The sequence below is a fragment of the Acipenser ruthenus genome, chromosome 8 (assembly GCF_902713425.1).
Source record: "Acipenser ruthenus chromosome 8, fAciRut3.2 maternal haplotype, whole genome shotgun sequence".
NCBI lineage: Eukaryota > Metazoa > Chordata > Actinopteri > Acipenseriformes > Acipenseridae > Acipenser > Acipenser ruthenus.
The window spans coordinates 25009508-25153686 of record NC_081196.1 but is presented as its reverse complement, the minus strand read 5'-3'; the positions used below and the strand labels follow the sequence as shown (position 1 = coordinate 25153686).

At 40.3% G+C, this 144179-nt stretch overlaps 1 protein-coding gene across 1 annotated transcript; it reads left to right on the top strand.

Annotated features, from left to right (window-relative positions):
- The first annotated feature begins 37847 nt into the window (after window positions 1–37847).
- pwp2h (PWP2 small subunit processome component) lies at window positions 37848–142575 on the top strand. Its single transcript, XM_034010878.3, has 21 exons — window positions 37848–38081; window positions 41255–41367; window positions 41878–41972; window positions 58039–58138; window positions 63500–63643; window positions 63810–63945; window positions 64195–64424; window positions 66903–67046; window positions 69971–70041; window positions 89845–89981; window positions 90332–90480; window positions 93649–93796; window positions 94210–94360; window positions 111760–111940; window positions 112180–112327; window positions 113239–113347; window positions 121977–122042; window positions 122366–122584; window positions 131452–131602; window positions 140902–140976; window positions 141481–142575. The coding sequence occupies exons 1-21, from the start codon at window positions 38064–38066 to the stop codon at window positions 141632–141634; spliced, it is 2739 nt and encodes a 912-aa protein (XP_033866769.3). The 5' UTR covers window positions 37848–38063; the 3' UTR covers window positions 141635–142575.
- Window positions 142576–144179: the final 1604 nt, after the last annotated feature.

Below are 144179 nucleotides of genomic sequence, written 5' to 3'. Positions count from 1 at the left end.
TGTATGTAATTTAAGTGTTAGTAAGTCTTAACTAGTTGCACATCAAACAGTAGGATGAAAAATCCATTTGCAGTTCATCCTTCTTTTGAGAATTGGGCTCCATGGATAGGCCGACACACCAGGAAGTCCAACACTGTGCTGAACATGGAGTATCAGAAAGTGAAGGGCAAAAACAGTCCAGCTGAGATGGCTGACATCTCGGTGACAGAGGATAGACTTACAGATGAGTTAATAAAGCAGAAGGTTAGTGTCTTTTTACCATTAAGTAAAGGAATACCACAGTATAATGTAAACCTTATTGTTTTGCATGTGTATTGCCATGCATGGTATTGTGACCACTGGAAACCACACAGTTATTCATGGGACATGATGAACAACTAAAATTAACGAGCGAGTTGGAACTATAGACCTTAAAGGGGAACTCGGGTTGTTGTTTTTTGTGAGTTACATGACTGTACATTCAACCTATAGAGCCTCATAAAAGTGTGCAGCATAGCCCAGATAGCCTCAGCACAAACATCGCAGGGGCACACCTCGAATGAACTCTGCAGAGAGTGTGGAATTGACACAAAGGGTTCTTTAATGGACCTTGTCACGCGGTTAAGAGAGGAGATGATGACCAGGGAAACTTATGATAAGAATTTTTCAGAAGATCTGGTGAGCATCAGGCAAGATTTTATTGACTATTTTTTGTTCTGTTTACTTTGTGTTGTGTGCCTTCAATAGGCTTACATTTGCAAATGCTTAAATACAGTTAGAAATAGTTTTTGTTGAATTTCAATTTGTACTGAATGCAATAAACTATGTAGAATACAAAAGTACATAAGCTACAGTAGTATATGCTAAATTCTCACGAACAGGTTTAAATTCACAACTTTATATACTGTGTATATATATATATATATATATATATATATATATATATATATATATATATATATATATATACAGTGCCTTGCGAAAGTATTCGGCCCCCTTGAACTTTGCGACCTTTTGCCACATTTCAGGCTTCAAACATAAAGATATGAAACTGTAATTTTTTGTGAAGAATCAACAACAAGTGGGACACAATCATGAAGTGGAACGAAATTTATTGGATATTTCAAACTTTTTTAACAAATAAAAAACTGAGAAATTGGGCGTGCAAAATTATTCAGCCCCTTTACTTTCAGTGCAGCAAACTCTCTCGAATGATCCAATGTTGACCTAAATGACTAATGATGATAAATAGAATCCACCTGTGTGTAATCAAGTCTCCGTATAAATGCACCTGCACTGTGATAGTCTCAGAGGTCCGTTTAAAGTGCAGAGAGCATCATGAAGAACAAGGAACACACCAGGCAGGTCCGAGATACTGTTGTGGAGAAGTTCAAAGCCGGATTTGGATACAAAAAGATTTCCCAAGCTTTAAACATCCCAAGGAGCACTGTGCAAGCGATAATATTGAAATGGAAGGAGTATCAGACCACTGCAAATCTACCAAGACCTGGCCATCCCTCTAAACTTTCAGCTCATACAAGGAGAAGACTGATCAGAGATGCAGCCAAGAGGCCCATGACCACTCTGGATGAACTGCAGAGATCTACAGCTGAGGTGGGAGACTCTGTCCATAGGACAACAATCAGTCGTATACTGCACAAATCTGGCCTTTATGGAAGAGTGGCAAGAAGAAAGCCATTTCTTAAAGATATCCATAAAAAGTGTCGTTTACAGTTTGCCACAAGCCACCTGGGAGACACACCAAACATGTGGAAGAAGGTGCTCTGGTCAGATGAAACCAAAATCGAACTTTTTGGCAACAATGCAAAACGTTATGTTTGGCGTAAAAGCAACACAGCTCATCACCCTATTTATTTTCCACAATCCAAAGGCTGGTCAAAACACAAGCAGGGTTTGGTACACGTTACGGGTTCTCAGCAAAGTCCAGGTTCAGGCAACAAGTCGGGTAGTCAGACAATCAAAGGTCGGTAATCACAGGCAGACAGGTATTTAACAGGCACTTACTTTTCTATCTACTCACTCTCCCCCAGCACAAAGCTGTCTCTTTACTCCTTTACTAACCTGTTGTGGGCTGCACCTTTTTATGACGATTTATCCTTAATTCTGTGACATCATTTCCCGCCTTGAGGTGGTCTGGGAAATGAAGTTTCCCTCGGGTCGGCCATCTTACTTCCGGTAATGTGAGGTCATAATTTGCCAGCAAACTTGCCCTCACATACCTCCCATTAATGACTCTACCCGTAGCTTTATCACACACTTCCCCCCCTTGCTCGAACCTCTCGGGTCGAGCTACAGCTGCAAAAAACGCATGTATCCTGGAAAGACCTTCAGCATTTCCCATGTCTTTCCCAGCCCGATGTTTTACTTTAAACTTGAACTGTTGGAAGGGAATAAACCAATGCATAACCCGCACATTCTTGTCTTTTATCTGATTCATCTACGTCAGTGGTGCGTGATCTGTGATCAAAGTGAACTGCCGTCCCAATAAATAGTAGCGTAAGCTCTCCAGGGCCCACTTTATTGTGAGGCATTCTTTCTCAATTGCAGCATAATTTTTTTCTCGGTCCTCTAATTTTTTGCTTAGGAACATTATTGGGTGTTCTACCCCATCTATCTCCTGGGATAGGACAGCACCCAAACCCTACATAAGGCTTCCTTAAGTTTCTCAAATGCCTGCTTGGCCTCCTCCGTCCATCCCGTCAAGGGATACGCAATGGTTGCATAATTTGGAACAAACCTCCTGTAGTAGCCAGCAATCCCTAGGAACGGCCTCATCTGTTTTTTATTGACAGGTTTTGGCCAATTTTTAACAGCTGCTATATTTGACTCTTGAGGTTTTATCAGTCCTCTTCCTGCCACATATCCTAGATACTTTGCCTCCTCCATTTCGAGGGTGCATTTGTCCGGATTGGCTGTCAATCCAGCCTGCCTTATGCAATCTAACACAGCTTGGACTCGGGGTAAATGACTCTCCCAATCCGGGCTCTGTATTACCACGTCATCTAAGTAGGCTGCGGCATATTCCCTGTGGGGTTTCAGTACCTTATACATGAGTTTTTGAAATGTTGCAGGGGCACCGTGTAACCCAAAAGGCATTACAGTGTACTGATATAACCCATCAGGTGTGGCAAAGGCTGTCTTTTCTTTTGCTCCAGGAGTTAACAGAATTTGCCAGTATCCCTTGGCTAGGTCTAAGGTGGTTATATATTGGGCCTCTCCTATACTCTTAAGTAACTCATCTATCCGGGGCATGGGGTAAGTATCGAATCTCGATATTTCGTTCGCCCTCCGGAAGTCATTGCAGAACCGCCAGGAGCCGTCAGGCTTTGTCACCATTACAGTTGGGCTAGACTAATTGCTAGAGGACTCCTCAATAACACCCGCGACTAACATTTTTTAAATTTCCTCCTTTATAGCCGTGTGGCGGGCCTCCAGCACTCTATAAGGTCTCATACACACCTTGGCCCCTGGCTCTGATACAATGTCATGAGAAGCTAGGTGAGTTCTACCTGGTACGCCCGAGAAGACCTGGCGGTTCCTGTGTACAAACACCTTCACCTCGTGTTTCTGTGAGGGGGTTAGTGTTTCCACTATCTTCACCTCGGGTGTGGTCAACACTATCTCTGGGGTTGACACTAAGAGTGCTTCCCTTTCTCTCCAGTGTTTTAATAAATTTACATGATAAATCTGAATCTCTGGTCGTCGACCAGGCTGTCTAATCTTGTAGTTGACCTCCCCTGTCCTTTCCACCACCTTGTAAGGGCCCCTCCATGTAGCTAACACCTTGCACTCTACCGTGGGTACAAACAAGCCACGATAAGAGTTTTTGCACCCAGGGATAAGGACCTTATCCCTGGGTGCAAAAACTCTTATCGTGGCTTGTTTGTTATAACTGTGTCTCTGTTGTTCTTGTGCTCGTCGTAAGTGCTCTCGTACTATGGGAGTGACTGTGACTATTCTCTCCTGCATGGTGTTTATGTGCTCTATTATGCTGTGAAAGGGGGTGTTCTCATGTTCCCAGGTCTCTCGGGCTATATCTAAGATACCTCTCGGGTGTCTACAGTGTAGTAGCTCAAATGGTGAACAGCCTAACGACTCCTGGGGCACCCCCCCGGAGTGCAAACATCAAATAAGGTAACATACAGTCCCAGTTCTTTCCATCTTTATCTATTACCTTGCGCAGCATAGATTTCAAAGTGTGGTTAAACCGCTCCACCAAACCGTCGGTCTGGGGGTGGTATACCGACGTCCTTAGTTGTTTTATATTCAAAAGGGTACACAAGTCCTTGAGTACTCGGGACATAAAGGGGGTTCCTTGATCCGTCAAAATCTCTTTAGGCAGCCCTACCTGGCTAAACATCAACCACAACTCTTTGGCAATGCCTTTAGTGGCCATGGTTCGCAGGGGTATGGCTTCTGGGTAACGGGTTGCATAGTCCATTACTACCAAAATATACTGGTGATCCCTAGCTGATTTTGGTAAGGGACCTACCAGATCCATAGCCACTCGTTCAAATGGGGTTTCAATAATGGGGAGGGGAATTAAGGGGCTTCTAAAAGCCAGCTTCGGAGCAGTCAACTGACATTCCAGGCATTCCCCACATTTCTTGCAGACTGCATTGTGCACCCCGGGCCAGTAGAATCTCTGCAAAAGTCGGTCTCGGGTCTTCTTCTCCCCCAAGTGCCCTCCCAAAATGTGCCCATGAGCTAAGCTCAAGACAGTTGCCCGATATCTGTTTGGGACTGTTCTATTTCCTCTATCCCAATCTTGTCCACCCTGTAAAGCAATCCCTTCTTTATAGCGAAATATGGATAGGCTATCTCTCCTTCAATCCCTTCTATAATGTTCCCATCCACCTTCTTAATATTCGCTCGGGCATTTTGTAGGGTGAGGTCCTGAATCTGAGCCGTCCCGAAGTTACCAGGGTGGGGTTCAATGTCCCCCAGCTCCAGATTCTCTATCTCCATGAGACCTGGGTCATTCGGAAGCTGTACCCCGCTGATACTGGCTTCTTCTGGAGCTGGTGCATCTGCATAGTTTTGTGATTCAGTTAAGTCCAGGTCAAAATATGCTTTTTGGGAGTCACCGGAAAGATATGGCGCTAGCAGCCCGGCCCATTCTTCTTTGGGCCACTTCTCCCGCTCGGCCGTACGTTCAAAAGTGGTTAAAATGCCTCCACATCATCCTGTGGGGTCATTTTTTGGAGATATCTGTTTGTGTTCCTCTGGCCTGTAATTGTTGTTTGACCCTCGGCTTTCTCCACTACCTCTCGCAACTTGTTTTCCATCCAAGATTGGAGTAAGCAATTAGTTTGCTGCTGCGCTGCCATTGCTTCCTGGTGCATCAACAGTGCATTCTCCTGTACTGTCTGGTGTACCCGCAGTCTCTTGCTGTGCTGCTACTGTCTGTAGCAGGGCTTGTAGAACTGCATCCATCTTGGATTCTGCCATCTTGGTTCTCGTATGTGTTACTGTGAATTTTTACAGAGCGTTGCCCGCATTCTCCACCATATGTGGCAAGTCCGGAGGTAAGTACAAACGTGCTCACATAAACAGTAGCAGATCCGTAAACAAAGTTCTATGCAACACAGTAATACGGTATAAATCAGGGCGGCACCTGATGTATTTATTTTCCACAATCCAAAGGCTGGTCAAAACGCAGGCAGGGTCTGGTACACGTTACGGGTTCTCAGCAAAGTCCAGGTTCAGGCAACAAGTTGGGTAATCAAACAATCAAAGGTCGGTAATCACAGGCAAACAGGTTTTTAACAGGCACTTACTTTTCTCTCTACTCACTCTCCCCCAGCACAAAGCTGTCTCTACTCCTTTACTAACCTGTTGTGGGCTGTACCTTTTTATGATGATTCAGCCTTAATTCTGTGACATCATTTCCCGCCTTGAGGTGGTCTGGGAAATGAAGTTTCCCTCAGGTTGGCCATCTTACTTCCGGTAATGTGAGGTCATAATTTGCCAGCAAACTTGCCCTCACATACCTTCCATTAATGACTCTACCCCTAGCTTTATCACAATATATATATATATATATATATATATATATATATATATATATATATATATATATATATATATATATCAAAAATAATTCTACCGATTTACTTACGTATATTGTTATGTATTGATTTTTATTTTCTACTTTATTTTATTGTCATTCCTTTAGGAGGGTGGGCTGTGATAATGTGCCCTTGCAATGTTGTCTACTCATTAAAGTTTAACCTGCATGCTGAGAGCCCGAGGGACTATGTAGATGTTTTACTCTCATGGAAGCACTTCCCAAACATAACCGTGTATGACTTCATCAGAGGTTTGGCAACCCACACTAATCTTTGTGTGCCAGACACATTGCCATTTCACCCTAATGAAGGGCGCTTGTGTGCACCCATTCCAGAATATCTTGCTGCTGCTCGAGCAGGGAAATTGCAAGTAAGCATTTCCTGGTTGGAGGGAAAAAAATAAAATAAAACCTGACACCAATGGGCATCCAGTAACTGGCTCGAATGAACATTATGCCCTGTATGATACTCTCATACATTTTACTTACTCATTACGCAACTTATTTTATGTGATCTTTAAAGTAAATATGAAAGTTAACAGTTTTTCTGTAAAGTTGTTTTTACATGAAAGTTATATATTAATTTTAAATATGTTGGCGTTATTAGGTGTGCCTAACAATGCTACACCGTCTGTTAGTGTCCAAAACCTGGTTGTTCCATCCTTTCAAGATCCTCAACCAAGTAAGTTTTATATTACAATGGACTGTTTGGAAACAAATATCCTGAAATTTGTCCATGTCTCATTTTTTTTTACTTTTATTTATTTATTTTTTTGGTATCACAACTTCATATTTTACAGGCATCGCAGTCGCAAATTGTGGACCACAATGTGAGGAGTTAACCAGATTAGAAAATGTGCAGCCATGCAGAGAATCATGGAGTTCTGTGCATCATCCAAAACAGAAGACGTTGGTAATGTTAAACACAGAATGATAAGCATGCCCTTTTACAGTGTTTTTTTTGGATTGATTAATTACGTTTAATGGGGGAGTGTCACAAAGACGGCCAGAGTGGGTTGCGTCAGACCAGAAAGGAATCCAAACACAGACAGTGGTTGTGATGAGCTGAGTGCAATGGCTGCACTCAGCGTTTATTAACAAATAAAAGGGTTGTAAACAGTACAAAAACAGGACACGGCACTTGACGCCAAAATAAACAGACATACAAAACGGACTAACACTAAACAAACGGTGCACGGACAGACAAACAAACACGGTGAGAACAAACACTTATATTTATGATCTTTACTTCTAATTACTCCTTTCTCTCTCACCCGTTCTCCTCTTCCGAACACCCAACCCTGACTGAATGAAACGTGCATCTATATATACTGTTGTGCTGGGATTCAATTACTAATTAATTATTCACTTGAATCCCAGCACGTGAATTAATTCTGTGCAACCCCGTGCTCGCATATTATATTTTAAATGCACGTGCGTGATGTGCAATCCCGTGCCTAAATACAAATATACAATTTAAACACACGTGAAACACAGACCTGTTTATATCCCGTGTACCAATCTATACACCAACATTAACATACGCAACATACACAAAACACACAAATGCACACAGGGGCGGGGCACTTTGCCACAGGGAGTACTATTTTTTTTAAGGTAAGGATTATTTTCATATTATGTTCTCTTTTATTTACAGCTCCATTATGTTCTGGATAGAACAAAAGCACCCAATAAATTGATTGTGAAAGTAAATCACACATACCTCACACGTTCAGACTTCTGGACATTAGGTTTGAACAGAGAACTTGAAGTTACTGTGAGTACCTCTGTAATGCAGTATACGTTCACTGTGTGATGTATATACAAACAAAAGGCTATAATGTATTGTTAATATTCTGATTATTCTATAGTATTTCTTCACTATAAATGGGAACACAAGTTTGCTTAATATAATCATTTAGTAAGTCATTTTGGATAAAGATTTCTGATAATTCTCAATAAGTAGTTTTTGATAGAGCATTCAAATGTTCCTTTATTTGTTACATAGCAACCATGATCCTATATGCATTCTCGAAAGAGTAATCAATTTTTTCATTTGACCTTTAGGAGAGGTCAGCGGTCACTGGCATATATGGTTTCATAAGAACATAAGAACATAAGAACATAAGAAAGTTTACAAACGAGAGGAGGCCATTCAGCCCATCTTGCTCGTTTGGTTGTTAGTAGCTTATTGATCCCAGAATCTCATCAAGCAGCTTCTTGAAGGATCCCAGGGTTTCAGCTTCAACAACATTACTGGGGAGTTGTTTCCAGACCCTCACAATTCTTTGTGTAAAAAAGTCCCTCCTATTTTCTGTTCTGAATGCCCCTTTATCTAATCTCCATTTGTGACCCCTGGTCCTTGTTTCTTTTTTCAGGTCAAAGAAGTCCCCTGGGTCGACATTGTTTATACCTTTTAGGATTTTGAATGTTTGAATCAGATCGCCGTGTAGTCTTCTTTGTTCAAGACTGAATAGATTCAGTTATTTTTGCCTGTCTGTATACGACATGCCTTTTAAACCTGGGATAATTCTTGTTGCTCTTCTTTGCACTCTTTCTAGAGCAGCAATATCCTTTTTGTAACAAGGTGACCAGAACTGAACACAACATTCTAGGTGAGGTCATTATAAAGTTTTAACATTACTTCCCTTGATTTAAATTCAACACTTCTCACAATATATCCGAGCATCTTGTTGGCCTTTTTTATAACTTCTCCACATTGTCTAAATGAAGACATTTCTGAGTCAACATAAACTCCTAGGTCTTTTTCAGATTAATTCTTCAATTTCAGTATCTCCCATATGATATTTATAATGCAGTGCAGTACTTTACACTTTTCTCTATTAAATGTCATTTGCCATGTGTCTGCCCAGTTCTGAATGCTGTCTAGATCATTTTGAATGACCTTTTCTGCTGCAACAGTGTTTGCCACTCCTCCTATTTTTGTGTCGTCTGCAAATTTAACAAGTTTGCTTACTATACCAGAATCTAAATCATTAATGTAGATTAGGAATAGAAGATGACCTAATACTGATCCCTGTGGTACTCCACTGGTTACCTCGCTCCATTATGAAGTTTCTCTTCTAATCAGTACTTTCTGTTTTCTACATGTTAACCACTCCCTTCGTCTATGATTTTGCCATTTGTGTCTCTTATGCCGGGCTTACACTGCACGATTTTTGCGACTAATTTCTTAAAATCTGGGACAAAATGGGGTTGTCGGGGACAAAATTGTCTGTAAGTGTGAGAGGGTCTACGATGCCCCGATAATGGCTTCTGCGATCTCCCGATGCTTTTACGACATCCCGACAAATTTCTAACATGTCAGAAAACTTTAGTCCCCGACAAAGCAATTCGTGAAATGCGTGAAGGGCTACGGGCCGATTTATTGACGAATCCTGCCAGTAGCCAATAGGACAAGCTAGCAACAGTGGCGACGAAGAGAAAGGTTGTGCCCCGCAAGGTGTGGAGCCTTGAAATTGAGGAAAGGATGGTGGAGATGTGGCCGGAACACCCGTGTCTCTTTGACACAAGTGACATTTCCTATCATGATCACTCATTGAAGGAACAAAGATGGAGGGAAATTGCTTTGGAACTTCAGGTACCTGACAAGTATATAATTGTTATAACTTATTAACGCCGAAGTAGATACTGTGTGTGGTAGTGTGTGCTGTCATGGCAATCAATTTCTACAGTCACTCGTATTCGATATCCCTTTCAAACCCCTACGGTATGCTTGTATTGCTCATTTAATCAAAATACGAGGAGGAGGGGTGCGCGTCTGTGTGTGTGAGAAATAGAATGTAGATTACGTTGTTGCATATTTAAACCTATGACAAACTTGTAGTAGCCTATTATTAAAGTTGTATTCTAGTCTGTTCAAAAGCGCAACACTCGCTCGTAGTACAACATATTTATTAATTTAAAAGTCTTCAAATTATTCATCAGAATTTGGTATTCTGATGAAGACTGCTTGACGGCCAATCTCCCACGCCAATCTTTTAATCTAATAAATATTTTGTACTACTAGCGTGTGTTGCGCTTTTTTTAGATTTTATATATTTGGATGCACCTCGACTTGAGTTGGTTCAGAGTACAGACGGCACAGAAATAAATATTGACATTGCTATAATGTAATAACTGTTATAAACGTTTTTTTTATCGCAATATTGAACATGTGTACAGTCTATGGCCCTGATGTATAAGTTCTCATGCTGGAATTTGCAGAGTATGAAATTAGCAATACCCACGGTCCTATTATACACACATAGTACACATTTTCTTTTTTTTCTGTGAAAAAACAATGCACAGACAACAGCGATCACCTCCTCGCTTCAGTCCATGATTCTCCCGAATGGTCTCTACGATTCTGCAATGAAAATAGGTGCAGTCCGCGACAAGATTGTGGCAGTAGCCACACACAGTGTTGCAGGAAATGCATCACCTGCTTATTCCTAATTCTGAATAGCAGAGCCTGGCCAGGCAATGTCTTTTCTTTTTATTATTAGCTCCTTTTTTGTTTGCCTTATATAGTTATCCCTGTCTCTTATTTTTAGAGCTTTTCAGGGCATCTATATGTATCCATTCAATTGGTTTGTTTTACCTGTGTTTTTTTCATTACCCTTTTACTGGGGGTTTTACGGTAATGATTTGTTCTTGCTCCTTTTTTCCCTCCACTAGTCACCTGATGGGGGAAGGCCTTGAGTTCCTGTTTCCTGTTTTAAGGGCGGGGTAGGAGAAGGAAAGGAGGATTGGGGTGTGGTTGTTTCTCACCTTTGTTTGTTAGGATCTTTTGTTGTAGTACTATACTTTTTTGTTTTTCCACTATTTGTTTGCAAAATATAGTTTTTGTTTTTCTCTTTCAACTATCCTAACAGCGCAGGCTGCATTTTCTTGACCACCAGTTTTTCCCTGCATACCTTTTTTGTTTGGGGTTCTATTTGTTTTTGCCAGTTTTTTTGTTCAAAGGATTTACAACAACTGCATTGCAGATTCACAGAACCAGCACCGGATCAAGAGCAGCCAGGGTGAGATCTTCTTCAATCGTTTCTCTATTGGATTAGTTTTTTTCTGAATGGCCATTCATGTGATTTATTTTTGGGATGTTTGCATAGGATTTTTCTGGGACATTGTTTGTTTTTTTGGTGATTTTTATATATTGCCTTTATTGTTTTGTTTGTTCGGGACTGTTATTGTGCTTTCTTTATTTTTTACTACTAGTGATATTTATTGCCTTCCAAAAGATTACTATAGGATGTTGTTCAGACAACTTTTGTCCATTTCCTCAGTAGCAATAAATGTATTTTTGGTAGCCTCTGTTTGGCCCCCTTTTCATAATTATTTTCGCTGTGGCAATTGACTGCTATTATTAGTCAACTTTGTTACAAGATATCTTGTGTAGTGTGTGTAGCTTGCAATCCCTGATCTACAGTGAGAAATCGTAGCTCAATCGGTTAGTGTGAGTGGCGCTGCATCTCCCGATTGCAAAAATCGTGCAGTGTAAGCCCGGCTTTAGACATTTAACCTCCTCTTTGAACGTTCTCTTGCTGTTATAATATTGGAAAACATTTTGGAATTGGTTTTAGCCCCCTTAGCAATATTGATTTCTGTCTCTCTTGGCCTTTCTAACTTCCTTTTTGACTTGTGTTTGCAGTTCCAAGTACTCTTTCTGTGTACTTTGTTTTTGGTCCCTTTTAAATGCTCTGTAAAGTGCCTTTTTTCGCTGAATATTTTTTTTAATTGATCTATTAAACCATTTTGGCCATTTTGTTTTAGATTTAGATTTGTCTACCTTTGGGATGTAATTGTTTTGCGCCTCTAGTACTACATTTTTAAAAAACAGCCATCCTTTTTCTCTGGATGTTTTCTCTATTTTACTCCAATCTACTTCTGTTAGTCTCTGTTTCATACCTTCATAGTTTGCTTTTCTAAAATTGTAAACCTTAGCTTTAGTCATTACTTTTTGGGTTTTAAAAATCACTTCAAATGAGACCATGTTGTGAGTTCGCCAATGGCTCTCTGACCTCTGTTTTAGTTATTCTGTCTTCGTTATTTGAAAAGACTAAATCAAGGCATGCCTCCCCTCTAGTCGGGGCCTTGACAAATTGCGTTAGGAAGCAGTCATTCGTCATTTCCACCATAGCCCGCAGAGGGCGCTGTTGTCCGTGGTCTGGCTACCAACTATGGTATCCAAAACCTACGGGAATACCACGGCAGGGTACTCGGTACAGTTCAAGTGCACTCGCAGGTGCTCAAAAATAATGAAAAAACGAAAAGGCGAAAATAAAACACAGTAAGGAAAACTACAAAATAATTATTTTTGAGCACCCCAGTTGCCGCTACCCGTACGACCCGGGCCTTCGTCCTACACTAGGCTGTTTCCTCAGCTGACTTAAAACAATATTGGGGTCTGCCCAAGGATTCCCCACTTCCTCTCTATTTACTTAAATTATTTTCTTTACGTTCTTGTGGAAGTTTTCTCCCGTCCGTCCACAGTCTTGCTGAGCAGCGCGACCGCTTGCTCCTTGCACAGGTCTAAGGGGCAGATCTGAGGAAACAACAAAGTATTAATTTATAGGACCAGCAATCCCCCCCAAGACCCGCCTCCCAGCCACTCAGAGTGGGGGAAAGCTCACACACCCTCTCCCCTACCTCTCTGTGTCACTGCCATGACTGACAGGCAGATCCCACGGGACTGCCGCCCTCTTTCTGTAGCATCGTGCATACGTCAGATGGCCAGTCCAGATCTCCCCCTGTTAGACATGCTTCCCCTCAGAATGGCACCACCGGTCCATTCGAAATCCTACACCCCCATGCCTTCCCGAGAGAAAAAATCTGCATTTTGATGCAGCTTTCCTGCTCGGTGGACAACCCTGAAGGCATAGGGCTGCAGGGCTAAGGACCACCGGGTGATTCTTGCATTGTTATTTTTCATCCGGTGAAGCCATGCTAAGGGGGCATGATCCATCACCAGGGTGAAGCGTCGCCCCAGGAGGCAGTACCGGAGTGATTTGACTGCCCATTTTACCGCGAGACACTCCTCGATGGTACTGTAGTTCTTCTCGCGGGGAAGGAGCTTCCTGTAGATATACAGGACCGGGTGCTCGCTTTCCCGCACCTCCTGAGACAACACTGCCCCGAGACCTGTCTCTGACGCATCTGTCTGCAGGGTGAACCTCTTGCTGAAATCAGGACTGCACAGCACTGGCTTGCTACACAACCTTCGCTTGAGAGCGAGAACGGCCCTCTGGCACGACGCCGTCCACTGAACCATATTTGGGGCAGCCTTCTGGGTGAGGTCTGTCAAAGGTGTAGCGAGTGTGGCGAAGTTCAGAATGAACTTCCTATAATAGCCCGCTAGACCCAAGAAAGAGTTGTTTTTTCTCCGGAAAAAGCCGAGAAAACCATTCAATGGCCGAGTGGGAGCGACAGGAGCCGAGACAAGCCGAAAAAAAAGGCTGTATCTCATGAATAGTCATACTTGCCTCTGGCATCAGATAACGGCGGACATAAGGAAACAAGCTGGCTGCTGCTGAATCAGTGCTCAGAGAATATCACTGACATTTGCAGAGCTTTTTTGAGATATTATAGTAATAAAATAATGACTTGGATTGCATTATTGAGGCGTTTGGTGATAAAACGAGTGATCAGGTGATGATTGATCGGTATGTACGACTATTATTATTATTATTATTATTATTATTATTATTATTATTATTTATTTCTTAGCATATGTGAAAGCTATAGCGAACGAAAGGGTGGGGCGGGGCTGGAGATGCCTAGTGAGTGCTTTGTTGATATGCAGGGCCTTTTAAACCCGTTTGACTGTGGGGAAAAATACTTTTAAACAGTGTGTCTAAAATTAACTGCACTTGTGAAAATAAATTGGACCTGAGGCGCCTGACACGCACTTAATAAATGGACTGCAAAGGGTTAATATGCACCCGTCCCAATATTTGCCTGAGGTAATTGAACATGCTTACCTGGTCGGCTGAGGTCACAATCCATCACGGGGCAATCCCGAGCGATATGGCCCACCTCCCTGCACGTCCACGCCTTGGTGGACTGGTTTCTCGCCCCGATACTTCAACAGGTGGAAATACTGGAGCCATCAAAGGGGCTCGACGGTGTGGTGGCCGCGCGAGACCCTGGTCCGACACCGCAGCAGCCCGTGGGTAACCCCACCCTGCCCCAGTTCCCTGGCCGGGAGCTCCCGCCGACACCCCCCGTCCAAATACCTGTCTACCCCTTCCCCCCAGTCCCTTCGCCCTCTCCGGGGGCCAGTAGAGGGGTTGATCCAGTAGTTGCGCTCCTTCTAGGCAGTCTGGCATTGGCTCCGCTGCCTGATATGGCTCCGCTGCCTGATATTGCTCCGCCAACTCGACCGCCCGATCCAAAGTGGCAGGTGCCTGCTGTTGCACCCATAACCGAGGTGCCGGGGCCAAGCATCCAAAAAGCGCTCCACCACGATCACCACCACCAACCTGGCCTGGTGCTCGCATCCGGCTTCAGCCAGCCCATGGCGTAATCTTTTAGACGGTGGGCGATGGTTCCGGGATGCTCCTCCGCCGAGAAACGCTCCTCCCAGAACTTTTGCCGATATCCCTCTGGTGTGGCCCCCACGCGATTAAGGATGGCCGCTTTCAGTGTGGGGTAATCCATCATCCTCTCAGGAGATAGCGTTCTCACTGCTGCCTGTGCCTCCCCCGTCAGCTGGGGCAAGAGGTAGCTAGCCCACTGTGCCTGAGCCCACCCGGCAGAGGTCGCCATGGCCTCGAACACCTCTAGGTAGCATTGGTGACTCGTGGCTTGAAAAATTGGTGGGGCACAGCTCCCCCCCCCAAAAAAAAAATCAAACAAACAAACAAAAAAAAATGAAACTGTGCTTAAACCCGATGCCCAATTTTAACCATTTTTATGTAAACATTAAGCTAGCTTTCTGACATTACCAGATCTTTCAACACAAACAGTTCTACGCCAGATTGTCACAATCAAGAGAGCTGCAAACAACACTTTATAGGCAAGGATCTCTTATCGACAGACAGCTGCACCTGCACAAACCTGAGCGTTTGAAATGGAAGTATCGTCACACTCTCGTGCTGTTAATAACATACAGAAGTTAGGTTTGGTTTCTGTTGATTTAGCTTTTTTGTTGTAGACAAACTCCAAGCGCAGCTGTCTTTTTGCCATTTTAACAGGGCTCAAATTCACTCTGTTTTTAGCACATTTTCGTTATATTTGTTCTCACACGAGAACAAATATAACGGTGAAGGGTCTTATACACTCTTTGGTTATGTTATTAAGTTTTGAAAGTTTGAAATAAACTGCGCACTTACGTATTTTTAAATAATAAACCCTGGCAACAGTGGCATAGCCAGGATTTTTTTTGGGAGAGGGTGGAAATGGTAACTTTTTTAAGGTGAGTAGTCACAGTGGTGCAATTGGCAACCTGATTTCTTATTAGTGCATTGACGTTTTATTTTTGAAAAATAAAGAACAATCTTATAAACCTTAATCTTTTTTTTTTTTTTTAAGAGAAGAGCCAATAACCAAATACACTGTTGTGCAAAAAAAAAAAAAAAAGATTCAGTTTATAACACTTCCAATTAAAAACAAAAAAGGAAATACAAAGCAAAGGACTTGATCTTTTAACATGCGCATCAGATTTCAATTTCACATTATGATAATAAATAAAAATAACTATATAGAATTTCATTTGTACTATGGTTGTTCATTTTTGTTAACTAACATTTGGTGTTCAAAGCAAAGCAAACCATTTTATTTAATTTCACAAATCCTGACTAATTTAATTACCGTTTGACTGACGCAGGACTGCCGGTGGTACCTAATCTTCTGGAGGTTCGGGGGAGGAGGGAGTCGTGCACACAGTTGCATTAACTACATTGTATAACTACAGTGTCTTTAAAAAAAAAAAAAAAAAAAAAAATGTACGAACAGCTGATCCAACAAAAAACTTTAGTTGATAGACAGCAAATCCAGCCACTCATTTTTATGGTATCACACTGCACTGACATTCGCTAGCCTATCAGGCTTTGTTGAGCTGACAGACGAGCTGTAGCCTAAAAAAATAATCAGAATGAAAATGAATAGGTAACCGAACTCAGGAATTGAAACACTTTTGCCGTTTCTCTCTCAGCAGCGTCCAGAACTGTTTTTATTCTGATTTATTTCTTTAGTTATTCAATTAATAATAGGTTGTACATTTACCAGTCCATCTCCAAGACCTGGATGGACTTGGTTTACCGTCCCTTGATGAAGCTGGCTGCACAATCCGTAAAAAATAATAATTTTTTTAGCAGGCTGGCCGCTGGAGAGGTCAGCTGGCAGTAAGATACAGTACTGTGCAAAAGTTTTAGGCAGGTGTGAAAAAATGCTGTAAAGTAAGAATGCTTTCAAAAATAGACATGTAATAGATTATATTTATCAATTAACTAAATGCAAAGTGAGTGAACAGAAGAAAAATCTAAATCAAATCCATATTTGGTGTGACCACCCTTTGCCTTCAAAACAACATCAATTCTTCTAGGTACACTTGCACAAAGTCAGGGATTTTGTAGGCACATAGTCAGGTGTATGATTAAACAATTATACCAAACATGTGCTAATGATCATCAATTCAATATGTAGGTTGAAACACAATCATTAACTGAAACAGAAACAGCTGTGTAGGAGGAATAAAACTGGGTGAGGAACAGCCAAACTCAGCTAACAAGGTGAGGTTGCTGAAGACAGTTTACTGTCAAAAGTCATACACCATGGCAAGACTGAGCACAGCAACAAGACACAAGGTAGTTATACTGCATCAGCAAGGTCTCTCCCAGGCAGAAATTTCAAGGAAGACAGGGGTTTCCAGATGTGCTGTCCAAGCTCTTTTGAAGAAGCACAAAGAAACGGGCAACATTGAGGACTGTAGACGCAGTGGTTGGCCAAGGAAACTTACTGCAGCAGATAAGACACATCATGCTTCCCTTCGCAATCGGAAGATGTCCAGCAGTGCCATCAGCTCAGAATTGGCAGAAAACAGTGGGACCCTGGTACACCCATCTACTGTCCGGAGAAGTCTGGTCAGAAGTGGCCTTCATGGAAGACTTGTGGCCTAAAAGCCATATCTCCGATGTGGAAACAAGGCCAAGCGACTCAACTATGCACGAAAACACAGGAACTGGGGTGCAGAAAAATGGCAGCAGGCGCTCTGGACTGATGAGTCAAAATTTGAAAATATTTGAAATATATGGCTGTAGCAGAAGTCAGTTTGTTCGCCGAAGGGCTGGAGAGCGGTACACAAATGAGTGTCTGCAGGCAACAGTGAAGCATGGTGGAGGTTCCTTGCAAGTTTAGGGCTGCATTTCTGCAAATGGAGTTGGGGATTTGGTCAGAATTAATGGTCTCCTCAATGCTGAGAAGTACAGGCAGATACTTATCCATCATGCAATACCATCAGGGAGGCATCTGATTGGCCCCAAATTTATTCTGCAGCATGACAATGACCCCAAACATACAGCGAAAGTCATTCAGAACTATCTTCAGCGTAAAGAAGAACAAGGAGTCCTGGAAGTGATGGTATGGCCCCCACAGAGCCCTGATCTCAACATCATCGAGTCTGTCTGGGATTACATGAAGAGAGAGAAGCAACTGAGGCTGCCTAAATCCACAGAAGAACTGTGGTTAGTTCTCCAAGATGTTTGGGCCAACCTACCTGCCGAGTTCCTTCAAAAACTGTGTGCAAGTGTACCTAGAAGAATTGATGCTGTTTTGAAGGCAAAGGGTGGTCACACCAAATATTGATTTGATGTAGATTTTTCTTCTGTTCACTCACTTTGCATTTTGTTAATTGATAAATATAAACTGTTAATATGTCTATTTTTGAAAACATTCTTACTTTACAGCATTTTTTCACACCTGCCTAAAACTTTTGCACAGTACTGTATGTCGAGAGGCGAGTGCATTCTACGTAAATACATAGGTTACTATTACATAGTAGATGTCCTCTACCCCATCTATGTGTGTAGTAGCTAGGCTACATAGCCTATACAGTAATCGTAGCCTATATGTTACATGCATCTGTGTGTGGGGTTGAGCGAGTGCAGCTTGCTTATGTATTCTCATTGGTTGATAAAAAGTTCGCTCCATGAGCGAAAAGAAAAATCAGCGCCGCCAGTGCCACGTCCGCCCCACGTCCTGTGTGTACACACAGGTAGACTATAATGAGAAGCGAAAAAAATATAACAATATTGCAATTTCTTTTTTTCTTACACGTTTCAGTGTGAACGATCCTAACACAGTGGCTAAGCCACTGCCTGGCAGAAATCTGGGGGGCATGTGACCAGGCGTGCCCCCCCCTACGCGTCACCACTGCATTGTTTTCCCTCAATAATTTTTTTTTTTTTTAGGGGAAGGATATATTTTGTGCAGACGGTTATGTTGTGCCAACACTTTGTACACTTCATTGTGTGAGTTAATGACAAGTTATATAGTATCCATTTTTACATGTAGTTATAAAATGTGCTCATTTAATTCAGTACTATTTTGATAACATTTGCAAATACACTATAAACAATATATTGCCTGTATCTCAAACCAAGTAAATGTCAGTTACCATGGGTGTGATCTTTATTCTTGACCTGAGTTTATTTGATGTGTTACAGGATGTTGTAGCATCGAAGGACTTTATCGTGCTGCCGGCCTGGGTACCCGGACATTTCATGTTGTGTGTAAGTCTGGCCTTGTGTGGAACATTTAACAGCCGGGATGGTTTGTTTTATGTAGCAACAATTAAGCTAATAGTATGAAAGATTTTACATGTTTCAGCAGATAACTTGTTTTGTAGGTGTAAAAGTCCTTTACAAAACACAATGATTAGGTAAGTGGTTCTAAAAAAACAAGTGTATTTCTACATCTTGCATCCTCGACAATAAAAAGTAATGAATACAAGCCCTATTGCTATTTTGTTTAACCTATAATGCTTTTTTTATTAAACCCTGCTGCTCTACATGCTTTCTTGAGTATTAGTTTTATAATGTACAAAAACATATTTTGCTGGAATGATGATAATCCAAACTAAATCTCCACAATTTGTGACCCTTTGAAAAATGTTGCTGCTTGTTATTTATGTAAATTCATGCTGCATGTTTATTACAGGTTTTGAGACAAGTGGACAAAGCTATTTATTTTATAGATTCGTTGTTCAACAATTATAGCCGTACACTTAGCTTTGGAAACCAGCGCTACATTGATGTTTTCAGGTTTTGTAAGAAATTGAGAGGAACAGTAGTTCCTCGTACAAGTTAGAAATATATAGCAATATAATAAATAGCAAACGACATGTCATATTTATTGATTTGGCTGATGCATTTTTCCACAGCAATTGACTTTTATATACCTATATAAAAAGTACAAGTTTCACGTAAATATATATATATATATATATAATAATATGTAATAAGTGTCTATTGCAAGTTGCCTAAAATTAATAGTGCATCAAAGAAAGTCACTGAGGTTGAAACATTTAATGGTAGCTACTGAGTCAAAATTTACATTGTAACGTTAAAAACAATCTTTTAAAATGTAACAAACAAGGGTCATTTAAATGTGTTGACTGGAAAACGTAACAAGCAGACAAAACTGATTAAAACAAAACAAGTTTGAATGATAAATTTGGCAACATTGTCGAGTTTTGTAAACATTTAAAACGTAGGCTATGTTCATACAGTAATTAAACGGACTGTGTTGTATAGTATTATGCTGACTTTGAAAAACAAAATGTTAAAACCAAGGTTAAGTGCAAGTGACAAAACCGAAACTTTGTGTTTTTCTTTACACACACTAAATTATATATGACGTTTTAAACCACATAACACCACACACACACACACACACACACACACACAATTATCTGGCCCGTGAGCAGAAAACTAGTTATTTGTTGACAGCCAGCATGGGCAGCAGTGTGGAGTAATGGTTAGGGCTCTGGACTCTTCACCGGAGGCTTGTGGGTTCAATCCCAGGTGGGAGACACTGCTGCTGTACTGAAATAAATAAAAATAATTGTGCATCTTATTGCAGTTTCAACAGTCATGGTTTGTCTTTGTGGTGTAAAAACCTGTCCATATGCAGAAACTGCTTGTTCTGCATCTATAGAGTGGTGGAATTGACAAAAAACGTGCATTTTTTGCCATGTTTCGGAATCTGATTTCATACCTCACCCAGAAATCAACAATATTGACATTTTTTACAGTAGGTAGTCAAATCACGAATTTCACGGAAATCGTGTAAATCGTGAATTTTCCGTGGCCTTATACAACGAGACACTAGTGATCCGTCGCTTGCAGCATCTGTGGAGTAGCGGTTAGAGCATAAGAAGATAAGAACATAAGAAAGTTTACAAAGGAGAGGAGGCCATTCGGCCCATCTTGCTCGTTTGGTTGTTAGTAGCTTATTGATCCCAGAATCTCATCAAGCAGCTTCTTGAAGCATCCCAGGGTGTCAGCTTCAACAACATTACTGTGGAGTTGGTTCCAGACCCTCACAATTCTCTGTGTAAAAAAAAAAAAAGTGCCTCCTATTTTCTGTTCTGAATGCCCCTTTATCTAATCTCCATTTGTGACCCCTGGTCCTTGTTTCTTTTTTCAGGTCAAAGAAGTCCCCTGGGTCGACATTGTCTATACCTTTTAGGATTTTGAATGTTTGAATCAGATCGCTGCGTAGTCGTCTTTGTTCGACTGAATCGATTCAATTATTTTAGCCTGTCTGTATACGACATGCCTTTTAAACCTGGGATAATTCTGGTTGCTCTTCTTTGCACTCTTTCTAGAGCAGCAATATCCTTTTTGTAACGAGGTGACCAGAACTGAACACAATGTTCTAGGTGAGGTCTTACCAATGCATTGTAGAGTTTTAACATTACTTCCCTTGATTTAAATTCAACACTTCTCACAATATATCCGAGCATCTTGTTAGCCTTTTTTATACTTCCCCACATTGTCTAGATGAAGCCATTTCTGAGTCCACATAAACTCCTAGGTCTTTTTCATAGTTCCCACTTTGTTCTTAACTGGACTTTTGTGAGTTCAATCACATGTGGGGAGACATTGCTGCTAAAAATGAGCTGATTTACTGTTAATTTATTGAAATGGACCGCAAAGGGTATTATTCGCTATTGAAATAATTGTAAATAATAAGAGAAGTTATAAATATATTTATTTCACGCCTCCACCCACTGTTTTAATTGCATTTGGATCATTCCAGACACCACCTGATACGTGAGCGCAACAAACTCAGCAATGCATTGATCATTAATACATTTTAAAAACAAAACATCAAAATCACAGCATGCATTATATTCAGGCCGGGACATTTCAATTTGATGAGAATAAGCAGAGTGTGACATTAACAGAAGTGCCATTAAATTTGACTGTATTATGGCTACGTCTGTTGTCTTTTCATATATTTACACTGTAAAACACAAGGCTGAAGTTGGCTTCTTATTCTTGATTGCATAAGTATTCACCCCCTTTGCTATGACACACTAAGCCCTGGTGCAACCAATTGTCTTTAGAAGTCACATAATTAGTTAGAACATAAGAAGAAGAACATAAGAAAGTTTACAAACGAGAGGAGGCCATTCAGCCCATCTTGCTCGTTTGGTTGTTAGTAGCTTATTGATCCCAGAATCTCATCAAGCAGCTTCTTGAAGGATCCCAGGGTGTCAGCTTCAACAACATTACTGGGGAGTTGGTTCCAGACCCTCACAATTCTCTGTGTAAAAAAGTGCCTCCTATTTTCTGTTGAATGGTACCAGTTGAATGGAGTCAATTAAGGTGGTCCCACAGTTGGTTAGTACATTTCCTAACAAAAACTACATCATGAAGACGAAGGAACATTCAAAGCAAATCCGGAATAAGGTTCTTCAAAAGCACCAATCAGGGGTAGGATATGAGACGTAATTGTAAGTGACTCTGCAGTTGATGCATAGTTCACACACCCTAGTCTCTGTAAGTCGCCTTGGATAAAGGCGTCTGCTAAATAAACAAATAAGAAGAAGAAGAAGAACATTTCCAAGGCATTGGATATCCCCCAGAGCACAGTAAAGTCCATTATTAAGAAATGGAGAGAATATGGCACAACTGTGAATCTGTCTAGAACAGGTCGTCCTCAAATACTGAGTATCCGGGTGAGAAGGGCACTAGTCAGGGAGTCCACCAAGAGGCCTATGACAACTCTAAAGGAGTTACAGTCTTCCACGGCTGAGCTGGGAGACACTGTGCATACGGCAACAATAGCCCGGGTGCTTCACAAAACTGGCCTTTATGGGAGAGTAGCAAAAAGAAAGCCATTGTTGAAAAAAACTGCCAGAAGGCATGTGGGAGACTATGAGACCAAGTGGAAGAAGATTCTATGGTCTGATGAGACCAAAATAGAGCTTTTTGGCCTCAACTCTAAGCGCTATGTTTGGCGCAAGCCTAACACCGCACATCATCCTGAGAACACCATCCCTACCGTGAAGCATGGTGGTGGCAGCATCATGCTATGGGGATGCTTCTCTGCGTCAGGGCCTGGAAAGCCCGTGAAGATAGAGGGCAAAATGGATGCAGCAAAGTACAGAGAAATCCTGGAGGAAAACCTGCTGAAGTCTGCAAGAGACCTGGGACTTGGGAGAAGATTCATCTTCCAGTAGGACAATGACCCCAAACATACAGCCAAAGCCACACTGGAGTGGCTTAAAAACAAAAAGGTCAATGTCCTGGAGTGGCCCAGTCAAAGCCCGGACCTCAATCCAATTGAGAATATGTGGATATTTTTGAAAATTGCTGTTCACCAACTTGACGGAGCTTGAGCAATTTTGCAAAGAAGAATGGGCAAAAATTGCAGTGTCCAGATGTGCAAAGTTGGTAGAGACTTATCCAAATAGACTTATGGCTGTAATTGCTGCCAAAGGTGCCTCTACCAAATATTGACTCAAGGGGGTGAATACTTATGCAATCAATTATTTTCTGTTTTGTACTTGTAATTAATTTAGAACAATTTGTAGATTTTATTTTTCACTTTGACATTAGGACTTTTTTTTTGTGTTGATCAGTGGCAAAAACTCCTAATTAAATCCATTTTGATTCCATGTTGTAACACAATAAAATGTGGAAAAGTCCAAGGGGGGTGAATACTTTTGAGAGCCACTGTATGCCAATCGCTCAGCTTCTTCTTCGCTTTATGTATCTATGTTGAATAAGTAGCCTTGCATTTAACGGGTTAAATCATGTTATGCCACTGATTTCTCTGCAGGTACCTGGCAAAGGGCAACCCCTCTGCAAGCTACACCTGTATTTAGCCTGGTCCAACGTGGTTTACTGGGGCAGAACAGCAGGTACACTTGCCACATACAATACAGTTTATACAATTGCTGGGGCCAGAGGCCAGCAATTGGGTCAGCCAGCACCGGCCCACCACGCTGGACGCAGCTGTCAGGTTGGCCGAGGGATATGAGGACTCCATGCCCACATCGCTGACCACCCCGATACATCCAACGCCGATGCCTTCCTTCATCAGACCCAGGATGACGGGCCCAAGGCCAGGGCCCCTTCACCCACGCACACCCTTCAATACCGGACCAGCACCTTCTTGGTCCCCAACGGGTGGCCTCGCTCCACAACACTGGAGGCCGAGGTCAAGAACAGGGGCCCCCTCCCCGCTACCAGGTCGGCAGCGGGACAATCAGGCTCCGTGGGCGCCTTTTCCTCTGGAATGTTACCGGTGCCATGGGGTCGGCCACCTGCCCGGAATTGCCCCTCAGCAATGGAGTGTGGTGCGGCTTCGCATTATTTGGTACCGGCGACAGGTAAGTCCAGGGGTAATGATTGGAAGGGACCTTGTATTGTTGATGTGCGGGTTGGTAATGTGAGCACCCATGCATTAGTGGACTCAGGGTGTGGGCAGACCTTGATTTCGGAAACTCTCTTAGAAGGGGTACCTTGGTGGTCACGTGGGTTAGTGGTCATCTCCTGTATCCATGGAGATAACAAGGACTACCCCCTCACTAAATTAGATGTGACAATTGGTAGTCACACCTGCCGTGTAATTGTGGCGGTGGCAAAAAGGTTGCCGTACCCGGTTATTTTAGGTTGAGACTGGCCATGTTTAGAAATAATTATAAACCAAAAGATAGAGCCAGTCTCCGGTAAGACCATAGGAGCAGCAGGGGAAACTATTGGGGATATTTTTCCACTGCATGCTGATCTGTTCCCCTCTCGGTTCCGCCCAAAAAAAACTAAACGAGAGAAAAGGGTGGAAAAATGGGAGGGCGCATCAATGAAACAAGGTTTGGGTTTGGTGGGAGACTCCTCCACGTCTGATAAATGCCAGGGAAAGGGGATTGGGATCCAGTGTGACCGACCGGGCCGGGTTACTGAGACCCCTAGTGCTGAGATTACCATATCCCCGCTCGATATACCGAAGGTATGGGACAAAGATGTTGATCTAGCGTACGAACAAAAGTAATTATCTTACGCTGGCTAACTTCTGGGGGCAGGTTCGGTCTATCGAGGGGAAGGAAGTAGATGGCAATCGGCCGCTCACATACCCTCACCACATTGTGCTTGGGCATTTGTTGTATAGAGTACCCCGAGCCCCGAGCACAGGGCAGACTGTAACACAGTTACTCGTTCCTCAGTCTTTTCGACATATCATGAGGTTGGCTCATGATGTCCCTTGTTTGGGCCACTTAGGTAGCGAAAAGACTCAGGAACGAATATTGGCTCGATTTTACTGGGTGGGAGTGTACAGTGAGGTGAAGCGGTATGTGGCAACCTGTAGAGAGTGCCAACAAGTAGCGCTGCCCCTGATCAATATCCCCTTTGAACGCATTGCAATGGACATAGTGGGCCCATTGAGCCAGTCTGACTGTGGATACACGCATATTTTAGTAGTGGTGGACTACGCGACCAGATATCCAGAGGCAGTACCATTGAGGTCCACTAGTGCATTGGCGATTGTAGGATAGTGAGAGTAGGGATCCCCAAAGAAATTCTGACTGATCACGGAACTAATTTTATGTCACGGTGTTTAATGGCACTGTATAAATTATTACAAATTCGATCCATTCGGACCTCCGTTTATCACCTGCAATCGGATGGTTTGGTGGAACGTTTTAATCAGACATTGAAGCAGATGCTGAGGCGGTTTGTCAACCAGGAGCAAAAACATTGGGCTAAACTCCTTCCCTACCTGATGTTTGCAGTGAGAGAGGTGCCTCAGAGCTTGACCGGGTTTTCTCCCTTTGAGCTGCTGTATGGGAGACAACCACGAGGTGTCCTTGATCTTGTAAAGGAAGGATGGGAAGAGCAAAATAAAGATGCTAAAAACATAGTGAAATATGTAATTATGTTGAGAGATCTCCTGCAATTGGTTGGTCATCTGGCACACGAAAACTTAAAACAGGCTCAGCATCGGCAAGAGCAGCAGTACAATAAACAAGCACGGATTCAGACTTTTCGGCCAGGAGATAAGGTACTGTTGCTACTTCCCACTACAGAGTCTAAACTGTACGCTAAGTGGCAGGGACCATATGAGGTGATGCGGGCAATTGGTAATGTAAACTATGAAATCAGACAACCCGATCGCCATAACAAAACAGAAATTTATCATATTCATTTATTAAAACCCTACAATGAAAGGGAGGCCCTGTTTATAGCCACTGACAGTATAGAAGAGGATTTTGGTCCCTCTGTCAGTACACCAGCTACAGTTAACATTCCGATGGGGAAACAATTACTTCCTGATCAGAAGTGTGAACTCCGTGGGTTAGTGAAACAATTTGGTGATGTTTTTTCTGACTTGCCTGGCAGAACTAATATGATTGAACATACTATTATTACTCCAGCAGGTGTCAGGGTCCGAGAGAGGCCGTATCGAATCCCGGAGAGTCGCAGGGGTGCCGTAGGCCGGGAGGTGGGGGATATGCTCGAGCTTGGAGTCATTGAGCCTTCCCAGAGCGAGTGGAGAAGCCCGATAGTGATGGTGCCTAAGAAGGACAGCTCCACTCGGTTCTGCGTGGATTTCAGAAAGGTTGATGCCATCTCCAAGTTTGATGCATATCCCATGCCTCGGGTAGACAAGCTCCTCGACCGACTGGGAGGAGCGCGGTTAATTTCGACTTTGGATCTGACGAAGGGATATGGCAGATTACACTGACCCAGAGTTCGCAAGAGAAAACTGCTTTCTCTACCCCAGATGGCTTGTTCCATTTCCAAACCATGCCCTTCGGGTTGCATGGAGCCCCTGCCACCTTTCAGAGACTGATGGACCAGGTCCTAGCTCCCCATCAGCAGTATGCCGCTGCATACATTGATGAAGTGGTGATTTTCAGCTCTTCCTGGAGAGAGCATATTATTAGAGTTTCGGCCGTCCTACAGTCTCTGAGGGAGGCGGGGCTGACAGCTAATCTGGGCAAGTGTGCATTCGCAAACAAGAAACCCAGTATCTTTGCTTTCTTATGGGTAATGGGTGGGTAAAGCCGATCGCTTCTAAAGTCCAGGCTCTAGTGGAGATGGCGATCCCAAGAACCAAACCGCAGGTGAGATCACCATTGGGGTTAGCAGGCTATTATCACCGCTTTATCCCAGAGTATGCCACCATAGTTAACCCCTTGGTAGAGCTCACCAAAAAGATGGCTCCAAAAATAGTTAAGTGGACAGGGGAGTGTCAGGAGGCCTTTGACATGATTAAGAGGAGACTATGCCAGGCCCCAGCACTTATTTCACCAGATTTCAGTAAGGAGTTCATCCTCCAGACCGATGCCTCCTAGATAGGTCTGGGGGCGGTCCTGTCCCAGCAAGTTGACGGAGTAGAACACCCGATTATTTACATGAGCAAAAAACTGACTCCACGGGAGATTAACTACTCCGTCATTGAGAAGGAGTGTTTGGCCATCAAATGGGCCACTCATGCCCTTCGCTATTACTTGCTGGGGCGTTCTTTCACTCTTGTCACTGATCATGCTCATTTAAGGTGGTTGCGTATGATGAAGGACGTATCTGGTGCTGCAACCCTTCCACTATACAGTGAAACATTGTGCGGGTAAGGAGCATCAAAATGCAGATTTTTTTTCAAGGGAGGGGGGCCCATTGGGGAACTTAGAATTGGCCAAGTGTGCCTTCGGCATCACTCTGAGCGGTGAGATTTGTGACAGAGAGAGAAAGAATTCGAACTGTAAATCTTCCTCCCGACCAAAAAAGGCGCTGGGTAAGGTTGACCGTATGCTTCCTCCTAGATGGACTGCCTTGACGGTAGGCGGAAACCGGAAGGTGACCATATTAGGGGGAGCACGTAGTTGCACATACCTGGAAGGATTCCATTGCAGTCAGCTGCGGGGCGGGCCCCTACTGGAGAAACCATGGCAATGGGTTGCTTGCAAGGAGGAGGTTCTGGGTACAAAGGGGAAGCAGCTACGTTAGTACGGCCCCCTTGTGCTGATGACGGTATCGAGCCGAAGCCTGTGTGTTTGTTATTTTTGTGTTTGTCTTTAGCAGAGGAGGAGTGAGAGTCGGGAGCTGCAGCCGCGGAGCCAGCACTAAGACCCGGAGCATGTCCCTCACAGCACAACACAGCACAGCACCAGCACTCGCCACAACCCCGGAGAAAGAGCACAGTTTTGTGCACGGAGGATTGTGGTCACAGGAGTGTTATTATTATTTGTTTATCAGGACTGTAAACCTGCCGTGTTCCCCCCGATACCATCGCTGGTAGAGGGGTGGTTTATTATTATTATTATTATTATTATTATTATTATTATTATTATTATTATTATTATTATTATTATTATTATTATCATTTGTGTTTTCTAAAATAAACACAGACTTTTGGGGGGAACTCTGGTCTGGACCTTCACTTGTATTTTACACCACTCACATCCTGTTCACAATGATACAGACAGTTGCAGCTCGTGCAGTGTGGCCCAGGCTGTTTTAAAGGGAGTAAAGGATAACCGTGGTCAACACACACGTGCTGTTTCGACACCGTTCTCATTGGACCACAACAAGTACAAAACAGGGAAGGGGTGGTATTCCGAAGAAGTATCATAGATAATAATTTCTAAAAACACCCTGAGAAGAGCACTGTTTATTTTATTTTTCAATGTGCCCCCAGGTCCTACTACGTAAAATAACACAACTCACATTCTACCCACTGTGTCTCTACTCCTCAATATCCCTACTCTCCCCTAAGAACCATGTTGAGTCCTCTCAAATTAAAGGGAATTAAAAGATTTGCTGCCCCCCCCCCCCCGCCAAAAAAAAAATACGTCTCTCAAATGTGAAACTATTGCATACTACAGGCACTCCATGAATGACTGTAATGCTGCCGACACCTTCCTTCATTATTAGTAGTTAACAGTATTGTAGTCGTAATGTAAGTCGAAAAGTTATTTTACTATTACAATATCTGTACAGGCAGCAGATGCTTCAAATGATCAACCTGAAAGATGCAAACTAAAGGACACTTGAGAACTTCCTGTTTATTAAACATAACAATCAAAACAAGTAAAAAGAATAATTGTGCAATGCACACATATAACCTGGTCCTGCGGACCCACTGTGTCTGCTGTTTGTGTTCCAACTGAGTTCTCAATTATTAAATTGATCCACCAATTGAACTAACAATTAGTGACTTAATGCAATGTTAGAAATAACTTGAAATATCCAACTCTTTTTGCTGCTTTCACAAACTCTGATCAGCACTAATTTTGGACTACCTTACCTGAGTTAACATTAGGTAGTCCTAGATTAGTGCTAATTGAGGCCTGTGCAGCCAGCCATTTAAGAGCAACAAATAATTAAAATGCTCTGATTAGACATTTTATTCATTCATTCGAGGGTTCAATTCGTAATTTAAAGCTCAGTTGGAACACAAATCAGCAAACATTGGGTCTTCAGGACCAAGATTGGGAAACACTGTTTTATGTAACTTGCTTCCTATATTTGTACATACCTGTTAATTCACTGGTTGCCTACGAGGGCTTGAGAGGAGGCGAAATTGGGAGTGAGATATTAAGAATGAGTCCAGATGAGAGGATTTCTCCGGTTGCTTGAGGCTTGAGAGGGGTGAGACATTTGAGAGTTTAAGAGTGAGACGAATTTGAGGGATGGCGAGATTGAGGGCTGGAGTTTGGGAATGGTGCTTAGTAACATTGAGGTTAGATACTGATAGCAGGACGAGATAGGGGGGGCGAAGAGTTTTCCCTTCTCATCGGGTCAGGCAGCATCCTCTGGCTGCTGGGCGACGTAGAGAGGGAGACATGAGAAGAGCAAAGGATTAGATATAAACACTTTCCGCCAGGTCAGGCAGCATCCTCCGACTGCTGGGTGACGTAAAAGTGAGAGAGAGAGCAAAGTTTAGACATATAACATACAACAAACTGACTCTCGCTCCCGACGGGTCAGGCAGCATCCTCTGGCTGCTGGGCGTTTAGTGGAGCAAGAGACAGATCCTTCGCAACTCAGTGCAGCATCCTCAGGCAGCTAAGCTGGCAGCTGGGCGGCGTGGAGAGCTTAGGAAAAAGTGTCTCGGGTCCGTTTAGGAGAGACGAAAACAGAGAAACCCCCCCCCCCCTCGGTCGGGGCCCGCTCGGCAGGTGGAGGCACGGCCTACTGCATGAGGGGGCTGAAATGGTCCTGGACCTGAAATAGAAGAGAGGAGATGGGACAGCAAGGTTGAGGCCTGGAAGGCTTAGCGCATAAGCAGCAGAAGAATAGGATGTGGCCGGGGGTCCCCTCAGGCCGGCGAGGAACAGCCGGGCGGCAGTGGTTGAGACGAGAGGCCGACCCGGACAGCCGGGGGAGTGAGACTCACTTCCCCCCAAAAGAGGACCCCCGGCTCCCCGCAAGAACCACACCGTGGGATAGAAAAGAGATCGCAGAGCCGCACACATAAACAAAAGCTAGAAGAAAAGAGAAAAGACAAGAGATGTTAGTAGACAACCTATGCCTATAAGCCGTCCGCACTGTGGAGAGGAAAAACCCCCCTGCAGGGAGGAAACCTCTGGTGGGCCTGGCGGAGAGGGCGCCCCCCACTCCGGGCAAGCTAACAAGTGCTTGGTGAACTGTGGCGATGTCTGCAGAGGATGATCTAATATAAAGTTCACAGCTGAAGAGATCCAGCGCCCCATAGACTTAATCAAAGTGTTGATACCTGCGCTAGCCGTGGAGGCAGCTGCTCCGATCCAGAATGAATGGGGGGAAAAATAGTAGAAGAAAGTCCGATCCGTGACGAGAGGGTGCATAAACGGGATGAGAACCAGTGACTCGTAAGTATAGATCTGGAGCTGTCGAAGAGGGGATCTGACAGAAGATACTGAATCCTCGGCTTAATTGGAGCGTTTTTGAAGATCTGATGAAGAGGATAAAGTGGTTTCCGGGGATTTGAGAGAGATCTGAGCACTTGAGGCCTAGAGCTGGGAAGTTGGAAATTGATGGAGTTGAGAATTCTGCACAGCGGAGAAATCCAAAGGCGACGGTCAGGCACAGGGTTTCCATGACGATGTCGTTGAATAGGTTGAAGCATCCTTGCCAGAGAGCAGTCAGTAGAGATTGATTAACTTGATGGAGAGGAGGGGGAGCAGGCTTTTCTCCATACCTCTGAGCGTTCTCTCTAGAGATCCGCTATCTCTAGAACGGACGAGAGGAGAAAGATTGGAGGCGAAATTGATACTGAATGCCCGCTAGGTAGCATCTAAATAGAGGAGGGGGCTAAACATAGAGACAGCCTGAGGTGAGTGATGAAGGCGAGGAGGTGCTGTAGGTTGAAAGAGGTATGAGATCCGTTTTTTTTTTTTTTTTTTTTTAAATTATTTATTTATTTATTTTTTACTCGCAAAAATGAGTAAATGAAGACCAGGCAGTCGAGTGGGAGGAACGGGTAGATGGGGCGAGAGCGTTCTCCATGAATCCACGTGGTGATTGAAGGAGGCCGGAGAGAGAGTTATTCAGTTGAATATTGTTTTGCTGAAAGGTAGTACGAGACGAGGGTTGGGGTCTGCTCCTGGGACCAGGTTGCAGAACTTCTGGATCTTGATGTAACTGTCTGTATTGAAGTCCTGATGAAGTCCTGATTTATTTATTTATTTATTTTTATTTTAACTGCAAGGTGTAGTGTTCTGTAGTAAAATTACTACAGCTGGCCAAAGTCCAGTATCTGGGTGCGTGGAATGGTTCACAAGACCTCATGGTTGAAATGGCTTAACGGTTACAGCCTATCCATTGTATTCCCCTTGATGTCTTGGTACTCTTGCTTTTTTTTTTTTTTTTTTTTTTAAACGGTAAATCACAGGTGTTGTCACGGTAAGTTCACAGGTTGCACTCTGTTCCTTCAGGAATCCTGCAGAGGAAGTGCTTCACAAGAGCAGTTAGACATAGTACTTCCAAGGTAAGGTCATTGCATAGACAGAGCAGCTTTTTCTGAGGGTAGATATTAAAGAGTGAAGAATGTCTATTGATATAGGGAGCCAGGAGGGAGCAGCAGGGGGGGGGGGGGGGGGCTCTTGAGGATCTCTCCGAGAGTCAAGCAAACTGATGGGATGGATAGGAGTGTTGAAGAAGGGACGGAGATGAGGCGGCAGAAATACTAAATTCCGGAGATGTAGGCTTTAACGGTAGAGGGGGCTAAGTGAAGAGAATCCCTTGCATGGGCGATGGAGGCTAGAATCCGTTGTTCATTAAATCAGAATGGGATGTATTTTGAGTGCAGAAAGTTGTAAATGTTTTCCATCCAGAGGTAAATGAAGATTTGGTCGCTGGGACTAAGAGTGTGGCCATGTAGTGATGAGCAGATTGCAGAAGGTTGGAGAGTGTTGTATTTAGTTGAACGGCAGATGTTGGTGTTGCAGAGTTTGATGAGGGCTGAGGTGGCAGCTGGACCTGAACAAATATATGAAATCGACTGCTGAGATGTTTTTAAAACTAAGGCAGAGAGCTGAGATGCCAACCATCCTGTGTTAGTTAATACGGGATTGATCAGTGGTTTGCTACCATCTTGTCTGTTTGGAATGGAAAAGGTGAACTCATAAATCAGAGATTTGGGTTTCACAACTCCAGTCATTCTCCAAATAGTGGAACTCCTTAATTCATAAATCAAACAGATTTCCAGTCTCGTACCATATATTAAAGCTTGTAGTATCTGAGAGGATGAGCGGACATATGACTAAATTGCTGAGGAAGTCAAGCTCTCCGTGTATATATATATCTTAGATCCAGGTATTGGAGGAAAGCTGGAGTGTTGGAAGCTCTGGAGGAGAGCAGTTGCAGATTTGAACAATAAACTAAAGCCACTTTTGTATGCTGCAATAGAAGCAGATCTGAAGAGGGAGCCGAGATTTGCTGTAATGAGGAGATATTAGCAGTAGAGGCAAGATCTGCTGAACGGGCAGAGATCTGAGGGAGTAAACGATGGAATGCTGTCAGTAGTCTGCAGTGGCCTGCTGTAGAGAGCAGAGAGCTGCTGAATGCGGTGAAAATTGGTATTTGAGAGTTAAGGCGTTTTTAGATGATGTCGGCGATGGGGCTGCCTTTGGGCAGAAATGAAGAATGCATAGATCTGAGGCCGCTGCAGAACCTGAGAGGATAGGAATGCGTTGCTCGGAGGCTGCTACAAAACCTATTGATTTGATCAGGAGCAGTCTAAGAGTGTATTGTCCATTGCGGGATACGAGGACGCTTGACTGAAATGTTGATAATCGTAGCACATAGTTTCCGATTGTGACTGGTAGCTCAAATTGAATGAAATGGACTTTGAAAGTTATATTAAGTGCCTTGATGAAGTTGGGGGCAAATAAGGAAGTGCAAATCCAGGAACAAGAAGGTTGCAGGAATGGCCTGATGCAGGGAAGCTGTAAATTAATGTGACGGTGGATTCTTAACATCTCAGAAAGCTGATAAGCATGGCTTCATGACAAGGTTCTCAAGGGGAGGAGTTTGGATTTGAAAAAATTCAAGTTAATATATGTAGAAAAAGAGGTTGAGGCAGGAGGGTACTGAGAATCCCTCAAAAAGACAACGAACTGCAGGAATTGATAGAAGGTTTGGAGAGTGCCAGATTCGCAGCGATAGCAAATCATCTTAAATTATGTAGAGCTTGTGGTGATATGCTGCCATCTAGAGGTTTTGATTGGAATTGAAACTATTGGCTTCAGTGAAGCAGGGTAGCATATATTTGGTTATTGCGATTACAATCCTTGTCTATGTATTAAGCATTTGCTTTAGAACAGTTAGTGATGATATAAGTAAGTTAATGTAGGTCTAGAAGAGGAGCCTGCAGTATTTAGATGTCACAATTCGGCGAGTTGAAGCTCTCATGTTGCAAAAGCGCTGCAGCAGGAGCCAGAAATTGCAGTCGTGTGGCACAGGCTCTCATTGCCTGTTAAAGCTGCCTGGTCGCCGTAGCAACTTACCACTCCCAGTAGTCACTCGCTGAGGCGTTGCCGTGGTAACCATGGTCTGTGAGGCGCCGGTGTAAAACAGTTGCAGTGCAGTGGTGACATTGAAACTGATGAAAACGCAGACCAAGTTGAGAATGACGCTGCGTTTTGAACGGCGCAGACTGAGCAGGTAGGAAAATAGCTGATACTATCTTGCGAGCGCAGAGCAGAGAGACAAAAAACAAACACAGACAAGGAAGCGGAAATAGTGCTGGGTTAAAGTAGAAAAAGAGAGCGAGATAGACAGGAGGGGCAGCCAATAACACATACGTGGAGCAGAGCTGGCCATGCCCTAATAATTGACGTGGCGAGCGCTGCATTGTGCGATTGGCTGGAAATACTAAATGAGGCTGAACTGGGATCAGCTTCCACCCGGAAGAGATCGCGGACGCTACCGGGCAGGATGCCACGGAGGGAAGGTAAGACAGGCTAAAGAAAAGGAAATAGGATAAGAAGAAAAAAGGGGCGCAAAGCGGGAGAGCGCCCTCTACGACATCCCCCGAATTACGCCTAAAGGCTAACATTTATTATGAACTACGTGATTACTGTGTTTATGTTGTTATTATATAAACTGCTTCCCTTGTATGTCACCTTGGATAAAGGCCTCTGCCAAATTCATGTTAATAAAGTAACATTTGTTGTATGGGAAAGTATTTGAAGTCCATTTAGCATTTGTCACATATTTGTATTTAGTTTGGTAGTAAATGTATCACATTTGCATTTGTATTAAGCAAATTAGCAAGAACATTGACATTGCCACTGGTCTCATCAATTTCCTACTATCTGGAAAACACAAGTATGCTCAAAACCATAACCATCAAATTTAACAATGGAGTCACCCATACCTTTCAACATTTATGCTCAAAGTTTGAAATCAATCTACATTGTTCGAGAGCAGTTCCCAGTCATTGGTCCTCATGCAATCATCATTCACAAATGTCAGGGGATGACTCTAAAAACAGTTAGGATGGATCGTGGTAACTCCATTTTCTCCTATGGACAAAGTTTCATTGCAATTTCCACAGTTACTTCCTTAAGCAGTATCCACCTTATCAACTTTGACCCCACCTGCATCTACGCATGTCAAACTGCAGTTGAAGAGTACCAACAGCTCAGAGGGATTTATTGTCCTATGTTGATAAGCTTGAAGGAGACTAACACGCACAAGGGACACAAGGTAAAAGATCATGTGCATTTCATTCACCAAGCCATTATTGATGTTCAGGAACAGCCTCAATCTTCTAAGAGAACACTTGCACTTACACATCCATTCAGAGGCTTGAGCAACCCCAATTTCACCTCATGCTATGCAAATGTAACACTGCTGTGTCTTCTTCACTAGCAGCCTCTGAAGGATTCATTAAAACACAGTCAACAAGAGGCTATCAGGAGCTTTGTTCACAAATAGGATCACTTGCCATCCACTGCGTCTCTAACTACTGTGGATATTTGTCATTTCTTAGGAGAATCTTTCAATAGAGGTTTCTCACCAAATTGTCTGAAATTTGTCCTGAAGTATCTCGCATGGATTCGGTCACAATAAGTCATGACATGCTATGTAACTACTGCTCATCAAACCGAGTGGTGTTGCATGTTTATCCTCTACATGTACCTGCTGGTACAGATTCCATGTGTTTGGAAGAACTCATTTATAGAAATGACAAATGGGCAATGATTCCTGGTAGCAAATGTAGGCAATGCAAAACTTCTCCAATCATGAAACGTGAACTTATTCAATCAGCAGGAAGACTGATTACAGTCCAACTTATGCTTTGGGAAACCAAACCAGACGGGACCGTTACAAAGTGACACAATGCTAAGTTTACTGCTGTGCAGAAGAGCACAATTTCTGTGGTCAACAAGAATTACCAATTAGCTTCCATTATCATACACCAAGGACAGGGTGTTACTTCAAGACACTATGTGTCTGTTCTTGCTGTGGGTGCTACTGGAAAATGGGTGCATGCAAATGATGCACTTTTTGAAGTCAAACCATGGTCAAGAAATGCAAACGAAATGTATATAGCCTTTTATGAAGAGATCTAATGCTTTACAAATGCCTTAGCTTAAGTTCATAACACCACTATATCAAGGAGAATAATGTTTTTTTCCAGCATTAAAATGTGTTAGTATACTACCCTTTAGCACAGACATGCATATGTACCTTTTGAACCATTCATAACATTGTAGTTTTGGACCTACGTAAATATCAATATATCAATACCTACCAAAATAGACATACTGTTTTCACCACTCATGCAACTATGAGAATACAATGTTTACACTTTCAATACTGTCCAAAAGTCCCTTCTACCATTATTTTACTTTCAAATCTTTTTTCATTTCTCTTATATTACTCTACTTATTACTCTCTTGTAATGTCTGTCTGTCTATTTACTAAACACATTCTCAAATATCTTTCCCTCGCTTTATTCATTATTTGAAGTAAAAACAGAAGTGATATCTATAACAAAAACATTGTCAATGTAAAAAAACAAGTTAGAAAAATGCAACAGCCGTTTAAAGGGGTGATATCAAACACAAAAGTCCAAGTTAGGAGAAGCAATTCGGCCAATCTTGCCAAGCATCAAGCAAATAGGCACAATGGAAAGGTGATCCTTTTTGTTATGTTGTACTGTTTGCTCCTAATATGCAGGTGAGAGAGAGAGAGAGAGAGAGAGAGAGAGAGAGAGAGAGAGAGAGAGAGAGAGAGAGAGAGAGAGAGAGAGAGAGAGAGACAGAGACACTAACATTGGAAGTTTGGAAGTTTTTGGAAAGCTCCTGCTTGATTTACAGAGGGGACACCAAATATTCCAGTGACTGTAAAACACTGTGCCCCTCGAAAAAAATGGTGCTCCCTTGTTTATTGAGAGCAAATGCACAGCAGTGACAGAAGTTGTTGAGTATGCATTCAGATGGCAAATAAAAAATAATTATAATCTCCTTTCAAGTTCAACGTTTCTGTTATTGGTTTATTATTGTTTTTATTATTATTATTAATGTTCTTAGCAGACACCTTTACACAGGGCGACTTACAGTTTCACAAAAAATACATATTTCACAATACAGTAAGAGCAGATAAAATATACAATAACTTCAGTCCTGATAAAAGCATCCTTCAACTAAAATATATCTATGTACAGTTCGATAATCACAATATAGTAAGAGTACATACAATACTTCCGTCCTAATAAGAGTAAGTAACTAGCAATTTATACACATTTCAAGAAACACAATATATAGTTGTTGTTACTGTATTTAAACAATCTATTCTGGATGTAGAATCGCCTAAATCACAATCTTACACAAACATCTTCCATCCAGAAGCAATAAACTCGTTCCCGTTTTGGATTGCAATGACCAATTACACGCTTTGCGGCTCAAAACAATAGACGACCGTTGGCTGACAAAGAAGTGTGTAGGCAACCAGATACAATCCTCACTCCATCCATGTGCTACTGCCACCTAGTCATGGGGTGTGAATCGCCTTCGAGTCATGTCAATTATCTTACGAATGATTCGTAATACAAATTAAAATGATTTGACTCTTTCCACAGTTATTATACTTTTTAAATATTCAGATATTTATTCTAAAGGTTTAAACATGTAAAAAAAAATTGCTAAACGGTTGAAATGAACCTAAAACCGCTCTGTTATTTTCAGCAGGTGTAATTGGTTATTGGTGAAAGGCTATCAGGGACAGGGAATAACCTACTTTGAATTAAGGAGAATACATCATCTTTAATAACAGGTAGTTGAAGTGAGATATGTGACCATATGTGCAAGTATTTGAACTATTTTTTCTCCCAGATCAAAATACAGTACTGTCTAACAACCCCTTTGTGAGAGGGTGGGGGCAATCCTGCCCGTTATAATACTCACTAATTTGTCTCACAGCACAGAACATACGTTTATATTATCTCTTTATAGCAGGGACTGTTTCTACTATACTTTTTCTGACGATGCTGTAAATTATGAAGCTGGTGGTGCTCAAAAGGAACTTCGATTGGATCCACTTCTTCTGCGATTAGAATTTCTCCCAACACCACCTCCATTTTGATTCTGCTCAGAACTGTTGTTCATCTACCAAAGCTGTCCACGCTCTGTCTGCACAGACCGTGATGTTAAAAAAGTGTCGTGAACGCACCCATTGACTCATTCAATAAAATCTGCCACTCTTAAAGATGGATGCCTCTACTTCAAGAAGTGCTGGTCTGCCCTTCGCCAAAATGACTGCCACAGTCCTTGTGATGAACAGCATGTTCTCCATTACGAGGCCATATATATGTTTGTGACCTCCAAGTCAGCAGGGGTCTCTGCAGTCTAAAGCGAGGAAACGTACTAGCAGAGCTGTGTCCTCTGTTACCTGGAAGTTGTTCTTTGCAAGCAGAAGTCATTTTAGGTACATGTGCGTTTGAGCAGGGCTGATTTACAGTTCAAGTTACATGTTTCGAATTATTTAAGTTTCTAGATAGATACATATTATTCGTAAAACCATCGTTTACACCAGCGGCCGCAGTCATGAAATTTGCATACAAAGTAAGTTGTTTACTACTACCTGTTGGTATCTTATTTTTTAATTTTGTTTTAAGATGTTTACGTGGTGACAAATAAAAGTTTGTAGTTTGATTTTATTTGGGGGGGGGGGGGGGGGGATACGTAGCAGTAGCTGACAGAGAGCCTCAAACCACTGAAGATCATATAACCGGGAGACAAAACAATTACCACAATAAAACAAGGTTGTGTATCGGTAGGTCTAAATGAAAAACAACGAAATATGGCAATACCATTTCGGATCAGTGTTGGAAATATAGACACATAAATATAGTAATGCATCAGTTTTTAATTTACACATATATTTACTGTACTGACCAATGACAATGTCGCAGCTAAATTATGCAGAATTATATTCATTATTTCATAATTTATGACCAAACATATCATGGCTATTTGTTTTACATTGTAGGTATTCTCCATACTTTATGATTTCAGACAGGGTTTTATGTCAATGCAAAACACACTTTGAATTACAGTCGGCGCCGCTTTATTGGGACGCCTCGGGAGAAGTAAAACATATCCAGTGTTGTGTAATATTTTGCATCCCATAACATTTTGCGTCCCCTGCTTATTGTACTATATGTAATCAAATGGTTTTTGATTGTAAAAACATTGTACTGTAGTAATGAAAATATACACCAATCCTCACCCTTAACCTACCTTAACATTAAAAAAGTGTTAACTTAGGGATTCCAACAAAACAAACCGTGGCGAAAGTGCGGAAGACGAATCGCCAGCATGTAGTACAATAAGCAGGGGATGCAGAATATTACACAGCACCGGAATAAGCGCTGTCCCAATTAAACGAGAGGCATTTGAGACATCAGTCACAGTTTTTTGTTTCTAAATGAAAAGATAAATAATACAATTACAGCACATTATGGTTAAATGCATTTTTTATTCCTTAATTAATCACTGTTTATTTTATTTTTACGTGAAATGGAAAATTAATGAAATCACACCTTATCACAAAGCGAGGCACCTGCGATGTTGACACGCTACAACAGCAGCCTGAGAAACCACAGGAGACTCCAGCTCCTTCAGAGTTCAACGTGGTGCTGCACTGTGCTACACGAAACTGTTTTGCTATGAAAAGCGATTACTTTTTATCATTAGAAATACTGTATCCCAATTAAACAAAGTGACGTCCCAATTAAACTACATAAATTGCACTGTGAAGAACCATCCCCCAGCTGTATCCCATTCAAGCAGAAATCATGGTTATCAGTATTGCAAATAGGCGCCGCCGACTGCACCTCCATTTTAAATCGCGTGTCCAGTAGGGGTATAAATCGTTTAGAGTTTAAACATTAGTAAAGTGTCAAACATTTTTAATTTTGTTTAATCCGTTAAACTTTGTTCAAAATGTGCAAGTCAATTTTTTTTTTTTTTTTTTAATATTACCTACCTACCAATGTCCAGCATGCTTTTGGTCACGTGACTAGTCTGCTTCTACTGAGGTTTGATCTAGCGTGGAGGAGGTGGGGCCCAGACATAAGAACATAAGAAAGTTTACAAAGGAGAGGAGGCCATTCGGCCAATCTTGCTCGTTTGTTTATTGATCCCAGAATCTCATCAAGCAGCTTCTTGAATTATCCCAGGGTGTCAGCTTCAACAGCATTACTGGGGAGTTGGTTCCAGACCCTCAAATTCTCTGTAAAAAAAAAAAAAAAAGTGCCTCCTATTTTCTGTTCTGAATGCCCCTTTATCTAATCTCCATTTATGACCCCTGGTCCTTGTTTCTTTTTTCAGGTCGGAAAAGTCCCCTGGGTCGACATTGTCAATACCGTTTAGAATTTTGAATGCTTGAATCAGATCACCATGTAGTCTTCTTTGTTCGAGACTGAACAGATTCAATTATTTTAGCCTGTCTGCATATGACATGCCTTTTAAACCTGGGATAATTCTGGTTGCTCTTCTTTGCACTCTTTCTAGAGCAGCATATCCTTTTGTAACAAGGTGACCAGACCTGAACACAGTATTCTAGAAGAGGTCTTACTAATGCATTTAAAGTTTTAACATTACTTCCCTTGATTTAAATTCAACACTTTTCACAATATATCTGAGCATCTTGTTGGCCTTTTTTATAGCTTCCCCACATTGTTTAGATGAAGACATTTCTGAGTCAACATAAACTCCTAGGTCTTTTTCATAGATTCCTTCTTCAATTTCAGTATCTCCCGTATGGTATTTATAATGCACATTTTATTGCCTGCGTGCAGTACCTTACTTTTCTCTATTAAATGTAATTTGCCATTTCTCTATTAAATGTCATATTACAATCGTTATGACAAGTAACTGTATTTAAATTAATAAGGATGAGTTGCTTCAGCATTTAAATGAAAAAGTAAGACGTACTATTTAAAAGCCCCTTTAGTGGTTTTACAGAAGAAGAAAAAAAACATAAATTAAACCACTTTTACTATTAACATGTTTCTCAGTTGTGATTGAGATACACAAATGGATTAACAGATATAAATTGCATTTAAGGACAGTAGAAAAGCTGGTGTAAAATACCTATTTATAGACATATGCGGTAATTTATAGAAAGCTATTTATTTTAAAATGCTCAGAGCCCTTGCAGCTACGCACTTCCCCCAAGATGGCTGACTTCCGGTTCACCTGCTGTCGAGACCGCACATCGAGGGGGACGCATCCTACCCCCCCCCCCCCCCCCCCCCTTACACAGCATCTTTTCAAAATGTTTTTATTTTAATGTTTAAACGTTTAAACTATATATTTTTAAAAGTTTAAACGTTTATTAAATTAAACGGAATCTAGCACTCCTAGTGTCCAGTTGGGGTGTTAGTTCCATTTCATTTATTAAATTTATTAACCCATATGAAAAGCCATCATCTACCACCCAGCAAATAAATAGAGTGTGGGCTGGAACAGCCCCATATTGCCCTTTTACAGAGATAGGAAAACTTGGCTCTTTCAGTCCATTCTGTAGGACCGAACTGAAGATCAATTTAAATGGAACAAAGTCCTTGGAAGAACTCAGGTTGCCTAACCCTGCCTAATTCATTTTTTAGGCAACACAGCTACAAAGCAGATAGCATGACTTTTTACACCTACAGTCAGATTTAAAATTTTCATGTGGTAAGCAATTTTTATTGGATATGAAATTCTTAATTTGTCATTTTTTATTTCAGTTTTCAAATCTGCTTGGGACAGTATATCGTCATGGCAACCTTAATTTTTCTCATGATGGAAATTCAGTGATTAGTCCAGTTGGAAACAGAATTTCGATCTTTGACCTCAAAAAGTAAGTCTCTGTGAAGTCAGCTTTCTCTTGAAGCATGAGTTTAAAATATTAAAGCCTAATAGTTTTGTTGCACTTGTCATAGGAGGCTGTGTGGTCCAGTGGTTAAAGAAAAGGGCTTGTAACCGAGGTCCCCGGTTCAAATCCCACCTCAGCCACTGACTCATTATGTGACCCTGAGCAAGTCACTTAACCTCCTTGTGCTCCGTCTTTCGGGTGAGACGTAGTTGTAAGTGACTCTGCAGCTGATGCATAGTTCACACACCCTAGTCTCTGTAAGTCGCCTTGGATAAAGGCGTCTGATAAATAAACAAATAATAGTCCTTAAGTTGAAGACAGGTTGTGTGTGACATTTTAGAATTCCATAAATAATTATTTATGTAAAATACAGAATATATAATGTTTCATGTATAGCTGTATTTATCTTGTCGTACTTGCCCTGCTTGTTTAATTTAGTGTTTTGATAACTAATAGAGCTATTTTGTGATTATTGCTTTGCTGTTTCATACACAGCAACAAGTCTGAGACATTGCCGGTGGCTACAACCAAGAATATCACTTGTGTCGGGCTCTCCCCTGATGAAAACCTGGCCATCCTGGTCGATGAAGGTGGGTTGATATTGAGCTCCTCAAACATGATGAAATATAAAAAAAATTCTGAAAACACTGGAACAGTTTCTGAATGCAGAATGTAGTTAATGACCAATCTTAATGCTTACTAATGTGCAGATTTGTCACCACGTGTCATGTATATAATGTTTTATATTGTAGCTTGGGATTCTCAATTATTTGCTTATTGGTAAAAGTGGGTCACATATTCTCCAGGATTATTTTGTACTAACACATCACAGTTTCACATAATTCTGTGATAACTTCTAAAAACAAGATTTTGTTTTCTTTTTGGTAAGACAAAAACAAACGTGTGATATTTTATTTTGTAAATTTAGGCATATTTATGCAGGTTTCGAAATGAATGACAGCCACGCGGCAATTGCAAATTTCTGTTCAGGTTATAGTTATTTATTGTCCTTCAGGACTAAATTGTCTGATTTTAACCCTTTGCGGTCCATTTATTCAGCGCGTCTCAGGCACGTCAGGTACAATTTATTTTCACGCGCAGTTTATTTTAGACGCGCTGTTTAAAAGTATTTTTTTTTTACAGTAAAACAGGTTTAAAAGGCACTACATATCAACAGGAGACTCAGTACTGCATCTCCAGCTCCGCCCCACCCCTTGTTCACTGTATTTTTCACATACCTCTTGATAGTAGTGCATACCGATAAATCATCTCCTGAATTTATCACCAAACTCCTCAATAATGCGATCCAAGTCATTATTTTATTACTATAACATCTCAAAAAAGCTCTGCAAATGTCTGTGATATTCTCTGAGCGCTGGATGCGGAAGCAGCTATCTTGTTTGTTTATGTCTGTGTTATCTTTGTGGTGCCGGGACTATCTGTATTTCTCAGATACGTCCCCTTTTTTTTCGGCTCCTATCGATCTCACTCGGCCATTCAATGGTTTTATTGGCTTTTTCCAGAGAAAAAACGACTAGAGACCTGTTTTTTTGATGATGTTGGACAGGGTCCGACATTGGACTGGAAAGGGTTAATGTTGATGTAGAATGAGATCCCCTTGGAAGAGATTTTATTATATTGCTTGAGTCCCTTGGTTTCACTCAACATGTTACTGGCCCTAGTCATATTCATGGCCATACTCTAGATTTAATTATCTCTCCTGGCCTAAACATTCAGTACTTGACCATCATTGATCTTACGGTTTCAGATCACTCTGCTATTAATTTTGAAATATTAATACCTGGTTCTATAAATACTTCTGACTCGATGCATTCAAACTCGATCTCTAAATCAATCAACTAGGAGGTTAAATGTCTAAGACACGAATGGCAAAATCATAGACGAAGAAAAAAAAAATAGCAAATATATTAAATGATTACTTTTCACAGGTTTTTACAAAGGAGGACACGGACAACATGCCGCACATGTCGACCTGACCCTAGCCAGTTTTAAATAACTTTAGCATAACAGAGGCAGAAGTGTTAAAGGGACTAGGAGCTCTTAAAATAAACAAATCCCCTGGGCCAGATGAGATCCTCCCAATAGTACTCAAAGAAATGAAAGAAGTTATTTACAAACCGGTAACCAAGATCATGCAACAGTCTCTTGACACAGGGGTTGTACCGACAGACTGGAAAATTGCAAACGTAATACCGATCCGCAAAAAGGGAGACAAAACCAAACCAGGTAACTACAGACCAATAAGCCTGACTTCTATTATATGGAAACTTATGGAAACTATAATAAGATCCAAAATGGAAAATTACCTATATGGTAACAATATCCTGGGAGACAGTCAGGGAGATCGTGGGAGATCGTGTCTAACTAACCTGCTTCATTTTTTTGAGAGTGCAGCTTTGACAATGGATAATTGCAAAGCATACGACATGGTTTATTTAGATTTCCAGAAAGCTTTTGACAAAGTCCCGCATAAAAGATGACTTCTCAAACTGAACGCAGTAGGGATTCAAGGAAATGCATGCACGTGGATTAGGGATTGGTTAACATGTAGAAAACAGAAAGTACTGATTAGAGGAGAAACCTCAAAATGGAGCGAGGTAACCAGTGGTGTACCACAGGGATCAGTATTAGATCCTCTGCTATTCCTAATCTACATTAATGATTTAGATTCTGGTATAGTAAGCAGACTTGTTAAATTTGCAGACAACACAAAAATAGGAGGAGTGGCAAACACTGTTGCAGCAGCAAAGGTAATTCAAAATGATCTGGACAGCATTCAGAACTGGGCAGACACATGGCAAATGACATTTAATAGAGAAAAGTACTGCACGCAGGCAATAAAAATGTGCATTATAAATATCATATGGGAGATAGTGAAATTGAAGAAGGAATCTATGAAAAAGACCTAGGAGTTTATGTTGACTCAGAAATGTCTTCATCTGGACAATGTGGGGAAGCTATAAAAAGGCCAACAAGGTGCTTGGATATATTGTGAGAAGTGTTGAATTTAAATCAAGGGAAGTAATGTTAAAGCTTTACAATGCATTAGTAAGCCCTCACCTAGAATATTGTGTTCAGTTCTGGTCACCTCGTTACAAAAAGGATATTGCTGCTGTAGAAAGAGTGCAAAGAAGAGCAACCAGAATTATCCCCGGTTTAAAAGGCATGTCATATGCAGACAGGCTTAAAGAATTGAATCTCTATTCAGTCTTGAACAAAGAAGACTACGCGGTGATCTGATTCAAGCATTCAAAATCCTAAAAGGTATAGACAATGTCGACCCAGGGGACTTTTTTGACCTGAAAAAAGAAACAAGGACCGGGGTCACAAATGGAGATTAGATAAATGGGCATTCAGGACAGAAAATAGGAGGCACTTTTTTACACAGAGAATTGTGAGGGTCTGGAACCAACTCCCCAGTAATATTGTTGAAGCTGACACCCTGGGATCCTTCAAGAAGCTGCTTGATGAGATCCTGGGATCGTTAAGCTACTAACAACCAAACGAGCAAGATGGGCTGAATGGCCTCCTCTCGTTTGTAAACTTTCTTATGTTCTTAACTAATGACAAGTTCTTGGAAGCATTGTCCGCTTTACCATGAAGACCAAGGAGCTTTCGAAACAACTCAGGGATAAAGTGGTAGAGAGGCACAGTGCAGGAGAACGGTACAAGAACATTTCAAAGGCGCTGACTATCCCTCTCAGCACAGTGAAGTCCATCATTAAGAAGTGGATGATGCATCATACCACCAAGACACTACCCAGATCAGGTCGCCCTCCCAAACTGAGCAGCCGGGCAAGCAGGAAACTGGTTTGGGATGTCGCTTTGAAGCCAGCAATGACCTTGAGAGATCTGCAAAGTTCTGTGTCTGAGATGGGAGTCAGTGTTCACACATCAACAATAAGCCGGTCCCTACACAAAGCTGGCCTGTATGGACAGGTGGCAAGAAAGAAACCATTACTCAAAAAGCCTCATCTTAAAGCACATAAGGAGTTTGTGAAAAAGCATGTAGATGATACTGCAGACATGTGAAAGGTTTTGTGGTCAGAGGAGACAAAAATTGAACTTTTCGGTCTAAATTCAAGCGTTGCGTCTGGCGCAATCCCAACACTGCACATCACCCAGTCAACACCATCCCAACTGTGAAGCATGGCGGTAGCAGCATCATGTTATGGGGATGCTTCTCTTCAGCAGGGACTGGGAAGCTTGTCAGGATAGAGGGGAGAATGGATGGTGCCGGCAAATCCTTGAGGAAACTGGGGAGGAAATTCAGGTTTCTGCAGGACAATGACCTGAAGCACAAAGTCAAAGCCACACTGGAGTGGTTGAACAGCAAGAGAATTATTGTTCTTTAGTAACCCAGTCAAAGTCCTGTCTTGAAGAATTGAATGTCGAGACTTGAAGATTGCAGTCCATCGACGATCCCCAACAAACTTATGAGAACTGGAGCAATTTTCCCATGAAGAATGGGCAAAAATGTCACCATCCTACTGTACAAAGCTAGTAGAGACCTATTCAAAAAGACTCATAGCAGTAATTGCTGCAAAAGGTGCTTCTACCAAGTACTGACACTGTAAGGGGTTGAATACTTATGCAACCAGTAAATTTCATTTTGTACATTTTCTTTGCAAGTTTTGCTGATATTTAACTCCTCCTCGTATAACAGTGTTCAGTTTAATCTAATATATATATATATATATATATATATATATATATATATATATATATATATATATTATACACACACACACAGTGGCTTTCAAAAGTATTCACCCACCTTGGACTTTTCCACATTTTATTGTGTTACAACATGGAATCAAAATGGATTGAATTAGGAGTTTTTGCCACTGATCAACACAAAAAAAGTCTATTTTGATAAGTCTACCAGCTTTACACATCTGGACACTACAATTTTTGCTCATTCTTCTTTGCAAAATTGCTCAAGCTCCATAAGTTGGATGGGGACCTTTGGTGAAGAGCAATTTTCAACTCTTTCCACAAATTCTCAATTGGATTGAGGTCTGGGCTTTGATTGGGCCACTCCAGGACATTGACCTTTTTGTTTTTAAGCCACTCCAGTGTGACTTTGGCTGTATGTTTGGGGTCATTGTCCGTTTGGAAGATGAATCTTCTCCCAAGTCCCAGGTCTCTGCAGACTTCAGCAGATTTTCCTCAAGGATTTCTCTGTACTTTGCTGCATCCATTTTGCCCTCTATCTTCACAAGCTTTCCAGGCCCTGACGCAGAGAAGCATGCTTCACGGTAGGGATGGTGTTCTCAGGATGGTGTGCGGTGTTAGGCTTGCGCCAAACATAGTGCTTAGCGTTGAGGCCAAAAAGCTCTATTTTGGTCTCATCAGACCATAGGCTCTTCTTCCACTTGGTCTCAGAGTCTCCCACATGCCTTCTGGCAAACTAGCCGAGATTTGTTTTTTTGCCACTCTCCCATAAAGGCCAGTTTTGTGAAGCACCGGGCTATTGTTGCCGTATGCACAGCGTCTCCCAGCTCAGCCGTAGAAGACTAACTCCTTTACAGTTGCCATAGGCCTCTTGGTGGCCTCCCTGACTAGTGCCCTTCTCGCCCTGATACTCTGTTATTGAGGTTGTGCCATATTCTCTCCATTTCTTAATAATGGACTTTACTGTGCTCCGGGGGATATTCAATGCCTTGGAAATGTTCTTATATCCTACCCCTGATAGGTGCTTTTGAAGAACCTTATTCCGGATTTGCTTTGAATATTCCTTTGTCTTCATGATGTAGTTTTTGTTAGGAAATATACTAACCAACTGTGGGACCTCCCAGAGACAGGTGTATTTAACCTGAAATCATGTGAAACACCTTAACCCTTTGCGGTCCATTGTCGGACTGGGTCCGACATTGCAATTATTCCTCACAGGTCCTTTGTCGGACTGGGTCCGACATCATTATAGCAACGCAATAAACGGGTGTTTAGTCATTTTTTCTCCGGAAAAAGCCGAGAAAACCATTCAATTGCCGAGTGGTAGCGACAGGAGCCGAGACAAGTCTGAAAAAGAAAAAAAAAAAGGCGTATTTCATGAATAGTCATACATGGTATCAGGTATCAGATAATGGGCGTCCATAATAAACAAGCTGGCTAAGTGCGTCAGCGCACTGAGACTATCATGGACATTTGCAGAGCTTTTTTCAGATGTTATAGTAATAAAATAATGACTTGGATCGCATTATTGAGGAGTTTGGTGATAAAACGAGTGATCTGGAGATGATCGATCGGTATGTACGACTATTATTATTATTATTATTATTTATTTCTTACACAGCTGAACGCTATAGCAAACAAAAGGCTGGGGAGGGGCTGGAGATGCCTAGTGTGTGCTTTGTTGATATGCAGGGCCATTTAAACCCGTTTGACTGTGAAAAAAAATACTTTTAAACAGCGCGTATAAAATTAACTGCGCGTGTGAAAATTAATTAGACCTGGCGTGCCTGACGCGCGATTAATAAATGGACCGCAAAGGGTTAATTGCACACAGGTGGACTCCATTCAACTAATTATGTGACTTCTAAAGACAATTGGTTGCACCAGAGCTTATTTAGGTGTGTCATAGCAAAGGGGGGAATACTTATGCAATCAATTATTTTCTGCTTTATATTTGTAATTAATTTAGAACAATTTGTAGATTTTATTTTTCACTTTGACATTATGGACTTTTTTTGTGTTGATCAGTGGCAAAAACTCCTAATTCAATCCATTTTGATTCTGGTCCCACACTAGGTCTGCGCTTGACCCCCACATGTACGGTGCATTAGAACATAAGAACATAAGAAAGTTTACAAATGAGAGGAGGCCATTCAGCCCATCTTGCTTGTTTGGTTGTTAGTAGCTTATTGATCCCCGAATCTCATCAAGCAGCTTCTTGAAGCATCCCAGGGTGTCAGCTTCAACAACATTACTGGGGAGTTGGTTCCAGACACTCACAATTCTCTGTGTAAAAAAGTACCTCCTATTTTCTGTTCTGAATGCCCCTTTATCTAATCTCCATTTGTGACCCCTGGTCTTTGTTTCTTTTTTCAGGTAAAAAAAGTCCCCTGGGTCGACATTGTCTATACCTTTTAAGATTTTGAATGTTTGAATCAGATCGCTGCGTAGTCTTCTTTGTTCAAGACTGAATAAATATCCTTTTTGTAACGAGGTGACCAGAACTGAACACAATATTCTAGGTGAGGTCTTACTAATGCATTGTAAAGTTTTAACATTACTTCCCTTGATTTAAATTCAACACTTCTCACAATATATCCGAGCGTCTTGTTGGCCCTTTTTTATAGCTTCCCCACATTGTCTAGATGAATACATGGAGTCAACATAAACTCCTAGGTCTTTTTCATAGTTCCCTTCTTCAATTTCAGTATCTCCCATATGATATTTAGAATGCACATTTTTTTGCCTGCATGCAATACTTTACACTTTTCTCTATTAAATGTCATTTGCCATGTGTCTGCCCAGTTCTGAATGCTGTCTAGATCATTTTGAATGACCTTTACTGCTTCAACAGTGTTTGCCACTCCTCCTATTTTTATGTTGTCTGCAAATTTAACAAGTTTGCTTACTATACCAGAATCTAAATCATTAATGTAGATTAGGAATAGCAGAGGACCTAATACTGATCCCTGTGGTACACCACTGGTTACCTTGCTCCATTTTGAGGTTTCTCCTCTAATCAGTACTTTCTGTTTTCTACATGTTAACCAATCCCTAATCCATGTGCATGCATTTCCTTGAATCCCTACTGCGTTCAGTTTGAGAAGTCATCTTTTATGTGGGACTTTGTCAAAAGCATTCTGGAAATCTAAATAAACCATGTCATATGCTTTGCAATTGAGAGGGACCGGAGTAACATCTGCCCTGGATCGCCCAATAACCTAGCCCTCTCAGTCACGCTGCATACCCGACTCCCTTTGAGTGGCGTTTGATACCATCTGCGCTCTCTCCCACCAGTCCCCAGCCTCATTTCAGAGGTGCACCTTCCCATTTTTCGATCTGTCTCTCTTTCTTTGTTTTCCTAGGACGAAAAAGGGAAGAAAACTGGTCAGCTTGCAGGGGGAAAATCTCACCAATCGTTTCCCCTGCTCTGTCTGCCATATTTACGTGCGTGGTTGTGACTGCCTTTTGGATTAATTGCCGATACTGTGGCCAGTCCCGGCCCAGAATAACGGGGTGCGGCAGCCTTTCCACCACCCCCACTGTGAGGTGGCGCTGTTGTGTAGTGTGGGGTATGTTGCCGTATCTCCATGGATACAGGAGATGCCACCTTGCCTTGTGGCTGCCATGGGAAACCACCTAAGAGAACCCCTCGAATTAAGATCTGGGCACACTGAGTCCACTAAAGCCTGGGTACTCACATTACCAAGCACCACATCAATGATACAAGGCCCCTCCCGACCATTTCCTCGTTCCTTACCTGTCTCCGATGCCAGATTGCACGTCACAACGTTGCACTCCATTGCCAAATGGGCGATGTGTCCCGGTTCATGGCACCTAAAACAGACAATCGGGGCATGCGGGACTGAGGTTAGTTGTCTGTCCCGCTGCTGATAAGGCAGCGGGTTGGGGGTAGTAAATCTACCCCAGCTGGGGGCCAACCGCTGCCTCCATGGTAAGGAGGTGGGCCAGCCCATTGGGTTCGGTGACCTAGGAGGTCTGGTTCCCAGCTGGAGAGGTGGTGGCACTAGTCCGCGGTTGGTTGACGCGACGATAGGGGTCAGCAGTCCGGTCTTTATGGAGACCTGGGAGTCCTCAAAATCATCCGTCAGTTTGACGGCGGCCTCCAGGGTGGCCGGATTATGGCGCTGTATCCATCCTTGGGTCTCAGCGCCGACCACATGGCAGAACTGCTCCAGAACGATGGCTTTTCCCATTTGCTGCCCTGTCTTTTCGGCAGGGCTGAGCCAGTGCAACATGTGGTCACAGAGTTTTTGCGCAACAACTCTGGGGCGGGTCTCCCGTGGCCTCTGATACTCCCGGAACTGCACCCGGTGTGTTTCCCCCGTGATATTCCGGCATTGGAGGATGGCCTGTTTGACCAGGTCGTACTGGCTAGCCTCCTCGTTGGTCATTGCCTGATACGCTGCCTGAGCTTTCCCGCTCAGACAGGGACCCATTTGGCTGGCCCAGTACTCCTTCGGCCATAACACGGTGGTGGCCAACCGCTCGAAGGCAACAGAGTACGCCTCCGGGTCATCCTCCACAGTCATCATTTTCGCCCAAACTTTAGGGGGCGCCATCACGGGTATTGCTGGTGCTTGTGGTGCGTTTCCGAGACCAACCCTCTATCAGCGCTGTGTGTCTCTCCTCTGTCTTGTCTCTGCTCCATTGCCTGCAGCAGCATGGTGAGCGTGGCGACATCCATCTCCCAGTTCTTGACACCAAGGGTGATGCAGGTGCTCCAGACAACGACAAATGCAAAGTTCACGGTTCAAGTACTTTTCTTTTCTTTTTGGGTCTCCTTGACCGTTTTAAATAATAATAATGCTGGCTCTACCCAACTATGGGTATTGCCAGCATCAAAACCAAGGGGTTGCAGTCCTGAAATAATAATAATAATAATAATAATAATAATAATAATAACAAATACAGACACGAAACACAGACATGTATCCGGACAGTGCCTGCTCTCAGTGCAGGTGCAGTGCTGGAAACAGTGGTGCTGGTGTGTGTTCAAGTGCAGTGCAGTCCGGGTGTATCTTCCAAGCGACAGCGTGTGGAAGCGACATCGTGGGAGAAGTACGAGTGGACAAGTACAACGCAGTTAGAAGCAGAAAGGAGGAATTACATCTTTAAATCTGGAGTTGCTTTAATCAGAAAACATTGCAGCTTAAAGCCTTGCAGCTGCGTGTATTTTTCTGATCAGCTGAAACTCGGAGCAGCTGATTCAAATCCCGCAGCGTTCTGGGACACGGGGGAGGAGCGGAGCACGCAGCACAAACACAAACAAACAAAAGGCAGGCAGACTTCCAAGCGACAGCGTGTGGAAGCGACATCGTGGGAGAAGTACGAGTGGACAAGTACAACGCAGTTAGAAGCAGAAAGGAGGAATTACATCTTTAAATCTGGAGTTGCTTTAATCAGAAAACATTGCAGCTTAAAGCCTTGCAGCTGCGTGTATTTTTCTGATCAGCTGAAACTCGGAGCAGCTGATTCAAATCCCGCTGCGTTCTGGGACACGGGGGAGGAGCGGAGCACGCAGCACAAAAACAAACAAACAAAAGGCAGGCAGACTTCCAAACGACAGCGTGTGGAAGCAACATCGTGGGAGAAGTACGAGTGGACAAGTACAACGCAGTTAGAAGCAGAAAGGAGGAATTACATCTTTAAATCTGGAGTTGCTTTAATCAGAAAACATTGCAGCTTAAAGCCTTGCAGCTGCGTGTATTTTTCTGATCAGCTGAAACTCGGAGCAGCTGATTCAAATCCCGCGGCGTTCTGGGACACGGGGGAGGAGCGGAGCACGCAGCACAAACACAAACAAACAAAAGGCAGGCAGACTTCCAAGCGACAGCGTGTGGAAGCGACATCGTGGGAGAAGTACGAGTGGACAAGTACAACGCAGTTAGAAGCAGTTGAAAGCAGGTTGACAGCTGCAGAAGCTACACTAAACAAAAAAAATGGTATTCAAGCCAGTAATCTGTGACAACTGCATGATGTGGGAAATCCGAGAAAACCCAACAGAGCTCAACCAAGTTTGTGTAAAGTGCTGCACGATCCAGGACTTGCTTCAGCGATTAAGCCTGCTAGAAAAGGAGCTGGAGGAAATGAGACAGCAACAGGAGCTTGAGGAGCTGACACACCCACAATTCATGGAAGTCTGCACCCCTAGCAGACTGAAAGCCAATAGGGAGATGGAAGAGAGTCGAAACAGCTGGGTTCAGATAGGCAGAAGCAGGGAAAAAAAGAAACTTCGTCAAACACAACCACCAGAAATCCAGACAGCCAACACATTTGAGCCACTTAGATGACCAAAACCAACATCACGAGAATGAAAGAAACAACACCCAGGACCCTATAAACAGTGCTGACCAGGCAGCAAAAAGAAGGGAGGTCATGATTGTTGGGGACTCCATACTGAGAAACACAGCAAGTTCAGTTCGCAGTTTGGACCCCCTTACTACAACAGTGTGCTGCCTTCCAGGAGCCTCAGTCAAGCACATCACTGAGAATGTGGACAGGCTCCTAGAACGAACAGGAGATGACCCGGTAGTAGTCGTCCACATTGGTACAAACAACATTGGAAGAGACAGGCCAAGATCCCTGCAAAACAAATTCAGAGAGCTAGGAAGGAAATTAAGACAAGACCAAAACTGTGGTCTTTTCTGGGATACTGCCGGCGCCTTGCAAAGGACCATATGGACAGCTGGAAATACAAAATCAAAATGCATGGCTGAAATCGTGGTGCACACAGGAAGGCTTCACCTTTCTTGAACATTGGAGCACTTTCTACAACAAGGACTATCTATACAGGTGGGACGGACTGCACTTAAACAGAAAGGGAACCAATCTACTCGGAGAAAGGATCCTTCAGGCGGTACAGAAGCATTTAAACTAGAAAGGAAGGGGGGAGAAAACAAAAAAACAGAAGGGAGACTACATCAAAACAAGAGCAACAACTCAGGTAAGACCACTATTAAATGTATTTATCTTAATGCTAGAAGTCTCAGAAACAAAATGTTAGAACTTGAAGCTACTGCACTAACAAGTAACTACGATGTGATAGGTGTTACAGAAACTTGGTTGTCTGAGAGTGATGGAGACGAATATAATATTAGTGGGTACACACTGTATAGGAAAGACAGGCAGGACAGAAGAGGCGGAGGGGTAGCGCTATACATAAGAAATAGCCTTGAAGCTCAGGTGTTAAATCAGGACAAAGAAAACAATGCAGAATCAATATGGGTCAGAATAATGGACACAAATTCAAAGGGCATAATAATAGGAGCATGCTATAGACCGCCAAATTCAGACGCTGAGCAAAATAATCTGTTATACAATGACATTCGAAATGCGTGTAGAAAAGGAGAAGCCATACTAATGGGGGATTTCAACTTCCCCTGTATAAAATGGGAAAACCCAATGGGGGGCACGACGGACGAAATTGAAATGGTGGAAATGACAAATGACTGCTTCCTAACGCAATTTGTCAAGGCACCGACTAGAGGGGAGGCATGCCTTGATTTAGTCTTTTCAAATAATGAAGACAGAATAACTAAAACAGAGGTCAGAGAGCCATTGGCAAACTCAGACCACAACATGGTCTCATTTGAAATATTTTTTAAAACCCCAAAAGTAATGACTAAAGCTAAGGTTTACAATTTTAGAAAAGCAAACTACAAAGGTATGAAACAGAGACTAACAGAAGTAGATTGGAGTAAAATAGAGAAAACATCCACAGAAAAAGGGTGGCTGTTTTTTAAAAATGTAGTACTAGAGGCACAAAACAATTACATCCCAAAAGTAGACAAATCTAAATCTAAAACAAAATGGCCAAAATGGTTTAATAGATCAATTAAAAAAAATATTCAGCGAAAAAAGCCACTTTACAGAGCGTTTAAAAGGGACCAAAAACAAAGCACACAGAAAGAGTACTTGGAACTGCAAACACAAGTCAAAAAGGAAGTTAGAAAGGCCAAGAGAGAGATAGAAATCAATATTGCTAAGGGGGCTAAAACCAATTCCAAAATGTTTTTCCAATATTATAACAGCAAGAGAACATTCAAAGAGGAGGCTAAATGTCTAAGAGACACAAATGGCAAAATCATAGATGAAGAAAAAAAAATAGCAAATATATTAAATGATTACTTTTCACAGGTTTTTACAAAGGAGGACACGGACAACATGCCCCACATGTCGACCTGTTCCTATCCAGTTTTAAATAACTTTAGCATAACAGAGGCAAAAGTGTTAAAGGGACTAGGAGCTCTTAAAATAAACAAATCCCCTGGGCCGGATGAGATCCTCCCAATAGTACTCAAAGAAATGAAAGAAGTTATTTACAAACCACTAACCAAGATCATGCAACAGTCTCTTGACACAGGGGTTGTACCAACAGACTGGAAAATAGCAAACGTAATACCGATCCACAAAAAGGGAGACAAAACCGAACCAGGTAACTACAGACCAATAAGCCTGACTTCTATTATATGGAAACTTATGGAAACTATAATAAGATCCAAAATGGAAAATTACTTATATGGTAACAATATCCTGGGAGACAGCCAGCATGGTTTTAGGAAAGGGAGATCATGTCTAACTAACCTGCTTGACTTTTTTGAGGATGCAACATTGAAAATGGATAACTGCAAAGCATACAACATGGTTTATTTAGATTTCCAGAAAGCTTTTGACAAAATCCCGCATAAAAGATTAATTCTCAAACTGAACGCAGTAGGGATTCAAGGAAATGCATGCACATGGATTAGGGAGTGGTTAACAGGTAGAAAACAGAAAGTACTGATTAGAGGAGAAACCTCAAAATGGAGCAAGGTAACCAGTGGTGTACCACAGGGATCAGTATTAGGTCCTCTGCTATTCCTAATCTACATTAATGATTTAGACTCTGATATAGTAAGCAAACTCGTTAAATTTGCAGACGACACAAAAATAGGAGGAGTGGCAAACACTGTTGAAGCAGCAAAGGTCATTCAAAATGATCTAGACAGCATTCAAAATTGGGCAGACACATGGCAAATGAAATTTAATAGAGAAAAGTGTAAAGTATTGCATGCGGGCAGTAAAAATGTGCATTATAAATATCATATGGGAGATAGTGAAATTGAAGAAGGGAACTATGAAAAAGACCTAGGAGTTTATGTTGACTCAGAAATGTCTTCATCTAGACAATGTGGGGAAGCTATAAAAAAGGCTAACAAGATGCTTGGATATATTGTGAGAAGTGTTGAATTTAAATCAAGGGAAGTAATGTTAAAACTCTACAATGCATTAGTAAGACCTCACCTAGAATATTGTGTTCAGTTCTGGTCACCTCGTTACAAAAAGGATGTTGCTGCTGTAGAAAGAGTGCAAAGAAGAGCAACCAGAATTATCCCAGGTTTAAAAGGCATGTCGTATGCAGACAGGCTAAAAGAATTGAATTTATTCAGTCTTGAACAAAGAAGACTACGCGGCGATCTGATTCAAACATTCAAAATCCTAAAAGGTATAGACAATGTCAACCCGGGGGACTTCTTTGACTTGAAAAAAGAAAAAAGGACCAGGGGTCATAAATGGAGATTAGATAAAGGGGCATTCAGAACAGAAAATAGGAGGCACTTTTTTACACAGAGAATTGTGAGGGTCTGGAACCAACTCCCCAGTAATGTTGTTGAAGCTGACACCCTGGGATCCTTCAAGAAGCTGCTTGATGAGATTCTGGGATCAATAAGCTACTAACAACCAAACGAGCAAGATGGGCTGAATGGCCTCCTCTCGTTTGTAAACTTTCTTATGTTCTTATGTATCGCTAGCGTAAAGCGGCAGCTCCCAGATCCATATTTAACCATCTGGCAGCGATAAACACACAGTTTAGAATAAGCGACACTTCACTCACAGTTTAATTGTCCTTGCTTCCTCCCATTAACCACAGCAACTCGATCACGTGTTGTAACGTATTATATCTCCATAAGTTTCTGCAACCCTGGGTCTGCTGATGCTTTGAGATGTTTAATACATATATTTAGGTAAAGTAAAAAAGCACAGGCACCTAGCTGCCAGATCAGTGGAGAAAAATGCATTTAAAAACCACGATCAGTCAAAAATACCGCTCCGGTATTTCTAGTGTTAATCCCTCAAGACTTTTTATGGGCTTCTGTGACTGGGTACACCCTGCTCCTGTGCATATTATGTTTTGTATTCTTTGTATTATTATTAAACGTATTGTTAAATTTGTATAAAGCACGCCGTTTTGTTAGGTTTTTTTTTTTTTGCAGCATGGATGGGGTTAAGCTTCCCCATCCATGCTAACTCTGTTCAGAATGTGACAGTATCTGGGTTGATTGACTTGATTGATTTGATTGATTGATTGATTCATTATTAATTTGGAGACGGTCACTCGAATATAAACTGCCGCTTTGGCTGATTGAGTTTGTGTTCGGAAGCGGAATGAGGGTCAGGAGGTAAAGCTTAATTAAATATAATCAATTGCAACGTGTGCTGGTTATACACCAGCACAATACTTGTTTGGTTTCGTGTTTGATTTGTTTGTCTGTTTTGGCCATCATGTCGTTTATTTTGAGTGTTCTGTTTTGTTTAACCCTTTGCGGTCCATTGTCGGACTGGGTCCGACATTGCAGTTATTCCTCACAGGTCCTTTGTCGGACTGGGTCCGACATCATTATAGCAACGCAATAAACGGGTGTTGAGTCGTTTTTTTCTCCGGAAAAAGCCGAGAAAACCATTCAATTGCCGAGTGGGAGCGACAGGAGCCGAGACAATAGTCATACATGGTATCAGGTATCAGATAATGGGGCGTTCATAGTAAACAAGCTGGTTGAGTGCGTCAGCGCACTGAGACTATCATGGACATTTGCAGAGCTTTTTTCAGATGTTATAGTAATAAAATAATGACTTGGATCGCATTATTGAGGAGTTTGGTGATAAAACGAGTGATCCGGAGATGATCGATCGGTATGTACGACTATTATTATTATTATTATTATTTATTTATTACATAGCTGAACGCTATAGCAAACGAAAGGGTGGGGCAGGGCTGGAGATGCCTAGTGTGTGCTTTGTTGATATGCAGGGCCATTTAAACCCGTTTGACTGTGAAAAAAAATACTTTTAAACAGCGTGTATAAAATTAACTGCGCGTGTGAAAATTAATTAGACCTGGCGTGCCTGATGCGCGATTAACAAATGGACCGCAAAGGGTTAAGCCTTTTTATTTTACAATAAACTGGCGCATCCGCGTATTTATTCATATCCCAGCACTGTTGTCTGTGTCCACTGTCTTCCGGGTCTGACGTCACCACCAGCCGTCCGTGTCACATATGGTGTCCTGTGTGGGATTAAGCTCCCAGCTGACCTCCGGTCGTCCCTCCCCTCCTCTCCTCTCCGGGGCAGGGGCAGTAGATGACGGAGTGGCACCCCTCCCCGCAGGAAGGGCACCAACTCGAGGCCAGGTGGAAGTAGCCGTCCCAGCGGCCCCCCTGTTGTGCCTGTGGTGCCAGTTCCACCTCCTGCCAGGGAGGGGGTTGGTCAGGTGCTATGTGCCTCACCTTTTAGGCAGGTGAGGCATACGTCCAACGTGGCAGAGACGTGGCGGCACTTGCGACCAGCCCCGTGCTGCTGTTGCCCCACCTTATTTTGGCTCTTTTTTTTGTTGCAATCCCTTGTGTTTTTTTCTTCAAAAAACACCTTCAAAAACACTATTCTTGAAAAAAATGTTTTAAATAAACGCACTTTTATACACCTGCCCGGATTCTTAACTGCCCTAGAACCATGTATCCGTCAGTGTGATGCGCTCCGACATGTAGTTATGTAATCTTTTTAGAATTTTTTTATGAATTTATATCAGATTATTACTTTGTATGTTTCATGTTTTGAGTCCGTAAATCATAAAAACATTAATTATGTAAAATTCCATCTTTTTGTTGATTTGTATTACAGATGGAGCGGCTGTCCTCGTGAGCCTGATTACCAGGGCTGTTCTCCATCACTTCCATTTCCACAAACCTGTGCAGTGTGTCCGCTTCTCTCCTGATGGCAGGTAAGCTGATCTCGTCTTCTGTGTGCTTATGGGGCCTGAAGCCTTCTCTGCTGGATTACACCTTACAATGCTTTACTTTTAAAATTCTTAGGGAGTCTTTTAGATCTGCATAGTAGGCCATTGTACAGTGCCGTGAAAAAGTATTTGCCCCCTGTCTGATTTTCTGCATTTTTCAATATTTTTGACACTGAATGTTGTCAGATCTTCAACCAAAACCTAATATTATCAGACCTGCTAACCTCTACGCATTTTGCGTATCCGCTACTCATTTTGAGTTGGTAATGCGTGGATACGCTTTTATCAGAGATGATACGCAATAATACGTAATCCATATTTCGCTCATAGTCTATGATGTTGCCTGTAGTTAGAGAAAGTGTTGCATCTAACGTCAGGGCCGGCCTTAGGGAAAGGCAAGCAAGATTAGAATAACCAATCAGGTTTTGAGTTTAGTTATGGAATAGAATAATCAGCTTTTGAGTTTAGTTGACGATCCAACCACAGTTTAAAAAAAAAAAAAAAAAAAAAAAAAAAAGTTATCGTTGGTTGACTGACAGAAATTCCTACCACCCAGTTTCTTTGTATAATCACTGCCATTCTACTGTAGCCTATTAGACTTTGTTGAGCTGACTCGCTTGTGTTTCAAGTGCCAGTTTCAGACACATTAGAGGGAGTGTGAAGTACTGCGACTTGTAAGGAAATTAAGAACATAAGAACATAAGAAAGTTTACAAACGAGAGGAGGCCATTCAGCCCATCTTGCTCGTTTGGTTGTTAGTAGCTTATTGATCCCAGAATCTCATCAAGCAGCTTCTTGAAGGATCCCAGGGTGTCGGCTTCAACAACATTACTGGGGAGTTGGTTCCAGACCCTCACAATTCTCTGTGTAAAAAAAGTGCCTCCTATTTTCTGTTCTGAATGCCCCTTTATCTAATCTCCATTTGTGACCCCTGGTCCTTGTTTCTTTTTTCAGGTCAAAAAAGTCCCCTGGGTCGACATTGTCTATACCTTTTAGGATTTTGAATGTTTGAATCAGATCGCCGTGTAGTCTTCTTTGTTCAAGACTGAATAGATTCAATTCTTTTAGCCTGTCTGCATACGACATGCCTTTTAAACCGGGGATAATTCTGGTTGCTCTTCTTTGCACTCTTTCTAGAGCAGCAATATCAGTTTTGTAACGAGGTGACCAGAACTGAACACAATATTCTAGGTGAAATCAGTACTTTCTGTTTTCTACATTTTAACCACTCCCTAATCCATTTGCATGCATTTCCTTGAATCCCTACTCCGTTCAGTTTGAGAATTAATCTTTTATGCGAGACTTTGTCAGAAGCTTTCTGGAAATCTAAATACACTATGTCGTATGCTTTGCAATTATCCATTGTCGATGTTCCATCCTCAAAAAAAATCAAGAAGGTTAGTTAGACACGATCTCCCTTTCCTAAAACCATGCTGACTGTCTCCCAGGATATTGTTACCATATAGGTAATTTTCCATTTTAGATCTTATAGTTTCCATAAGTTTACATATAATAGAAGTCAGGCTTATTGGTCTGTAGTTACCTGGTTCGGTTTTTTCTCCCTTTTTGTGGATCGGTATTACATTTGCAATTGTCCAGTCTGTCGGTACAACCCCTGTGTCAAGAGACTGTTGCATGATCTTGGTTAGTGGTTTGTAAATAACTTCTTTCGTTTCTTTGAGTACTACCATCTGACCCAGGGGATTTGTTTATTTTAAGAGCTCCTAGTCCCTTTAACACTTATGCCTCTGTTATGCTAAAGTTATTTAAAATTGGATAGGAACAGGTCAACATGTCAGGCATGTTGTCCGTGTCCTCCTTTGTAAAATCCTGTGAAAAGTAATCATTTAATATATTTGCTATTTTTTTTTCTTCATCTGATTTTGCCCTTTGTGTCTCTTAGACATTTGACCTCCTCTTTGAATGTTCTCTTGCAGTTATAATATTGGAAAAATATTTTGGAATTGGTTTTAGCCCCCTTAACAATATTGATTTCTATCTCTCTCTTGGCCTTTCTAACTTCCTTTTTGACTTGTGTTTGCAGTTCCAAGTACTCTTTCTGTGTACTTTGTTTTTGGTCCCTTTTAATCGCTCTGTAAAGTGCCTTTTTTCGCTGAATATTTTTTTAAATTTATCTATTAAACCATTTTGGCCATTTGGTTTTAGATTTGGATTTGTCTACTTTTGGGATGTAATTGTTTTGTGCCTCTAGTACTACATTTTTAAAAAACAGCCATCCTTTTTCTGTGGATGTTTTCTCTATTTTACTCCAATCTACTTCTGTTAGTCTCCGTTTCATACCTTCATAGTTTGCTTTTCTAAAATTGTAAACCTTAGCTTTATTCATTACTTTTGGGGTTTTAAAAAACACTTCAAATGAGACCATGTTGTGGTCTGAGTTTGCCAATGGCTCTTTGACCTCTGTTGTAGTTATTCTGTCTTTGTTATTTGAAAAGACTAATTCAAGGCATGCCTCCCCTCTAGTCGGTGCCTTGACAAATTGTGTTAGGAAGCAGTCATTTGTCATTTCCAGCATTTCAATTTCGTCCGTCGTGCTCCCCACCGGGTTCTCCCATTTTATATGGGGGAAGTTGAAATCCCCCATTAGTATGGCTTCTCCTTTTCTACACGCATTTCGAATGTCATTGTATAACAGATTATTTTGCTTGGCGTCTGAATTTGGCGGTCTATAGCATGCTCCTATTATTATTCTTTGAATTTTTGTCCATTATTCTGACCCATATTGATTCAGCGTTGTTTTTTGTCCAGATTTAACACCTGGGCTTCAAGACTATTTCTTATGTATAGCGCTACCCCTCCACCTCCTTCTGTCATGCCTGTCTTTCCTATATAGTGTGTACCCACTAATATTATATTTGTCTCCATCACTCTCAGACAACCAAGTTTCTGTAACGCCTATCACATCGTAGTTACTTGTTAGTGCAGTAGCTTCAAGTTCTAACATTTTGTTTCTCAGACTTCTAGCATTAAGATAAATACATGTAATAGCTGTCTTTACCTGAGTTGTTGTCTTTGTTTTGATGTGGTCTCCCTTCTGTTTTTTTGTTTTCTCCCCCCTTCCTTTCTAGTTTAAATGCTTCAGGACCTCCTCAAGGATCCTTTCTCTGAGTAGATTGGTTCCCTTTCTGTTTAAGTGCATTCCGTCCCACCTATATAGATAGTCCTTGTTGTAGAATGTGCTCCAATGTTCAAGAAAGGTGAAGCCTTCCTGTGTGCACCACGATTTCAGCCATGCATTTTGATTTTGTATTTCCAGCTGTCCGTATGGTCCTTTGCAAGGTGCTGGCAGTATCCCAGAAAATACCACAGTTTTGGTCTTGTCTTTTAATTTCCTTCCTAGCTCTCTGAATTTGTTTTGCAGGGATCTTGGCCTGTCTCTTCCAATATTGTTTGTACCGATGTGGATGACTACTACCGGGTCGTCTCCTGTTCGTTCTAGTAGCCTGTCCACATTCTCAGTGATGTGCTTGACAGAGGAAGGCAGCACACTGTTTTAGTGAGAGGGTCCAAACTGTGAACTGAACTTGCTGTGTTTCTCAATACACACACACACACACACACACACACACACACACACACACACACACACACACACACATATATATAGGTTGTAGGGAGATATGCAAATAAAGCATTACAAGAGCCAATCAAATCGCATGAAAGTTGCCTAACGGCTTCTACATTGACAGCGTTTTAAAAGTCAAAATACAGTAGCTGCATACTTGTTTTGCCCTTTTTGGGGCTCATCAGTACAGCGCAACTGTATTTTTACTTCAGAAAGGCTCAGGAGAGTAAGTAAAAACAAGTAGCTTTCGAGTTAAGGTGAGTTTTTGAATTTATTGCTTTCACTCACCATAACTCAAAAGCTACTTGTTTTTATATATATATATATATATATATATTTATTTTACAAATCTAAACAAGAAAATGTAAATAAATAAACTTCTGAACAGACATTTCTTTACAACATACATATTTATAAAACTGCAACGATAGTACATTTTTAACTTTTCAACAAAAATTGATTTACATTATCAGATGCGCAAAAGCAACTGAACAACGTAGATAAACTTGGAAGAAAACATTTTACAGAAGCGCACAGCACAATAAGTTATAAGTCTTTTTTTTTTCTTTTTTCTGTTTTTTTTTTTTTTTTTTTTTGGACCAAAGGGTATTCCTTTACCTTGAGTCTAAGGCTGTTCACAATCTGCACAGGGCACAGCTGTCTGAAGTTTTATTTTTATTGCACTTGCCAACCTGGCATTGGCGTCTTTTGCGGCTCTCAGGAGGGTTGCCAGCTTCAGCTGTGGGTACACGCTTGGCAGCCTCCCTTTTTTCCAAATGCTTCTTGCGAAGTTCCTGTGCTAACTGTAAAATATATTCTCTATTTGGTAAATTCTTCTCTGTGCATTCTTTGTAAAGAACCCAGGAGTTGATGGCTGCTAGGTCCAATACATTGTAAATCACCTGAAAAGGTCACTGTCGGGAGCCAGCTTTCACGGAATACTTCCGTGCCATCTGATCCAGAACATCAACTCCATATTTTGTTGCGTTGTAAAACTCTGTGGTCTGATTGGAAGGCTGATTGAAAAACAATATACTGTCAGTCATTCACTCAGGCAGAGAGCAGAGACTAATCTAATTACAGCTAAACACGTTGTGGACTGGTAAATAAAAATAATAAAGTAGAATACCATTCTGCATAATCAAAATACAATTGTTTTCTGTGTGGCCGTCAATGTGACTGAAAGGTACATGAACGCGCAGCCCCATATGTGTTACACGACTGGAAAAAATTTAATTTTAAAACCAAAAAACACCAAAATGACTGCCGTGGGGCTTCTAGTGTTAACCCTTTGCGGTCCTATGTCGGACCTGGTCCGACATTGCAATTTTCCCTTTCCGGTCCTATGTCGGACCTGTCCGACATCATCAAAAAGACGTAAAAAACAGGTCTCTAGTCGTTTTTTCTCTGGAAAAAGCCGAGAAAACCATTCAATGGCCGAGTGAGACCGATATGAGCCGAGACAAGTCGAAAAAAAAAAGGCGTATCTCATGAATAGTCATACATGGTATCTGGTATCAGATAACGGGGCGGGTCGTAAGTAAACAAGTTGGCTGACTGAATCAGCGCACAGAAAACACAGACATTTGCAGAGCTTTTTTGAGATGTTGTTGTAATAAAATAATGACTTGGATCGCATTATTGAGGAGTTTGGTGATAAAACGAGTGATCCGGAGATACAAAACAGAATGTGTGTGTTGTAGATCTCTGAGCTATATTAGCTCCCTTTTTACTGTCTCTTTTTTTTTTTTTTTCCTCAGGAAATTTGTCGTTACCAAAGATAATGTGGCTCTTATGTACCATGCCCCTGGAAAGAGGAGAGAGTTCAATGCTTTTGTGCTTGACAAGAGCTATTATGGACCATACGATGAGACTACTTGCATAGACTGGACTGATGATTCAAAGTAAGTATAAGTGCTCTTACTACATGTACAAATGCAATGTATTTGTTGCTCTCATCTCAGTCTTTGTCAATATAAGGTAATTGGTATTGGTAACCTAAGGAAAGTTGTATATTCTATAGAGTAATGGAGCAGTTTGTACTAATGGTTTTATTTTCATATGATGCAGATGTTTTGTTGTTGGAAGCAAAGACATGACCACATGGGTGTTTGGAGCTGAGCGGTGGGCAAACCTGGTGTATTACTCACTTGGAGGGCACAAGGATGTAATAGTTGGGTGCTTCTTTGAAGAGGACAGCCTTGATGTAAGTCTAGTGCAATTTGATTTGACACTTAGGACAGTAAAAGTCTGTCTCTGTTAAGAATACACATAGTTTTCAATGGTATGACACGAAATTGCCTGGGGAAATGCATTAAAGACTTCAACTTATTCTCTGAATTTTTTTTTTGAGAACCTGCTTCGTTTGTGTGAATAAGCATTCACATTTATGATGACATAACCTGGAACTGAAATCTCTAGGCCATGCTTATATGTTGTACATTTGTCATTACAGCTGTACACTGTGAGTCAGGATGGAGCATTAAGTGTGTGGCAGTGTGACACGGAGCTTGAGGGACTAAAACCCAGACCCCCGAAGCAAACATCAACCGTCCACACAGAGGAGGATGCTGAGGTTGTGAAATGCGATGAGAATAGGGTGCCCAGAGGAGAGGAGATTAGAGGAAATGCCAACAGCCAGGAGCAGGAGGGCAGTGGAAAGGTCAAATATAGACGACAGGGAAAGTAAGTAACCAAAAGCTTTTTGGAACAGTGTTTCACTTTTTTTTATATTGGTCTCGAAGGTTCACTAAGAGTCACTAATTCTTTCATTTCTTACCTCATATGATGAACACACACAAAGTGAACTCCCAGTTTCCATGTTGCTTGGTGGAGAAACAGATCTTACCCAGAGATCATTGATATAAACTATGTAGGTATGAAACAGAGACTAACAGAAGTAGATTGGAGTAAAATAGAGAAAACATCCACAGAAAAAGGATGGCTGTTTTTTAAAAATGTAGTCTAGAGGCGCAAAACAATTACATCCCAAAAGTAGACAAATCTAAATCTAAAACAAAATGGCCAAAATGGTTTAATAGATCAATTAAAAAAAATATTCAGTGAAAAAAGGCACTTTACAGAGCGTTTTAAAAGGGACCAAAAACAAAGTACACAGAAAGAGTACTTGGAACTGCAAACACAAGTCAAAAAGGAAGTTAGAAAGGCCAAGAGAGAGATAGAAATCAATATTGTTAAGGGGGCTAAAACCAATTCCAAAATATTTTTCCAATATTATAACAGCAAGAGAACATTCAAAGAGGAGGTTAAATCATAGATGAAGAAAAAAAAATAGCAAATATATTAAATGATTACTTTTCACAGGATTTTACAAAGGAGGACACGGACAACATGCCTGACATGTCGACCTGTTCCTATCCAATTTTAAATAACTTTAGCCTAACAGAGGCAGAAGTGTCAAAGGGACTAGGAGCTCTTAAAATAAACAAATCCCCTGGGCCGGATCAGATCCTCCCAATAGTACTCAAAGAAATGAAAGAAGTTATTTACAAACCGGTAACCAAGATCATGCAACAGTCTCTTGACACCGGGGTTGTACCGACAGACTAGAAAATAGCAAATGTAATTCCGATCCACAAAAAAGGAGACAAAACCGAACCAGGTAACTACAGACCAATAAGCCTGACTTCTATTATATGGAAACTTATGGAAACTATAATAAGATCCAAAATGGAAAATTACCTATATGGTAACAATATCCTGGGAGACAGCCAGCATGGTTTTAGGAAAGGGAGATCGTGTCTAACTAACCTACTTGACTTTTTTGAGGATGCAATATCGAACAATGGATAACTGCAAAGCATACAACATGGTTTATTTAGATTTCCAGAAAGCTTTTGACAAAGTCCCGCATAAAAGATGACTTCTCAAACTGAACGCAGTAGGGATTCAAGGAAATGCATGCACATGGATTAGGGAGTGGTTAACATGTAGAAAACAGAAAGTACTGATTAGAGGAGAAACCTCAAAATGGAGTGAGGTAACCAGTGGTGTACCACAGGGATCAGTATTAGGTCCTCTGCTATTCCTAATCTACATTAATGATTTAGATTCTGGTATAGTAAGCAAACTCGTTAAATTTGCAGACAACACAAAAATAGGATCAGTAGCAAACACTGTTGCAGCAGCAAAGGTCATTCAAAATGATCTAGACAGCATTCAGAATTGGGCAGACACATGGCAAATGACATTTAATAGAGAAAAGTGTAAAGTACTGCATGCAGGCAATAAAAATGTGCATTATAAATATCATATGGGAGATAGTGAAATTGAAGAAGGGAACTATGAAAAAGACCTAGGAGTTTGTGTTGACTCAGAAATGTCTTCATCTAGACAATGTGGGGAAGCTATAAAAAAGGCCAACAAGGTGCTTGGATATATTGTGAGAAGTGTTGAATTTAAATCAAGGGAAGTTAATGTTAAAACTTTACAATGCATTAGTAAGACCTCACCTAGAATATTGTGTTCAGTTCTGGTCACCTCGTTACAAAAATGATATTGCTTCTCTAGAAGGAGTGCAAAGAAGAGCAACCAGAATTATTCCGGGTTTAAAAGGCATGTCGTATGCAGACAGGCTAAAAGAATTGAATCTATTCAGTCTTGAACAAAGAAGACTACGCGGCTATCTGATTCAAACATTCAAAATCCTAAAAGGTATAGACAATGTCGACCCAGGGGACTTCTTTGACCTGAAAAAAGAAACAAGGACCAGGGGTCACAAATGGAGATTAGATAAAGGGGCATTCAGAACAGAAAATAGGAGGCACTTTTTTACACAGAGAATTGTGAGGGTCTGGAACCAACTCCCCAGTAATGTTGTTGAAGCTGACACCCTGGGATGCTTCAAGAAGCTGCTTGATGAGATTCTGGGATCAATAAGCTACTAACAACCAAATGAGCAAGATGGGCTGAATGGCCTCTTCTCGTTTGTAAACTTTCTTATGTTTCTATCCTGAGTTAAAGGAATGTCTTCAGCTTTTTGGTTATAACTGTTCTGATGACCAACAAAGTTCTTGTAAAATATATTGTAAAAATATAATCTATATTAGTCAAATATCAAGACCTTGAAATGTCCCCTCAAAATCATTCAAAAAAATGTGTAACATGACTTAAACACGACTGTTATTGTTTTTCCTTGAACAGGTATTTTTTTAATAAGGAAGGTGAGTTCAACAACCTAACATCTGCTGCCTTCCACAAGAAAACACATATCCTGGTGACCGGCTTTGCTTCAGGGATATTTCATCTTCACGAGCTGCCAGAGTTCAACCTCATCCATACCCTCAGGTGAGCACATTGCCCATTCCAGACCCCAATACAGTAGACAGGATCAGTTACCTTTTTCAGTCCCACTGGACCCTTGCATAACACTGCCACAGAAACAGATAGAAGTCCAAATATAGGGACACATTAGCATTGTAACTGTTCTACAATCCTTGCAGATTGTATGTGTTTCTGAATAGGAAAACCCTCTTTCAAGTCTCTTCTAAAACATAATTGTGCGTATAATAAATGGACAAAAAAACGGAAACACCAATGTAAAGTCACTCAATAGGGCACTGGGCCGCTATGGAATCCCGCTCTGTGGAGTTCTCGGCGGACCGTTTTTAATGAAACTGGCTGCCCGCGCCCCAGGTTGAAATTTGCAGTCAGTTGATCTGCAGTTGCTCGTCTGTTTTGCCTTGCACTTCGAATTAATGCACGGATATCATGATCCTGGAGTATGCGCTTCCGCCCACTGTTGCCCTTTGCTGATGATGTCTTTCCCTCTGAGTTCCATGCCGACATCACCTTAGACACCTTTGCTCGTGAAACATCAGCAAGTTGAGCTGTCTTGGTCACTGAAGCTCCTGCCAAACGCGCCCCAACAATCACCCCTCTTTCAAAGTCACTGAGGTCTCCTCTTGCAGCCATGCTAGCCATAATTATAGGCAACCATGCCTGTCCAGCATTTTTATACATGACCCTGAGCATGCTGAGATGTTATTTGCTTAATTAAAGCATGAGTCACACCTGTGTGGAAGCCCTTGCTTTCAATATACTTGGTGTCCCTCATTTACCCAGGTGTTTCCATTTTTTTGTCCACTACCTGTGCATGTATGTATGCATGCATGCATACATACATACGAGCAATACAGTTTTCTTTTTTTTTTTTGTAGAATATATCTTGTTAACTTCTGGGTTTCTTACAGTTTGAAGCATTAAGCAAAGTTTTGTAATGGTCAGAACATTATATATATATATATATATATATATATATATATATATATATATATATATATATATATATAGCTCTGGAAAAAATTAAGAGACCACTGCAAAATTATCAGTTTCTCTGGTTTTACTATTTATAGGTATGTGTTTGGGTAAAATGAACATTTCTGTTTTATTCTATAAACTACTGACAACATTTCTCCCAAATTCCAAATAAAAATATTGTCATTTAGAGCATTCATTTGCAGAAAATGACAACTGGTCAAAATAACAAAAAAGATGCAGTGTTGTCAGACCTCGAATAATGCAAAGACAATAAGTTCATATTCATTTTAAAACATTAGTACTGTGTTGTTTAAACTTAGGAAGAGTTCAGAAATCAATATTTGGTGGAATAACCCTGATTTTCAAGCACAGCTTTCATGCGTCTTGGCATGCTCTCCACTAGTCTTTCACATTGATGTTGGGTGACTTTATGCCACTCCTGGCGCAAAAATTCAAGCAGCTCGGCTTTGTTTGAGGGCTTGTAACCATCCATCTTCCTCTTGATCACATTCCAGAGGTTTTCAATGGGGTTCAGGTCTGGCGATTGGGCTGGCCATGACAGGGTCTTGATCTGGTGGTCCTCCATCCACACCTTGATTGACCTGGCTGTGTGGCATGGAGCATTGTCCTGCTGGAAAAACCAATCCTCAGAGTTGGGGAACACTGTCAGAGCAGAAGGAAGCAAGTTTTCTTCCAGGACAACCTTGTACTTTGCTTGATTCATGCCAAAGCTGCCCGATTCCAGCCTTACTGAAGCACCCCCAGATCATCACCGATCCTCCACCACATTTCACAGTGGGTGCGAGACACTGTGGCTTGTAGACCTCTCCAGGTCTCCGTCTAACCATTAGATGACCAGGTGTTGGGTCAAAGCTGAAAATTGGACTCATCTGGGGGTGCTTCAGCAAGGCTGGAATCGGGCAGATTTGTCTTTGTGAAGGACGCATGAATCAAGCAAAGTACAAGGTTGTCCTGGAAGAAAACTTGCTTCCTTCTGCTCTGACAATGTTCCCCAACTCTGAGGATTGGTTTTTCCAGCAGGACAATGCTCCATGCCACACAGCCAGGTCAATCAAGGTGTGGATGGAGGACCACCAGATCAAGACCCTGTCATGGCCAGCCCAATCTCCAGACCTGAACCCCATTGAAAACCTCTGGAATGTGATCAAGAGGAAGATGGATGGTTACAAGCCCTCAAACAAAGCCGAGCGCTTGAATTTTTGCGCCAGAAGTGGCATAAAGTCACCCAACATCAATGTGAAAGACTAGTGGAGAGCATGCCAAGACGCACGAAAGCTGTGCTTGAAAATCAGGGTTATTCCACCAAATATTGATTTCTGAACTCTTCCTAAGTTAAAACATTAGTATTGTGTTGTTTAAAAATGAATATGAACTTATTTTCTTTGCATTATTCGAGGTCTGACAACACTGCGTCTTTTTTGTTTTTTTGACCAGTTGTCATTTTCTGCAAATAAATGCTCTAAATGACAATATTTTTATTTGGAATTTGGGAGAAATGTTGTCAGTAGTTTATAGAATAAAACAAAAATGTTCATTTTACCCAAACACATACCTATAAATAGTAAAACCAGAGAAACTGATAATTTTGCAGTGATCTCAATTTTTTCCAGAGCTGTATGTATGCATGTATGTGTATGTATGTATTTTTTAGAATCTAATGCAACAATATTATGATTAAGTTCTTAAGGATCATGCTGGGTCATTTTAGGTTTAAAATATATCATTTAAATACTTTAGGATATTGTTTGAACAAAGACCTGGACTAACACTGCCCATGACAAAAAGAATGCTCATAGTGTAACCCTAAGCTATGGAAAATTCCATCCAATTATTATTATTTTTTTTTTTGTATCTTTCAAACTAAAAGAAGGCTCTGCCAAAAGGGCATTGTGCATTTAAAAAGGTATTTACAGGAAGTATTTTATTGTCAGTATTTCAGACCAGAGGATCGCATCAATCTCCATCAACAGTATGGGTGACTGGATTGCTTTTGGTTGTGCAGGTATGTTGACATTTTCAAACTTTGCTGCACTGCGACCCCCTCCTAGCATTAAAAGTGAATACACAACCCCACTGCCCTGTGTTATTGCAGAATAGTTATTGATAAGTAAAACATACATTGCAAGACAATATCAACAAATCTAATATATAGCCATTAGTTATTTTTAATTCACAATACAAATCGCAAGAATTTTTACAGCCAAAAGTACAAATAATTTTAACATTTAAAAAAATGCATTATTAACTTAATGGGAGGGGTGAGCATGCATGGGTGAACACAGAAAAGGCACGAGTGCTTTCAGAGCTACAGATGATAGGTCTGGATATTCTTGTCACACACAAATCCAAAAGTAAGCAAGAGGTTGTTCCTTTTCAGGGAAGTACCCTCGAAACTGAACCTGAAGGCTATCCAGGTGGCTGACGATAATGGGTTGCAAGTCACTCTTTGACAAGGCACTCATCCAAAAAGTTATCTAGTAAAAAGAAATGCTTCCAGGTGCCATGGTTTACGCGATTGTACCACAAGGACAGCTTCTTGATCCAGCTTTAGATTTAGTCGGTGAGAGAAAGGACAGATGTGTCTCATCCTTGGAGTGACTTATTAAGAATATTTAAGCGATCAAAAATATCTGCCAGATAAGATAGCAAAGCAAGCCATTTAGCATCTACAAGCTTTTTGGGTGTGGTTTTTTTTTTTACTGCTGATCTGGTCCTTGTTGTGGCACCACGTTTGCTGCAGTGCCACTCTTCCCCTTCATTACTCCTGTTTCCAAAACTTTTCTTCAGAAAAAATGTCAATTTTTTGATATTTATAAAGCAACTTTTTGGACTCGCGTCACAACAAAAATCGCAGAGGCTGGACTAAACACTACAGAAGTGTATTCCGTTGATTGGCTGACATGACAAGTTGGTTGCTAGGCAACCAGTTCAGAACATTCAAGAAAAGGCAGGTAGGGCGATGGACTCCATGGGAGTAAAGACTGAATAAAAAGTGCCAATAATAATGAATTAACGTAATGTTTCTTAAACTAAAATATTTTTTTAAATTGCGCAGGGACCCACAGTTTGAGAACCGCTGAACTATAAAATCAAATCCTGTTTGTACAGGGCTTGAAGTTAACTTTTCCATCCACTAGCATCCAGGGCTAATGGATGGAAAAATCCACCAACCCCACACATTTCACTTCTCTAGTATAATGTTTGTTGATACATGAAAAATTCACAGTCTGTGTTGCAATGTATGTTTAATATATTAAATAAGAGAACAAGAGAAACTGCATAAACAAGCAACTATTAGAACATTAAAAATTACATTCATTGTGACAATTCAGGCAATACATTTCTTTCTTACATAGCGCCTTTCACAATAAATCGCCTCAACGCGTTTACAGAAATTAATACACAAAACAATTTAGAAAAATAGTAAAAGATGATCAAATACCCTTTTAAAATATATACATAAAATAATTTGAATTCTTACATTAAAACCGTAATAAAATAAGTAGTATAAAAATAAAGTACCATGAAATAGGATGATCCATTTCCCTTTAAAATATTTGTGCTCAATTATAAAATGTGTTTTTAATCTTACTTTAAAGGCAGCAAGAGATGGTGCCTCCGTTACAAATGGTGGCAGATCATTCCACAACTTTGGGGCTCTAAAGCTGAATGCCGTGCCACCTGCCTTCTTTCTCTTTATCCATAGAATACTAAACCTTCATCCTGTGATCTAAGAGAGTGACTAGTGACACATTGGATCTGCAAATCTTTTAAAAATAGAGGCACAAGGCCATTTAAAGCTTTATAAGTTAACACTAGAAGGACCGGAGATATACTCATACCTAGAAGCCCCCGCAGCAGTCTTTGACAGCTGTATTCAAAACACTGTAAATAGTATAACGAACAGAGAAACAGTCTGATGTAAAAAAAAAAATTGAGTACGTTACATAAACATCTGAAAAACTGAAGCATAAACATGGAATGAATATGGATTTAATTAGGAATTTTTGCCACTGATCAACACAAAAAAAGTCCATAATGTCAAAGTGAAAAATAAAATCTACAAATTGTTCTAAATTAATTACAAATACAAAACAGAAAATAATTGATTGAATAAGTATTCACCCCCTTGAGTCAATATTTGGTAGAGACACCCTTGGCAGCAATTACAGCCATGAGTCTATTTGGATAAGTCTCTACCAGCTTTACACATCTGGACACTGCAATTTTTGCCCATTCTTCTTTGCAAAATTGCTCAAGCTCCATCAAGTTGGATGGGGACCTTTGGTGAACAGCAATTTTCAAAAATTTCCACATACTCAATTGGATTGCAGTCCGGGCTTTGACTGGGCCACTCCAGGACATTGACCTTTTTGTTTTTAAGCCACTCCAGTGTGGCTTTGGCTGTATGTTTGGGGTCATTGTCCTACTGGAAGATGAATCTTCTCCCAAGTCCCAGGTCTCTTGCAGACTTCAGCAGATTTTCCTCCAGGATTTCTCTGTACTTTGCTGCATCCATTTTGCCCTCTATCTTCACGGGCTTTCCAGGCCCTGACGCAGAGAAGCATCCCCATAGCATGATGCTGCCACCACCATGCTTCACGGTAGGGATGGTGTTCTCAGGATGATGTGCGGTGTTAGGCTTGCGCCAAACATAGCGCTTAGAGTTGAGGCCAAAAAGCTCTATTTTGGTCTCATCAGACCATAGAATCTTCTTCCACTTGGTCTCATAGTCTCCCACATGCCTTCTGGCAAACTCTAGCCGAGATTTGATGTGAGTTTTTTTCAACAATGGCTTTCTTTTTGCCACTGTCCCATAAAGGCCAGTTTTGTGAAGCACCGGGCTATTGTTGCCGTATGCACAGCGTCTCCCAGCTCAGCCGTAGAAGACTAACTCCTTTACAGTTGCCATAGGCCTCTTGGTGGCCTCCCTGACTAGTGCCGTTCTCGCCCTGATACTCGGTTATTGAGGTTGTGCCATATTCTCTCCATTTCTTAATAATGGACTTTACTGTGCTCCGGGGGATATTCAATGCCTTGGAAATGTTCTTATATCCTACCCCTGATAGGTGCTTTTGAAGAACCTTATTCCGGATTTGCTTTGAATATTCCTTTGTCTTCATGATGTAGTTTTTGTTAGGAAATGTACTAACCAACTGTGGGACCTCCCAGAGACAGGTGTATTTAACCTGAAATCATGTGAAACACCTTAATTGCACACAGGTGGACTCCATTCAACTAATTATGTGACTTCTAAAGACAATTGGTTGCACCAGAGCTTATTTAGGTGTGTCATAGCAAAGGGGGGAATACTTATGCAATCAATTATTTTCTGTTTTAATTTGTAATTAATTTAGAACAATTTGTAGATTTTATTTTTCACTTTGACATTATGGACTTTTTTTGTGTTGATCAGTGGCAAAAACTCCTAATTCAATCCATTTTGATTCCATGTTGTAACAAAATAAAATGTGGAAAAGTCCAAGGGGGTGAATACTTTTGAGAGCCACTGTGTGTGTATATATGTATGTGTGTGTGTGTGTGTGTGTGTGTATATACAGCTCTGGAAAAAATTAAGAGACCACTGCAAAATTATCAGTTTCTCTGGTTTTACTATTTATAGGTATGTGTTTGGGTAAAATGAACATTTCTGTTTTATTCTATAAACTACTGACAACATTTCTCCCAAATTCCAAATAAAAATATTGTCATTTAGAGCATTCATTTGCAGAAAATGACAACTGGTCAAAATAACAAAAAAGATGCAGTGTTGTCAGACCTCGAATAATGCAAAGAACATAAGTTCATATTCATTTTTAAACACCACAATACTAATGTTTTAACTTAGGAAGAGTTCAGAAATCAATATTTGGTGGAATAACCCTGATTTTCAAGCACAGCTTTCATGCGTCTTGGCATGCTCTCCACTAGTCTTTCACATTGATGTTGGGTGACTTTATGCCACTCCTGGCGCAAAAATTCAAGCAGCTCGGCTTTGTTTGAGGGCTTGTAACCATCCATCTTCCTCTTGATCACATTCCAGAGGTTTTCAATGGGGTTCAGGTCTGGAGATTGGGCTGGCCATGACAGGGTCTTGATCTGGTGGTCCTCCATCCACACCTTGATTGACCTGGCTGTGTGGCATGGAGCATTGTCCTGCTGGAATAACCAATCCTCAGAGTTGGGGAACATTGTCAGAGCAGAAGGAAGCAAGTTTTCTTCCAGGACAACCTTGTACTTGGCTTGATTCATGCGTCCTTCACAAAGACAAATCTGCCCGATTCCAGCCTTGCTGAAGCACCCCCAGATGAGTCCAATTTTCAGCTTTGCCCAACACCTGGTCATCTAATGGTTAGACGGAGACCTGGAGAGGTCTACAAGCCACAGTGTCTCGCACCCACTGTGAAATGTGGTGGAGGATCGGTGATGATCTGGGGGTGCTTCAGCAAGGCTGGAATCGGGCAGCTTTGGCATGAATCAAGCAAAGTACAAGGTTGTCCTGGAAGAAAACTTGCTTCCTTCTGCTCTGACAATGTTCCCCAACTCTGAGGATTGGTTATTCCAGCAGGACAATGCTCCATGCCACACAGCCAGGTCAATCAAGGTGTGGATGGAGGACCACCAGATCAAGACCCTGTCATGGCCAGCCCAATCTCCAGACCTGAACCCCATTGAGAGCATGCCAAGACGCATGAAAGCTGTGCTTGAAAATCAGGGTTATTCCACCAAATATTGATTTCTGAACTCTTCCTAAGTTAAAACATTAGTATTGTGTTGTTTAAAAATGAATATGAACTTATTTTCTTTGCATTATTCGAGGTCTGACAACACTGCATCTTTTTTGTTTTTTTGACCAGTTGTCATTTTCTGCAAATAAATGCTCTAAATGACAATATTTTTATTTGGAATTTGGGAGAAATGTTGTCAGTAGTTTATAGAATAAAACAAAAATGTTCATTTTACCCAAACACATACCTATAAATAGTAAAACCAGAGAAACTGATAATTTTGCAGTGGTCTCAATTTTTTCCAGAGCTATATATATATATATATATATATATATATATATATATATATATATATATATATACACACACACACACACACATTTTACAAATCAAAACAAGAAAATGTATGTAAATAAACGTCGGAACAGACATTGGTTTATAACATACATATTCATAAAACTGAAATGATAGCAATACAACTTTTCAACAACAATCTGTTTATTATCAGATGCACAAAAGCAACTGAACAACGTAGATAAATAAACTTAGAAGAGAACATTTTACAGAAGCGCACAGCACAAAAGTTATAAACAAAAAAAACGTTGTTCTTTTTTTTCGACAAAATGGTATTCCTTTACCTTGAGTCTAAGGCTGTTCACAATCAACACAGATAATGCGCTTCTCCATGCCGATTTCTGCACAGGGCACAGCTGTTCGAAGTTTTATTTTTATTGCACTTGCCAACCTGGCATTGGCGTCTCTTGCGGCTCACAGCGGTTTCCAGCTTCAGCTGTGGGTACACGCTTCGCAGCCTCCCTTTGTTCCAAATGCTTCTTGCGAAGTTCCTGTGGTAACTGTAAAATATATTCTCTATTTGGTAAATTCTTCTCTGTGCATTCTTTGTAAAGTACCCAGGAGTTGATGGTTGCTAGGTCTAATACATTTTAAAACACCTGAACAGGCCACCATTGGGAGCCAGCTTTCACAGAATATTTCCGTGCCATCTGATCCAAACATCAATTTCATATTTTGTTGCGTTGTAAAACTCCACAGTCTCTGGTATTTATTTTCACTATTCTCGATGCTAATTGACTGACCAAAGCAGCGCAGCTGGCAAGCAGGCACCAGCCTTTCAAAAGGCTGATTGAAAAACAATAGAGTGTCAGTCATTAACTCAGGCAGAGTAGAGACTAATCTCATTACAGCTAAACACATTGCGGACTGGAAAATAAAAATAATAAAAAAGAATACCGTTCTGTATAATGAAAATACAATTGTTTTCTGTGTGGTCGTCAATGTGACTGCTCCCGGGGCTTTTAGGTATAATGTAATATAGCTCCTTTATTTCTGCACTCCCGTGTTTTATGCTTTGTGAGAATATTTAATACATATGGACAGAAAGGTACATGAACGCACAGCCCCAGAAACACAAATTAAACAGGCATGATGGCCAAACAAAAGGTTTTTAAAACACAAACAATAAACATAAAGCAAAACTTACAAAAATAAGGTTTCCAGGCTGAGCTTTGCCTTCACTGGATTGCAAAATTAACAAAAAACCAGCACACAAAGAAAAATCACCCTTGCTTCCTCAGCTACCTCTCCCTACTGAGGCGCTGACGCCTCCTTTTATGTCAGGTGGCTGGGTGCTAATTGGTTATTTTATTATTCCCACCTGAAACAATAAACCTGGGCAGGGAGGAGAATTTAACCTCATCCTTGCCAATATTTACAAGGGCAGAGCAGGGCTCTGCTACACCTATGTACTACTGAAGGCTTTACACTGTGGCTACATTTTAACATTGATTATTTCAGTTTACATGTGTGTTGATAAAAAAAATGAATACTACAGTAAGTTACAAAGATGTTCACTGTACTGAAAAAACAGTACATGATAGAGAGCAGCACTAAACATACAGAGTACAGTTAACTTTCCACAACTTTGGTTCAATGGAATTAAAATAACATAAATTGCATAGCAGGGCTCAATTTTAAGGCTTAAGACTCAAGACAAATGCTTCCAATATACTCGGTGGTCCGTAGGACAAGTGCTTCATAAATATTAAATATTCTGTAAGAAAGCTGATGCTTCCTGTATATGTGTGTGCTGGCATCTATGCAGTGGTAGTAGCTAAAGATCATACAGATGCTGGTAACCAGCGAACACCCCTTTTGCAATGTACATAGCTACATAGCTGTGTTTCACCAGTCAAATTGCAGTTTCAGTCAGCCGCACGCAGTACTATGATGGGATGTTGAGCGTGTACACCTCTATTTTGTAGTTGGGGGATGAACTTGTATTGTAACACTTAATGTATTTGCTCCTGGATAAGGGCGTCTGCTAAGAAATAAATAATAATAATAATAATAATAATAATAATAATAATAATAATAATAATAATAATAATAGTTCAGCATATTTTCCATTTGTTTGGCTTTCTTGAAATTCACGTCAATAAATTTAATTACTTTACAAGTTTTGTTGCTTGTTTTTCAAATGGGCAATATGCAGTGCAAACCCACAGTTAAAACTGCCTGTCACCTTGAGCTAACCAAGCTATGTTGGTTTGCAGTGCTGTTCTTTGGAAACAAGCTTTAAGCACTACATATACTAAAATAGGTTTCAGTTTGTTAAAATTGAGGAATAATCCTCCTCCTTTTTTTTTTTTTTTTTTTAAATATGAACTTGCATGTGGTGTCCTGTAGTGTTCCGTTCTTGGACCAATTTAGGTTTCCCTGTATATGCTGCCCTTGGGCGATACTCCAGGAGTGCAAATCTTTTTGAAAATTGGTGTTAAAAGATTTTGAAAATTTAGCAGAGCCAACTGGTGCTCAGTTATCAAACCCTGTCCTAATCAAGCAATCCTCACAACTTCCCACATGACATGAACCTTCTCTCCTGTGAAATAAACATGTCTACTGGCGCCAGAATTGAATGTTGTACTAGTACAGTACAACACATGTACAGTGAGAACTCGACAGAGTATAAGTCAAAATGGAGCTGTTTCTGAAACGTCAACGAAAGGAGCCTGAGGAAGAAAACAAATGCAGTGATGCTTCCACGAGTACCAGTGCCACAAGTACCACCTGTACAAACGAGCAGCCATCCTCAGTGAAGGCATCAAAATCTAAATCTCGAAAATATGATGCTGAGTCCATTCAGTTTGCGTTTTCTTGCATTATGAAGAAAGACGGCCTTGATTACCCACAATGTGTGATGTGCTTCGAAATTCTATCTAATGAATGCCTCAAGCCATCAAAGTTGAAACGGCATTTACAACAAAAACACCAAATGAAGCTGGGAAATATATAGATTTTTTTTAAAAGAAAGGAATCCCAAATTTTAAAACATGTGAGTACTTTTAAGCGGCACTTTACTGTTCCAGAGAGAGCCTTAAAGGCGTCTTTTCTAGCCTCCTACCACATTGCTTGCACAAAAAAACCCATACAGTTGGGGCAGAGTTAATTTTGCCAGCGACTGTAGATATTGTTCGTGAAATACTGGGTGAGGAAGCAGTCTAAAAAATTGAAGTGGTGCCGTTGTCAAACACTGTGTGCCAGAAGATGTTTCTGCTCAACTTTTGGATAGGTTGCGTGCTAGCCCATACTTTGCCTTGCAGTTAGATGAAAGTACAGACGTTGCAAATGCTGCACAGCTACTCGTATATGTTAGGTTTATTAGAGAAGGGGGTGAATTTGTCGAAGAATTCCTTTTCTGTAAAGAATTACCAGGGAGAACAACTGGTGAGGAAATATCCAGAGTGCTAGATGGATATATTCAAGAGAATTCAATAGACTGGTCTTGATGTGTGGGAGTGTGCACTGACGGTGTGGCTGCTATGACCGATAAACGTAATGGTGTTGTAGCTTTTATAAAGACAAAATCTCCAAATGCCGTTGCAGGTCATTGCATGCTTCACCGTGAAGCACTTGTTGCCAAACGTATGGATGATGAGTTTAACCAGCTGCTGCAAGAAGTGACAAAAATTGTCATTATGATAAAAGCTAGGCCCCTGAAACACAGAATGTTTGCTGCGCTTTGTAGTGAAATGGGTGCAAGCCACGAGCACTTACTGCTCCACTCTGAAGTACGCTGGCTGTCAAGGGGGATAGTCATGCAACTTCGACATGAGCTGAAGCAGTTCTTATCAACAGAGAATAGCCAACTCGCAAGTTGTTTTGAAAATCCTACATGGATTCTGAAACTAGTGCACTTGTTGGCTATATTTGGACAGTTAAATGCTCTGAATCAAAGCATCCAAGACCGTGATGTAACCGTATTAAATATGCAAGACAAAGGTAGAGCATTCACTAAAAAAATTGCCCTCTGGGAAAATAAACTTAATGAAGGAGTGACAGAAATGTTTCCACTTTACATGAAGAACTTAAATCTTCCAGCATGAGCAATAGCAGCATTCTGCCACTCATTGTGCCTCATTTGATTCATCTGCAACATTACTCCAGTGAATACTTTCCAGAGCTCAAACAAACATTTGAATTGGATCCCTTTTGATTCTGAAATCAATACAAACCTGGACCTGAAATCCCAAGAGGAGTTGATTGAACAGTCAAAAAATGGGACTTTAAAGATTAAATTCTCTGCTGTTCCGTTACCACAGTTCTGGATACACATTATGGATGAGTACCCTGTTAGCGAAAAAGCTGTAAGACCTGTTTTTACCCTTTGCTACAACATATATGTGTAAGACTGGGTTTTCCACACTGACAGCACTGAAGACAAAGCAGAGAGCACGTCTGCATGTGGAGAGTGACAAGAGAATATCATTGACTGGAATGAAACCGCGATTTAATGACCTGAATTACCAAGCACACCCATCCCATTAGGCATGCAGAACCCAGAGTACTTTAAATTTACTTAAATTTATTTTTATCCTCGTACCTTTTTGATTTATCATTTAGTTTGTTGTTTGCAATAAGAATACGGTGATCTGCTCAGTAGCTACAAGAAAAAACGTTGGCACTACTACTGGTCTGCCTTTACGCTACCATATGTCTTTTTCTCATGCAGTGAGACATAATGTGTGACTAAGTGTATTTTCTGTAGTGATGATATTACCCGTGTAATGTATATGTAGTACATTATATGTAAGTTTTAAAAAAATGTAAGTCACAATGGCTAAAGGTGTCTGCAGCTAAATTACTTAATAATAAAAATGATAAAGATGTCTACTAATGACTAAATAATAATACAGATTCATTGGGTGGGGGGGCCTCAGCCAGGATTCCGAATTTTTTGGGGGGCCTTGAGCTGAGAAAGTTTGAGAACCCCTGCCTTAGATGTTTGTTCACTGTTACAGTTGATGTATTTATCTATACGTCCCTATGTGTGGTTGCTGCTAACATGTTCTAAGGACCTGTCGTTGTTATGAGTGATTAGGAAAGGGGAATCGTGTATAACTAACCTACTTGACTTTTTTGAGGATGCAACATTGAAAATGAATAATTGCAAAGCATACAACATGGTTTATTTAGATTTCCAGAAAGCTTTTGACAAAATCCCGCATAAAAGATTAATTCTCAAACTGATCGCAGTAGGGATTCAAGAAAATGCATGCACATGGATTAGGGAGTGGTTAACATGTAGAAAACAGAAAGTACTGATTAGAGGAGACACCTCAAAATGGAGCATTAATGAATGGGTTAACTCTGTGTTTGCTTTCACTTTGAAACTTTTTACTATGTCTCCTACGCACACCAGCTGTATAATTGGCTCATCGAGGTGAGTGGCTCTCGTGGCGACATGTTCTGGCATAATTGAGATACCACTTTATTACATTGAAAGTCTTAAATCGAGTGTATGCAATCTATGGTAATAACTTTTACCCTTGTACATGGTACTACATAAACATGAATGTGATTTCTAGTAATCCGTGTATTGCAGTGTTTTGTGGCAGATTGCAAGCACCGGCCAAAAAGGGGGGCTACTCCTGATTTCCTATAGTAGCTCATGTTAATCTCCTAAAGAAGTGGTAGTTAATGAGAAACAACGACATGGCAATGTATGTCTGCTCAGAATCTTGGAAGACTGAAAATAAATGTAAGGACTGGTTAGTTCCATGAATATTTTTTGAAACAATGTGTGTTTTTCTGGGGTTTTTTTTGTATAAAATGCAAAAGAAAAAATGGAACACATGAAAAATAAATAGAAAACAAAATACAGCTTATGGCTTACCATGTTTGTATTCAAATTTACTATCAATTAATACTGCTTCTTATGTCTAATTTAGAAATTTCTTCACATTTTTTTTCTTCTGTCTCACTTGGTATTATGGTGTCTATATAAAATGTGACATTGTTTGTTTTTGTGCCTCAAATATAATTTCTGTGTTTCACTGGTGTCTGGTTCTGTCTTTCACCACTAGAAATTATTGCAAAAACCAAACAGTTTGCTTACTTTGAAATTTACTGTGTACTAAGACACGTTTGTGGTTTTAAAATTCTAATATAACTATTACTTTGTAATTACTTTTCATACACAGTAACTTTTACTTGCTCTTTAAAATCATAAAAAAAATTAACAAAGTTACACCTCTCTTGAATTTTGTGTCCCTATTAAAGCACATATCTAGGCCCAGGATATGCATTTTTAGACACCTGCAAAACCCTGAAATTCATTTTCGGTGGGGGGCGTTGCCACGTGCACTCGCGCTGGGGTAGGAACCCCATACCCCCCTTGCCTTCTACTTAGGATTTCTAGCCTCCTACTTTAAATGAAAATGAAAAAACTGTAATGTAATTCACTAAAATACCCAAAGCCACCACTGCTTGGACGATTAAGATAAAATAATAAAAAAAATACAGGGTCAGCTGTAAGAACAAAAAAAAGAAAGTTTTAAGCTAAATGACAATGTTTGAAATCTGAATCAAATATACATTTTTGGACTTAACCGCTAATATTTTACTTTTTCTCACAAATAGTTTTCTCACTAGTACTAAACTCATCAATGCATATTTGTTGGCCGTGATTTGAGCATTGTGGAAGCATGCGCGCCTGCGTACTGTAAATATGAAGCGTGATGCACATGGAAATGCATACCTGAAAAAACAACGTCAAAGAACTGCTGCAAAATAAATAAAATCAACATAGCTAAAAAAAATAATTAAAAAAAGGGTAGCAAGTAGCTTTGGCAAGCAGTGCAAAAGAATCGGATTTAGATGATGATTTAGTTATTTACACCAGCAAAAAAAACGAAGTCATTAGTCTGGACGTTTTTTGGCTTAAAGAATGCAGACGGCTTGGTAATCGAGGATTGCTTTCCAGTGTGCCGAACCTGCAAGAAAAAAATTGCTGCAAAAAATGGAAATACATCCAGCATGTTTGTCCACCTCTGTGATCATCATCCCACACTCTACATAGAGACAGTGGGAACTACATCTTCCAATGGAAGTGACAGTCTACTAAGAGAGATTATATATATATATATATATATATATATATATATATATATATATATATATATATATATACAATTTATTTTTATTTATTTTTAAAGCTTTACGTGGCTTTGCAAAGCAACCTGTCAGGTAGCTAGTACTACAAAAGGTTGATTTTATAATAGTAGATACTTTATTTTGCTATAGTGTTTAGATATTCAGGTGCACAAGGATCAGATTATACACAGCTGAGCAATACTGTAGGAGTCTGGGTATCATATTTGTTTTGTTAATTTGTGGGGGGTTAATACATATTTTTTAAACGCAATAACTTTACATGTGCCTTTTTAAGTGTCCAAATTGTTAGTGAAAATTGTGAATATTTCAAGGGTATTAAGTCCTATATTGCTACTGTAAGTATGATGTTTTGAGTGTGAATAGCTGAATAAGACATTAGTTTTAGTCTGGCAGTGGACCTCCAAACCCCAGATTATGGTATTAAGGTTTTTTTTCTGCTGATTTATACTTGGCCAGGGCATGTATTTTAGACATTTTGTCATCCATGGGCAATTTGAGATGTATCCCATTAGGGCTTTTTTTTTACGTTTACCCCCTCATACATATAGCTATCCACATGATTCTGATTTGATAACACTTTTGTATCTAGTCTACAATACAATATTGTATTATAACAACTTGTATTATGACCTCAAAAATGGTACCTCAACCTTCCTACTGGTCCAAGTGGTGTTTTGCAACCCCTACAATTCACATTAATTGATACAATAAATAGCTACAACATAGTTTCATTGTTTAGAGCTATTACAGAACGCATGCCTTTTGAACAGATAACCAATAAGGCCAGTCAAATGCACTTGGCCACTAAAACTATCTTGAGTATTAAAACAAACATATTAATACAGTGCTCTAAGTGGCATTTAGTGTTTTATGCCCTTAAGTACGATTCTGATTTTACACATGATTCTGGCTAATGAGCCTATGTCTGGGTTTTCATCATCCTCATCATCTGCTGGAGCTGTATGCGTGAGCGCGTTGCAGTAACCGATAGTAACTTTGCGTCACTGCAATTTACTGGCCAGTCATCTTAAAACTCTTATCTGTTTGGAGCCAATGGATATTGCCTCATGAACATTGACTGTTGAAGGGGTGACCTTACCGGAAACAGTGTTCGCAATGTTTTCCAGATGGGTGTCTGGTTTCATTGGACCGATTAAAAAGTTGTAGTTCATGGCGAATACCTTCTCATCAGTTGCTATTCTGGATTTCATTTCTTCTAACGACTAGTTCTACGAGACTGAGCATTGTTCATCGCCACTGGTAAGTGCACTTGAATCAAATATACCCCTCATAACCTCTTCTGCAACCATAACATGACATTTTTAGGGAATTTATTTCCACTGAGCATCTTTGGCACACCAGCAAACACCTCCCCATAAGAACATAAGAACATAAGAAAGTTTACAAACGAGAGGAGGCCATTCAGCCCATCTTGCTCGTTTGGTTGTTAGTAGCTTATTGATCCCAGAATCTCATCAAGCAGCTTCTTGAAGGGTCCCAGGGTGTCAGCTTCAACCTCCGCTAAGCCACTCTCTGCCATTAGTGTACCGACAGACCCAACAAAGCTCATCAGAAGGTGCATGCCTCCAAGTTTTAGCACACCATCAGAGAATCTTTCTGGGTACACCCACATTACATGTAGAACAACTCTGTAAAGCTTTTGGTCACATGTGAATACATTCACCTCCTGACCAGCCATTTTAGTCAGGCGCTGGGCTTCATTGTATCAGGATCGGAAGGGGTCATGTCAATAAGTGGCTGATATGTCGCAGAGGTCTTGGTTTTAAGACTGCACTACTTTCAAGTATTGTAGTCATGAATTCAGGGAGCTTATCATTTGAAAGTATCTCCTTGACAAAGAGAATATTATTCTCTTTACTTTCTTGGCAGACCCAACACAGTTACACAATACTCTCAAAGGTGACGGTGAATTCAAAGCTGCATTTTTAGGTATTGGGGGCTTCTCAGGTCCATGATATCATACTCTGGGTTGTGACATGTCTCGTTTTTTATTTGTTTGATTGCTGAGCTAACATTGGATTCTACAGATTCAGTGTTATATTATTTTGTTTGCGCCACAAGCACAGCTAGTGAATGTGTCGATTGCTTTCCATTCTGAGATGAAATTTCAGCATTAAAGTTGTCAACTACAACTTGAGTAAATCATGTGTCACCATCAGTAATGCCTGATAATTCATAATTGTCTGAAGCAGCATGGGCTGCTGATTTTTCAAACCTTAGTATTTCATCGTGGGTACAAACCACCTGAAAGTTGTGCATGAAGCACTCTTTAGAATAGCACATCTTTGCCTAACCCAATCTGTAGGTGTGTTAGACAAGGTGCCAGTAACCATGTTAACCATCAGTAATGCTGGGGGGGGGGGGGGTGTCATCAAGTTTTGGTGATTGTGAGTCAAAAAGTTCCATCAGTGTCTTGATGGTTGCCTGTCGAGCATCTTCTTTACTCAGACGTGCCTTGTAGTGCTCTCTCTCTCTTGGGATTGATTTGACCTTTTAATCTGCTTGCATACTTTTGCGATAGCAGCACGCAGGTCATAATCTCCTTCATCTGGTGCCAACCGCAGGACAGAAGAGGCTTTTGTGTGGAAGGCTATAATATTGGCATATCCAGGCAAAGGTAGCAGGAGGTCTTCATTGAATTGTTCAGTCAGTGTTTTGATTAAGTTTGGACGGCTCAGTTTAGACCCACCATTGTCCTGATATTGCCTATGCAATTCCACCGAGTTTCAGATATGTGCTTCATCCAATCTGAGGACTTTCACAATTTCCTTATATGGCTGATCATTGTCAGTTTCTGAACACTTGCCTGCATGTAGCACTACAGCAACTGCCCTTGGCGACATAAACTTATTACAGCAGTCAATGTGATATTTTGCATCCGCAGCATGTAAGTCACTCACTGCACCTACTAATCTTACCCTGACTTGAGATGCCCAATCATCATTTTTCATTGCATGCGTCGAGAAGTACTTCTTTGATGAACTTCTTCACTGTCTTGCGTTCCAGCTGATGAAAGAGATATGCTGGCCTCCACCGGTCTGGATGCTTTCTGTCCTTTTCCAATATGAAGTCCTCTCCATTTAGTTTTTGAAAACTAAATGCAGAAATGTCAAATCGACGGAGTCTCCTGACATTTTGGTCACTGGATTCACCATCTGATGAATGCTTTGTGTATCTTTTCAAATGACTTTTGAAACACAACTTTTATGATAGTATTTCAAGTTGGTCATTTTCATCTAATTGCTTCTGGAGTTCAGTATGCTTTCTATCGTCCTAATCCTTGCTGCAATTGTATTCTCTGTGGTCCGGCAACTGTATGCTTGTCTGACCTGCCAGCACAGTCAAACTTCCACTCAAAGTAACAACTGTCTGCCATCTCAGCTACTTTGCTACCAGTTGAAAAAGAGTAGTATTTATTTTAATTACATCTATACAAAAACAAATCCATAATACACTAGCTACAGCCCTAATAAATATTTACCTTGCTAACAAGAAGGGTGCTGATATCTGCTAATCCAGAATATGTCACATAACATTTAACACATTTAAGAAGATGAAGATGTAATATAAAATAAATATGACTCACCGAATTCCACCAGTCTTTTTTTTCCTCCTCTTGTTAGTCTTGCTCCTGGCTGCCTTATCATATCAGTGACCTTATTTCCGTTGTGAGAAACTATTTGTTGTGAGAATTTCGTTGTGTTGTGGTTAGTTTTTTTATTTTGTGTCCTCAAAATATTTGTTTTAAAAATAGTTGTTGCCTCAATTTTTTTGTGTTTTCAAAATACTGGGTCACAAAGATGCAATACTATATATAATATGTAATCATTCTTCCAAAATCTATTGAGAAATGATGTAAAGTTAAAAAATATGCACCAAAACCTGTTTTCTTTACTATATTGAGAGTGTACCTTGTATCACGACATCACAGCAAGTCCAAAACCGCGCAGACATCACCGCGCTGACCATTACAGCGACTGCACATAACAGCGCTACGACATCACTGCACCAAACTACAATTCAATTCCCAGAAGACTCTGCGAAGTTCACAAACACGTCACTTACCAGGAACTGCCTCCGCCCCCCTCAGTATGCAGGTTTTAATATAGCAGTGTCAGTGAGACTCGTATTGCACAATTGCAAAGCAGTTGCAGACCAGGTTTGATGAAGATATCTGTAGATCGAAACGTTGATCTTGGGTATAATAAAAAAATATAAACACTTTGGAGCATAATATATGTGTGCGTTTAACTTTAAAATCTTTCTACCCTGCACCTTGAGAGACTTTGGAGGTGTGTGTGTTTTAGAACATAAGAAAGTTTACAAACGAGAGGAGGACATTCAGCCCATCTTGCTCGTTTGGTTGTTAGTAGCTTATTGATCCCAGAATCTCATCAAGCAGCTTCTTGAAGGATCCCAGGGTGTCAGCTTCAACAACATTACTGGGGAGTTGGTTCCAGACCCTCACAATTCTCTGTGTAAAAAAGTCCTCCTATTTTCTGTTCTGAATGCCCCTTTATCTAATTTCCATTTGTGACCCCTGGTTCTTGTTTCTTTTTTTTAGGTCAAAAAAGTCCCCTGGGTCAACATTGTCAATACCTTTTAGGATTTTGAATGCTTGAATCAGATCGCCGCGTAGTCTTCTTTGTTCAAGACTGAATAGATTCAATTCTTTTAGCCTGTTTGCATACGACATGCCTTTTAAACCCGGGATAATTCTGGTTGCTCTTCTTTGCACTCTTTCTAGAGAAGCAATATCCTTTTTGTAACGAGGTGACCAGAACTGAACACAATATTCTAGGTGAGGTCTTACTAATGCATTGTAAAGTTTTAACATTACTTCCCTTGATTTAAATTCAACACTTCTCACAATATATCCGAGCATCTTGTTAGCCTTTTTTATGCTTCCCCACATTGTCTAGATGAAGCCATTTCTGAGTCCACATAAACTCCTAGGTCTTTTTCATAGTTCCCTTCTTCAATTTCAGTATCTCCCATATGATATTTAGAATGCACATTTTTTTGCCTGCATGCGATACTTTACACTTTTCTCTATTAAATGTCATTTGCCATGTGTCTGCCCAGTTCTGAATGCTGTCTAGATCATTTTGAATGACCTTTACTGCTGCAACAGTGTTTGCCACTCCTCCTATTTTTGTCGTCTGCAAATTTAACAAGTTTGCTTACTATACCAGAATCTAAATCATTAATGTAGATTAGGAATAGCAGAGGACCTAATACTGATCCCTGTGGTACACGTGTCTTAGTACACAGTAAATTTCAAAGTAAGCAAACTGTTTGGTTTTTGCAATAATTTCTAGTGGTGAAAGACAGAACCAGACACCAGTGAAACACAGAAATTATATTTGAGGCACAAAAACAAACAATGTCACATTTTATATAGACACCATAATACCAAGTGAGACAGAAGAAAAAAAATGTGAAGAAATTTCTAAATTAGACATAAGAAGCAGTATTAATTGATAGTAAATTTGAATACAAACATGGTAAGCCATAAGCTGTATTTTGTTTTCTATTTATTTTTCATGTGTTCCATTTTTTCTTTTGCATTTTATACAAAAAACCCCCCAGAAAAACACACATTGTTTCAAAAAATATTCATGGAACTAACCAGTCCTTACATTTATTTTCAGTCTTCCAAGATTCTGAGCAGACATACATTGCCATGTCGTTGTTTCTCATTAACTACCACTTCTTTAGGAGATTAACATGAGCTACTATAGGAAATCAGGAGTAGCTTCCCTTTTTGGCCGGTGCTTGCAATCTGCCACAAAACACTGCAATACACGGATTACTAGAAATCACATTCATGTTTATGTAGTACCATGTACAAGGGTAAAAGTTATTACCATAGATTGCATACACTCGATTTAAGACTTTCAATGTAATAAAGTGGTATCTCAATTATGCCAGAACATGTCGCCACGAGAGCCACTCACCTCGATGAGCCAATTATACAGCTGGTGTGCGTAGGAGACATAGTAAAAAGTTTCAAAGTGAAAGCAAACACAGAGTTAACCCATTCATTAATGCTCCATTTTGAGGTGTCTCCTCTAATCAGTACTTTCTGTTTTATACATGTTAACCACTCCCTAATCCATGTGCATGCATTTCCTTGAATCCCTACTGCGTTCAGTTTGAGAATTAATCTTTTATGTGGAACTTTGTCAAAAGCTTTCTGGAAATCTAAATAAACCATTTCGTATGGTTTGCAGTTATCCATTGTCAATGTTGCATCCTCAAAAAAGTCAAGCAGGTTAGTTAAACACGATCTCCCTTTCCTAAAACCATGCTGACTGTCTCCCAGGATATTGTAATTGGTAATTGGTAATTTTCCATTTTAGATCTTATTATAGTTTCCATAAGTTTCCATATAATAGAAGTCAGGCTTATTGGTCTGTAGTTACCTGGTTCGGTTTTGTCTCCCTTTTTGTGGATCGGTATTACGTTTGCAATTTTCCAGTCTGTTGGTACAACCCCTGTGTCAAGAGACTGTTGCATGATCTTGGTTAGCGGTTTGTAAAAAACTTCTTTCATTTTCACATATTTTCACATATTTTATTGAAGCAATACTAGCGATACAGGTTCTCCCCCAGTGCTTTGTTTTACCCTGCACCAATGCACGGAGGCTGCATATAAAGAGGTGCTACGTGGAATGATCTGGTAGTGGATTTTAAACAACTTTTGTTTAAGTAATAGGCATTATACAAATCAAGAGATCACATTTTGCAGTGACATTTAATGTGTGATTTATAGTATTCAAATATTGTCAAACGGTTTAACAGAGAAAAAATGAAAAAAACACCTGACAGTGCGTGAATGCTGCCTGACAAACCTTCGAATTCCTGGCTAGCGAACAAACCTTTGAACCTTTGAACACAGCCCTACACCTTATCATTTTCTATAGTCAAACACTAAGAAAAATTAAATAGATAATTTATTTCCTTGGATTACTTTTCTTGAAAATCTCAATCTTGATTGCGATAAAGCCCCAGGCTAAAGTACAAAAAGTCAGCCAAAACAAATGCAGTATCTAAAAAATAAATAAATTATAAGAGCCATTTTTTGGGGGCAGCAGTGTGGAGTAGTGGTTAGGGCTCTGACCGGAGGGTCGTGGGTTCATAGGGGACACTGCTGCTGTACCCTTGAGCAAGGTACTTTACCTACATTGCTCCAGTAAAAACCCAACTGTATAAATGAGTAATTGTATGTAAAAATAATGTGATATCTTGTAACAATTGTAAGTCGCCCTGGATAAGGGTGTCTGCTAAGAAATAAATAATAATAATAATAATAATAATAATAATTATAGCCACAATAACCCACCTCAGGGTGTGCGGTAAGACACCCAGGCGTGCGTTAAATATGTCTTGCTGCATACCCTGTCGTGGATTATTTGTTCTTTGTTTCCAGTGGCATTCAACAAAGGTTAACAGTACAGTATCAAAAACTTTATCATAATCTGTAGTTTTAACAACTGTGAATGAGATGCTGAATTCCAGTAGGACTATGTACTGTATGAAGTCAATTTAATTAGCTTGTTTTGCTGTGCTGTGTTTCAGGTCTAGGTCAGCTGCTCGTTTGGGAGTGGCAGAGCGAGTCTTTTGTTCTTAAACAGCAAGGCCATTTCAACAACATGGTGGCTCTGGCATATTCACCTGATGGGCAGTACATTGCCACAGGAGGGGACGATGGCAAAGTAAGTATCACCAGTGCCTTGCTTCTACTAAAAATCCTGCCTGATTTATATAGGATGTCAATTTGCACAAGAGATGGAATAAATGGATCTAACTTTCTAAGCATTATTTCTGGGTTTGTTCTCCCTTTGATGAAACCAGTATATATAACCTTCCTAAATATAAAACTGATGTCTACCATGATAAAATGAAATTATTTCTTCATTTGAACCCATTGGTATGTGTATTCTGCAACTACTGTGTAGGGCAACACAATGAAAAAATACTGCGTAAGTAACAAATGCCATTACAGTAATTTTTCACTACATCATTATTTCTCGTATATTAGCTTTTTATTGTTTCCTTCCCACAGGTCAAAGTGTGGAACACAAACAGTGGCTTCTGTTTTGTCACTTTTACAGACCACACCAGCAGCGTCACTGCAGTCACCTTTAACTCGACAGGTTTTGTGATTGTGAGCGCATCACTAGATGGCACAGTCAGGGCTTTCGATCTTCACAGGCAAGTCCTTTACCTGCACCCCCTTGCTGTTTTTATGCCTTTTCACCAATTATAACGAAGTATGTATATGTATGTATCAGTTGTAACGCGTCACCAAAATTGGGAAGCAAGTCTTTGACATGCCAAGCTCGAGTCGAGTCACTTCGAGTCATTAGTTCTGACCAGTGCTTAATTTGTAAAGAAAGAGGTGCCGGGGCGCCAGCAATGATAATAATACCGTTCTTAAGAAACACACATTCAAAATCATAAGACGTTTATTTGAAAGAGTATTGTACGTACTAGTGTTAGATGTTTACAATCACATATTCTACATCATATACAAAGTAGTAGTACATGCAGAACAATTAATTAAAAGCAACCACAGGAGAAATAATAAATAAAAACAAAATGCCTGTATACGTGTGTTACGGTTTTCCATTTAAATGGTTTTAAAAAATGAACAAATTAAAAGGCATTCAGAGGACTCCAGAAGGACAACATTCATTTAAAAAAAAAAAAATCGCACCCCAACACGAACATTGGTTTGACCCACGGTCTGCACTATCAGAAATGTGTTTGCAACAGAAGCCGCTGGTAGATTACAAAACCGATTAATTAAACTTAGGCTAGGTAGTTGTTATCTTAGTATGTTTTTATTCTCTATTAATTAAATTATATTCATTGAAAAAGGCAAGAGAGAACCAGATAGAAATATTTTTTTATTCTTTTGGTTTAATATAATATAGCAGGCTAATGTTCCTATTGAAGTAGGCTACAATATCTTTTTTTCATTAAAAAGTTGTCGTTGTTCTTTGTTGAAATTAATGTTCAGCTTTCATATTTTGTTGTGTAATACTCATTTAATCAAACCAAGTAGTGTAAGAAGTTGCTTGTATCGTTCATGACGTTTTTCAAATCAAGTAAGCTTATTTGTTCATAAAAAACATCAATAGAGTTGCAGCAGGTGTTATCTTACTTAAAGGCACTCAAGCTGAAATCGTAAAGTAATTTAAAGTAGGATACAAAGTGGCAGCACACACGCAAGAGCTTGCAGACTTGATATGACTGTGTTGAGAATTTAAAAAGAAAGCATTTTATAAGATTTTTAACTAGAGGTACTAGGAATATGACTCTGCACGCCCAGAGGTTCCTGAGCTGGACCCCGGCACAAATTAAGCACGGGTTCTGACAGTTCAAGATATCTTGATTTAATCAGATGTGTTTTACAGGAGATTAGCAATCCATACATAAAAATACAAAATTAGGATGCACAATAATGTGGTCATACTTGCCCCACTTATGTTCACCATTAAAAGTCCACGGTTTCTGCTTTGTTTTCATCTTTCCATTTTAGTGAATTTGATTCCTTGATCTATTTATAAGCACATTTTGCCACTGTATAAAGACCCCTTTCTCTGTGCTCATTTGGGTAGGGTGTTTAGTAATGACTGATACCACAAAACAAAAAACATATCTAATATTTTCTCACTTCTCAACACTGACACTCCCCCTTATAGTTTTGTTTCAGATAAATTAACCAAATGAAAGGAAATTTGGTGGTATTTAGTTTCATTTTGAAATATTAATTCAAGGTTTTAACACATAGGAGACAAATAGAAAAATAAAGGAACTGAGGCAAAATTTTATATAATTTACAACAACATGGAATCTGTACTACATCTCTATTGTAAGCTGAGCTATGGAGTGTCTTTTTGCATTAAATGTCAACTAGTCATTTTTAAGTAACAGATACTGTTTCACAAAAGCACAACACATCGTAAAAAGGTGTCTGTTGGAGTCCTAATGGCAGAACAAACATAATACTGTACTGAAAAAAAGTACAAAAACAAATGAATCTTTTAAACTTTCTCTCCAGTCACATCTTACACTTAATATACATACAACTTTAAGTTAAAGTTTCATGTATGTGTATGTGTTAAAGTACAAGACGTGACCACAAAGAAAGAAAAGAAAAACATTTTAAGCCTTAGTTAAAGTCTATAACGAAGACTTTTAACATAACCCTCGAGTTTCACAGACCCTGATTAGCACTGGCCTTGGACTACCTAATATTAGTTTAGGTAAACTTCCAAATGTTTGTAGTTTTTATTAGTTTGCATTAGCTTAACACTGTACTGTAAACAATGTTTTATTCAGAATTGGATTTAAAGGGAAATTTAAAAATAGCTACAAAACACGAACTCCCTTAAAAGATATGGTGTCCATAAATAAATAGATACAATACATACAGCCATACATACAACCATACATACATTCATTAAATAGAGAATAGTGAGCACCAAATACTTCCCAAATTATTTACTTGTCAAGCTTTCACTAGGCAAAATTTTACTTATTAGAAACATTTAAATGCATTCATTACCTTTATTTGTGTGCTAACAAAACCTGAAAAATAACTCCTAATCAGTGCTTTTTCTGCCTTGTTGTTTTTTTAAATATCGAATATCGACTACCACTCATTTTGGAAAAATACCGCAGTTGCATTGTGCCTGAGTTTTTGATTAATTCAGATTCTCATTTTAGCTGTTGAAAAAAACTAAAAATCTACCGGTATAAATTAGTGGCAGTTACTGGTGCTGTGTTTTGAATGCAGTTTATTCATATTGTTGCTTTACAGTGCTGGCAGGATGCAGCCTGCTTGTTTCTCTCCCAGTTGACTATAGTTATTAAAAGCAAACTCCACTACGCATGTACTTTTAGTATATTCTCCATGTTTTGTTTTTTCGTGTCTGTGACAACTCAAAAATCACTATTTTCCTCAGGATTTTCTATGATCAGAAATCTGTCTTTGCTTCCCACCTACACATTTTGATTCTGGGGCTTTCTGCTGCTTGCAACGTTATGATTGCAGAATGGTGCTATAGGCTAGAAAGGTGTTTTCTATTTCCTTAGCAATGGTCTTAACCATGGCATTTACCTGTTTATGTGCAAAATGACAAGATGACTGCGTATGTTAGAGAGGGGCTGCATGTATTGAAAATTAAATGTTTGTTATTGATTTTATCATAAAGACAATGACTTGAGTCAGATGGAGACTTTTCAGCAGGGAGTCGAGTCTTTGCTTGCAGGGACTCGAGTCAAGTCGAGTCACGAAAAATTGTAACTTGATTCCGAGTCGAGTCATTGACTCGTCATTACAACTCTGGTATGTATATTCTGCCTTTTCAGGTACCGGAACTTCCGCACATTCACTTCCCCAAGGCCCACCCAGTTCTCCTGTCTGGCTATTGACGCGAGTGGTGAGATAGTGAGCGCTGGCTCCCAGGGCTCATTCGAAGTTTATATCTGGTCCATGCAGACTGGTCGACTGCTGGAAGTAAGTATAATAATTCAATTTAGTGCCCACGAAAAGATAACGAGCAGTTATTCTGACTACAGTAGAACATGATACATGACCAATACTAGACAAGCTTTCAATAATGGTTCAGTACTGAACTTGTGGTCTGAGGGAAAATTATGTGGACACTTTGAGTTAGAACATAAGAAAGTTTACAAACGAGAGGAGGCCATTCGGCCCATCTTGCTTGTTTTGGTTGTTAGTAGTTTATTGATCCCAGAATCTCATCAAGCAGCTTCTTGAAGGATCCCAGGGTGTCAGCTTCAACAACATTACTGGGGAGTTGGTTCCAGACCCTCACAAATTGTAGGTGGTTGTCAAGGCAATCAGCCAATGGAGGTACTTTGCAGTTGTAATTTAAAAAAGATATATTAAAAGACTGTCATTTGCAGGTTCTAGCTGGGCATGAAGGCCCAATCAGCAACTTGAGTTTCAACCCTGTGCAAGGCATTTTGGCCAGTGCCTCTTGGGACAAGACTGTAAAGATTTGGGATATGTATGATAGCTGGAAAACTAAAGAAACACTCATGTTAACCTCTGACGGTAAGTGTCTGCAAACCTATTCTTTCTGACTAAATTTCGTTAGCTGTGGTGCGGCAACGCAAAAATGTTGCAGCTTTACAATCCTGTTTTTTCTGACCAAATTAAATCAGCTGCACTTCATTAGTCCTGCCAACGTAGTAAAAGCAAATGCATTAAACAGACCAGCAGGAAGCCCTGAGGCCAATCATGCGTAATTTCAGAGTGTTGCTAAAAGGCACATGGTTTGGAGTTCTGTTCCTAGTCAACTGATTGTTCACGCTCATTCAAACGGGAAGAGGTAGTGAATTAGTGTAGTTATTGAACTAAAATCAATATAGCAGGCTCTATAAAAAGTGCTTACAAGTATAAATACCTCACAAAACACTCGCCCTTTAAGCATACAGGAAAAGATCAGTCCAGCAAGAATCTCAAATGATCTGCAGCTTAATTATAATATTAATGTAAATATGTATTTATACTACAGGTACAGTATACAGTATTTACAAAAAATATATTACGGTTTAAGTAAAAATAAATCTAATTTCATTTTCAATATGGATGATACTAGTCTCTTTGTGCACATTTGAGACCACACTTGCATTTTAAGCTGCCGACATTGCTGCGCACGCACAGAAACGTTTAATTGCGTGATAATGGACAATTAGTTGTTTATAGTTAAAGAATATTAACTGAAATTGTAACCCGGTACAGCCCTGTAACACCTGTGTGTAAGTCACCTTGGATAAAAACATAATATTGATGATGATGAAACCGGTATCAAAGTTACATGCGTAAAAAGTTTGCTAAATGTAGGGCCTGTATATATACAGTGTTACCCTGTTATTACGCGACTCGTTATAGTGCGGAATCAGTTATAACATGGTAAGGTCAAGTCTCCCATTTCCCCCATAATGCAATTTGACTCACAAATGTTTTATTGTTGTTTTACATTACCATATTTAAACCCATTTAAGTGGAAACCTGTAGTACTTGCTTACGCTGTATTTTTTTTCTAACAATTACGAAACAATACAAGTGTGTACAAATTCTTAGATTCTGTGTTATTTGTTTACAGTTTACAATATTTATTATAATATGGAATAGCGGTTTCTATTATGCTGTATATATTGTAACAACCTGGGATTTATACTGTTACACGACTGGTCTACAGTTTACTGGTCTGTCTGTGTATGTCTGTGTGTGTGTGTGTAAGTGGCGAAGCGATAAGCTTGCCTCGGTCGGGATTGATTGACGTCCGGGTAGACGGGGACATAAAAGCCCACATCAACGCGGACAGAGCTGACAGCGGAGTGTGAATGAGCAAGACTTTGTTGTTTTTGGTGTGGCCCAGGCTGACGGGCCGGGAATAATCGTCCCAATAAACCGTGGATTCGAGTACCTGCAAATTGTGTGTGTCTCCTTCCTTCATTTCCCACAGTACGCTACAATATTAATCTGGCCTTTGTAAATCATTTCGGGAACAAAAATGCCAATATTTGTTGTAAGGTGAAACACAAATAACGCGGCCTCCAATTGTGTATGTATGTATATATACCAAAATGATCAATAAGAAAAAAGAAAAAAGAGAAAAGGATATTTCAGGTACTTAAAGGTAGAATAATTGATTACAAATCAATTATTAGGACGTTTCGGACTACAAGTCCTTCATCGGCTGAATACAAATAAACAGTGCTTTTAAGAAGTTGATAAAAAACAAACAAGTAGTCTTTTAAACAAAATTTCAGGATGATGATGATGATGATGATGATGATGATGATGACCTCAGAATAGAATGTTCATTCATAATGGCTCCAAAGTGCCTAGTTTGAAAATAAGTTCACATTCTTTTTTGTTTCCTGGCAGCATTAGTTCATAGCATTGAACCATCCCACAAATTGTGACGTCTTCTATAGTGTGGTCATTTCTATTAAAATGTCTGGCGACAGGAAAGGTAGAGGTGTTAATTCATATACTTCTCAGATGTTCCACGAAGCGATCAGCCATGCGTCGTTTTGTTTTACCAATATATAGCTTGTTACATTTGATGCAGCCAATGCAATATACTATTCCTTTACTAGTGCAAGTAAAAGTATCATGGATAGTTAATGAGGATTTTGCTCCCTTAACTACTGTGTTGCTGTGAATGTATTTACAAGTAGCACAGCGTGACCTATTGCATGGAAACGTACCCTTAAGACTGTCCAGAATGGGTCGAATGTTACTGTGGACCAGATGCTCTCTAGATTTTTGTCTCTTCTGTATGACATTAGAGGAGGGTTATTGAAAATAGGAGCTGTAGAAGGATCATCTTGAAGAATGCTAAAATTTCTTTGTACGATGTGTTGTACTTTTTTGGTCATAGGATGATATGTAAGAACAAGGGGAATACGATTGTTGGTATTCTGTGTTTTGGTTTTGTACAAGGCATCCTTTCTGTTTATTGTCGATACACTTAACTGAGCTTCTCTAAGTATAGTGTCTGGAAAACCACGGTTTCTGAAAAATGCACACATGTCATTTGTTTTATTCAAAAAATCACTATCCTCACTGCAAATGCGTCTCAGTCTTAGTAATTGGGAGTATGGAATGGAGTTGCGACAAGCTATATATATATATATATATATATATATATATATATATATATATATATATATATATATATATATATATATATATATGCGCCCCATATGTCGACCTGTTCCTATCCAGTTTTAAATAACTTTAGCATAACAGAGGCAGAAGTGTTAAAGGGACTAGGAGCTCCTAAAATAAACAAATCCCCTGGGCCAGATGAGATCCTCCCAATAGTACTCAAAAAATGAAAAGTTATTTACAAACCGTTAACCAAGATCATGCAACAGTCTCTTGACACAGGTTGTACCGACAGACTGGAGAATTGCAAACAAAATACCGATCCACAAAAAGGGAGAAAAACCAAACCAGGTAACTACAGACCAATAAGCCTGACTTCTATTATATGTAAACTTATGTAAACTATAATAAGATCCAAAATGGAAAATTACCTGTATGATAACAGTATCCTGGGAGACAGTCAGCTTGGTTTTAGGAAAGGGAGATCGTGTCTAACTACCCTGCTTGATTTTTTTTGAGGATGCAACATCGACAATGGATAATTGCAAAGCATATGACATGGTTTATTTAGATTTCCAGAAAGCTTTTGACAAAGTCCAGCATAAAAGATTAATGCTCAAACTGAACGCAGTAGGGATTCAAGGAAATGAATGCACATGGATTAGGAAGTGGTTAACATGTAGAAAACAGAAAGTACTGATTAGAGGAGAAACCTCAAAATGGAGCGAGGTAACCAGTGGTGTTCCACGGGGATCAGTATTAGGTCAGTATTATTTAATGATTTAGATTCTAGTATAGTAAGCAAACTTGTTAAATTTGCAGACGACACAAAAATAGGAGGAGTGGCAAACACTGTTGCAGCAGCAAAGGTCATTCAAAGTGATCTAGACAGCATTCAGAACTGGGCAGACACATGGCAAATGACATAGATGAGAGCAGGATATTTGTTTATGCTTACTGTTGCATGCATGTACGTTTTAACCACCCAGCTACCCCTTTATTTTGGGATTTTTTTCCTTTTGCAGATTTTTCATTCTTAGCCTCAAATAAGCAATTTGGACAGTTTACAAAATGACGTTTGCCTTATTTTTTTTAAAATACACACTTTTTTATTATGAAAAGCAGAAATATATTATTTCAATAAAACTTAAATAACAAAACAGCAATGTGTTTACAATTGTAGCATTATAATATAGATCACAACATAACTTATTTTTTTTCCAATGGCAGCATTTTATAAGTATAAATAGTATTATTATTATTATTATTATTATTATTATTATTATTATTATTATTATTATTAATTTCTTAGCAGACGCCCTTATCCAGGGCGACTTACAATCGTAAGCAAATACATTTCAAGTGTTACAATACAAGTAATTCAATGAGAGCAAGAAATACAGTAACTTTTGTTCAAGTGTGACAAACCACAATTCAATAATACAGCAGATAATAGTGATAGTTACATCAGGATATGATTAAATAGTGATAGTTACATCAGGGTGTGATTAAATACAAAGTACTACAGGTTAAACACTTGGCAGATTACAGTATTCTGAAGTACAGGATTAAATGCAGTAAAATAGGGGGCAGATAAGAGCAAAATAAAGCACATTTACATGAAGGGTGGAGAAGGAGCGGGCTCTGGAGGCAGGGGAGCGTAGCGGAGGTAGAGCTAGTCTTCTAGTGCAGGCGGAGCGGAGAGGTCGAGTGGGGGTGTAGGGAGAGATGAGGGTCTGGAGGTAGCTGGGTGCAGTCTGGTCAAGGCATCTGTAGGCTAGTACAAGAGTCTTGAACTGGATGCGAGCGGTGATTGGGAGCCAGTGGAGCGAGCGGAGTAGTGGAGTAGCGTGGGCGAAGCGAGGCAGAGAGAACACCAGGCGGGCAGCAGAGTTCTGGATGAGCTGGAGCGGACGGGTGGCGGACGCAGGGAGGCCAGCCAGGAGGGAGTTGCAGTAGTCTAGGCGGGAGAGTACCAGGGCCTGGACCAGGAGCTGGGTAGCATAGTTGGTGAGGAAGGGTCGGATTCTTCGGATGTTGCTCAGGAAGAATCGGCAAGTGCGTGCCAGAGTGGAGATGTGCTGGGAATAAGAGAGGCAGGGGTCCAGGGTGACTCCAAGGTTTTTAGCTGAGGAAGAGGGAGAGAATGTGGTAGATTCCAGAGGAACAGAGATAGAGAGATCAGAGGAGGGGGAGGAGGAGGGAAAGAAAAGGAGGTCAGATTTAGAGAGGTTGAGTTTGAGGTGATGCGAGTGCATCCAGGAGGAAATAGCAGACAGACAGGTAGAGATACGGGAGGAGATGGTGGAGTCAGAGGTGGGGAAGGAGAGGAAAATCTGAGCATCATCAGCATAGAAATGGTATGAGAAACCATAGGATGCGATGAGGGGGCCCAGGGAGCAGGTGTAGAGAGAGAACAGGAGAGGACCCAAGACTGACCCTTGGGGGACTCCAGTTAAGAGAAGGTGAGGTGTGGAGGTTGCTCCACGCCAGGTTACCTGGTAAGTGCAGTTGGAGAGGTAGGAGGAGAACCAGGCCAGAGCAGTGCCAGAGATCCCCAGGTCAGCAAGAGATGATAGTAGAATAGAGTGATCAACAGTGTCAAAGGCAGCAGAGAGGTCGAGGAGAATTAGGACAGAGGAGAGAGAGGCAGCTCGGGCACACTTAAGTGAGTTGGTGACAGACAGGAGGGCGGTTTCAGTGGAGTGAGCAGAGCGGAAGCCAGATTGGAGAGGGTCAAGCAGAGAGTGGTTGGACAGGAAAGCAGAGAGCTGGCGGTGTACAGTCCGCTCAAGGGTTTTGGAGAGGAAGGGTAGGAGGGAGACAGGACGGTAGCTCTGGAGGGAGGTGGGGTCGAGGGTAGGTTTTTTGAGGAGGGGAGTGATAGAGGCTTTTTTGAAGGCAGAGGGAAAGATACCAGAAAGTAGAGAGGTGTTGAGGAGGGAGGAGATGAAGGGGAGTAATTCTTTACAATGGCAGCATTATAATAACATTATAACACTTATGCAGGCATATCACTTTTTAGAAATTATTTTACTTCAAACCCTCATCAATGCTAACGTCTTTATCTAGCACATATATACATCAGAACACTTTTCAATCACGTCATATACAGTATCTTCCCCAGTTTCAGGCACGGGTGTATAGCGCTGTTTTATATGCATTATTATCTGTGAAGTATAGGTATAATAAATAAATAGGTAGTTTTTGACCAGCACCAATCCTGACATGGCTTCCTTACAACTTGCAACACCAACAAATAAATAAATAAATAAATAAAACTCCTCATTTTATTCTCTGTAGATATACAGGCATCCGTTTTTCACTCACAGCTGTATATATACAGATGACCCGGTCTGTCAAGTGAAAATCAAAACTGCAGACAACTTTACTCTATTGTCAACTTATTTATTAACTGAAGCACGTTAAAAGGATGTGTTAAACTTTGCAGATGCACATATAAGTACCTGCACGCTATTCTTACGGGTGACAAGTTTGGACTCGTTTGCGCTTCACGTGGAAATCGCGGGATAAGCAGCTGGGTGGTTAACAACATGTTGTTTTTTTTTTACTATTAGGCAACGTTTAGCCGAATAGACAGTTCATCGTATGTTAATATTCAGCTGTTACCAGAATCGTATAGTGCAGTAGCAGTATAGAAATGACTTTAACTTAATGCAAGTGTTGCGCTTTTGATGTTCACAAATTTTAGCGCGTGACTTCCGCTGGTGATAAACTGTGTTTTAGTAGTAATCCTGTAACAAACCAGTTTCTAGTCAGGTAACACCCTCTAGCGGTTAACAAAACTGCATATCGCATTGACTTGTTTTTACCATTCCATCTTTCGGTATTTTCATAGCAAACTGTGGCTACCACTGTAGATTTATTATTTATTTATTTATTTATTTATTTATTTATTTATTTCTTAGCAGACGCCCTTATCCAGGGCGACTTACAGTCGTAAACAAAAATACATTTCAAGAATCACAGTACAAGTATTAATACAATTAAGAGCAAGATAAATACAATGATTAGCTCTCACATAATCTGTATAATTGTCCTATTATGGCAAAAGTTTTTTTTTTTTTTATATAAAAATCTGTGCAATACACTTTTTATACGCTGCATTTTCTACGGTTTATTTATTTATTTATTTATTGCATTACATAGCGCTTTTTATACAAAAGTATCGCAAAGCACTGTACCGTACATAGCAGAAAAGACCAAACCACAATACATTTGTATAGCATGTCACACATACAACTGCCACAATCAGACCATTTAAAGAACAGTATACGCATAATACAAAAGCAGCAATTTTGAAGTTACATTAAAACCCTAAGATAAGAAAGCCATTTTGACATGAAAACTTGTAATTTAACAGCAAAATCTTGAAATCAATTCTGTACTGCACAGGGAGTCAGTGTAAAGAGGCCAAGACAGGGGTAATATGTTCACTTTTCCTGGTTTTAGTCAGAATTCTAGCGGCGATATTCTGAACAAGCTGCAAGCGGGATACCACACGTTTTGGGACACCAGAAAAAAAGGGCATTACAATAACCAATTCTAGATGAAACAAAGACATGCATTAGTCTCTCGGCATCAAATATGGAAATAATTGGTCTTAGTTTGGCTGTATTTCTCAAATGGTAAAAAAGATACTTTAGTAACTTCCCTAAGAGTCTCAAATGATATCATGATCAAAGATGACCCCCAAATTCTTAATTTCTAGTTTGTTTTGATGAGAGACTGCAAGGGTTGAGCTCTGTAGTCCCATGTTTCCTTTTAGTTGGTTCTGTGAGCCCACTAGCATAACCTCTGTTTTATCTGAATTCAGCATTAGAAAATTGTGACAGCCAATGCTTGATGTCCATAAGGAAAGTAGCTAATAACACCCAGGCAGAAGAAATCCATGGCTTTAGGGACATATATAGCTGAGTATCATCAGCATAGCAATGGAAGTTCATTCCGTGTCTGTGGATAATGTCACCTAACGGTAGCATGAAAACAGCAAGGGACCTAGAATGGAACCCTGTGGAACACCACAGAAAACTTCCGATAATGCCGATTTTACCTCCAATAGAGATTAACTGAAACCTATCAAAAGATAAGATTTGAACCAGGATAGGATAACGTCAGACTGTGCTTTCAAGTCGATTCAGTAGGATGGTATTAAAGGCAGCACTTGGAAGAATTAAAACTGATGGAAATCCCACGTCAGAGCTTATCAGCAGATCATTCACAACTCTGACAAGAGCTGTGCAGCACAAAAACCAGATTGAAACTTCTCAAATATAGCATTAAGAGTTAGAAATGTTTGTAATTGAATTACAACAGCTCTCTGGAACCTTATCTAAGAATGGTAGGTTGGAGATTGGCCTTTTGTTATTGAGGACTTTACCACAGCTACCTTAACCCTTTGCGGTCCTATGTCGGACCGGGTCCGACATTACAATTTTCCCTTTCTGGTCCAATGTTGGACCCTGACCGACATCATCAAAAAGACATAAAGCACAGGTCTCTAGTCGTTTTTATCCGGAAAAAAGCTGAGAAAACCATTCAATGGCCGAGTTAGACCGATAGGAGTCGAGAGAAGCCGAGTAAAACAAAAAAAAGAAATCACAGAGATAACATGGCCATAAACAAACAAGATAGCTGCTTCCGCATCCAGCGCTCAAAGAATATTTGCAGAGCTTTTTGAGATGTTATAGGAATAAAATAATGACTTGGATCGCATTATTGAGGAGTTTGGTGATAAAAGGAGTGATCAGGAGATGATTTATCAGGGTGCACATCTAATGAAGAAGTATGTGAAAAATACAGCGAACAAGGGATGGTGCGGGGCTGGAGAGGCAGTACTGAGTGTCCTGTTGATATGCAGGGCCTTTTAAACCTGTTTTACTGTGAAAAAAAATACTTTTAAACTGCGCATCTAAAATAAACTGCGCGTGTGAAAATAAATTGGACCTGACTCGCCTGAGACGCGCTGAATAAATGGACCGCTAACGGTTAAGTGCTGAGGGAACTATACCGGATGTAAGTGAATCGTTTATAATTTTGAAAACGTGGGTATTAATAACACCAAGAACATCTTTTAATAGTTTTGTAGGAATAGGATCGAGAGAGCATATGCAGTAGCTCTCATATGTTGAACCAGCTCTGTCAGTACATGCAAGGTAATCAAAGAAAAAATCCCCATAGTAGCCTTGATAGGTGTAGTTGGTCAAATTGTGCTGGAGTCCTCCTTTAGAAGGTGTCTCTGGAATCTCATTTGTGATGTCTAGTATTTTTTATTTTTAAAGCAATGTAAGAAGTCATTGCAGCTGTGAGAGGAGCCAATGTCAAGGGTAGGTCTATTGGGGGAAAGATTAATTAATTTATCTAGGGTAGCAAAAAGAAATCCTAGGATTATTTTTATTTCATTGAAACTTCAAAGATGAATAACCTTCAACAGTTTCCTGTTTGATTCTAAGTTCACTATGGAAAACAGCAGCAAGTCCACCTCCTCGGCGACTAGAGCGAGCTTTCTGGAATAAAGAATAGTTAGGTGGAGAAGCCTCAATCAGGGAAACATTGTCATTCGGTCCAAGCCAAGTTTCAGTAAGAGAGATTATCAATGTAATCCTGAATAAAATCACTAATTAATGGAGCCTTATTAGATAGAGACCTGACATTAAATAAACCTAAGGTGTAAATTGGTCCAATCAAGAGCATGTGATTGAGCAGGGGTAATAGGAATTGGACGAAGGTTACTGTAGCATACACCTTTGTGTTTACTCAGCGGGTAGCGGGAATGGCAATTTTACATGCCTCTTTAGATTCCCTCACCTCCCCAGTTCCTAGTTTAAGTACCTTGCTAGGTGGTGTCTGATGTTATCAGCTAGCCTGCTTGTCCCCTACCTATTTAGGTGCAGTCCATCTTCCCTATAATACCTATTTATTTTCCAAAAGCAATCCCAGTTGGTTATAAATCCCAGCCCTTTTTGCACACACCAACCAGCCAGCCAAGTATTTAAGGCCCTAATTCTACTGAATACTTCATCCCCACCACCACTACCAGGTAGTAGACCTGAGAGAATAGTTCTGCCTCCTAACTTTTTCAGCTGTCTTGTTAAGGATTCCAGAATCTGATTCCCTTTCAAGTAGGGCATATTAACCATTACAAAATGGGTGTTCCCCTTTAAGACACCCGATCCCTGAAAACTTTATACCTTTAAAACTTTGACACTCGTCAGATGAGGGTGACGTAGTGCTGCTCCGCCCCTGCGAGCATAAAACCACTACTCACCCTGACAGTATCGTCATTTTCCTTTTCAGCCTAACCTGAGTAACGTCAGAGTTGAGAAGTATATCCTCCTGAATATTTTCACGCTACATTTGCTTAATTACGCTACATTAGTAAGACCTCACCTAGAATATTGTGTTCAGTTCTGGTCACCTCGTTACAAAAAGGATATTGCTGCTCTAGAAAGAGTGCAAAGAAGAGCAACCAGAATTATCCCTGGTTTAAAAGGCATGTCGTATGCAGACAGGCTAAAAGAATTGAATCTATTCAGTCTTGAACAAAGAAGACTACTCGGCTATCTGATTCAAACATTCAAAATTCTAAAAGGTATAGACAATGTCGACCCAGGGGACTTCCTTGACCTGAAAAGAGAAACAAGGACCAGGGGTCACAAATGGAGATTAGATAAAGGGGCATTCAGAACAGAAAATAGGAGGCACTTTTTTACACAGAGAATTGTGAGGGTCTGGAACCAACTCCCCAGTAATGACACCATGGGATCCTTCAAGAAGCTGCTTGATGAGATTCTGGGATCAATACGCTACTAACAACCAAACGAGCAAGATGGGCTGAATGGCCTCCTCTTGTTTGTAAACTTTCTTATGTTCTTAAATATTTACAGAATCGCTAAAAAATGTTGTATTATTTCTAGCAGAGTTTCTTTTTTTTCTGTATTTCAGCTAGTGCTGGCTAAGTCCCACTGCGGCCTTGTGTGCCATGGGAAGCCTGCGGCTCTATTGCCGTCCTTCCTGGGATCTTGGCGCACCAAGTCACTGACATGTTCAGCTGAATTCTGTTAAGAATATTATTGTTAATTTTACAGTATTGTTTACTGTGTGTTTTGCTTTGCGTTGGCTATCGGTTGTATTATATACTGAGTTTAGCCAATGGCTGACTTGCAGGTGGGCATCCCTGCTAACGTGCCACTAGCAGTAACTGCAATTATCGCCCCCGTTCTCACTTCTGAGTTCAAGGTTACTGCTTCGGTGCCGAGTGTAACCGAGACGGTACAGAGTGTTGGTTCTGAGTGCCAGTTCCAAGCACATAAAGTGTTAATACTCCACTTTGTGGTCTGTACACTGTTGTGAACACAGCACTATTACCATGTCTGGGTTGCCTAAACTGCTTTCAAATGACGGACATGATAAATGCACGGTCTGTCTGGGTCCCCAGCATGCACATAGGGCCTTGACTGATGTCACTGTGATTTGTGTGCTCCCTTCACCAAGCGTATGCTGGATAATCGGGTAGCACGTCACTCAAAGTAGCATTCCTCCACGTCTGTGCGGTGTTCAGCATCACCAATGAGTGAGGCTGGACCCTCCTCCTGGGGCTGTGTGCCATGAGGGGGGAGGAGCAGCACTAGAAAGAGTAGAGCTGAGAAACCTGGTTCCTCATTCTCTTCCTAATTTTAAATACCTCTATTATGTCACCTCTGGCTCTCCTCCTTTCTAGGCTATACAGATTCAGCTCTTTGTCTTTCTTCATATGACATACCCTTCAATCCTAGAATTAATCGTGTTGCTCTCCTCTGTACTCTCTCCAATGCCTCAATGTTTTTCTTATTATATGGGGACCAGAATTGGACACACTCTTCTAGGTGTGGTCATACCGGTGCATTGCATACTTTTAATATTATTTCTCTTGATTTGAATTCAACTATCTTGGCTGTATAACCTAACATTCTGTTTGCCTTTTTTATAGCTTCTCCACACCTAGTTGGCTAGATTCATCCACTACTACCCCATAGTCCTTTTCATACATAGCCTCCTCTATTTCGATACTATCCCTTTGAAACTGTTCTCTCTGTTTCTTTCCATTGTTTTCAAACATAATCATTTGAAAAAAGCACTCTTCCCATGGCTTACACCCCAGTGGTCAACGACAAAGCATTACATCGCAGCCAGCTAATGAAATTCAACATTACATTTAGTTTGCTTTTTCGGAGCAGCCAGCAGCGAATCAAATCGCACTATATTTAATTTGCCTTCAGTTCAGGCTTCCATCTTCCAGATCCACGTTACATGATCGCTCAAAATAAACATAAGAACATAAGTACATAAGAAAGTTTACAAACGAGAGGAGGCCATTCAGCCCATCTTGCTTGTTTGGTTCTTAGTAGCTTATTGATCCCAGAATCTCATCAAGGAGCTTCTTGAAGGATCCCAGGGTGTCAGCTTCAACAACATTACTGGGGAGTTGGTTCCAGACCCTCACAATTCTCTGTGTAAAAAAGTGCCTCCTAATTTGTTCTGAATGCCCCTTTATCTAATCTCCATTTGTGACCCCTGGTCCTTATTTCTTTTTTCAGGTCAAAAAAGTCTGTACCTTTTAGGATTTTAATGTTTGAATCAGATCACCGCGTAGTCTTCTTTGTTCAAGACTGAATAGATTCAATTCTTTTAGCCTGTCTGCATACGACATGCCTTTTAAACCGGGGATAATTCTGGTTGCTCTTCTTTGCATAACTTAATAAGTTAATAACAGGTGCTGTTATTAACTTAAGTTATGTACACAGAAAACAAGCTGTAAAAATGTGTGGCAAGTGAAGTGCTTTGTTAATAAACAGAGGTTTGCTAGTTATATTCCTGGATATTATGAGTTGACATTTTACAATGGACTTGAGAAAACAGCAATGTCATTTAACGATTCGTAATTTAATTAAGTGATTCATTTTCATTGTTATATCCAAAAGAAGTTTGTAGAAGCTGCACGTGTTGAATTTGTAGTAGTAGTCCTAGTATTATTATTATTATTATTATTATTATTATTATTATTATTATTATTATTATTATTATTATTATTTATTATTATTATTATTACCACCAAATGGGTATTTACCTCCTAAAGACCCAGAAACCTGAATAAAATATATCCAAGCATAAAGGGACTACGCTCACAGATCTCAGCGCCATTTTTCCTTCAAGACTGACCTGACAGGAGAGCCTGGTATCAGATAAGTACTTGTTGCTTATAACCTGTAATTTTTTGCAAATTATTGTTTTACATAATTTATGCAATAGTACATTAACACTGTAATAGTTTTTCCTAATTACATGTATATTGTTCACTACAGCTGCCTGCTTGTTGTGTCCCGCAGTGACCTTCTGCACCACATGAAGCCAGCGGCTTGAGTCACTCCTTCCCAGGGATCAAGCAACATAAGTCGGCTGACTTTGTGCTCTCCCCCCAGACTGCATAGCTCTGGCTGGAGTTAAATTAAATTCTCATTTTAAATTATGATACATTTGTTTTGTGAACTGTAATTGTGTTATTACTGTTTTCTGTGGAGAAATATTTTTTATACAGACGTGCTCAAATTTGTTGGTACCCCTCCACAAAAAACGAAGAATGCACAATTTTCTCTGAAATAACTTGAAACTGACAAAAGTAATTGGCATCCACCATTGTTTATTCCATATTTAATAGAAATCAGACTTTGCTTTTGATTTTTTATTCAACATAATATTGTAAATAATAAAACGAATGAAAATGGCATGGACAAAAATGATGGGACCGCTAACCTAATATTTTGTTGCACAACCTTTAGAGTCACAGGCCCTCATCAGAACAGCTGGATGAGCTGCGGCTGGTTAACAAGATCCTGCTCCAATTATCAAAACTGAACAGGCAGGCTCTAGGCAGGAACCGGCTGCACTGAAAGGGCGCCATCTGGAGTAGTGGTGTCAGTTTACCATCGACATCTGGGTGCTTACTACCGTTCAAACTGGCTACTCTCTGCAATTCAAGCACGATCCCCCTCCCTTTTGGGGCAAGACGTCGTGGTGGTGTCTCAGGTGTTAACAGCTCTGCTGCAAAAACGGGCTATTCGCATGATAGACCCCCTCCAGTTGGAGGAACGGTTCTACTCCAGCTACTTCCTAGTTCCCAAGCAGTATGGTGGCCTCAGACCAGTCCACGACCTCGGAGAGGTCAACCTGTATCTGAACCGAAGGAGGTTCAAAATGTTGATGATGCATCAGCTGTTGCAGTCAATCAGGCCAGGCGACTGGTTCACCATGGTGGACCTCAAAGATGCCTATTGCCACATCCCCATAAAACCAGCGCACAGGAAGTACCAGCGATTTGCCTTTCAGGGAACAGCATATGATTTCTGTGTCTTGCCGTTTGGCCTCTCTAGCTCCCTGTGCCTTTTCGAAGTGCATGGGCGCTATCCTGGCATCATTAAGACTCAAGGCATCAGAGTGCTCAGTCTCCAGCACAGAGGCCCACACGGAACTTGTCACCGGCCACCTTCGCTTGGGCCTTACGGTGAATCATGCGAAGAGCCAGCTCATGCCTTCTCAGACAGCCTCCTATCTAGGAGTGTGCTTGGACTCCAGGTCCATGCTGTCCACTCTGTCGGACGGCAGTGTGCAGAGAATAGACCCTTCCTTTGGGTGTCGTGCGAATTTGCCCTCTGCAGGCCTGATTCAACAACAGGGTTTTTCAGCCTGCATTGAACCGCGACTGCTTATTGACAGTGTCTTGGTGGAAACAGCCTGCCCATCTACGCCTTGGCGTAGTGCTGGGCAGTGTCACCAGAAGAGAGGTTGTCACCATGGGCGCATCCAGCCTGGGCTGGGGGCGCTGTGTGGAATGGCAGGGGTGCGCAATGTGTGTGGCACCCCCCCTTGGCAGGGTCTCCACATCAGTGTTTTAGAGCTGCACGCAGTTTATCTAGCCTTACAGATTTTTTTGCAGGAGGTTCGAGGGAGACATGTGTTTGTCCGTACAGACAACACGACAGTGGTGGCTTTCATCAACCACCAGGGCCGGCCTCAGGTTGCCCAGTCTCCATCGTGTGGGCTGCGAGCTTTTGCCCTGGGCGCATGAGAAACTCCTCTCACCTACGGGTAGTACACCTGCCTGGGTAGACAAACTGGGCGACGGATCTCCTCTCATGGAGAGTTCCCAGCATCTCAGAGTGGAGGCTTCCAATAATAAACACTATTAAAACAATAATCATAATAAAAATAATAACAACCTTCTCAGAGCATTGTTGCTTGTGTAGCCTCTCCCAAATCAGCACCAATCTTCTGTTGATACTAGCAAGTCCAGTAAAGATTGTGAACAGCATTTTCACAGCAGCAGTGTGGAGCAGTGGTTAGTGCTCTGGACTCTTGACCAGAGGGTTGTGGGTTCAATCCCCAGTGGGGGACACTGCTGTTGTACCCTTGAGTAAGGTACTTTACCTAGATTGCTCCAGTAAAAACCCAACTGTATAAATGGGGAATTGTATGTAAAAATAATATGATATCTGTATAATGTGAAATAATGTATAATGTGATATCTTGTAACAATTGTAAGTCGCCCTGGATAAGGGCGTCTGCTAAGAAATAAATAATAATAATAATAATATCCCAAATCAAAAAGTTTGACAATTCGATTGTCCAGCTTCAATGCGGCATATCTGGGTATCCATCGGTGCAACTTTTTTTGCTGCAGTCACAGCAGACCACCTGCTATCTTGTGAATTATTACTGTGAGACTGGATATGATGTAAACTAAATGTTGAATTCCCAACAAAAAAAGCTGTTTTATCTGCAAGTCTGTGAAACTGAAGCAGAACATGACCTATTGAAGCCAGATTAAGTCTTTCTTACAGTCCGCTTTAAATTTTCGTGTTCATTTTTTTTCATAATTAGGGCAGCAGTGTGGAGTAGTGGTTAGGGCTCTGGACTCCTGACCGGAGGGTCATGGGTTCATTCCCCAGTGGGGGACACTGCTGCTGTACCCTTGAACAAGGTACTTCACCTAGATTGCTCCAGTAAAAACCCAACTGTATAAATGGGTAATTGCATGTAAAAATAATGTGATATCTGTATAATGTATAATGTGATATCTTGTAACAATTGTAAGTCGCCCTGGATAAGGGCATCTGCTAAGAAATTAATAATAATAATAATAATAATAATAATAATAATAATATGGATTTCAGTGCTTTCCTTTCGGCTTCCTGGTGGAGTTGGTTGCTCAGTTGTATTTGCCATGTCGAGGAACGAGTCTTACCAACAGCACTTCATGTAGTCTCAGATTCTGACTGTACAACAAATATGACGTGCGGGGGGGGAAGTTCAGATGAGTTCAATTACGCCGTTATTGGAGGGGGGAGTTTTGTTTTAAAAAATGGGTTTGTAAATTTGTGTTTTCAGCTTTTTGGCACATTGTCCCGTTTTCCTGTGATCTCTACTGGCCCCGAGCCGTGGTTAATGTCGAACCCTGATCTCACAGTGGTGCTTAGTTTGCATACCTGTTAGAATTTATTCAAATCCTGTTGCTTTATTGAAATACTTTAATTTTCAGATTTAGCCGTGCACCAGTGCAAATATGCTCTGAAGTTTTTTGTATTAAGAACAGAAGAAGAACATAAGAAAGTTTACAAACGAGAGGAGGCCATTCAGCCCATCTTGCTCGTTTGATTGTTAGTAGCGTATTGATCCCAAAATCTCATCAAGCAGCTTCTTGAAGGATCCCATGGTGTCAGCTTCAACAACATTACTGGGGAGTTGGTTCCAGACCCTCACAATTCTCTGTGTAAAAAAGTGCCTCCTATTTTCTGTTCTGAATGCCCCTTTCTGAATGCCCCTTGTCTCTACCCATTTGTGACCCCTGGTCCTTGTTTCTTTTTTCAGGTCAAAAAAGTCGCCTGGGTCGGCATTGTCTATACCTTTTAGGATTTTGAATGTTTGAATCAGATCGCCGCGTAGTCTTCTTTGTTCAAGACTGAATAGATTCAATTCTTTTAGCCTGTCTGCATACAACATGCCTTTTAAACCCGGGATAATTCTGGTTGCTCTTCTTTGCACTCTTTCTAGAGCAGCAATATCATTTTTGTAACGAGGTGACCAGAACTGAACATAATATTCTAGGTGAGGTCTTACTAATGCATTATAAAGTTTTAACATTACTTCCCTTGATTTAAATTCAACACTTCTCACAATATATCCGAGCATCTTGTTGGCCTTTTTTATAGCTTCCCCACATTGTCTAGATGAAGACATTTCTGAGTCAACATAAACTCCTAGGTCTTTTTCATAGTTCCCTTCTTCAATTTCAGTATCTCCCATATGATATTTGTGCAGTTTATAGGGTCCTAGATGTTGTTCCTTTCGTTCTCTTGATGTTGGTTTTGGTCATCTAAATTTTGAAGTGGCTCAAATTTGTTGGATGTTTGGATTTCTGGTGGTTGTGCTTGACGAAGTTTCTTTTTTTCCCTGCTTCTGCCAATCTGAACCCAGCTGTTTCGACCCTCTTCCATCTCCCTGGTGGCTGTCCATCTGCTAGGGGTGCAGACTTCCATGAATTGTGGGTGTGCCAGCCCCTCATGCTCCTGTTGCTGTCTCATTTCCTGCAGCTCCTTTTCAAGCACACTTACTAGTATAAACAAGTCCTGGATTTTGCAGCACTTTACAGCAGTTTAAATGAAGGCAACACATTGCATTTGCTTTTTTTTAAAAAAGGATATACTGTTCTGAGAAATTACAGGTACAGTTAATTTTTGATAAATGTAAGCAGTAAATATTTTTTAATTATCTTGTAGCTTTGGCAGTGACATACCGTGCTGATGGGAAGGAGCTCGCTGTGGCCACACTTGATGGAGAGATCTCGTTCTGGGACCCCCAGAATGCAGTGCAAACAGGCTCCATAGTCGGAAGGCATGACCTGCAAATGGGCAGGAAGGAAGTAGACAAAATCACTGCTAAGCAGGCAGCCAAGGGAAAGTAAGTTAACTTGTGATGTGTGTTTTCTTTAGTTATTTTCCCTATTATCTCCATCCTCCGAAGAAATCTGTTAAAAGGTTCCCAGAAAAAATAAAAAAATAGGCATTATTATTTCAAGTAGAAATCTTTTTTTTTTTTTTTTTTTGGTAAATGTAGCTGGAATGAAAAAACAAATTACTTATTGTTTGGAAAAGTTGATATTAGTGTCACAAAATAACTATGTGTTTTGTTTGGGTCAGGTCCTTCACATCTTTGTGTTATTCAGCTGATGGACAGTCTATCCTGGCAGGTGGTCAGTCAAAGTTTGTCTGTATTTACAATGTTAGAGAACAGATTCTCATGAAGAAATTTGAAATTTCCTGCAATCATTCTTTGGATGCAATGGAGGTGAGTTTTAGAGATACTAAAAATGTTTCTCTCTCTCTCTCTCTCTCTCTCTCTCTCTCTCTCTCTCTCTCTCTCTACATTTGAACTGTAAAAATCTAATATTTTATAGACTGAGATATTGATTTCTTATTTGCAGGTTTTTTTTATAAACACTGCAGCCTTAATGTAAGTGACCCTGACATGTGACGCAATATGAAATAATAATATGGTTGCCACATTGAGGTCATGAGTAATGATAGAAACAGCACACAAATATTTTCTTCATATTCCATACATAGTTGTATCATATGATTCCATTATGAGTGTTTTCTAGTAGAAATTAACCAATTCACTGCAGCCTTGTTTTAATCACTGGCCATATCCATGATAAGAACATAAGAAAGTTTACAATAGAGAGGAGGCCATTCAGCCCATCTTGCTCGTTTGGTTGTTAGTAGCTTATTGATCCCAGAATCTCATCAAGCAGCTTCTTGAAGGACCCCAGGGTGTCAGCTTCAACAACATTACTGGGGAGTTGGTTCCAGACCCTCACAATTCTCTGTGTAAAAAAGTGCCTCCTATTTTCTGTATTGTTTGATTAGTAGATTACATTTTGATAAGTGATTGTAGCTAACAAACAATCTATAAACATTACTGGTACCTGTTTTTCACTTCCATTAGCTACGTAGGTCTCACATTTACAGTTTTAAAACATGATACCTGGTACAGCTTTAGGTTAAAGAAAGTTTTCAATGCCTATGCCTTACTGTTAGGAAATATTTTGCCTATGATTTCCTTGGTTTGATCATGTAAAGTTAAACAGTTTACAGGAACATTAGTTTAGTCTTTGGTCATATAATGGTAGACTACTGGTTTTGAGATGCTGTCTTTTAAATTGTTGTCACATATGTTTTAACTTCTTTGTGTTGTAGGAGTACCTGGACCGGAGAAAGATGACAGAGTTTGGAAGTTTGGCTCTCATTGATGAAGGTGCAGGTGATGGGGATGCAGTAACTCTTAGTCTTCCAGGGGTGAGGAAAGGTAAGAAGCTCCACACACATACACTGAGGAACTATATTTCTCAGGGGTTTACAGTGTATTTATATGGTGAGTGTGTATTTCAGCATTAACAAATTAGATATGCAAGTTGGTTCTGATCAGTTTTTTATCAATTCATTCAGCTGTTTTTAACGTCCAATCTGTTTTGAAAAACCAAAATGAAAGTTTTAAAACTGAAAAACCAAACTGCATTTTTTTTTTTAGGGGTGGGCACCAATGTCGATATTTTGATATGATATCGATAATAATTTCCATATTGCGATTATCATGGGATTTAAAAAGACATACTTTTTATTGCAAATACTGCTTAAAATACAAACGCAGTATAATCAAGTTTATTTTATATTACGATACAACAAACCCTATGCATACCAATCACTCATCATTGTTAGTCTGGTAGGCAAGCACCATACAGTGACAAGAAGGCTGTACTGGTGACGTCAGACCCGGAAGAAACACACAGTGAAGTGAATTGCGCTGTTGCGCGGTTTAATAATGAACAAAATAAAAAGGTTTTAAACAAAAACAGCACTTGCGGCCAAAATAAATAGACAAACAAAACAGACTAACACTTAACCCTTTGCGGTCCATTGTCGGACTGGGTCTGACATTGCAATTATTCCTCACAGGTCCTTTGTCGGACTGGGTCCGACATCATTATAGCAACGCAATAAACAGGTGTCTAGTTGTTTTTTCTCCGGAAAAAGCCGAGAAAACCATTCAGTTGCCGAGTGGGAGCGACAGGAGCCGAGACAAGTCGAAAAAAAAAAAAAAAAAAAAAAGGCGTATCTCATGAATAGTCATACATGGTATCTGGTATCAGATAACTGGGCGGGTTGTAAGTAAACAAGTTGGCTGACTGAATCAGCGCAGAAAACACAGACATTTGCAGAGCTTTTTTGAGATGTTATAGTAATAAAATAATGACTTGGATCGCATTATTGAGGAGTTTGGTGATAAAACGAGTGATCAGGAGATGATCGATCGGTATGTACGACTATTATTATTATTTATTTCTTACATAGGTGAAAGCGATAGCGAACGAAAGGGTGGGGCGGGGCTGGAGATGCCTAGTGAGTGCTTTGTTGATATGCAGGGCCATTTAAACCCGTTTGACTGTGGAAAAAAATACTTTTAAACAGCGCGTCTAAAATTAACTGCGCGTGTGAAAATTAATTAGACCTGACGTACCTGACGCGCGATTAATAAATGGACCGCAAAGGGTTAAAGGAATAGTACACTAGCAGGCAAACGAACACAATGAGTCAAAACAAATAACAATTATTCTTTTAGTTTACTTTACTCTCCTTCTGTCTTCCGTTCTCTACTCACCAAACACCCAACCCTGAGTGAGTGAAACATACATCTATATATACAGTGCCTTGCAAAAGTATTCAGACCCCTGACCAATTCTCTCATATTACTGAATTATCAATGGTACATTGAAATTTGGTTCTGTTTGATATTTTATTTTAAAACACTGAAACTCAAAATCAATTATTGTAAGGTGACATTGGTTTTATGTTGGGAAAAATTTTTAAGAAAAATAAAAAACTGAAATATCTTGCTTGCATAAGTATTCAACACCTGTGCCGTGGAAGCTCCCAGTTTACACCGATGAAAGAAATTGCCCTAACGAGGACACAATTACCTTACCATTGGCCTCCACCTGTGACCCATTAAAGTTGCTGTCACATTTTCTGGATAAAAACCCCACTGTTGAAGGATCATTGGTTAGGCTGTGAATCTGAAGGAAAATGAAGACCAAAGAGCATTCTGCAGAAGTTAGAGATAAAGTAATACAAATGCATAGATTAGGGAAAGGGTACAAAATAATATCCAAGTTTTTGGATATCCCAGTGAGCACAGTTGGATCAATAATCAGGAAGTGGAAGCTGCATCACACCACCCAGGCACTGCCAAGAAAAGGCCGTCCCTCAAAACTCAAACAAGAAGGAGACTTGTGAGAGAAGCCACAGAGAGGCCAACAATCACTTTGAAGGAGCTACAGAGTTCAGTGGCTGGGAGTGGAGTAATGGTGCACCAGTCAACCATATCAAGAGCTCTGCATAACACTGGCCTGTATGGGAGGGTGGCAAGAAAGAAGCCGTTACTCAAAAAGTACCATCTGAAAGCACGTCTGGAGTTTGCCAGAAAGCATGAGAGTGACCCAGCTGCAATGTGGGAAAAGGTTTTGTGGTCAGATGAGACCAAGATAGAGCTTTTTGGCCAAAACTCAAAGCGCTATGTGTGGCGCAAACCTAACACTGCCCATGCCTCAAGACACACCATCCCTACAGTGAAGTATGGTGGTGGTGGCAGCATCATGCTGTGGGGATGCTTCTCATCAGCAGGGACTGGGCATCTTGCTAAAATTGAAGGAAGAATGGATGGAGCAAAATACAGGGAAATACTGCAAGAGAACCTGCTTCAGTCTGCTAAAAAACTGAAGCTTAGGAGGAAATTCACCTTTCAGCAGGACAATGATCCCAAGCACAAGGCCAAAGCAACATTGGAGTGGCTCAAGAACAAAAAGGTGAATGTCCTACAGTGGCCCAGTCAAAGTCCTGATCTCAATCCCATTGAGAATCTGTGGCACTATTTGAAAATTGCGGTCCACAAGCGTCGTCCAACCAACCTGAACAACCTGGAGCAAATCTGCCAAGAAGAATGGGCCAAAATCACTCCGACACTGTGTGCAAGCTGGTACATACTTACCCCAAAAGACTTAAAGCTGTTATTGCAGCGAAAGGTGGCTCTACCAAATATTAATGTGTGGGGGTTGAATATTTATGCAAGCAAGATATTTCATTTTTTTATTTTTCTTAAAAATATTTCCCAACATAAAACCAATGTCACCTTACAAAAATTGATTTTGAGTTTCAGTGTTTTAAAATAAAATATCAAACAGAACCAAATTTCAATGTACCATTTGTAATTCAGTAATATGAGAGAATTGGTCAGGGGTCTGAATACTTCTGCAAGGCATTGTATGTATGTATGTATGTGTATATATATATATATATATATATATATATATATATATATATATATATATATATACTGTTGTGCCGGGATTCAATTACTAATTCATTATTCACTTGAATCCCAGCACGTGAACTTATTTGTGCAACCCCGTGCTCACATACTAGTAAAGACTTTAAATGCACGTGAAGTGCAATCCCTGTGCCTAAATACAATTATACATTTTAAACACTTGTGCTCATTACCCACATTATATCCCGTGTACCAACTACAATACACCAACATTAACACACCACACGCAGGAGGTCCAGAAGCATTTAAACTAGAAAGGAAGGGGGGAGAAAACAAACAGAAGGGAGACCACATCAAAACACGGGCAACAACTCAGGAAAGACAACTATTAAATGTATTTATCTTAATACTAGAAGTCTCAGAAAGAAAATGTTAGAACTTGAAGCTACTGCACTAACAAGTAACTACGATGTGATAGGTGTTACAGAAACTTGGTTGTCTGAGAGTGATGGAGATGAATATAATATTAGTTGGTACACACTATATAGGAAAGACAGGCAGGACAGAAGAGGCGGAGGGGTAGCGCTATACATAAGAAATAGTTTTGAAGCCCAGGTGTTAAATCTGGACAAAGAAAACAATGCAGAATCAATATGGGTCAGAATAATGGACACAAATTCAAAGGGCATAATAATAGGAGCATGCTATAGACAGCCAAATTCAGACGCTGAGCAAAATAATCTGTTATACAATTACATTCAAAATGCATGTAGAAAAGGAGAAGCCATACTAATGGGGGATTTCAACTTCCCCCATATAAAATGCGAAAACCCGATGGGGGGCACGACGGACGAAATTGAAATGGTGGAAATGACAAATGACTGCTTCCTAACACAATTTGTCAAGGCAGCGACTAGAGGGGAGGCAGGCCTTGATTTAGTCTTTTCAAATAATGAAAACAGAATAAAAAACAGAGGTCAGAAAGCCATTGGCAAACTCAGACCACAACATGGTCTCATTTGAAGTATTTTTTAAAACCCCAAAAGTAATTTAAAGCTAAGGTTTACAATTTTAGAAAAGCAAACTATGAAGGTATGAAACGGAGACTAACAGAAGTAGATTGGAGTAAAATAGAGAAAACATCCACAGAAAAAGGATGGCTGTTTTTTACAAATCTAAATCTAAAACAAAATGGCCAAAATGGTTTAATAGATCAATTAAAAAAAATATTCAGCGAAAAAAGGCACTTTACAGAGCGTTTAAAAGGGACCAAAAACAAAGTACACAGAAAGAGTACTTGGAACTGCAAACACAAGTCAAAAAGGAAGTTAGAAAGGCCAAGAGAGAGATAGAAATCAATATTGCTAAGAGGGCTAAAACTAATTCTAAAATGTTTTTCCAATATTATAACAGCAAGAGAACATTCAAAGAGGAGGTTAAATGTCTAAGAGACACAAATGGCAAAATCATAAAAAAAATAGCAAATATATTAAATGATTACTTTTCACAGGTTTTTACAAAGGAGGACACGGACAACATGCCCCACATGTCGACCTGTTCCTATCCAGTTTTAAATAACTTTAGCATAATAGAGGCAGAAGTGTTAAAGGGACTAGGAGCTCTTAAAATAAACAAATCCCCTGGGCCGGATGAGATCCTCCCAATAGTACTCAAAGAAACAAAAGAAGTTATTTACAAACCGCTAACCAAGATCATGCAACAGGGCTCCCGAGTGGCGCATCCAGTAAAGGCGCTCCTCGCAGGATGTGCCCTATAGCCTGGAGATCGCTGGTTTGAATCCAGGCTATGTCACAGCTGACCGTGACCGAGAGTTCCTAGGGGGCGGCGCACAATTGGCTGAGCGCTGCCCGGGTAGGGAGGGCTTAGGTCGGCAGGGGAATCCACGGCTCACCGCGCATCAGCGACCCCTGTGGCCGATAGGGCGCCTGTGGCTCTGCAGCGGAGCGGGCAGATCTGTGTTGTCCTCCGGCACTATAGGTCTGGTAGCATTGCTGTGGATCTGCAGTGCGAAAAATGACGGCTTGGAAGGAGCACGTTTCGGAGGACGCGTGTTCCAGCCTCCGTTTCCTGAGTCGGCGGGGGGGTTGCGAGCGGTGAGCCGGGGATACAGATAATATTTGGGCATGCTAAATTGGGGTGAAAACCGGGGTAAAAATAATTGGCGACGACTAAATTTATAAAAAAAAAAAAAAAAAAAAAAAAAAGATCATGCAACAGTCTCTTGACACAGGGGTTGTACCGACAGACTGGAAAATAGCAAATGTAATACCGATCCACAAAAAGGGAGACCAAACCAAACCAGGTAACTACAGACCAATAAGCCTGACTTCTATTATATGTAAACTTATGGAAACTATAATGAGATCCAAAATGGAAAATTACCTATATGGTAACAATATCCTGGGAGACAGCCAGCATGGTTTTAGGAAAGGGAGATCGTGTCTAACTAACCTACTTGACTTTTTGGAGGATGCAACATTGAAAATGGATAATTTGCAAAGCATACAACATGGTTTATTTAGATTTCCAGAAAGCTTTTGACAAATTCCCGCATGAAAGATGACTTCTCAAACTGAACGCAGTAGGGATTCAAGGAAATGCATGCACATGGATTAGGGATTGGTTAACAGGTAGAAAACAGAAAGTACTGATTAGAGGAGAAACCTCAAAATGGAGTGAGGTAACCAGTGGTGTACCACAGGGATCAGTATTAGGTCCTCTGCTATTCCTAATCTACATTAATGATTTAGATTCTGGTATAGTAAGCAAACTCGTTAAATTTGCAGACGACACAAAAATAGGATCAGTGGCAAACACTGTTGAAGCAGCAAAGGTCATTCAAAATGATCTAGACAGCATTCAGAACTGGGCAGACACATGGCAAATGAAATTTAATAGAGAAAAGTGTAAAGTATTGCATGCAGGCAATAAAAATGTGCATTATAAATATCATATGGGAGATAGTGAAATTGAAGAAGGGAACTATGAAAAAGACCTAGGAGTTTATGTTGACTCAGAAATGTCTTCATCTAGACAATGTGGGGAAGCTATAAAAAAGGCCAACAAGATGCTCGGATATATTGTGAGAAGTGTTGAATTTAAATCAAGGGAAGTAATGTTAAAACTTTATAATGCATTAGTAAGACCTCACCTAGAATATTATGTTCAGTTCTGGTCACCTCATTACAAAAATGATATTGCTGCTCTAGAAAGAGTGCAAAGAGCAACCAGAATTATGTCGTATGCAGACAGGCTAAAAGAATTGAATCTATTCAGTCTTGAACAAAGAAGACTACGCAGCGATCTGATTCAAACATTCAAAATCCTAAAAGGTATAGACAATGTCGACCCAGGCGACTTTTTTGACTTGAAAAAAGAAACAAGGACCAGGGTCACAAATGGAGATTCGATAAAGGAGCATTCAGAACAGAGAATTGGAGGCACTTTTTTACACAGAGAACCAACTCCCCAGTAATGTTGTTGAAGCTGACACCCTGTGATCCTTCAAGAAGCTGCTTGATGAGATTCTGGGATCAATAAGCTACTAACAACCAAACGAGCAAGATGGGTTGAATGGCCTCCTCTCTATTGTAAACTTTCTTATGTTTTTTCTTATGTTCATATTTTTCACATACCTCTTCATAGTCGTCCATACTGATAAATCATCTCCTGATCACTCGTTTTATCACCAAACTCCTCAATAATGCGATCCAAGTTATTATTTTATTACTCTAACATCTCAAAAAGCTCTGCAAATGTCTGTGATATTCCTTGAGTGCTGGATGCAGAAGCAGCTATCTTGTTTGTTTACAGCCGTATTATCTCTGTGGTGCCGGGGCTATGTGTATTGCGGATCCGTCCCTCGGTCATTGAATGGTTTTCTCAGCTTTTTCCAGAGAAAAAACGACTAGAGACCTGTGTTTTACGTCTTTTTGATGATGTCGGACAGGGTACAACATCGGACTGGAAAGGGAAAATTGTAATGTCGGACCTGGTCCGATATAGGACCACAAAGGGTTAATGTCTGTTTATATATGTTTGATATTACAATTGTGTTATTATATTATTCAGTGTTTTGGAAGACTTCGATATCTATCGAAATACATGCACGATATCGATGTACAATTTTCATATTGTTGACCACCCCTACTTTTTAAATTTTTTAAATTTGACAGAAGTTCAGTACAGTGTATTATGCAGTTAGACACAATGTAGCAGTGGCGTGCCATCAGGACCTTCAAGTTGTTCACTGCTGACCAGACAGTGCCAAGTAAACCAAGTGACATTACGGTGCCTCACTCACTTGCATACAGTGTGCTTGCTTATACTATGAAACATACTACTTTAATTATTATTTGTTCATTTGTCAGACGCCTTTATCCAAGATGACTTGCAGTGTTTACTAGAGGTTTTTTAAGAGTGTAGGGGTTTCCTGAAGGGGATGTGATCAGCCAATAAGATTTCTGCATTTCCCCCGCATAAGTCAAAACAACGACCAGACGCTAGAAAAAAAAAAAACAGTTGAGGATATTCTCCGTTTCAGTTGAAGGGCTTGAGTGAGTTTAACCAATAGGCGAGTCGAAGAATGTCCTTTTTTGTAGACAGGTGACCAATCAGGAGTGAGCAGAGGCGGGCCATAAATCTTCCTGGGTATTCTGTGCCTCACTTGAAGGCCCTGCTTTAGCAACCAATGATAGTCAAAGCTCTGACAGCTGACCAGTCATTTGTGAGCAACCCCAAAACATGAATATTCCTTGGTTAGCACTGCAGTTAGGAGGATAGCTGGATTTTGCACAATATTGCTTATAAATATACATTGATAAATATAAATACCTTTATAACATCTAATTATTTTGAGTTTTATTTTACACTAAAATAATAAAAATGTGAGAAAACGGAGACATCATAGTCGATTTGGTTACGAATCCTTTTTCAAGGAGAACTTTCTCTGAAAAATTGGAGATTGTTAAAGGGAGATATACACCACAGATCCCCCGAGCTGACACAGGAAGGGAAAGGATATACTTGGCACTTTCAGAATTCAAATTATGAAAGGTATCTGTGGCTTACAGGTAGCTGCCACTTAAAAAAAAGAATGGGGGGGGGGGGGGGTTGGGGTTGGCCACTGCAATGTAGAAATAATAAAATAATGTATTAGGCATTAAACTTTTATTTATTATTTTCCTGGTACCATCATTGTCGCCGCAGTCGGTTGTAAGTGGCAAAATATCAGACAAACTGCCAACACTTTCATTGTACAAAAAAAAAAATCAGTTTTCATTTGTTTGGTTTTAACTTTTGTCTGTAATTATTTGGTTTGGAATTTTATGTCAATTTTGGTTTTGGATTGGGAAAATCATAACCTCTGCATCCCTATAACAAATGTTTAAGCTGGAGAAATCCCAAGATTGATCACATACACTCAACCCTTTCACAGATGAAATTCCTGTCAGGCTTTTATCTTTGGTCTAGCCTCCATTGGTAGGACTTCTTCCAAAAGCAGGAATACAAGATAGTCTAGAAAGCAAACAATTGTGAAATTCAGAAAAAAGAAAAAGCATAACAATATATTTTCTGACTATTTTTTCTTTAGGTGACATGAGTTCTCGTCATTTCAAGCCAGAAATTCGTGTTACTTGCCTTCGATTCTCCCCCACTGGTAAGTTCAAAAATCAGAACCTGCGTGGAGTCTTGAATTTAAAACTTTTTGTTTCTATATATGTTTAAAAAAGTAGTGTGTTCTGCTTAATTTGTATACTATATTAAAATGTTATAACATGTCATGTAGCAAGGACTGTATAAAGTTTGAGTCATTGCTTAAAGTATGCACTATGTGTAGAAGTTTTTAAAGACTGGCCATGAATACTCTACAGCAGTCCACTTTAAGTGGTAAAAATCTAAATTGTTGCGTTTTTCCCTTGTAATAGTTCTATTTAATTTATATGGAGAACCCCTGGTTTTTAATTGTCCTGTTGTGCACAGGCCGGAGCTGGGCTGCCACATCCACAGAAGGCCTGCTAATTCACTCCCTGGATAGCAGGTTGGTGTTCGACCCCTTCAACCTGGACCTCAATGTCACCCCCAGTAGTGTGCGCAGGCAGATGCGGCAGCATGAGCACACAGACGCCATCGTGCAGGCATTCCGCCTTAATGAGAAGAAGCTCATTCAGGAGGTGCTGGAGAATGTGCCGTATGCTGAAAGTAAGTGCTTAATTTCTAATTTTTACACAACACATAATAATAATAATAATAAATCCATTAGTGGATTTATAATAAACAAAAATTGTCTCTCCATGGCAGACTTTCACATTGAGATCACAGACAATTTGTTCCTTTGAAAAAAATACTGTTAACCATCCAGTAACAAAACTTGTAATAAATCGGCTTGTTTTCTGTGTATTTGTCATCCACCATCTTAATGCAATTTATTTTCTTAAACAAATGTAATTGAATAGTATAAAAAGAAATGACACATGTTGCTGTTAAGTCTATTAATACAAATAATATTACATATTTTAATGTAACTATAAATAAAAACTAACAACATTTATGGTTAATATAGCCCATTCAGCATGATAACTGACACGTTTTAAGAAATCAAGTTTTTGTACCATTGATACATGAATGAAAGTTTTTTCCGTCTAACGGAATTCCATCAAAATGTCCATTCCTATGATTCGTGTAGAAATGCCCAACAAATCGGGGTGGGATTGGAGGGGGGATATATTTTTATCATGGAAAACTGTAAAATGTTTTCACACATACTTTTGTGACCTTTTAGAGACCATAAGGGCGCAAGGGAGGCAAACTATATATATTTTGCTCCTCCTACTTTTTTTACTCTGTGTATACACACAATTATTTTATGATTCATTATGGTTTTGCCTTTAAACGGTTTGAAATGTAATAAAAAAACGAGTCATTCAGAAGACGCCAGAAGAAGTCCGACATTAATAAAAAAAAACACAGTAGAACACACCCTCATGAACGTTGGCTTGACCCGTAGTCCGCACTACACAACAGCTAACGTTAGCAGCGGTATGACTGCAACAGAAGATTTCTTAAAATGTATCAGTACATAAGAAAATAAGAAAATTTACAAAAGTAACATAGTTTCCATCAAACTTTTTTATGCACTAAAATTCATGCGTATAAAAAAAAACGTGACAGCTGTGATGGAAACAGGTGAAATTCGGTTACTTCATGCAAGCAAACAAAAAAAAAACCTTTCGATAGGGGTGGATAAAAATGTATCCTTAACAATAAATGGTGCGCACAAATGCAATGGAAATGCTTTCTGAACTCATTTTATGAGCTAGCGCATACTTTTTTCAGTATATGGTTGTATTTACGTGGGCAGTGCAGCACATCTCCAGACAGGGCACGTCATTAAAACTTAATGACACATATCATATGTCAATCAACTCTACAGCAATACTGAGACATAATTAAAAAAATAAAATACATGAACATAATTTAGATCTTTTATTTAACACAATTTAACAAAGAAACTACAAAATGAAATCGCAAAAGTCTACCTGAAGCCTTAATAGTAGTGCAGTGTGTCATGTTAGATTTTGAAATGTAACATTTTTCAATTTTTTTTTATAGTGTTTTGTTAAGTATATGGAAAACTGCAAAGCGGTATGCAATGCAATATGTTAACGTAACATTATTCAACAGGTTTCAGTCGACTTTGGTTTATTCTTTTTTCCATGGGTGGAATTGTCCCATATTATTTATTTATTTATTGTATTTATTATATTTATTCACAAAGCACTGTACAGTACATTAAAATATATTCTATACTGCACAGGGAGCCAGTGTAGGAGGCTAAAATAATATGGGGGTAATATGTTTTAGTCAGTATTAGCAGTGGTATTCTGAATGAGCTGTAAGCGAGACAGCACACCTTTTGGGATACCAAAGCGAAGTGCATTACAGTAATCAATTCTAGATGAAACAAATACATGCATTAGTCTCTCAGCATCAGATACAGCAATAGTTGTACTAAGTTTGGCTAGATTTCTTAAATGGTAAAAAGATACTTTTGTAACTTCCCTAATATAAGCCTCAAATGATAGATCAGGATCAAATATGACCCCAAAATTCTTCATTTGTACTTTAAGATTTAATGAGAGATTTACTACAGTCCACCTCATGTAATCCCGCATTTTTTTGTTGGTTTTGAGAGTCCACGAGCATAACCTCTGTTTTATCTGAATTCAGCATTAAATAATTCTGAGACATCAACACTTTATGTCTGCAAGACAAGCAGCAAGTAACTCCACAGCAGAAGTATTTCCTGGCTTTAGGGGCAGATATAGCTGGATATCATCTGCATAGCAATGGAAGTTCACACTGTGTGTGCAGATAATATAACAGTAGCATATATAATGATAATTACAAAGGACCTAGAATAGAGCCCTGTGGAACACTGCAGACAACTTCAGACCTTTTCAGATTTTGCCTCCACAATAGAGACAAACTGAAATCTATCAGAAAGGTAAGATCTGAGCCAAGATAGGACAAGGCCAGACAGGTCCCACTGTGTTTTCAGGGTGATTCAATAAGATGGAGTGGTCTACAATATCAAAGATAGCATTTAGATCAAAGAGAATTAAAACTGATGGAAAGCCCAAGTCAGAGCTTATCATTAGAACATTTACAACTCTAACAAGGGAGTTGGAAATATCTTGTTTATTTTTTATTTTTGTTTGTTTTAGTTATGTTTTCTGTTCCTGTTCATTGTTAAGTTGAACTATTTAGCAGAATTAAAAGAAAACCTATTTTTTTGCACATTACTTTTGGTTTTCTTGCTAAGGACACTCAATGCCCGGAACACATTACCCTCACATTTAGTGGATAAGAGTGGCCAGCAGGGGGGCGTTGTAACCAAAGACCAGTGCAGGTCAACCACAGGACGGCAAGCTTCATCACATACACTGAGATAAATTATTCAGTTTTATCGAAATTATTTAATGCTCGCCTTGCTTTCATACCCTTCGCGTTCAGGGCCAGTTACATTTAACTAGTATAATATACATAGTCACCTCCAAAATTATTGGCACCCTTGATAAAGATGAGCAAAAAAAACTGTATAAAATACATAATACCAGTACTGAGCTATATTGTAGTTTTCCAACATGTTGAATATATTTGACTATTAATGATTCAATGGAATCAACCAAAATTACACATTTCTCAAATTATGAATTTATTTCCAAAAAAAATTAAGTGTCACAATTATTGGCACCCTTGTTTTCAGTATTTTGTACACCCTCCTGGCAGAGGCAACCAGGTTTTTGGCTAAAATGTCCTGGTACTGGGTAGTTGATGATGCCGTTGACCTTAACAAGGGCCCCAGGACCAGTGGACGCAAAACAGCCCCATAACATCAAAGATCCACCACCATATTTTACAGTAGGTATGAGGTTCTTTTCTGCACACGCATCCTTCTTTCGACGCCAAACCCACCGCTGGTGTGCGTCGCCAAAGAGCTCTATTTTCGTCTCATCTGACCATAGCACCCAGTTCCAATCGAAGTGCCAATGCCGTTTAGCAAACTCCAGTCGCTTACGTTTGTTGGTTGCTCTCAATAAAGGCTTTTTTTTGGCAACCCTTCCAAATAGCCTATAGGCATGGAGGTGACGTCTAATTGTAGATTTGGAGACTTGGTGAAGGTATAAAAAAACTATAAAAAAGGCCAACAAGATGCTCGGATATATTGTGAGACGTGTTGAATTTAAATCAAGGGAAGTAATGTTAAAACTTTACAATGCATTAGTAAGACCTCACCTAGAATATTGTGTTCGGCTCTGGTCACCTCGTTACAAAAAGGATATTGCTGCTCTAGAAAGAGTGCAAAGAAGAGCAACCAGAATTATCCCGGACTTAAAAGGCATGTCGTATGCAGACAGGCTAAAAGAATTGAATCTATTCAGTCTTGAACAAAGAAGACTATGCGGAGATCTGATTAAAATATTCAAAATCCTAAAAGGTATAGACAATGTCGAACCAGGCGACTTTTTTGACCTGAAAAAAGAAACAAGGACCAGGGGTCACAAATGGAGATTAGATAAAGGGGCATTCAGAACAGAAAATAGGAGACTAAAATGAACGTGAAGTAGAATGTTAATGCAGATTTAATTTTGTTTGATTTTATTTATAAGAATCTTTACGGGTGCCAATAATTCTGACACCTATCTTTTTGAGAAAAGTTCCGTCTTGTTTGGCATCAGTTTCCCAGATAAAACAGCAGCTTTATTTGTTGTGAATTCAACATTTCGTTTACATCATATCCAGTCTCGCTGTAAGATGTCCCGATGGATACCCAGATATGCGATCGAATTGCCTAACTTTTTGATTTGGGATCCGATGTGTTCAGGTCAAAAATGCCATTCACAATCTTTCCAGGACTCGTTGGTATCACTCAATAAGATTGGCCCGGACTTGGGAGAGGCTACACAAGCGTCAAAGCTCTGAGAAGGACTGTTATTATTTTGTATTATGAATATTCTTTTAATAGTGTTTATTATTAGGATTAGGCATGGGAATTTCGAATAGTTTCCTATCTGAATACACAGGGTGCATTTTTGTGTATTTGATAATCCCTTACGCTCCCAAGAATAAAAGGCAAATGCATGTGTACAAGCAGACAGCATAACATTGTAAGCCGGTAAAGTTTAGCCAGGTTCACAAAGTGTACAAACAATGTCCCAAGACAAGATTTCTTCGTTCAATACCCTATTTCCTTAGGCACAAGTTTTTCCTTTTGTTTACTGAAATTAAAATACAGAACTCAATGAGCAGCAACGTCACAGCGCATATCTCTTCCAATTAAAGCAACAGTAGCATAATATTGCGCAAATCACCAAATAATAATTTTCGCTGTAGTGTATTCAGAATAAAACAACACCTATCATTTAGCAACCTAAATATTCTACATGTGTTTAATTCTAACAAAGAATATTTATAAAATAATCTTAAGTGTAAATATTGTAACCTGGCCAAACAATAGAAAATACATTCCAACATTATAATAGTTTAACATTACTAATACAACTAGCCATCAAGTACTGACATCGATGAAGTCAAGTTACTTTGTTTATTCAATAACCTGTAAATAATTCAAAACAAAGATACCTGGATGTGCTTTTAATGGTCAGTGCAAATGTTGATGTTACTCCATCCCAAATAGGAAATAGAGGGGGGTACGGTTAAGAGAAGCAAGTCTAAACACCAGAACTATATTGAAAGGTGCTCAAGAGATAGGCAGGAGCCCAGAATTCATCTCGACGGATTGGGAAGTCCCTGGCAATATTGTGAAATTGCAAGGAGATGAACCTTCTTTATTTTCGATTTATGACTTGCTTTGGGGCATACAGTGTCATGGGCTGGATATTTGGCAAGAACTAAGTCATTTGCAAAAATAGCTGGCAGGTTTTATTGGCCAGGCATGTATACAGAGGTATACAGTCTCCATGTTGCTTGGGTCAAAAAGCCGATCTCTTTCCTAGAGATCCTTTATATAATCCTTTTTTGGCGCCAGTTATTGTCCCTCCTCCATAAAGCCCCTCCTTCCTGGAGTATCGATGTCCAGATTTCTCCTGCGTATGCTTGGGTAAGGACTAGTATAGTATTGGTGTTTTACGTATTTACATTTTTTTGTTTGTTTTTTTCTTCTAGCAGTTGCTAGTTTTTCTCTCTGGGTCTATTGGTCTTTCTGACACACATGCCTTCTGTGTGTTCACTGTGTGGTTGTCTCTCATCATCTTGTGGTAGAGAGGTTTGTCTAATGTGTGTTGATATATCAGACGCACCAACACATAGGAGAAAGACTCCTTCACCCCCAGCTTTGCGTGCTGATAAGTCTTGCGCTTTATCTTTAGCTAAAACATCAAATAAAAGACTAAGTAGTTGCACAGAACGCCGGAGCTCTGCCTTGTCTCCCCTAAGGAAGAGAACGAGTAAATCCACCCATTCCCGCGGCAGCAGGGAGAAAGATACACTAGCTAAAACAGCAGCGGGCATTACCGAGATTCCAACCGAGGATACCCAGCCTATGACTCCACAGGAATTAATGCCCCCGGTAACTAAGGATATTTTTTTTCAATGGCTGCAGGAGTTTGAAAACTCAAGGCAACCTGTACATCTACAACCATTATCCAAGGTGGCTGATACGGGGACCGCAGCAGCTTGACGTACACAAGAGCAATACTACTATGCTGACACCCAGCACGGGAGATGATGATGTCATGGACTCCGCCCCAGACGATGACGATTCAGTAGCTGGAGAAAGTACTTCACTGGTATATACTATTGCAGTGGCGGTTTTTAAGAAGGATGTCTTCCTCGCTCAATGCTAATACCCAGACTTTTATTAAGGAGGACAATTTCCTGAGCATCTTAGATGCAAGGGATAAACAAGCCTTTGAAGGTTTTCCCTTCCATGAGGCAGTCTGGAGGCCCATTGAGGCTCTGGAAAAAACCTGTATGTGCTGCATCATATCTGCATAGAGTAGATACATTCTACAGAGTACCTTCTGGTCACAAAGAGCATCTCTTTAAGCAACCTAAAATACATACTATCATGACTACACCAGCCACTAGTGCATCCTCCAAATCCTCTACACCAGTTCATACAGACAGGGAAAACTGATACCTTCTGAAGGACTATACTGCCTCCACTTGCAAACATGCACATCAATAACTATCAAATTCATGCTGCCAAATATCAACATAAACTATGGAGTCAGATGTCTGCTGCCCTACAGACCCCTACTCCAGAGAACATCAAACTGCCTATGCAGCTTGCGGAAAAGGGGAAAAATACTGCAAAGATCCAGCTGCAGGCGGCATGTGATGGCATTGACAACAATGCTAGGGCTGTAGCAAGTGTTGTATCTGCAAAACTGGTTCTGCAGATGAAGACATCTTCCTTAACTCCCAACACAGTAAAAAATTATGGAGTTACCATTTCAAGGGGACTTTCTATTTGGCACTGATCTTAAAGAGTCTATGACACAGATGAATGAGGCAAAGCAGGCCATCAGATCCTCCACAACAACAGGCAGAGGTATACCGAAATCCAGGCTTTGGTTGACGCGGCGATCCACAAAACCTCAGGTGAGGTTACTACTGGGATTAGCCAGTTATTACCACCGCTTTATCCCCGAATCTGCCACAGTGGTTAACCCTTTAGTCAACCTCACCAAAAAGAGTGCTCCAAATTCAATTAAGTGGTCAGCTGAGTGTCAGGGGGCTTTTGATACTATTAAGCGTAAACTGTGCCAGGCCCCCACGCTTATTGCACCTGATTTCACCAAGAGATTCATCCTCCACACCCATGCGTCGGACGTGGGTTTGGGTGCTGTCTTGTCCCAAAAGGTAGACGGAGTAGAACATCTGATACTGTAAAAAGATGCTACCTCGGGAGCACAACTACTCCGTAGTCGAAAAGGAGTGGTTGGCTATTAAATGGGCTGCTCACTCCTTACGATATTATTTGTTTATTTAGCAGACGCCTTTATCCAAGGTGACTTACAGAGACTAGGGTGTGTGAACTATGCATCAGCTGCAGAGTCACTTACAACTACATTTCACCCGAAAGACGGAGCACAAGGAGGTTAAGTGACTTGCTCAGGGGCACACGAGTCAGTGGCTGAGGTGGGATTTGAACCGGGGACCTCCGGGTTTCAAGCCCTTTTCTTTAAACTCTGGACCACACAGCCTCTGCTGGGACAATCATTTGATCTTGTCGCAGACCACACCCCACTCTAGTGGTTAAGCACAATGAAGAACAGCAATGCCCGGATAACTCGGTGGTATCTGGCGTTGCAACCCTTCATGTACCACATGGTACACTGTGCAGAGAAAGACCATCAAAATGCAGATTATTTTTCCCGGGAGGGGAGAGTAATGGGAAAAATAGATTCAGCCTGCACCTGTATCTACTTAACCACCTGTTCACACTCGCATATAACGATTTCACAAACTCCCTTCAAGATCTGGCTTCAGCCTCCATTGCAGCTGCTCCCCTTACTTCCTAGTGTCATTTGAAACTCCGCCCATCACAGCTTGTGGTCAGTCCTCTAGTTTCTACTGAGATGCCACTTTCGATGTAGAAATTCACAATAAATGAACATGTGTAATTTATTTTTAATAAGTGAACAATTAATTAAATTAAATTTGGGACTATATTACACTGTGGATGTATACACAATAAAAGTTTTTTTTTTTTCTTAATTTAAATGTATTTTAATTATTTTTCTTCCAACAAATGACAGGTAGCCGTGTTATAAGCGGTATAAACCACTTCGGGTCGTGCAGTTCCAATGATATATACCACTTCTGGGGCTTATCACCACCCCAGGCGTGGTATATATCATGGGAACCGCACGGCCCGTCTTGGTTTATACCTTACATATATACACATACAGCGAGCGAATAGAAAAAATGGATGAAGATGAATCAAACTTTTTTTGGTTTTGTTTTTTGTTCGGATCAAGAATGTATGTGAACCATTTTTTATTTGTAACTTGTGATGTCATTACATACAGCTGTTTGTTCACTAGAATCCAGTTTGAGGAAACCTTTTTTGTATGATAAGATTTGCATATATTTGTGTGAAATTTTGCAAGTTTGCTAGAAATGTGTTCTTGTTGATGGAAACATAACTACAGTCATCTTACTTTACAGGCTTCAAAAACTATTGTTTGTTAACTAGCCTCATGTGTGATTTCTCAGGTTGATCCATCTGGTAAAAATACAAGTTGTAGTCAAGTAATCTTCTGAATTTCTTTTTCTACAGTCAAGTTCAAATTTGCTTCTGAAAGTTGTCCCAAATGGCTCAGAATGCATCTGGGAGCATGAACAACCCCAGAGTTTCAGGGGTGGGCCTAGGTTGCCCCCAGACCCACAGCCAAAAGATTGTTTTTGCCTCAGTTTGTCACCCATGTTGATAGGTATATTAGTTATTTAGGAATATTTTGCATATAGTTATTTATTATAAATTAAAGATTTGTTAACACAAACCTTTATCGCTTTGGTGTTTCTCTGTGGTCCAGTTGAAGTTGTGTGCACCTTGCTGCCTGACCTTTATGTGGAGAAGCTGCTGAACTTCATCGCCACAACCCTGGAGTCGTCCCGCCACCTGCAGTTCTACCTTACATGGACTCTGAGGCTCCTCAAGCTGCATGGACAAAAACTGAAAGCAAGGTGGGTATTACTATGCCAGACAATACCTGTAGAATTATTTCTGGTTATATGTGAATCAAGGATTAATCTTTTGTTCTTCCCCCATCCTTAATAAGTCAAAAAAATTACAGTACAAATTGCAGAGCTTTTTAGTGCTTTTTGGTCAACTTAGTATTTTCTTTCCATTTGCAATTCCCAGAATGTCTGCTCCTGAGTAACCCCCCTCCTACGGTCCCTTTCCGCGTAGATAACCGCCATACATTCAGTAAATTGGGGCGGGACTTGTGCGGCGTGAATTGAGCAGTTGGAAAAATACATATTTTAAATACATAAATTATATATTGTTAAAGCTACAACAATGGATATTAGAAAATGGATAAATCAAAGCGTGTACGATACTATTTGGAAATGTGTATCTGAGACTCGCAGCAAGGAAGTTAATAGCGGGATTCCTGATGAACAGCCAGCGACCCACGCAAACAGCTTCCGGGACGCTGCAGCAACAACTCTCCCGGATGATTCTGCAGCAAGTAGAAGGAAGTAGTAATGAAGTTTAATGCAAAAGGAAAGCACTGGTTTCGGCTTTACTGAGGATATGTACTTCACAACATTGCCAAGTTATATTTTGCATTTAATTAGTGTGCCTTGCCTTTCTATTTTGTTGATCTGTTGATGTTGTTTGCTGCACTTTTATATGTATATACAATGTTTGTGTTACACACCACGTGTGTGTGTATATGTATGTATGTATGTATGTGTGTGTGTATATATATATATAATATATACACACACACACACATACACAGTATATACATATATATAGATGAAGGCTAATACCACAGTAGTGACGTCAAAATGTCGTAATTCCTCCAGAGGAAAATATACTTGAACTTTGACCCATTCGACATTAATGACATCAGCAATGACCAATCACATGACAAATGCTCCACCAAGACTGCCCAGAAGGACATTACCTGGGTGTGTTTATTGGTATGCAGAATATTGTGCCGTTAGCTGTTTTAGGAACTCATATGACAATAACGAGACAAAGAAGCAGAGTTTGTTCTTCATTCTCCATAGCACTGTTCTAGAAAAAAAAAAGAAATTCTGAGTGAGATGCATATTCAAATGCAGTTGGTAAACCAATGGTCTTGGATAGATATGTGGCAATGCCATATTGCATAGTGGAAAGTGTGCCACTTTTGCATTGGAAGTAACAGTAGTAATTATGCAACACCTATATCACATCTATAGACAATAGTGCAAAGAGTGACAGTGAGGGCAATTAAAATGTACTTGTTTTGTGTATAATTGTGTACGCCAAGAAGCATGTTAGCTACAGTCCAGCACTGTTGCTGGTGATGGCTTAAATAAAGTTTGCATCCATTCGTTTTATTTTTACAACTTGTGCAACTCCCCAACTAGAGGGGAGGCTTGCCTTGATTTAGTCTTTTCAAATAACGAAGACAGAATAACTAAAACAGAGGTCGGAGAGCCATTGGCAAACTCAGACCACAACGTGGTCTCATTTGAAGTATTTTTTAAAACCCCAAAAGTAATGACTAAAGCTAAGGTTTACAATTTTAGAAAAGCAAACTATGAAGGTATGAAACGGAGACTAACAGAAGTAGATTGGAGTAAAATAGAGAAAACATCCACAGAAAAAGGATGGCTGTTTTTTAAAAATGTAGTACTAGAGGCGCAAAACAATTACATCCCAAAAGTAGACAAATCTAAATCTAAAACAAAATGGCCAAAATGGTTTAATAGATCAATTAAAAAAATATTCAGCGAAAAAAGGCACTTTACAGAGCGATTAAAAGGGACCAAAAACAAAGTACACAGAAAGAGTACTTGGAACTGCAAACACAAGTAAAAAAGGAAGTTAGAAAGGCCAAGAGAGAGATACAGAAATCAATATTGCTAAGGGGGCTGAAACCAATTCCAAAATGTTTTTCCAATATTATAACAGCAAGAGAACATTCAAAGAGGAGGTTAAATGTCTAGAGACACAAATGGCAAAATCATAGACGAAGAAAAAAAAAAAGCAAATATATTAAATGATTACTTTTCATAGGTTTTTACAAAGGAGGACACGGACAACATGCGCCACATGTCGACCTGTTCTTAAACAAATGCCCTGGGCCTAGGGTTGTCACGATACCAGAATACTGAACTTCGATACGATACCAGTTCAATTTCACGATACTCAATACCTCTTCAATACCATGGCAAAAAAAAACCAAACATTTGAACACACAAAATAAGAGAACATTCCTTTAATAAAGGTAAACAATCTTGACTCTAGGTCAAACGGTGCAGGTGGAGTAAACGTAATTTCCATATTATCACTTTAGAAAATGTTTTGTGTAGGACTATGATTGACTGGCCCTTTAATAGTTCTGCTTGTTTTTGGTAGTGAAATAGAGGATGAAGTTAAACTACAAAGTGGATGATTTTGAGATTTTTATTAAGTGATTCAGGTGAGTGCTCTGTACATTATTGACAGAGAAAAGTTATCAAGTTTTTACTGTTATTATACTTGTGCGTATAACGGTGACTACAGGGGTTTCAGGTAAGTACCACATGTGGAATAAATCAGCACAAACTGGGGGTTCAGAAAATAAAAAATCCATTGTTTGATTTGATACCCAATAAATTTAGGACAGAAATGTAGGGCAGCAGTGTGGAGTAGTGATTAGGGCTCTGGACTCTTGACCGGAGGGTTGTGGGTTCAATCCCAGGTGGGGGACACTGCTGCTGTACCCTTGAGCAAGGTACTTTACCTAGATTGATCCAGGAAAAACCCAACTGTATAAATGGGTAATTGTATGTAAAAATAATGATATCTTATAATAATTGTAAGTCGTCTGCTAAGAAATAAATAATAATAAACAAAAAACTAATGAATGGCAGGATGAAAATAAAATATGCTTTTGAGAAATGAACATTTGTTGTCAATAACTATTTTTTTCAGTGCTCTGAGTAGAAAAAAATGTATTTTACAATCAAACTTCAAGGTCTTGGGTGCATGTCTAAACTGAAATAATTAAAATTGGAACACCAGAACAAAAGTTACAGCCATTTATAACAGAACTATAGAAAATGCAAGAAATGCAAAATAATATATAAAAGTAAAGAAAATGATCAAAAACAAGGGAAACGCAATCTTATTTTATTTTGCAATGTTTTCTTTGCTATCCTGCGCGTCTGCTCCATCCAGTGCTTTCTCACACAGCGTGAGCAGTCAGTCAGATTCTCACCAATGTAGTTGCCCATATTGGGTATAATTAGAAAGCCACAGTCCGTCCCTTTCCAAGAGTGACAGCCATATGCGCCTATGATATACCGCTCTCGTGTACTACGTCGTCGAAGGCTGAGCTCGGGGGCGACCGCAATAAAGCTAGACTAAGCTCAGAGAGCAATCTGTGACGTGTGTTTGATACGTTGACAGATAACTGGAGTCGTTCCCCCCCCCAGGTGAACAGCAGATAGCAAGTGAAGTGGCAGCGCTGTTTTACAGTTGATATCCTGTTCCTGCGTGGTGGCTGAGAGGTGCAAAAATACTTTTTTTCATTCGTTCCCATGACGTGTTTCTTCAAGCCTCTTGTCATACAAACACTGTGCTATTTCAATGTAATTTAAAAAAAAATATATACATATATATTTTGCTTGTTTAAAGAAATGAGCTAACTAGCAAAGCTACCGATCTATTAGCTTAGATAACTTGCTTGCTCGCTGGTTATCTGTAACATTAATGTGAAAGCAGACAAATACTATCTATCACTCCAACGTAGAGCACAACACTGTACACATTAGCGCTAAATTAGCTAGCTTTCTTTATTAATTTCACATTTCCCCCATCATTTTCATTGAGGACATGTATTTTTAACTTACATATGTGATGCAGTCATTCAATAATCTACGCTGTCGCTAACCTGTCTGATTTATTTGAAGAGGTCAGGGTGCCTGTCCGTCAAATGCTTCACTAGATTTGAGGTGCTGCCTCCTTTTGTTGTACCGTCTTAAAGCACCGTTTGCATGTGGGCTTGGGTGGATCTTTTGCTTTGCTCTGCTCATTCGCTTCATAGACAAAATACTTAATCACTTCTGCTGTTCTCTTTTTCTAAGAGCGCGGGCCGCTGGGCTTGTGTGTCTCCCATCTCAACCTTTCACTTCTGAATCCTGGCTATCTCGTTGTCATTGTTTCCACCTGGAGTGTAAAGGGAAGCTTTTTTTTTTTTTTTAGTAATCGACTCCATCTTTTACATGAAGGACGCAAACACGCAATTTTCATTATACAAGTACAGAGCGCTCCGTTATTTTCTGTTTTTCGGTATTACCGAATGCATAATTAATGAAGATCAGAACCGTTTTTGAAATTTGGTATCGCGATAGTATCAAAGTATCGGTACTTTTGACAACCCTACCTGGGCCGGATGAGATCCTCCCAATAGTACTCAAAGAAATGAAAGAAGTTATTTACAAACCGCTAACCAAGATCATGCAACAGTCTCTTGACACAGGGGTGGTACTGACAGACTGGAAAATTGAAAACGTAATACCAATCCACAAAAAGGGAGACAAAACCGAACCAGGTAGCTACAGACCAATAAGCCTGACCTCTATTATATGTAAACTTATGGGAACTATAATAAGATCCAAAATGGAAAATTACCTATATGGTAACAGTATCCTGGGAGACAGCCAGTATGGTTTTAGGAAAGGGAGATTGTGTCTTATTTAGATTTCCAGAAAGCTTTTGACAAAGTCCCGCATAAAAGATTAATTCTCAAACTGAACAGAGTAGGGATTCAAGGAAATGCATGCACATGGATTAGGGAGTGGTTAACATGTAGAAAACAGAAAGTACTGATTAGAGGAGAAACCTCAAAATGGAGTGAGGTAACCAGTGGTGTACCACAGGGATCAGTATTAGGTCCTAGAACATAAAAACATAAGAAAGTTTACAAACGAGAGGAGGCCATTCAGCCCATCTTGCTCATTTGGTTGTTAGTAGCTTAATGATCCCAGAATCTCATCAAGCAGCTTCTTGAAGGATGCCAGGGTGTCAGCTTCAACAACATTACTGGGGAGTTGGTTCCAGACCCTCACAATTCTCTGTGTAAAAAAAAAGTGCCTCACCTAGAATATTGTGTTCAGTTCTGGTCACCTCATTACAAAAAGGATATTGCTTCTCTAGAAAGAGTGCAAAGAAGAGCAACCAGAATTATACCGGGTTTAAAAGGCATGTTGTATGCAGACAGGCTAAAAGAATTGAATCTATTCAGTCTTGAACAAAGAAGACTACGCGGTGATCTGATTCAAGCATTCAAAATCCTAAAAGGTATAGACAATGTCGACCCGGGGGACTTTTTTCACCTGAAAAGAGAAAGAAGGACCAGAGGTCACACATGGAGATTAGATAAAGGGGCATTCAGAACAGAATATAAGAGAATTGTGAGGGTCTGGAACCAACTCCCCAGTTATGTTGTTGAAGCTGACACTCTGGGATCCTTCAAGAAGCTGCTTGATGAGATTCTGGGATCAATAAACTACTAACAACCAAACGAGTAAGATGGGCTGAATGGCCTCCTCTCATTTGTAAACTTTCTTATGTTCTTAAATACTCGTTTACCTTCTATCACTGACTGACACGGTTTTTATTATTTATTTACTTACTTGTGAAAAGCTTGAACTGTTAGCTACGATCAGCCGTTCGGTGTGCATTCTGGGAGCTGTAGTTTAAACTGGAGAGTGTTCCTAAGTGACTGTATTGTTACAAGTCCAGTCAGAACTACACAAAAATGGTTACCAAATTGTACAACTGCGCATGCGTAGCATTCGTTTTTTTATATATTAAAATACATATGTTTAAAGCTCCCCACCCACAAAAGGCACTAAAGACTACTTAGATGCGGTAACTTGCCAAATGGGAGTAGTAACTGTCCAGTAGTTTTTTTTACCTACAGGCGAATAATAAAGAACGCTCTCCCAGCACCAAACTTACACAAAAGACCACCCGTTTTAAAAAAGTGCTGTAGCTCAAAAACCACTGGACAGAATAACACAAAACTTGTAGAAAAAATTCAGCCTACCAATCAGACCTGAAATCCAAAATGGCAGGCAGATTGATTGAACTTAACCCCACTTTTGAAGCTGCACAAAATAGGGGCTTATAATGGAAGGAACATTACAACCATAACTATGGCAGGACTACTATACACACATACATACACACACACACACACATTAGGTAATGGTTACATTTCAAGTGCGAAATGTAACCATTACCTAATGGGTGTTGACCTCCTAAAGACCCAAAACCTGAATATTATTTGCCAATTATCATATTTACATAATTTATGCAGTAATTTATTTACGCTGTAATAGTTTTTTTTAAATGAATTATGCTTAAATTGTGCACTACAGCCTGTTTGTTACATCCCACTGCAGTCTTGTGCCCTGTGTGAAGCCGGCAGTTTGAGTCGCCCCTTCCCAGGGAGCAAGCAGCGTAAGTTAGCTGACTTTGTGCTCTCTCCCTAGGCTGCCATAGCTTTGGCTGGAGTAATTTTATCCTTTTTTTGTCTTTGGCTAAAATTGAGACAGTTTGTATATTTTAAGTAATTGTGATAACTGTATTTTGTTGAGAAAAAATCATCTTTTTTCTCATTCTGTTTTTCTGTTTTTCACATAGACTAAGCGCTATCCTGTCAGTAATGTGGCGCTACAGCACACGCGTAGCAACAGCTGCTGGGTTCAGCAACGCTACGCAGGACCAAGATACTTGCTTCAGTTGTGGTTGCTTGCAATATCTCCCACAGTATCTTGATGCTGTTTTGGTGGCTGTTACTTAATTTAACAAGCAGGCTTCCCTCAGTCTCGTGAGTGGTTTTTGCTAGTGGCTTATACACAGGTGGACGTCACTGTACATTGCTACCTGCGGTAGCTGCAAACCGTTGGAACCATAGCGTATGGTAGCGAGGTCACTGAACCGGTGGCATACAGACCTGGTACCGTCCCCATACCGACCTGGTTTCTACCCGGTCCTATTATTATTTGTTTATTTAGCAGATGCCTTTATCCAAGGCGACTTACAGAGACTAGGGTGTGTGAACTATGCATCAGCTGCAGTCACTTACAATTACGTCTCACCCGAAAGACGGAGCACAAGGAGGTTAAGTGACTTGCTCAGGGTCACACAATGAGTCGGTGGCTGAGGTGGGATTCAAACTGGGGACCTCCTGGTTACAAGCCCTTTTCCTTACCCATGCTCACGCCCCCGGTCTGGTACAAAACCGGTCTTGTTTGGGTCTTGACCTGCCCAGTTGCTATCTATAAATAGATTAAGGCAGCTCCTGTACATCTCCTGTACAGGAGCTGCTTCACCTAGACCTAAGAGACATGCAAAGCCAGTCTGCCTGTTGAGGACAAGCACGGCAGATGCTCTTCCTGCCTGGGGCCAGAGCAAGCCAAGGGAGACTGGACAACGCACCCAAGGTATTAGCTCACACGGGAACTGTCTTCATGGTGTTACTCATCTTCCACTGCCTCTCCTTCTCCTCCCAGAGGAACAAGAGTCGCTGTTCCAAGCGGACTCGGAACAGATGGAAAAGTTCTAGGCAGCTGTTTCCCACCAAGGAATGGTGCTTGCAGAATTACTGTGTGAATGTTTGGCGCCGCCTGTCCTCTTGGGGCCTGTAACAGGGAAGATCTGGACTGACTGTCTGGCACATCCGTATTACTGCAGGTAGAGGGCAGCAGTCTCGTGGGACCCGCCTGTCGGTCATGGCGATGACACGGAGAGGTGGGGAAGAGGGTGTGTGTGCTTTCCCTCTCTCTGAGTGGCTGAGGGGCGGGCCTTGGGAGACCTGCTCGGCTTATAAGAACTGGCTTGGTTGTGCACTCGGGTGGCCGTGTTGGGGGAAACACAGTGTCGCTGGCAGAAGAGGCCAGAGTGAAACAAGGAGCAGGTGAGCCCGGCTGAGGGGGCAGCCTTTCATATAAAATAAAAAAAAAACTAATTTTCACAAAGCAATATAAATAAATAAGTACCCGAGGGGACGTGGGTAGAGGTACGGGGAACCCTGGCCAACCCTAGTGTATAGGCACAACTGAGTGTAGGACGGAGACCCGTGCTGACTGGCTTAGCGGCAGTGGAGGCACTGCATAAGCAGCACTTTTGTTTGTAGTTTTATTACTGTGTTTTATTTTCCCTTTTTCTTTCGCCTTCTGTTTTCATTATTATTTTTGAGCACTTGAAGGTGCACGGATTGGGATACCTGTGTTGGTAACCCCGTGGTCCTGGTTTACTGTCGGCAGTATCCAGACCATGGACAACAGCGCCCTCTGCGGGCTAAACTAAATTAAAAAAAAATAAGTAAAATAAATAAATCTGGGCACCTGTGCGGTGTTTGCAAATAAAATGTTCTGTCTCCCGTGTCAGTGAATACCCCCACCCTTCCACAGGGCCCCAAGCGCAGATTGTCAACAGGAGGACATGCTGTCCATCGCCACCTCTGATGAGGTTGGCGAATAGGAGCTGGTGTTTCATGGAGTCAGACAGCACGTCCCCTGCAGTTAAGCTCTCCCTGTCGGCAGAACTTCTAACGCAGATCAAGAGGGCCACTGCAGTCTTGCAAGTGCCTTGACTTACAGAAGGCAAAACAAGGGACTGTGAGCCTGCCATTTTCCCATCCCATCTCCTCCCCTCCCCCCCCCCCCCCCCCCCCCCCCCCCCCGATTTTTGTTTTGAAATCCAGTCATCTTGGGCTCATCTGGCTACAGCTCCTGCTGTTTCACACCCTATATAGGGAGCATGATGCGGAGAAGCTTGGCCTGGCCCATTTCCCCCTGGTGGAAGCTTCAGTTGCCACTTTGGTACAGGAGCTCTTGTCCAAGGATGCTATCTGCCCCAAAAAGCAGTGCCTGCAGCAGAGCAATATCAAAGAAATATGGCATACCAAAATCAACAAATCACAGCAGTAATCAAGAAGTACCACAGATAAATTTCCACTAAAACACCTGAAAGAAGTGGACATCCAAAGGAGGTTACGGGTAAAGCAGGTAGAGGAGAAAAGATTAACAGCCAAGGACTTAAATAAAGATGTATAAGCATAAGGCATAATAGTGCACGAAAGAGCTGTAGAAAGGCACCTGAACACAGAAGAGTTGTATGCAAGTAGACTTCTCTGCAAACCACTTCTAAAGAAAATTCATAAAACAAACTGTCTTAACTATGAACAGGAATCTGAATCATTCTTCAACAAAATTCTCTGGTCTGATGAGGCTAAAATAGAACTTGTTTGTTGTTTTCACAGGTCAAGCACAATATTACCCATGATCCAGTCCCTCCAAAAGAGCATTCAGCGGCATTTGGAAGATATTTCTAAACTGTAAGTACAAAAAATATTTTAGTTTTACAGAAAATACATGACCAAGTTAAAGTTGAGAAACACAATCTCTATAAAAGTTATTCCTGGTGACATTTGCTGCAGCAAAAATCACAGAAAACAACAATCATGTTAAGGAAAAGTTTTTTGTTGTTTATATATACATATTTTTTCTTTGCTATCCTGGAGTAATCTGGCAGTCAGTTTCCTTATAGTTACCATTTAGTAAAACAATAAAAAGTAAAATTCAGGAGAAATGATAATCTATTCGGGTGAGAAATAATAAATTCATAAAAATAAAAATAAACACACACACACAACGTGGCTTACTTTTGATACAGCTAAAATAATGTGTCCCCCCACTTCAATTTTAGAACAGAGTGCCTTATCACCACCCCAGGCATGGTACAGTATATATCATGGGAACCGCATGGCCCGTCGTGGTTTATACCTTACATATAATTCTAATAACTAACAATTTTGTTCTGTTCTTGTTTAACCCTGAAGCTGTGACTGGAATCGCTACAATATCAGGTACGCTCTAGCAATGTCTAAGCAGAGAGGCACGAAGAGGTCAGCTGAAAAACCTGTCAGTGAGGATGAGGAATCAGATGAAGCAGCCAACGAACAATCTACAGAAGAGATTGGCATGCAGATATAAGGACATTCATCCTTCATCGCTTGCAGTCTGTTTTTACCAGTCCTTTTGATTACAATAAATGCCTGATAGTGCCTTTGTGGAGGCTGCTGCTTTTTAAGTTAGGAAGTACTTTCCCAAAGGAAACTGTGATGCAACATATCATTTCTAACAAGGTCTGTCTTTACACCTGCTTGGCATTAAGCCACAGTGGCTTTAAATGAAGACACAACACCCATAACCAGAGCACCTGATTTGTAAAGCTAGAGGAGACTCCTAGGCAATTTCAGTGTGTTCATTTTCTTCCTTTGTATGTACTGTACTTCAGATTCTGTATTAAGGAAGACATCAATTTCATACAAACATGAAAACAGGTTTTTACTATAAAATTGTGCTTTATTTTACTTGTCTGGCTATTTAGACATGTTTCCTATTTTAGGCGTTAGCAGGGGAGCTTAAGCAAACCATAACACTGAAGGCTTCAACCTGCAGTTTTCTTTGGTTTATGCTCTCATTATACAGTTCTATTGATCAAAACTGTACAAGTTAATTTCTTGATTGTTTTTCTATTTTTGTATTCATATCAAATTCCATATTAATAATGCTTTTTTATGAAATTTGTATGCAATGCAAATGTGTGTGTTCTATTGTTCCTGTGATTTTTATTATGGATCAGAACTCAAAATGGCACTCAATATTTTTCCATAATTATCCCTAATGACTAGGGCTGCATTTTTTTTTCACTGTAAAACTTGCTTATTTCACTGTCAAAAAAAAATAGGTATTTCAATATATTTCACGATTAAAAAATGTTTTAACAAATGTTCCTACATTTTGAAATGCTTACCTGAAAAACTGTAAATGCTAAATTGTAGAATATTTTGTCTGCCCATAAAGATCTTTTATTTAGCATTAGTGAATTATCAAACAAAATAAAAACATAAATAAATGTAAAAATAAACAAACACATGAAGTGGTCCCTTCTTGTACTGGGCAGAGTTATCTTTGTGTTTCTGAACTTTGATGCAGCTGTTGTCTTTTTTGTTGGAAAACATTTTAAAGTATATTTACACTAGGGATGGGAATTTCGAATAGTTTCTAATTCAAATACACAGGGGCCAACAATTACCCAAACTCTTGTCCCGGCTCTCAAGGCAAATACGTATGTGTATTAAAGCAGACCGCTAATAGTGTAAAAAGGTCTTTTCATACCAAGCGCATCACATCAAAGCGCCAGCGTCCGGTGTATTTTGACAGCAAGTTGTTTTCATACCAAAGGCGTCAGTCAATCTGAAGCCCTGTCATTGAAATCAACATTTACAGTGCCTTGCGAAAGTATTCGGCCCCCTTGAACTTTGCGACCTTTTGCCACATTTCAGGCTTCAAACATAAAGATATGAAACTGTAATTTTTTGTGAAGAATCAACAACAAGTGGGACACAATCATGAAGTGGAACGAAATTTATTGGATATTTCAAACTTTTTTAACAAATAAAAAACTGAAAAATTGGGCGTGCAAAATTATTCAGCCCCCTTAAGTTAATACTTTGTAGCGCCACCTTTTGCTGCGATTACAGCTGTAAATCGCTTGGGGTATGTCTCTATCAGTTTTGCACATCGAGAGACTGAAATTTTTGCCCATTCCTCCTTGCAAAACAGCTCGAGCTCAGTGAGGTTGGATGGAGAGCATTTGTGAACAGCAGTTTTCAGTTCTTGCCACAGATTCTCGATTGGATTCAGGTCTGGACTTTGACTTGGCCATTCTAACACCTGGATATGTTTATTTGTGAACCATTCCATTGTAGATTTTGCTTTATGTTTTGGATCATTGTCTTGTTGGAAGACAAATCTCCGTCCCAGTCTCAGGTCTTTTGCAGACTCCATCAGGTTTTCTTCCAGAATGGTCCTGTATTTGGCTCCATCCATCTTCCCATCAATTTTAACCATCTTCCCTGTCCCTGCTGAAGAAAAGCAGGCCCAAACCATGATGCTGCCACCACCATGTTTGACAGTGGGGATGGTGTGTTCAGGGTGATGAGCTGTGTTGCTTTTACGCCAAACATAACGTTTTGCATTGTTGCCAAAAAGTTCGAATTTGGTTTCATCTGACCAGAGCACCTTCTTCCACATGTTTGGTGTGTCTCCCAGGTGGCTTGTGGCAAACTGTAAACGACACTTTTTATGGATATCTTTAAGAAATGGCTTTCTTCTTGCCACTCTTCCATAAAGGCCAGATTTGTGCAGTATACGACTGATTGTTGTCCTATGGACAGAGTCTCCCACCTCAGCTGTAGATCTCTGCAGTTCATCCAGAGTGATCATGGGCCTCTTGGCTGCATCTCTGATCAGTCTTCTCCTTGTATGAGCTGAAAGTTTAGAGGGACAGCCAGGTCTTGGTAGATTTGCAGTGGTCTGATACTCCTTCCATTTCAATATCATCGCTTGCACAGTGCTCCTTGGGATGTTTAAAGCTTGGGAAATCTTTTTGTATCCAAATCCGGCTTTAAACTTCACAACAGTATCTCGGACCTGCCTGGTGTGTTCCTTGTTCTTCATGATGCTCTCTGCG

Coding starts and splice junctions, on each gene's coding strand:
- pwp2h (XM_034010878.3), top strand. Junction 90,481..93,648: donor AGGGCTTTCGATCTTCACAG/GCAAGTCCTTTA, acceptor CTGCCTTTTCAG/GTACCGGAACTTCCGCACAT. Junction 140,977..141,480: donor TTGGAAGATATTTCTAAACT/GTAAGTACAAAA, acceptor TTAACCCTGAAG/CTGTGACTGGAATCGCTACA.